The sequence below is a fragment of the Ornithorhynchus anatinus genome, chromosome 1 (assembly GCF_004115215.2).
Source record: "Ornithorhynchus anatinus isolate Pmale09 chromosome 1, mOrnAna1.pri.v4, whole genome shotgun sequence".
Classification (NCBI taxonomy): domain Eukaryota; kingdom Metazoa; phylum Chordata; class Mammalia; order Monotremata; family Ornithorhynchidae; genus Ornithorhynchus; species Ornithorhynchus anatinus.
In genome coordinates, this window is record NC_041728.1 from 26573051 (window position 1) to 26706140 (window position 133090).

General features: G+C 48.4%; 1 protein-coding gene across 1 annotated transcript; it reads left to right on the forward strand.

The window, feature by feature from the left end:
• Positions 1 to 31131: 31131 nt before the first annotated feature.
• Positions 31132 to 120909, forward strand: JMY (junction mediating and regulatory protein, p53 cofactor). The gene is made up of 11 exons (XM_029059223.2): positions 31132 to 32129; positions 67177 to 67350; positions 83268 to 83418; positions 85346 to 85515; positions 95879 to 96044; positions 97376 to 97563; positions 102772 to 102858; positions 104827 to 104922; positions 107876 to 108476; positions 110041 to 110351; positions 116476 to 120909. Exons 1-10 carry the CDS (start codon positions 31521 to 31523, stop codon positions 110346 to 110348), a joined length of 2550 nt encoding a protein of 849 aa, XP_028915056.1. The 5' UTR covers positions 31132 to 31520; the 3' UTR covers positions 110349 to 110351; positions 116476 to 120909.
• Positions 120910 to 133090: the final 12181 nt, after the last annotated feature.

Sequence of the window (133090 nt, forward strand, 5' to 3'; positions counted from 1 at the left end):
CGAAGATGGGGAGAGCGTGGTCTGCTGGATGTAAATGGGCGCTCCACTACCTGTCAGCTGTGTGATCCTGGGCGAGTCACTTGCTTCTCTGTGCCTCAGTTTCGTCTTCCATAAAATGGGGATTAATAATAATAATTATGGCATTTGTTAAGCTCTTTGTGCAAAGCAGACTGTGAGCCCCAGGTGGGCAGGGCCTGTGTGCCACCTGAGTAGCTCGCATCTGCCCCAGCGCGAAGTACAGTGCTTGGCGCATAGAAAGCACTTCACAGATCCCGCAGTTACTACTATTACTATCGTTACCCTCGGCGACTGACTCTCAGTTTCCCGTTGGAAGGCAGCATGGTCTGAGGTCCTCTGGTCGCCCCAAAACCCCGCCCCTTCGTAGCTCCACCCTCGGCTCATTCGATCATTCAGTCGTATTTGTTGAGTGCTGACTCTTTGCAGGGCACTGTACTGAGCACTTGGGAGAGTACAGTACAACAAGAAACAGATCCATTCCCTGTAGATGACGAGATTCTCCCCCAGGCTCAGAAGAAAAGTTGGCATCTCAACCAAATCCCTCCCCGACCAGGAAAGGGAGAATCCTTTCCATGAAGGATTCAAGGAATCCAACGCCCACGGAGAGTCAGCCGTAAGGTCCCGAACCCCCGTTAAGTGATGAGCCAGGTTCCTTGGACTAATGCAGGTCTCCGTAACAACATTCAACATCAGCGCCGCCTATAAAAGCTAGAGAAGCAGCGTGGCTCAGTGGAAAGAGCACAGGCAGAGGTCATGGGTTCGAATCCAGGCTCCGCCCCCTGTCAGCTGTGTGACTTTGGGCAAGTCACTTGACTTCTCGGTGCCTCAGTGACCTCATCTGTTTAATAGGGATGAAGACGGTGAGCCTCAAGTGGGACAACCTGATGACCCTGTATCTACCCCAGCGCTGAGAACAGTGCTCAGCACATAGTAAGCGCTTAACACATAGACGTACATCTCCTTGATTCTATTTATTGCTATCGCTTTAATGAGATGTACATCCCCTTGATTCTATTTATTGCTATTGTTTCTGTCTGTCTGTCTCCCCCGATTAGCCTGTGAGCCCATCAAAGGGCAGGGATTGTCTCTATCTGTTGCCGAATTGTACAGTCCAAGCGCTTATTACAATGCTCTGCACATAGTCAGCGCTCAATAAATACTATTGAATGAATGAATGAAATGCCAACATTATTATTACTGTCATTATAAAATCTTCTGTTCGGAGGAGTTGAGATTAAGGTGACGAGCGTAGATATGAAGAAGCCAAATGGATCGACCAAGCCGCTGTCTTTGACCAAACCCTCGGTTTCCACTTTGAGGTCAGCTGGAGGTCCCTGGGCCCTGAGCAGAGTGGCTGCTAGCATAAACACGCCCGTTCCTTTTCCCAACACGACCAAGGACAATTCCTCTGGTGAGTCAGCTGCGACCTCTGTTGCTTTAGAAGGGTCAACCCAACTGTCACACCCACGCACCACACATTCATCCGTGACCCTAGACGGTTCTTCACTATGCTGCCATTTTAAACACAAATGAGGAATCTGAAGATGAGTGAGACCACTCCAGGGGTGTCCCAAAAATAATAATAATGATAATGGTATTAAGGTTTATTCTGTGTCAAGCACTAAGTGCTGGAGTAGATACAAGCTAATCAGGTTGGACACTGTTCCCGTCCCACAGGCTCACAGTCTCAATCCCCATTTCACAGATGAGGGAACTGAGGCCTAGAGAAGTGAGGTGACTTGCCCAAGGTCACACAGCACATGAGTGGTGGATCCAGGATTAGAACCCATGACCTCCTGACTCCCAGGCCCACTCCAATGGTCCTAAATGAGAATGCAGTGTCTCATGGAGGCCTGCACCAAGCTGGGATGAAAGAGTTCCTCACATTTTATATATTTCTAGGTCATTTTTCCTGGTACCTATTACTATCACGTTCTGGTATGTACCAAATAGAGAATTACAACATAGCAGAAGCTAATCCAGACTACAAAGCCAGAAGAGCATCTCCTTACTCTAGCTGGTAAATGATTCAGGGGTTAAAAAACAAAACAACAGCCCCCCCCCAAAAAATGTAAGAGAAGCAGCATGGCATAGTGGATAGAGGATGGGCTGGGAGTCAGAAAGGTCCTGAGTTCTAATCCCTGCTCCGCCACTTCTCTGTTGTGTGACCCTGGGCAAGTCACTTAACTTCTCTGTGCCTCAGTTACCTCATCTATAAAATGGCGATTGAGACTGTGAGCCCCACGTGGGACAGGGCCTGTGTCCAACCCGATTTGCTCGTATCCCCCCCCAGCACTCAGTACAGTGTCTGACACATAGTAAGCACTTAACAGATACCATAATTATTATTACTATATCGACTAAGCCCTATATTTTTTTAAATGGTATTTGTTAAGCACTCGCTATGTGCCAGTCACTGTTCTAAACGTTGGGGTAGAAACAAGGTAATGGGTTGGACACAGTCCCTGTCCCTCACGGGGCTCACAGTCTTAATCCCCATTTTACAGGCGAGGGAACTGAAACCCAGAGAAGTGAAGTTGCTCGCCCCAGGTCGTACAGCAGACGGGTGGCAGGGCCAGGATTAGAACCCAGGTCCTTCTGACTCCCTCTATCCATTAGGCCACGCTGCTGAGTGACAGGCCTTATCTTGCATTCAGAAGACCACCTACTTCTTGAACTCTGCAAGCACTATGAATGCCAAAGTTTCCAGGGAAAGAAGGCCCACCCTCCTAAAGAATTACGGCTGTTCGCTGCCAGGCCAAATTGTAAATAAAAAGTAACTCTGTCCTGAACCATAACGAGCTTTAGAGACAATCACAACTCTCTAGATAATACCTAAAATTAGAAACCACTACAAAGATTTCAGCCCAGATGTCCGTGAGCTCACCGCTGTCCACAACACAAAGAAGACCGACGCCTATGTTACGCAAGAGTGGAATTTCTGTCTGTCCTGAAACCACACCAGCTCTTGTGCCGTAATAATAATAATAATTATAATGTTGGTATTTGTTAAGCGCTTACTATGTGCCGAGCACTGTTCTAAGCTCTGGGGTAGATACAGATTAATCAGGTTGTCCCACGTGAGGCTCACGGTTAATCCCCATTTGTCAGATGAGGTAACTGAGGCACAGAGAAGTGAAGTAACTTGCCCACAGTCAGACAACTGACAAGTGGCAGAGCTGGATTCGAACTCATGACCTCTGACTCTCAAGCCCGTCGTGCTCTTTCCACTGAGCCACGCTGCTTCTCTATTTTTCAGATGCCATAGAGAGTGCATCTGAAAAATAATGCCAGGATGATAATCGGGGGACGATCCTTCATATCGGCTGTACTCCCTGCTGTGTCAATTTCCTAGCTGGAAAGTGGCGGAGGCAGGATTAGAACCCACGTCCTCTGACTCCCAGGCCCGGGCTCTTTCCATTAGGCCACGCCGTTTCCTTATGAGAGGGCTAGGCTGGTACTGAAAATTCCAGCTGGGCTTCATGGAGCCCAGTGCTGTGGACCACCACAGTGCCCAAGACCCCCTGCAGGAACAGAAGCAGTGTGGCTCAGTGGATAGAGCATGGGGGCTAGGAATCAGAAAGACTGGGATTCTAATCCCAACTCTGCCCCTTGTCTGCTGTGTGACTTTGGGCAAATCACTTCACTTCTCTGGGCCTCAGTTACCTCATCTAAAAAGGAGGATTAAGTCTTTGAGCCCCATGTGGGACATGGGCTGTGTCCAACCTGATTAGCTTGTGCCCAGTAAAGTGCCTAGCACATAGGAAGCATTTAACAAATACCATTAAAAAAACAGAGGCTGGCAGAGGCCTGCAGTCCTCCAAAGCTAAGAATTTTGGAGATTTTCCTTCTCTTGCACTGCGGACGAGAGATCCTCTAGACTGTAAACTCACGGTGGGCAGGGAACGTTGCCTACTAACACTGTACTCTCCCAAGCGATTAGTACGGTATTCATTCAATAGTATTGATTGAGCGCTTACTCTGTGCAGAGCACCGTACTAAGTACTCTGCACACAATGTGCTAAATAAACACCACTGATGATGATGCTAGGGTAGAGAGAGGAAACAACAGTGCTACGTAAAAACAATCTTGCCAGAGTACACACTTCATATTAAGTTATGAAATAGTTGAATATTTCTTTGTTGCCTTTTCTTCCCCCTAGATTGTAAGGTCTCTGTGGGCTTTAATTCCATTTTTCTAGGTGTGTTCCTAAGCACCTAGGTTTATGTTCCACGCCCTGTATTATCATCATTGTTATTAATATTATTATTTATCCGTTAAGCACTTACTTTGTATCAAGCATTGTTTTAAGTGCTGGGGTAGATACGAGTTAATCAGTCCCTGCCCCACTTGAGGCTCACATTCTTAGTAAGAGGGAGAGCAGGTATTTGATCTCTATTTTATAGTTGAGGAAACTGAGGCACAGAGAAATGAAGTGATTTGCCCAAGATCACACAGCAAGCAATCGGCAGAGCCGGGAAAAGAACCCAGGTCCTCTGCCTCGAAGGCCCGGGCTCTTTCCACCAGGCCACACTGCTTCTAAGTAGGCCCTCGGCAAATGCCGGGGATGATCCATGATGATAATAATAATGTTAATGTTGGTATTTGTTAAGTTCTTATTATGTGCAGAGCACTGTTCTAAGCGCTGGGGTAGACACAGGGGAATCAGGTTGTCCCACGTGGGGCTCACGGTCTCAATCCCCATTTTACAGATGAGGTAACTGAGACACAGAGAAGTTAAGTGACTTGCCCACAGTCACACAGCTGACAAGTGGCAGAGCCGGCATTCGAACCCATGACCTCTGACTCCAAAGCCCGTGCTCTTTCCACTGAGCCACGCTGATGATGAGAGTTTTAGGAGCCCCGAGATGAGCTGGGCTTCTCTGGAGCACGTGAGGATGATCCGGTACCCTTCAAGTAGCAGTGGCCAAGATGCCCGGGCCCCTAGGGGGTCATGAGAAACAAGATGGTTACTGGTCTCTATTTGTTGCCGAATTGTACTTTCCAGGCGCTTAGTCCAGTGCTCTGCACACAGTAAGTGCTCAATAAATACGATGGAATGAATATTCTGGGACTCCTGAGGTTATACCCTTCAAGGTTTGCAGCTACCGATGCCAGCCAAGACCCCAGCCAATCAGATAGGATTAGAACAGTGCTCCAGCACTGAGAACAGTGCTTGGCACATAGTAAGCGCTTAACAAATACCATCATTATTATTATAGGATGTATAAGAGCCCCGATGGGCTAGAGGGGTTGCCTGTGATCATGAGTCAACGTGAAAGTCACGTTGCAGTTTGATAGATATCAGTACACAAACGAGGGATAATGGAAAAGCCAGCAGGACTGCGATTATCCACGCCAACATTCGATCGGATGAGCTTTCTTTGTTTCCTCCGAAGTTCTGATGGCCTTAGAAGGACAAGGATCGTGTCTCTTCTTTTAGAGGTCTGCAGCAGCCCAGAGAGAGAAGCAGCATAGCGTAGTGGATAGAGCAGGGGCCCGGGAGTCAGAAGGTCATGGGTTCTAATCCCGGCTCCGCCGCTTGACCGCTGTGTGACCTTGGGCAAGTCGCTTCACTTCTATGGGCCTCAGCTCCCTCATCTGTAAAATGGGGATTGAGACTGTGATGCCCGTGCGGGACAGGGACTGCCCAACCTGATTTGCTTGTATCCACTCCACTCCAGTGCTTAGAACGGTGTCTGGCACAGAGTAAGTGCTTAACATATACCATAATTATTATTATTATTATTATTAATGGAGAGGTCAACTAGTGGTCCCCTGATCAATGAATATGCAGTTTTATATGCTCCAACAAAGTAAAATAAAAAATACTTTTATTTTTCGGGCAGAAAGACAGCAGTTGTCCTTCAGTCGAACGATGCCATCTCCAACGGTGAGAATGAATCCACGAGTGCGTCACTGTGAGAGGTACTCTTGCCCTCCTGCACATTTTGACCGCCAAAATACAGTCGTGGACTTTTTCCGGTCCCCTGCCATTCAGGGGAGGAGTCACGCACTTGAGTTGAGTACTGGTGATTGTTTGCACTAAGCCATCCACAACCTCTGACCCAATTCCTCCGTGTCCACAGGACAGTAGGGTAGATATGACACATCGGGAGCAGGGCAGGGCACGTGTCTGCTAATTCCCAAGCCCTTAGAACAGTGCTCTGCACATAGTAAGCCCTCAATCAGTACCACTGATTGATCGATTGATAGATACACCAACAAGGGGGCAGGAGAAGTACTGGGACGGCTATAGTGTCTCGCAGACAACTTGTTTTGTTATGCAACTTCAAAGCTCATCATGCTAGCAGCAGGAACAAAAACTAAGTCCTGTTCCAAGAACTGTTTTGACACAATTATGTTTATCAACAAACACAGAATACTAAATGAAAAGCAAATAAAGCCATATTTCCGATCCATCGAAAAGGCCACGTTTCCCGGATGAAAACGATGTATTTTCAAGCGTCTAAATAGAATGTGGCAACCAATGGAGAGAGAAGCAAAATTGAAATCTGCCAAATCGTACCCGTCCCTCTGCTATTGTCATAAATGGCAATTTCAGGGTTCAGAAAACATATGACGGATGCTTTAATGACCAATGCTTGCCAAAGAGTCTCTGTAACTGCATGGTGAAGTTATTTAGCAGGAATTTCTCTCTCATTCAACTAATTATTTGTACAGTCAACAGCCAAAGAATGCCCAGGCTCTTCTTTGACAGGCCGTCTTCAGAAACAAAGACTGGTTGAACAAGTTTCCATAGAGGAACCAAAGGTAAAGTAAAAGGTACAAACCTTTCCACGAGCCGGAGCAGGGAGAAAGCAGGCCAATGAAAAGAAAATACAGAACACCAGCAGTGGAATCTAAATGAATTTCTACACTTACGCAGGCCAATGGGAAATAGATGACTTACATTTTCAGTATAACACCATCCAAATCTATTACTTAGCTCTATTGCCATATCACGCTGAATTAATGAACATAATAATGATACTTTATACTTAAAGAGCACCTTTCAAGTACCCTAGAGGCATTATCTTATTAACCTCATTACACTCTTGTGAAGTAAGCAGCAGGGCGCAAATGGATTCTCAAGTTGCTAGTCTAACCATCTAATCAGGGGAAACTGAGCCAGAATTTGGGTGGGAGGACCTTGCTTCTTTATTTTTTTTGGTAATGGTACTTGTGAAGCATTGACTCTGTGCCAAGCACTGTTCTAAGCACTAGGGTGGATACAAGTTAATCAGGTTGGACGCAGTCCCTGTTCCACATGGGGCTCTCAGTCTAAATGTGAGGGAGGAGGATTTAAGCCCACATGGGGTTCTCAGTCTAAATGTGAGGGAGTAGGATTTATTCTCCATTTTACAGATGGGGTCAGTGAGATGCAGAGAAGTTAAGTGACTTGTCCAAGATCACACTCAGCAGATACAAGGCAGAGACAGGATTAAAACCCATGTCCTCAAACTTCCACGCCCGTACTCTTTTCACTAGGCCAGGAAATGGTATTAAAAACTCAATCGGTAGCGGAGTAAAGGGTTAGATTGTCCCTGTGTGTCCTCTGGACAGGAATAATAATAATAACAATAATGACATCCATTATGGTGTTTGTTAAGCGCTTGCTATGTGCCAGACCCTGCTCTAAGTGCTGGGGCAAGGAAATCAGGTTGGACACAATCCCTTAGACATGGGGTTTACCGTCTCAATCCCCATTTTGCAGATGAGGTCACTGAGGCCCAGAAGTGAAGTGACTTGCCCAAGGTCACACAGCAGAGAAGTGGCAGAGCAGGATTAGAACCCATGACCTTCTGACTCCCAGGGCCATGGGACTTTAGAACCTGAGAGCACAACAATGCCATTCTTGGCTCGGACCAATGGTCCATCCTACCCAGCCCAATATTCTATCTTCAACAGGGTCAAAAGGATGCTTGGAGAAACAGCTAGACGGTTGCCTTCCTTAATATTCACGGAGAAGTGAAGTGAATCACCCAAGGTCACACAGCAGACAGGTGTCGGAGCCAGGATTAGAACCCAGATCCTTCCAACTGCCAGGCCCGTGCTCTATCCACTTGGCCACGTCGCTTCTCCCTCCTATTTACACTGTGAGCCCCACGTGGGAGAGGAACTTAATATTCACCCAAATGATTATGGATGTACCATCTAACCCCTCTAATTTTCCCTTCTACGAACGTAACTTTCCCAAATGTAAAGAACCAGGATTTTAGGGCTTGACACATTCACAGGAAGGCTCGAGCAACTTCCCTTGCACGTTGTCCTACAATATTTTGATAGTCAAAGAAATAGAAATCCATATCAAGAAGGCTAATTTGACCTTCATGAGAGCTGCGGAGGGTGGAAACAATGTGACTTCCAGCTGCAGACCAGAGAAGCAGGGAGGCCTGTGGATAGAGCACGGGCCTGGGAGTCAGAAAGACCTGGGTTCTAATCTCAGCTCTACAAACTGTCTGCAGTGTGACCTTGGGCAAGTCGTTTCACTTCTCTGTGCCTCAATTACCTCACCTGTTAAAGGGCTAAGCCTGTGAGCCTCATGTGGGACATGGACTGTGTCCAACCCGATTAGCTTATATCTACCCCAGCGCTTAGTACAGGGGCCGGCACATAGTAAGGACTTAACAAAAGCCATGAAACAAAAACAAAACATACTGTCTAGCTATCAGTATGGTTGAAAGTGCTGGATCTAGCTACTTTATGCAGTTCCATATTCCATTATTGTAGGTCATCGGGGTGAGACAAATATCATAAAATGGCAAGATAAAGATCACCAACAGGGAGGTCCCGGAATCCAGTCAGTCTATCAACACCAAGGTGATGTTTACGACTTGGGCAAGACACGCAGGGAAAATACGCAACAGCAGGAATCCCAAGTGGCTGCTTTACGGAGGGCTGAATTTGCAAGAAACATAAACAACGAGATAGGAAATGTTCTAGAGATATAGTGAAAGACAACCTTAGGCCATGTGGCATAGTCACGGAAGTCACAAACCCACAACAGAATTGTAGCAAAACTAGATTTCAAGAGTTCTAGAGTTGGAATTTTCTCCTCATCCCTTAATATGAATTAACGCAATTTCATTGACTGTAAAAATTGTCACCCAATTCTATCTCTGATCAATATTCTACTAGGTAAAATGAAGGTTCTGATAACTGAACAAGAATTTTTTTTATGGCATTTGTTAAGCACTTACTTTGATAATTATGATATTTGTTAAGCGCTTACTATATGCCAGGCATTGTTCTAAGCGCTGGGGTGGATACAAAGTAAGTGGGTAGGACATGGTCCCTGTCCCACATGGGGATTAAGACTGTGAGCCCTATTTTACAGATGAGAGAACTGAGGCCCAGAGAAGTGAAGTGACTTGCCCGAGATAACACAGCAGGCATATGGCGGAGCCGGGATTAGAACTCATGACCTTCTGACTCCCAAGCCTGTGCTCTAGCCGCTAGGCCATGATGTGTCAAGCTCTGTGCTAAGAGTTGGGGTGGGTTCAAATTAATTAGGTCGGACACAGTACCTGTCCTGCATGGAGATCACCGTCTAAGAAGGAGGGAGAACTTGTATTTAATCCCCATTTTACAGTTGAGGAACTGAGGCACAGAGAAGTTAACAACTTGCCCAAGTTCCCACAGCAAGCCAATTAGAATCCAAGTCTTCTGACTCCCAAGCCTGTGCTCTTTCTACTAGGCCATGCTGCTTCTCTAGCAATTCTAATTAATCAATCAATAGTATTTATTTCCATTTTTCTTTGGTGATTTAGTTTATGTGGGCAAAGACGCATTCCGTGGTTTGTGGTTTTCCTTATTTAGTAACAAATACTCTTTATTGACTGTGGGGGACCACAGATAGGTAGTATACTATCTGAAAATTTCAATAAGTTCCTCTTTTTTTTTTTTTTCAAAAAACCTCAATGGTTCACATTAATAGATTGGTACGGGTATATAATGACTGGCTTTATGGTTGAAAAAAATATTCATGCAATTTTTACAAATTGACACCTTCTTTTGTATTTTTTCTTATTTTCTGGGTTTGGGAGTAAGAGTTTTTTGACCAATTTTTTAAGTAAAACTAGCTAATACCCACTGAAAATATTTTTCCCCGATTAAGAAACTTTTTATGTATTTCTAAAGCATGAGATTTCACTCTGCTTTCTTCATCTATGGGAATGACTGATGCTTATGGGAAGCAGCGTGGCTCAATGGAAAGAGCCCGGGCTTGGGAGTCAGAGGTCATGGGTTCGAATCCCAGCCCTGCCACTTGTCAGCTGTCTGACTGTGGGGTCAAGTCACTTAACTTCTCTGTGCCTCAGTTCCCTCATCTGTAAAATGGGGATGAAGACTGTGAGCCTCATGTGGGACAACCTGATGACCCTGTATCTACCCCAGCGCTTAGAACAGTGCTCTGCACAGAGTAAGCGCTTAACAAATACCAACATTATTATGTTTGCACAACCCAGTAATATCATAGTTCTGTCAGTTGGACTGAAGAGGTGTTTAAAGAGACTGTAGATTGATTTAGTGAAAAATCTACATTGAAGAAGAATTGCTCTATTGCAGTATAATAATAATAATAATTCTGCTATTTATTTAGCGCTTACTATGTGCCAGACACTCTACTAAGCGCTGGGGTGGATACAAGCAAATTGATTTAGACACAGTCCCTGTCCCACGTGGGGCTTACAGTTTCATGTCCATTTTATAGATGAGGTAACTGAGGCACAGAGATGTGAAGTGACTTGTCCAAGGTCACACAGCAGACAAGTGGCAGAGCCGAGATTAGAACCCATGACTTTCTGACTCCCAGGCCTGTGTTCTATGCACTACGCCATGCTGCTTTGCAGATGCATCTCATACCTATCTGCCGTGTGACCTTAGGCAAGTCAATTTAACCTCTCTGGGCCTTAGTTACCTCATCTATAAAATGAGGATTAAGACTGTGAGCCCCACGGGGGACAGGGACCGTGTCCAACCCGATTTGCTCATATCCACCCAGCATTTAGTACGGTGTCTGACACATAGTAAGCATTTAACAAACACTAGAGTTATTATTATTATTATTTGGGTCTATCAGTCTCAATCTGAGCTCAGGCCTTGTTTTCCCGGGGTCTCCGATAATCTATTTAATCTCTGACTGTTTTTAAAAATCTTTCTGTAGGGACAGGGTGGACAGGATGTTTAGACTGTGAGCCCGTTTTTGGGCAGGGACTGTCTCTATCAGTTGCCGAATTGTACATTCCAAGCGCCCTGCACATAGTAAGCTCTCATTAAATACTATTGAATGAATAAATGGACAAGATATATCTGCAGAGCCCCTCCCTCGCTACATCCGAATACCCTTCTGAGGCCAATTAGTGGAACTTCATCAGCCACAATGAGAACATAAACATCTATAAAATGTCATACTCGACCACCCAGCCCATTATTTTGGATGTAACAACCTCCATAACTTTTCCCTCTCAAAACTCAACATCATTTTATCCTTCTTGGATTTCTAACATGTCCCTCCGATACCTTTCCCCAGAATAGTGTGTTATGGGCCTTTGCACCCATTAATTTATCTAAAACCCTTCTTAAACCCTCTAGACTATAAACCTGTTTTGGACGGGGAACGTGTCTATTCACTGTGTTGTAACGTACTCTTCCGAGTTCTTAATACTGTGCTCTGTGACCATTAAGTTCTTAATAAATACCATTGACTGATTGATGGATACAATTCATTCAGTAGTATTTATTGAGAACTTAGTAGGTGCAGAACATGTATCACTACGTACTACATAAACTAAAAACTTCATATTGTGACTTCCCCTGGCAGCTGTAGAGAGGTAAATGAGGTGGAGTGGGGGAAACAGCACGGCGTAGTGGATAGAGCCCGGTCCTGGGAGTCAGAAGGGCATGGGTTCTAATCCTAGTTCCCCCACTTTTCTGCTGTGTGACCTTGGGCAAGTCACTTCACCTCTCAGGGCCCCAGTTACCTCATCTGTAAAATGGGGATTGAGACTGCGAGCCCCACATGGGACAGGGATGTTGATGATGAAGATGGTGATGATGATGGGCAAGAGACCCATTATGGGCCATTTACTGTAGAGATAAAGCCCCAAATTTGGGGATATTGGACGGTTCATATTAACCATTAGGACGGAAGTCAAGGAGGAAACCATTATATTATCTAAGCATCCGGTTACCGTTACTGGAGACAATCTGCTGGGCTGGAAGAACCACTGATATGACCCAGAAAGGGCACTTCATATATTTTTAGATTTTCACCTCCACATGGGGCAAGACGAACATCTATTTGAAAAATGAAAACTTCGGAATCTACACTTTCTTAATGGTGAAAAGATCTGACTCAGCAAAAGGGTGATTTTCAATCAATGGCTATTATTGCAAAACGAGCAAGGACCATCTAAAATTCATTTGGTAAAATCCTTCGACTCTTTTATGAAAACGTTCTTTGACGTTGCATCTTTCTACTTATTGGCCTGGGAGCCTGCCCATTTGACTAATAATTATAAGGACTGTGGCATCTGTTAAGCACTTGCTATGCCCCAAGTACTTTAGTAAGTCCTGCAGATGATACAATATCATCGGGAGCCACACGGCGCTCACGTTCTAAGTACGAGGGAAAACGGGTATTGAATCCCCATTTTGCAGATGAGGGAACTCAAACACAGAAATGTGTTGCTCCTTGTCAGTGTGGAGACTTCATTCCTTTGCTCTTCTCGCCCACCGATTCGTTATTTAGATTTTTGAGTTTCCGCAGCACTCCATTAGAGGATACAGAAGAAACTCTTGGGAAAATCTTGTAACTAAATTGTTCTTGCTGCAATCCAGCTGTTTGGTCCTAGAAACTATAAAGTCAGCTAGAGCAGCGTCGTCCTTTCCCTGATCTTTTCCACCAACCACACCCCCTCGATAGCCTGAATGTGCTCTGGGAACATCGTAAGGACGCTAAGGGTGACAGCGAGCTGAGAGGATGGAGAAGCAGGAAGTAGAAAAGGCTGAAATGCTTTTTCTGGGAATCGGACTTTTGTGTTGACATTAGGGCCTGCAAAAACAATACCATTGTCTTTATGAAGCAATCCCTCCTAGCCCTGCCTTTGAACTTAAGGTTAGGTTTTCCCAAGTGAATTTGGGTCAAGAGCGGATTTTTTTTTCCCCAATGGAAAAAAAAGCCTTTCAAAAAGTAACGCTAACCTATGCAAACTTAGACACTATCCACGCCCAGTGGGCTGTTTTCTAGAATTTTCCCAAATATATTAAGATATGGGTATGGGATGTTATACAGATGGGTATCCACTCACCTAGAAGGAATGATTTGGGCTACAAGCCCCAGCCCCCCCCCCCCCCGAATTTACCCCTGAATTTTTCTTATCTGTTCTTTCCTGTGTCCCTCTGGGTACAGTACACTATACTAAGTATTAGGGAAGTACAAAAGAACAAAGTGAGGTGTTCCCTACCCCCCACAGGGCTTACACTCTTCTCTGGGTCTTGTGGGAATAACTGGATGAGCACAGGATGGCCCTTGGGTTTGGGGTTCATTCAGTGTGGCTTAGTGGAAAGAGTCCGGGCTTGGGAGTCAGAGGTCATGGGTTCTAATCCCGGCTCTGCCACCTGTCAGCTGTGTGACTTTGGGCAAGTTACTTAACTTCTCGGTGCCTCAGTTCCCTCATCTGTAAAATGGGGATTAAGACTGTGAGCCCCACGTGGGACAACCTGATTCCCCTATGTCTACCCCAGCGCTTAGAACAGTGCTCGGCACATAGTAAAGCGCTTAACAAATACCAACATTATTATTATTATTAACTTCTCTGTACCTCAGTTACCCCATCTGTAAAATGGGGGGTTAAGATTGTGAGCCTCATGTGGGACCACCTGATTACACTGTATCCCTCCCAGCGCTTAGAACAGTGCTTTGCACCTAGTAAGTGGTACAAATACCATAATTATTCATTATTGAGTGCCTACTGTGTGCAGAGCACTGTACTAAGCATTTGGAAAGTACAATTCGGCAACAAACAGAGACAATCCCTACCCAACAACGGGCTCAAAGTCCAGAAGGGGGGAGACAGACAACAAAACAAAACAAGTAGACAGGCACGTATTAATTCTGTGGGACAGAGAGCGGGGTGAATAATCAAGCGCTTAAAAGGTACAGATCCAAGTGCGTAGGCGACGCAAAAAGGAGAGGGGGTAGGGGAAATGAGAATTTAGGTGGGAAAGGCCTCTTGGAGGAGGTGTGATTTTTGATAAGGCTTGGAAGGTGGGGAGAGTGGTGCTCTGTCGTAGATGCAGGAGAAGCGGTGTGGCCTAATGGATAGAGCATGGGCCTGGGAGGGAGAGGGACCTGGGTTCTAATCCCGACTCTGCCACTTGTCTGCTGTGTGGGCAAGCCACTTAACCTCTCTGTGTCTCAGTTACCTCATCTGGAAAATGGGGAATAAGACTGTGAGCCCCATGTAGAACGGGGACTGTGTCCATCCTGATTAGTTTGTTCCTACCCCAACACTTAGTACAGTGCCTGGAACATAGTAAGGGCTGTTCTCTAGCGGAGGACTGACCAGCCGAAGGTTGCCTCAGTAGCCTCCAGGGTAGCCGCTGTGGTCGTCGTCCGCATTAGTCAGCTATTTTTTGGAATTCCTCTGGCGCCTGTCTACCCCCTGGGGTACTCTGGGTGTTAATAGTTCAAAAATGGCATTTGTTATGTGCCAGGCCTGTACCAAGATAGTCAGATTTGGACAGATTCTCTATCCCGCATGGGGCTCACGTCTGTTTCAGTCAGAACCCTTCAGTCAAGCGTTTAGTACAGTCCTCTGCATGCAGTAAGCGCTCAGTAAGTATGAAAGAACCCTTCACTGCTGATGGCCTGGCTCCAGAAGTCACTCCCCTATTTCTGGATATTTCACCCTTCTCCCCACATTGAGGTCAATCAGTCAATCAGTGTTATTTACTGAGCGTCTACTATATGCAGAACACTGTACTAAGCACAAAGTCAATCAAGTCAAGCACTCAGTAAATACAACTGACTGACGTGGGAGACGACAATACAGCAGAGTTGGTCAGCACGTTCCCCGCCCATGCCGAATTTACAGTTTAGGGGTTGAACTTTGGGAGGGATTTAAATGTTCTTTATATGTTCTTTATTTCCCTGGTTTATACAAATAAAAGAAGTAATTGAATAAGTAAGCAGCTTTAAAAAGGAATAATAGGAAGTATTCTGCTTCCCATCACAGTCGAAGTTGTTCAAATTGCCAGGTGGCCAAGATTAGTGGAATTGTAACCGACTTTTCTGACTCCTGTTAATTTCAAAATTTCGATTACTCTATATAATGAACCACTGGTTTCCTCTAATCTGTCGCTTTTACGTGAGCAAAACAAAGTTGGCTGAGCGCCACTGCCCAGTTTCCTGCCTCCATTTTTCTTATACCTCCTGGTACTTTTGATAGAAGAACAATTGTAACTAGGAGAATATCAGAGCAGTTCCTAAACTAGGTGGGAGTGGGGTGAAAAGGGAGGGGCGAAAGGATTAGTCACAAGCAACACAAAGCATCCTTTCTTCCTTATGGCTAAGTACTTTACCACTAAACATTCCAAGAGATGCATTTGTATCACTGGGCTTCAGTGACATGGACTCGGTCTGTTGACCCTGATATTTATTTACTGTCAAGCGGATATGAAAATGAAAGCATGTTTTTCGGTCTCTCCACAATTACAAGACTGAATTGAATTTTAAGAGCCGGTACTGACCTTTGTCAGAGAAAAACGCATTTTCACCCAGTCGGCAAATAAGGATTTCTCAGATGAAGCGGTTTCTTTTACCTGTCGAAATCCAAGCACAGGACAAAGTGTAAGCATTCATTCAATAGTATTTTCAATAGTATTTATTGAGCGCTTACTATGTGCAGAGCACTGTACTAAGCGCTTGGAATGAACAAGTCGGCAACAGATAGAGACAGTCCCTGCCGTTTGACGGGCTTACAGTCTAAGCACTGGAAAAGCATCAAGACAATAAATACATGCCAGGTAGCATTTAAGGAATTCATTCTCTAAACCCGAGGATATTTTCTATCTTCTTGGGCTCTCTGACGACCATTTCCACTAAATAGTTCCAAACCCTAATGAGAGAGAGAACTACAGGCCTGCCTGCGGTCTAAACCGACAGGTTGAAGTCGAGGGATGACGGAATGGTTAAGGTCGTGTTATACTCTTCCGAGTTACAGCAAAGGGAGTGACAATTCCTGGCATCGTACCGGAAAACTGACTCAGCGGTGTCTCATTAAACTCCCACATACCTATTATTTCCACCATCTGCAAGTTGGATCAAGATTTCAAAATTCTCTTTGTTATTTTTAAAAATCTCAAATGCCCCATTAAGATATTTCTGTCGCTGGTTTTTTTTCCAGTTCGTGGAATCAATCAATCAATCGTATTTATTGACCTCTTACCGTATGCAGAGGACTATATTGAGCGCTTGGGAGAGTACAGTAAAATAGAGCTGGTAGACACGTTCCCTGCCCACAAAATGGATAGGGTCTAAAGGGGGAGACAGATGTTAGTATAAATAAATGAATTATAGATATTTTGTAACTGCTGTGGGGCTGGATCCAAGTGTGAGGACAGTGTAGGAGGGAGTGGGAGAAGAGGAAATGAGGGCTTAGTTGGGGAAGGCCTCTTGGAGGAGATGTGCTTGCAGAAACCTTGAAAACCCTTGTGGCTTTATGGTTTAAATTTCTCTCCAGAGATTAAGGAACAAGAAAACAATTTAATGAATGTTAGCTACAGTATGGGATTTTGAAAATATTACTTGTTAAGCACTTACTATGTGTCAAAACCATTCAAAGAACTGGGTTGATACAAGTTAATCAGACAGGGCAGAGTTTAAGTAGGAAGGAGAACAGGTATTGACTCCCTGGAAAAGTGAAGAGACTTTTTTTCATTCACCAGTACTTATTGAGCACTTACTATGTGCAGAGCACTGTACTAAACGCTTGGAATGTACAATTAGGTAACAGATAGAGATAATCCCTGCCCACTGACGGGCTCACAGTCTAATTGGGGGAGAGAGATGGACAAAAACAAGACAACTTAATCGCGTTAAATAGAATCAAGGAGATGGACACCTCATTAACAAAATTAATAGGGTAATAACAATAAAGACAATTGAGCACAGTGCTAAGGGGAAGGGAAGGGAGAGGGGGAGGAGCAGAGGGAAAGGGGGGAAAGGGGGCTTAGCTGAGGGGAGGTGAAGGGGGGGCAGAGAGGGAGCAGAGGGGAAGCTCAATCTGGGAAGGCCTCCCGGAGGAGGTGAGCTCTCAGTAGGGCTTTGAAGAGGGGAAGAGAGTGAGTTTGGCGGAGGTGAGGAGGGAGGTCGTTCCAGGACAGCGGGAGGAAGTGGATCAGGGGTCAACGGCGGGATAGGCTTGTCCAAGGTCACACAGCAGACAAGTGGCAGAGATCACAGAATCTCCGACTCCCAGGCCTGTGATCTTTTCACTAGGCCTTCTGCTTCCCTGATTGGTGCTCTGTACCCAAACACTTGGCAGCTGTGTGACTGTGGGTAAGTCACTTCACTTCTCTGGGCCTCAGCTCCCTCATCTGTAAAATGGGGACTAAGACTGTGAGCCTCACGTGGGACAACCCGATTACCCTGAATCTCCCCCAGTGCTTAGAACAGTGCTTTGCACATAGTAAGCGCTTAACGAATACAAATATTATTATTACTATAAATGAAAAGGTACATCCCTGTAAACATACGTTTCAGTTCTCCAATAATACGGGGTTTCCATTAATGACTAACCGCATGTTAACGAAACTCAAGGAATAGTCCACATTTATTTCCCCACTCCTCAAGCACCTCCAGTGGTTGCCCATCCACCTCTTCATCAAAAACAAACTCCTTACCATCAGCTTTAAAAAACCTAATCCCCCTGCCCCGTCTCACCTCACCTCGTTACTCTTCTACTACAACCCGAAACGCACACTTTGCTCCTCTAACGCCAACCTATTCACTGTGCCTCTCTCTCGAATATTTCACCATCGAGCCCTCGTCCACATCCTGCTTTTGGTCTGGAACACCTTGATGATAATAATAATAATAATAATGTTGGTATTTGTTAAGCGCTTACTATGTGCAGAGCACTGTTCTAAGCGCTGGGGTAAACACAGGGGAATCAGGTTGTCCCACCTGGGGCTCACAGTCTTAATCCCCATTTTACAGATGAGGGAACTGAGGCACAGAGAAGTGAAGTGACTTGCCCACAGTCACACAGCTGACAAGTGGCAGAGCTGGGATTCGAACTCATGAGCCCTGACTCCAAAGCCCGTGCTCTTTCCACTGCGCCACGCTGCTTCTCCAATCATAATTATGGCATTCGTTAAGCACTTACAATGTGCCAGGCAGAGTTGGACTTTAGTCACTTAACTTCTCTGTGCCTCAGTTCCCTCATCTGTAAAATGGGGATTAAAACTGTGAGCCCCATGTGGGACACCCTGATCACTTTGTATCCCCCAGTGCTTAGAACAGTGCTTTGCACGTAGTAAGCGCTTAACAAATATCATTTTTTTATTTTGGGACACAGTCCCTGTCCCACGTGGGGCTCACAGTCTCAATCCCCATTTTATAGAGGAGGAAACCGGAGAAGTAAAGCCACTTGTCCGAGGTCACACAGCAGACAAGTGGCAGAGCTGGGAAGAGAACATGACCTTCTGACTCCCAGGCCCGGGCTCCATCCACTAGCCACGTGGCTTTCTCCTCTTATCCGACAGACGATTACTCTCCTCACCTTCAAAGCCTTATTGAAGGCCCACCTCCTCCAAGAGGTTTTCCCTGACTAAGCCCTCTTTCTGCGTTTCTCACTTGCTCCCCTTTATTCCTCTCCTCTCTCAGCCCCACAGCACTTATGTACGTATCCATAATTTATTGATATCAATGTCTGTCTCCCCCTCTAGACTTTAAGTTCGTTGTGGACAAGGAATGTGTCTGTGACATTGTTTTATTGTTCTCTCTCAAGCGTTTAGTAGAGTGCTCAAGGACTCAATAAATATGATTGATTGAATGATATAGTATGAGGGTCTTGACTGAAGTCGTTGCCCTCTCCTACCTCACCTCTCTTCTCTCGTTCTACCGCCCACCCCACACGCTCCGCCCTTCTGCCACCCACCTCCTCACCGTCCCCCGTTCCCGCCTATCCTGCCGTCGACCCCTGGGCCACGTCCTCCCGCCTCACCTCCGCCAAACTAACTCTCTTCCCCTCTTCAAAGCCCTACTGAGAGCTCACCTCCTCCAGGAGGCCTTCCCAGATTGAGCCTTCCCTTTCTTTCTGCTCCCTCTCCCCTCCTTCCCTACCCTATGCTTTTCCCCCTTCCCCTAAGCACTGTGCTCATTTGTATATTTTATTTATTACCCTATTCATTTTGTTAATGAGGTATATAGCTCCTTTATTATAATTATCTTAATAATAATAATAATGTTGGTATTTGTTAAGCGCTTACTATGTGCAGAGCACTGTTCTAAGCACTGGGGGAGATACAGGATAATCAGGTTGTCCCACCTGAGGCTCATAGTTAATCCCCATTTTACAGATGAGGTAACTGAAGCCCAGAGAAGTTAAGTGATTTGCCCACAGTCACACAGCTGACAAGTGGAAGAGGCGGGATGTTGATGATGTTGTCTTGTTTTTGTTTTGTTCCCTTTTGCTCCGCTGTCTGTCTCCCCCGTTTAGACTGTGAGCCCATCACTGGGCAGGGATTGTCTCTATCTGCTGCCGAATTGTAGATTCCAAGCGCTTAATACAGTGCTCTGCACATAGTAAGCGCTCAATAAATACTACCTAATGAATGAATGAATGTACACAACTGTTTCTTCCAACACTGCATTCTATCCAGACAGGTTCGTGCTGTTGAAAGAATGTTCCCTAATTTTCTATCAGCACTCCACCCCAAGTGCAGAGTGAAAACATGCATTATGGAAGACCTGAATGTATACTGGCATATAAGATAAATAAATCTCTAGCATTAGCTTAAAATGTTTAATTTACTAATAATATGGATTAGTTTTGGACTAGAATTGAGCAGAATCTCACAGACTCCCAGATCCAGCCTCGGTTCTCCTATTAATTTAGCTTAAAAAATCAAAAGAAATAAATGTTTAAATGTCATCTCACTTTTAATCTTCTATCATCCACCCCATTCTCTTTCATGCTTCCTTCAACACAAATTAACAATACAGCCTTCTATTCTCTTTTTGCATCTATCTTTGACCGAAATGCTTTCCACTGGTTCTACCCAGTATGTTCTAGGTCTTCGGTATGTCACTTTTTTCTGTTTCTTGGTGTCTGATCTACAAGCAAGGAAACCCATCTGTTGTCCTGCCCAAGAATTACACAGTTGACCCATCTTCGTTTTGCTTCACACATAGCTTGCACCATAATTTTGACACCTATACATTCCTGATTTATGAATATATTGTCCAAGCCAGACTCTGAAAATAGGTTATTATTCTGCTGCTCTTTGGGTGACATTCTTTTTTTTCTTCTTAAGTTTGTTTCTTTTTTATATATAAAATGGTATTTTTAAGCCCTTACTATGTGCCGGGCACTCTACTAAGTGGTAGGGTAGAAACAAGCTGATGAGATTGACAAAGTCCATGTTCCACGTGGAGCTCACAGTCTTATTCTCTATTTTGCAGATGAGAAAACTGAGGCACAGAGAAATTAGGTGATTTGCCCAGGATTGCCCAGGAGACAGGATTAGAACTCAGGTCCTCTGACTCCCAGGCCCATGCTCTTTCCACTAGGACACACTGCTTCTCAGTGTTGCCGATTTACATTCAGAATCACACGTACTGGAGGCAAAATAATAGTCAAAAAGTTGTTTTCTTCTTTCCCTCTTCATGGACAATCCATAGATTAGTAATGACATTCTGAGTTCAGTAAAGCAGATTCATACGGACTTGCTCCTCCTGGCACAGTTGATATTAAATATCCGGACTCGTTATTTTGTGACGAGTCTTTGAGACATTCCACTTTTTCTTCCCCTCATATCCTCTAACTCCCTCTCTCTTCTGAGTCGCCCTTGCATCCTTTATCTGCCCCACTCTCAGCTCCATGGCCCGGAGCCACAGCATGGCAAGGCGGCTAGAGCACGGGCCTGGGAGTCAGTAAGTCATGGGTTCTAATCCCGGCTCCACCACTGTCTGCTCTGTGACCTAGGGCAAGTCACTTCATATCCTCTGTGGCTCAGTTTCCTCACCGATAAAATGGGGACTGAGACTGTGAGCCCCACTTGGGACAGGGATTGTGACCAACCTAATTTGCTTGGATGCACCCCAGTGCCTGGCAAATGGAAAATGCTGATCAAATACCATGATAATTGTTATGTCCACATCCATATTTCATTTTATTTATACAAATGCCTGCCTCCCCCTCTAGATTGTAAGCCCCTTGTGGGCAGAGGAAATGCCTACCCACCCTGCTGTATTTACTCTCCCAAGCACTTAGTACGCTCTGACTCAGAGTTGCCTCATTAAACTCCCACCTACCTATTATTTCCACCATCTGCAAGTTGGATCAAGATTTCAAAATTCTCTTTATTTTTTAGATCTCAAATGCCCCCCTCAGATATCTCTGTCACATTATTTTTTTTTCCGGTTTGTGGAATCAATCGATCAAATTGATTGATTGAGCTCTTCCACTAGGCCACTAGGCAGAGCACTGTACCGAGCGCTTGGAAGAGTACAGTACAACAGAGCGGGTAGACATGGTCCCCACCCACGATAAGTGTATAGTCTAAAGGGGAAGACAGATGCTAGTATAAATAAATAAATTACGGATCTGTTTATAACTGCTGCGGGGCCCCTTGTGAGCAGAGGACAGGCCTATCAACTCTGCTGTATTTACTCTCCCAAGCATTTAGTACAGCCCTCTGCACCCAGTAAATGCTCAATAAATGCCTTTGATCGACTGATTGAGTGTGGCTCAGTGGAAAGAGCCCGGCTTGGGAGTCAGAGGTCATGGGTTCGAATCCCGACTCTGCCGCTTGTCAGCTGTGTGACTGTGGGCAAGTCACTTCACTTCTCTGTGCCTCACTTACCTCATCTGTAAAATGGGGATTAACTGTGAGCCTCACATGGGACAACCTGATGACCCTGTGTCTACCCCAGCGCTTAGAACATGCTCTGCACATAGTAAGCGCTTAACAAATACCAACATTATTATTATTACGTTACCCAGTGTAGGTTACGCAGGCTACTTAACGTCATGCGTCTTCAGGCCCGCGGCACTCACGTACCCTTATGGCATCGGAAGGACGCGGATTCCGGACTGGATCGGGTCCCCTCCCCAGGATCTTGTAGTCACCGGGCAACGCTTCCGAGCCGAGGGCCTGGTAGCAGGAGCCGAGCCGAAGGGGTGTGACTATGCTTTCTAATCTCCCCCAGTGCCAGGCAAGCTTGGCATACCCTCCGCGTACCTTCCGGATCCTTTTTCTTTTCTTGGATGATATCAAGGCCCCACGCTAGAAATTCATCTCAGATCACACACTTTGTTCCCAAGCCACGGGCACGTTCCAAAATGGGGTAGGTGGGCCGGGTCCACGGGTTAGGAGCGCAGGAAGCCTGGCCCCCTGAAACTTGCGGCTAGAGGAGACTTGCTGGGGGAGAGGAGGGAAAGCGGGCACAATATGAAAGCGCTTAGTACAGTGCTCTGCACATAGTCAGCGCTCAATAAATACTATTGAATGAATGAAAGATTTGTCAGAAACACTGACAGGGCACCGGAAGCAGCGTGACCAAGTGGAGAGAGCGGAGGCCTGGGAGTCGGAACCCGGGTTCCAATCCCAGCTCCGCCACTTGCCTGCTGTGTGACCTTGGGCAAGTCGCTTGACTTCTCTGTGCCTCGGCTCCCTCGTATGTAAAAGGGGGATTGAGATTGTGAGTCCCATGTGGGAAAGGGACTGGGTTCCATCCTATTTGCTTGGATCCACGCCAGCGCTCAGTACAGTGCCTGGCACATAGTAAGTGCTTAACAAACGCCATCACTGTTGTTATTATTAATCATAATAAAAACAACAACAATAATAAAATGGGGACTAAGACTGTGAGCCCCATATGGGGCAGGGACTGGGTCCAACCTGATCAGCTTGTATCTACCCCAGCGCTTAGAACAGTGCTTGAAACACAGAAAGTGCTTAACAGATCCCATAAAAATCCCAGCAATAGCCAAGGATGACATGTTGTTGCTAAGGGCATTCTGTTACTTTCCAGACTAGCAAGAGATTCAGGGAAGCTGGGGAAACTCTCGAAGCGGGTTAGGTTTGTTTAATTTTTCTGGTATGTGAGGTGACTAGAAGTGAAATACCTCTGTTCTTACTGGATGACTACTGAAAGGCCATTAAGTGCCACAGATGAAATGATTTGGACTTCTGTCAGGGAGTTCAGCAAGACACACGTAGCCTCCGGTACTATCTAGACGCAAACCAGCAAGCATTCCGGATATAAAGCCAAAAGAACTCCAGAGGAAATATCCAAGCGAGAGCTGGAGGCAGCTGCTCAGATGCTCTTTGGCTGCTCTTTCTCTTCTGGGCCGATCGAAAGGATCTGGTTCTGTCCAAACAGACTAGAACTTGACCGACTCTGGGCTCCCGGAGACTATCCGTGACGAGGCGCTGATGACCTAGTGGAGAGAGTATGAATCCGGGAACCGGAGACCCGGGTCCAAGTCTCAGCTCTGTTCCTGGCCTGCTGTGTGACTTTGGCTTAGTCACTTTACTTTTCTGTGCCTCAGTTTTCTCATCTGTAAAATGAAGGCAAGATACCTAGTTTCCCTCCCTCTTGGACTGTGAGCCCAGGTGGGATAGGGACGGACTCTGACCTATCTTGCATTTACCCCAGTTCTCAGAACAGAGCCTGGCACAGACGGAATACTTAACAAATATTATGATTATTAATAAACAGCAAACCATCAGCTTGCGGGTTCTCCCTAAGATGTAACTGAAATGAAAAATAGTCATTACATGAGTCAGATGGGAGTGTAATGAACTCTAAAATTAAAACTGAGCATGTTAGCTTATGCTTTAATAGGGGAGACAAACATAAAATATTAAAAGACGCAGCTTGGTCTAGTGGAAAGAGCACAGGACCGGGGGTAGTGGGGGCGGGAGGGGGGATCAGGAGACCTCTCCTCTCATTCTATCTCTGTCACCTGCCTGCGGTATGACCTTAATAATAATAATAATAATAATAATAATGTTGGTATGTGTTAAGCACTTACTATGTGCTGAGCACTGTTCTAAGCGCTGGGGTAGATACAAGGTAATCAGGTGGTCCCACGTAGGGCTCACAGACTTCATCCCCATTTTACAGATGAGGGAACTGAGGCACAGAGAAGTTAAGTGACTTGCCCAAGGCCACACAGCTGACAAGGGGCGGAGCCGGGATTGGAACCCATGACCTCTGACTCCCAAGCCCGGGCTCTTTCCACTGAGCCACGCTGCTTCTCTTGTACATCCTTGGACAAGTCACTTAACTTTTCTGGGCCTCAGTTTATCACCTGTAAAATGGAGATCAAAAATCCTTTCTCTCCCTTTTAGACTGCAAGCGGTATGTGGGACAGGGACCGTGTCTATAGGGAGCACTTAACAAATACCATCATTCTTCTTCTTCTTCCCAAGTGGCCCAAAACAGTTAATGGACTTGTAAGGGTACTTAACGATCCCCAGTTGCTTCAACATGGTAGGCTTGGTAACAGGTGTCTCCTGGCTTAGGGAAATTTGGGGTTCTTGTTTTGGGTGGCCTTGCTTACTCACGCGGTCTATTTCTACCCGCATTTCATCTGTGCGTAGCCACTATCCTGCACAGGCCAAATCTGGCACTCGGGGCATTAAGAACTCTAGCAACAGGAGGATTATGCAGGAATGCACCAGTTAATCTCTCTGGTGAGGTTTCTCCAGGAACTCTGACATCGGCCTGACAGAGCATCTCGGGGCTTTTCACTCTCTACTGCAGACGGGGAGGTTTCAGGGCACCCCAGTATTCAGACCGGCCGGGAGGAAGGTGGGGAGCGGGCGACTGCGATCCTGTGTATTCTTGGGACTAATCTGCTGGCCTGTTTGTGGAAGTTTTAACCGGAAACCTGCTGATTTATCTCCTGGAGCCCAACATCAAGGAAGAGAGTGATAAACTGTGAGAACACCAACCCTCCCCACCCCCCCCACACTCCAAAAACAAAACAAAAACAGAAAAGAACAAACAAGCCACCAGTCCTCCCTGCGTTGGATTAAAAATGGGGCTGGGAATATCATTAGGCAACAGGCAGAGTCCGTTCAGGTTCTCTGAATTAAAAACCACCAAACGGCTAGGCAGTTTGCCGATCGCAAACATCGTAATCAACGCACACGCTGGCGTATAGTATTTCCTAAGCACTTCTATGAAGAGACTGTAGTAAGCGCTGGGAAAGACGACCGGGGTGAAAATTGGAATGGAGGAAGACGATAATCACCGGCCAATAATTTTTATAGAGATACTAGGGAGATAAGGTGGATAGTAAACCCAGAATGAAAGCAAATCGCTTCCCCGGTTGGCCGTCGAAGCTAACGTAGAGATTTTTCCAACAAATGTTTCCATTCCCACTTTTCTTGCTCTGTTGTGCTCGGAAGTCAGGAGCTTTGAACATCTGTTGCTACTGCAAGAACTGGACCCAACTGAGATTTTTGAAAAAGTCAAGCCCTGCCTACTTAAGGCGTTAGTGAATACCATCTTTTCGGACATGTAGGAAGTCTTGACCGTAATGTCCCTCCCTGCCCCCCATCCAGATGTCTTGCAGTCGCTCAACGTGCATCTTCCAATTCTGTAAGGGGCTGTCACCGGAGACTTGCATATCCATGGAAAATCCAAGTCTATCTGCATGTTTCTGCAGAGGCGGGCACAAGTAAAAATAACGGCTTTCAAGGTAATGAAGCAGAAGGCCAGAAAACGTGGATTAGAATGTTCAACAGAAACTTTTGGACGTCGCCAAAGTTCTTTTATGCAGGACTTCATTTGCCATTCTTTCCTTAAGAACTCTAAGGGGTCTGGGAAGACACAAGCCTTGGCCAGGAGTTCAGGCTCTTCTTCCAGTGTTGGCGTTCCCACCCTTCTCCTTCAACAAGTTCGATTTAACTAGGATCCCTTTGAAGTTGGGGAGGCCTGTTGATTAAAAGGTTAACCAGGGCTACGGGTCTTTGGCCTGACTGCAAAAGCCAGCTCACATCGAACTATGATGAAATGTGAAGCAAGATCCCCCACCTGAACCGCGAATACCGCTTTAGAAATGGTGGCTACACCCCCTCATCTTTTACCCAGAAAAGTGGCCTTTGTTCGATTTTCTTTTCTGATCGGCCGGCCTTAGCTCTGGGGATTCACGACGGACCTCCCTGAAGGGAAGTTTGTTTTTTTTTATTTTAGATTACAAAATTCTTCTGGCAGCTTACACATACACTGCATTCAAAACACTTACAGTGCCACAATATCTCTTCATTTATTCTGCCTTAGCCTCCCCCGAAGAAGACGTTTTTGGAGTGGGGTTTGCTCCTGACCTCCCCAGTGACGGGTCAAGGTTTTGCTCTGAATAGAAGCTGCGTGGCCTAGTGGGGAGAGAGCACGGGCCTCGGTGCCAGAAGGACCTGGGTTCTAAATCCCAGCTCCCCGCTTGTCTGCTCTGTGACCTTGGGTAAGTTACTTCACTTCTCTGGGCCTCAGTTCCCTCCTCGGGGATTGTCTCTATCTGTTGCTGAATTGTACTTCCCAAGCGCTTAATACAGCGCTCTGCACACAGTAAGCGCTCAATAAATATGATCGAATGAATCTGTTAAATGGTGATAAAGACCCAACAGCCCCATATGGGACGTGGACTGCGCCCGACCTGATTATCTTGAAAGCGCCTGGCACATACACGCGTAAGCGCCTTACGGGCAGGGAACTCAAGAGGAAGAATTGTGGCGTAATGGATGGAGCCTGGGCCTGGGAGTCAGAAGGTCATGGGTTCTAATCCCTGCTCTGCCACCTGTCTGCTGTGTGGCCTTAGGCAAGTCACTTCCCTTCTCCGAGCCTCAGTCACCTCAGCTGGAAAATGGGGATTGAGGGCCGTGAGCCCCATGTGGGACGGAAACGGTGGCCAACGCTTATATTCACCCCAGTGCTCGGTACAGTGCCTGCCACAGAGTAGGCGCTGAAGAAATATGACAATTAGGGTTCTGATCTCGGCTCTTGTCAGCTATGTGACTTTGGGCAAGTCACTTCACTTCTCTGGGCCCAAGTTACCTCATCTGTAAAATGGGGATTAAGACTGTGAGCCCCACATGGGACAACCCTATCACCTTGTATCCCCCCCGAGCGCTTAGAACAGTGCTTTGCACATAGTAAGCGCTTAACAAATACCATTATTATTATTATTACCTACCAACGCTTTTGTATCATACTTTCCCAAGCGTTTAGTACAGTGCTCTCTACACAGTAAGCACTCCATAAATATAATGGATTGATGGTAGCATGATGTAGCGGACAGAGCATGGGCCTGGGAGTCAGAAGGCCACGGGTTCTAATCCAGTCTCCGCCACTTGTCTGCTGCGTGACATTCGGCAAGTCACTTCACTTCTCTGGGCCTCAGTTAGCTCATCTTTAAAATGGGGCTTGAGACTGTGAGCCCCACGTGGGACTCACTCCCTTGGTGAACCCATTCGCTGCCACGGCTTCAACTATCATCTCTCCGCCGATGACACCCAGATCTACATCTCCTCCCCCATCCTCTCCCCCTCCCTCCGGGCTCGTATCTCCTCCTGCCTCCAGGACGTCACCACCTAGATGTCCGCCCGCCACCTAAAACTCAACAAGTCCGAGACGGAGCTCCTTATCTTCTCTCCCAAACCCTGTCCTCTCCCTGACTTCCCCGTCGCCGTGGACGGCACGGCCCTCCTTCCCGCCTCACGGGCCCGCCGCCTCGGTGTCGTCCTCGACTCCGCTCTCTCATTCACCCCACACATCCAATCCGTCACCGAAGCCTGCCGGTCTCACCTTCACAACATCGCCAAGATCCGCCCTTTCCTCTCCATCCAAACGGCGACCTCGCTGGTACAAACTCTCATGATATCCCGACTGGATTACTGCATCAGCCTCCTCTCTCATCTCCCTCCCTCCCGTCTCTCCCCGCTCCAGTCCACTGCCCGGCTCATCTTCCTACAGAAACGCTCTGGGCATGTCACTCCCCTCCTCAAAAACCTCCAGTGGTGGCCTATCCACCTTCACACAAAACAAAAACTCCTCACTCTGGGCTTCAAAGCTCTCCATCCCCTCGCCCCCTCCTACCTCACCTCCCTTCTTTCTACCGCCCGGCCCGCACGCTCCGCTCCTCCGCCGCCCACCTCCTCGCCGTCCCCCGTTCTCGCCTATCCCGCCGTCGACCCCCGGCCCACGTCCTCCCGCTGTCTCGGAACGCCCTCGCTCCTCACCTCCGCCAAACTAACTCTCTCCCCGTCTTCAAAGCTCTACTGGGAACTCACCTCCTCCAGGAGGCCTTCCCAGACTGAACCCTCCCTCTCCCTCTGCCCACCTTCCCCTCCCCATTCCCCCTACTCCCTCCCTCTGCTCTACCCCCTTCCCCTCCCCACAGCACTTGTGCATATTTATACATATTATTACTCTATTTTATTAATGATGTATATACATCTACGTTTCTATTTATCTTTATGGTATTGATGCCTGACTACTTCTTTTGTTTTACTGTCTGTCTCCCCCTTTTAGACTGTGAGCCCAGTGTTGAGAAGAGATTGTCTCTATTTGTTGCCAAATTGTACATCTGCTTAGTCCGGTGTTCTGCACACAGTAAGTGCTCAACAAATACGACTGAATGAAGGAATGACAAGGGACTGCGTCCAGCCCGATTTGCTTTTATCCACCCCAGCGCTCAGTACAGTGCCCGGCACACAGAAAGCGCTTAAGAAATACCACAATTATTATCATCACCTACCAGCTCCGTTGCACTGTACCTTCCCAAGTGTTTAGTACAGCGCTCCGTTCGCGGTAGGCACTCAATCAATACAACGGATGGAGAGTAAATAAATAATAACGATGGCATTTGTTAAGCGCGTACTCTGTGCCAAGCACTGTTCTAAGCGCTGGGGGGATACAAGGAAATCGGGTTGTCCCACATGGGACTCACAGTCTTAATCCCCATTTGACAGATGAGGTAACTGAGGCCCAGAGAAGTGAAGTGACTTGCCCCAAGTCACCCAGCTGACAAGTTACTCACTGCATTTACTCATTTGGAGAAGCAGCGTGGCTCAGTGGAAAGAGCCTGGCTTGGGAGTCAGAGGTCATGGGTTCAAATCCAGGCTCTGCCACTTATCAGCCGGGTGATTGTGGGCAAGTCACTTCACTCCTCTGGGCCTCAGTGACCTCATCTGTAAAATGGGGATGAAGACGGTGAGCCTCACATGGGACAACCTGATGACAAATACCAACTTTATTATTATAATCCCGGCTCTGCCACTTGTCAGCTGGGTGACTGTGGGCAAGTCACTTAACTTGTATTTGTTGGTAACAAATACCAACATTATCATTATTACTTCACTTCTCTGTGCCTCAGTGACCTCATCTGGAAAATGGGGATGAAGACTGGGAGCCTCACGTGGGACCACCTGCTGACCCTGCATCTCCCCCAGCGCTTAGAACAGTGCTCTGCACACAGTAAGCGCTTAAATACCAACATTATCATTATTGTTATTAAAATGGAGAGGAAGATGGTGAGCCTCACGTGGGACCACCTGATGACCCTGCATCTCCCGCGGCGCTTAGAACAGCGCTCTGCACAGAGTAAGCGCTTAACAAAGACCAACATTATTATTACTATTATTTACTTCTCTGGGCCTCAATGACCTCATCTGTAAAATGGGGATGAAGACTGTGAGCCTCACGTGGGACCACCTGCTGACCCTGCATCTCCCCCAGCGCTTAGAACAGTGCTCTGCACACAGTAAGCGCTTAACAAACACCAACATTATCATCATTATTATTATTAAAATGGAGATGAAGACTGGGAGCCTCACGTGGGACCACCTGGTGACCCTGCATCTCCCCCAGCGCTTAGAACAGCGCTCTGCACATAGTAAGCGCTTAACGAATACCAACAGTATTATTAGAGAAGTGGCGTGGCTCAGTGGAAAGAGCCCGAGCTTGGGAGTCAGAGGTCATGGGTTCGAATTCCGGCTCTGCCACTTGTCAGCTGGGTGACTGTGGGCAAGCCACTTCATTTCTCTGTGCCTCAGTTCCCTCATCTGTAAAATGGGGATGAAGACTGTGAGCCTCACGAGGGACCACCTGGTGACCCTGCATCTCCCCCGGCGCTTAGAACAGCGCTCTGCACAGAGTAAGCGCTTAACAAAGACCAACACTATTATGATTATTCACTTCTCTGGGCCTCAATGACCTCATCTGGAAAATGGGGGTGCAGACTGTGAGCCTCACGAGGGACCACCTGATGACCCTGCATCTCCCCCAGCGCTTAGAACAGCGCTCTGCACATAGTGAGCGCTTAACAAATGCCAAAATTATTATTATTATTATTACTACTGCCCTGCGAGGCCGCTTCGCCTCAGAGGGAGGCGCACGGCGCATGCGCGGGGAGGGGGGGGGGGCAGGACCGGAGCCTCGGGCTGCGCGCGCCGCCACCCGCCGCGTCACCAGCGTGCCGCACGTGGCCGTGTTTACGTCCCTCGTGGAGCCCGGCGACGTCAGCGGCGGGGCGGGGGCGTCCCCTCGGCGCAGCCTTCTGCTTCTCGGGGAGGGGCGGGACAAGAAGAAGGAGCAGCAGCAGCAGCAGCAGCGAGTCGCCGCCGCCGCCGCCGCCGCCGCAGCAGCGCGGACGCTTGGAAACAAAACTCTCGCCGCCTCCCCCCCCCCCCCCCACGTGACCGCCTGAAGTACCTGCCGCGCGCCGCCTCTGAGGATGCGCGCGCAGCCCCCGAGGGGAGCCCCCGGCGCGCGCCGCCTCTGAGGGCTCGCGCCGCCTCGGAGCGGATGCGCGCGCAGCCCCTGGGGGGGGACGAGGGGGGGGGGGAAAGCGACCGGCGCCCGCTGCCTCTGAGGGGAGCCCCTGGCGCGCGGCGCCTCTGAGGGCTGCGCGCGCCGCTTGTGAGAGCCGCGGCCGGCGCGCGCTGCCTCTGGGGGCGCGCGTCTCTTCTGAGGAGAGCGACGGGCGCGCGCTGCTTGTGAGGAGAGCGACGGGCGCGCGCCGCCCGTGAGGAGAGCGACGGGCGCGCGCCGCCCGTGAGGAGAGCGACGGGAGCGCGCCGCCCGTGAGGGGACCGACGGGAGCGCGTCCCTTCTGAGGAGAGCGACGGGGCCGCGCCGCGGGGCCGCGCCCAGGCCTCCCCTCCTCCATCGCCCCGCGTGTGGAGCCCGTCGTCTCGCCCTCCCCCCCTAAGATGGCCGAGGGCGGCCGGTGAGGGTTTCGGGCGGCGGGGAGCCATGTCGGCGGCGGCGGGGGCGGCGGAGGAGCCGCTGGAGTCGGACTGGGTGGCCGTGCGGCCCCACGCCTTCGAGGAGCGGGAGAAGCACAAGTTCGTCTTCATCGTCGCCTGGAACGAGGTGGAGGGCAAGTTCGCCATCACCTGCCACAACCGCACGGCGCAGCGGCGGCGGAGCGGATCCCGCGGGCCGGAGAAGAAGAAGAAGCAGCAGCAGGAGGAGGAGGAGGAGGAGGAAGAGGAGGGTGCGGAGGAGTGCAGCTGGGCCGGCCTCTTCTCCTTCCAGGACCTGCGCGCCGTGCACCGCCAGCTGTGCTCCGTGGATTCGCGGCTGGGGCCCTGCCTGCCCGCCCTCCCCGAGGAGCCGTCGGGGCTGTGGAGCGTCCTGCTGGGCGGAGGGCCTCGCCTGCCCCGCCCCGAGGCCGACGGCCTCTGCCGCCGCCTGCAGCTCTACCTGGGACACGGGCTGGACGCCTGCGGCTGGAAGATCCTGTCCCAGGTGCTCTTCTCCGAGCCCGACGACCCCGACGAGTACTACGACAGCCTCAGCCAGCTGAGGCACGACGGCTACCAGCAGGTCCTCGGGAGGGCCAGGGCCCGCATCCAACAGGTGACCCGTCCCCACCCCACCCCGTCCCCACCCCGTCCCCGCCGTCGGCATCGGGTCTTCTGGAGAGGGGGATCCACCGGGTGATTTTCCCCCCGCCCCGCAACTGCAATGGGGACCGGGGCATTGTCCCTTCATCATAATTCATAATTAATAGTGATGAGGGGGTTTCATCAGCCCTTACGGGGTGCTCGGCACTGTGCTAAGCGCCGGAGAGGGGGATCCACCGGGTGATTCCCCCCACACACTCCCCCGGCAACTGCAGTGGGGACCGGGGCATTGCCCCTTCATCATAATTCATAGTTAATAGTGATGAAGGGGTTTGATCAGCCCTTACGGGGTGCTCGGCACTGTGCTAAGCGCCGGAGAGGGGGATCCACCGGGTGATTCCCCCCACACACTCCCCCGGCAACCGCAGTGGGGACCGGGGCATTGCCCCTTCATCATAATTCATAATTAATAGTGATGAAGGGGTTTGATCAGCCCTTACGGGGTGCTCGGCACTGTGCTAAGCGCCGGAGAGGGGGATCCACCGGGTGATTCCCCCCCCCACACTCCCCCGGCAACTGCAGTGGGGACCGGGGCATTGCCCCTTCATCATAATTCATAATTAATAGTGATGAGGGGGTTTGGTAACCCCTTACGGAGTGCCCAGCACTGTGCTAAGCCCTGAAGAGGGGGATCCACCGGGTGATTTTCCCCCCACACACTCTGCCAGCAACTGCATTGAGGAGCGGGACATTGCCCCTTCATCATAATTCATAATTGATAGTGATGAGGAGGGGGTTTGGTAAGCTCTTACGGGGTCCCCAGCACTGTCTTAAGCGCTGGAGAAGGGGGTCCACCGGGTGATTCACCCCCGCACACTCCCCCGGCAACTGCAGTGGGGACCAGGGCATTGCCCCTTCATCATAATTCATAATTAATAGTGATGAGGGGGTTTGTTAAACGCTGCCTGTGTGCCCAGCACTGTCTTAAGCGCCGGAGGGGGGCGTCCACCGGGTGATTCACCCCCGCACACTCCCCGGCAACTGCATTGAGGAGCAGGACATTGCCCCTTCATCATAATTTATAATTAATAGTGATGAGGGGGTTTGGGGAGCCCTTACGGGGTGCCCAGCACTGTGCTAAGCGCTGGAGAAGGGGGTCCACCGGGTGATTCCCCCCCGCACACTCCCCCGGCAACAGCATTGAGGAGCGGGACATTGCCCCTTCATCATCATCATAATTCATAATTCACAATGATGAGGGGGCTTTGTTAAGCGCCTCCTGTGTGCCCAGCACTGTCCCGAGCGCTGGACAATGGGATCCACCGAGTGACCCCCGCACACTCCCCCCCGGCAGTAGCAATGAGGACCGGGACATTGCCCCTTCCTCATCCCCATCATAATTCATAATTAATAGCGATGAGGAGGGGGTTTGTTAAGCGCTTCCTGTGTGCCCAACACTGTCCTGAGCGCTGGACAATGGAATCCACCAGGTGACCCCCGCATACTCCCCTCTTGGCCTCTCCAGGCAACAGCAATGAGGACCCGAGTATTGCTTCTTCATCACAATTAATAATTCATAATGATGAGGAGGGTGTTGGTTAGGCGCTTACTATGTGCCGGGCCCTGTCCCGAGCCCTGGAAAATGGTATCTGTCAAGTGCTTACTATCTGCCAAGCGCCGTTCTGAGTGCTGGAAAATGGTAGCTGTTAGAGAATGGTAGAGAAGCAGCGTGGCTCAGTGGAAAGAGCCTGGGCTTCGGAGTCAGAGGTTTTGGGTTCGACTCCCAGCCCTGCCACTTGTCAGCTGTGTGACTGTGGGCAAGTCACTTCACTTCTCTGGGCCTCAGTGACCTCATCTGTAAAATGGGGATGAAGACTGAGCCCCACGTGGGACCACCTGATTCCCCTGTGTCTACCCCAGCGCTTAGAACAGTGCTCTGCACAGAGTAAGCGCTTAACAAATACCAACATCGGTAGCTGTTAAACACTTATCTGCCAAGTGCTATTCTGGGTGCTGGAAAATGGTATCTGTTGAGCGCTAACTATCCGCCAAGCGCTGTGCTGACTGCTGGAAAATGGTATCTGTTAAGCGCTTACCACGTGCCAGGCACTGTTCTAAGCGCTGGGGTAGATCCAAGGTAATCAGGTGGTCCCACATGGGGCTCATGGCCTTCGTCCCCATTTTCCAGATGAGGTGACACCGTGGCTCAGTGGAAAGAGCCCAGGCTTTGGAGTCAGAGGTCATGAGTTCGAATCCCAGCTCTGCCACTTAGCTGTGTGACTGTGGGCAAGTCACTTCACTTCTCTGGGCCTCAGTTACCTCATCTGTAAAATGGGGATTAAGACTGTGAGCCCCATGTGGGACAACCTGATTCCCCTATGTCTACCCAAGCGCTTAGAACAGTGCTCTGCACATAGTAAGCGCTTAACAAATACCAACATTATTATTAATTGTGGAAGTGGCTTTCCCACGGTCACACTGCAGGCAAACGGTGGAGCCAGGATGGAGACCCGCGTCCTCCGACTCCCAAGCCCGGGCTCTCGCCCCTAAGCCACGTTGCCGAGTGACTTGCCCAAGGTGGCCCGGCGGACCGGGGGGTGGAGCCGGGTTTGGAGCCCCCGACCTTCTGACTCCCGGGCACTGGCCCCGGCGCCGTGCCCCTTCTCTGTCCCCACTTTACAGGTGAGGGAACTGAGGCCCAGAGAAGTCAAGCGACGGGCCCAAAGTCACACAGCTTGATCGGTGGCGGAGTCAGGATTAGAACCCGCGACCTCTGACTCCCAAGCCCGCGCTCTTGCCGCTAGGCCACGCTGCTTGGACAGCCATTGAAAAGCGGCACGGAGGGTCGGGGACTCTGAACCCGGCTCCACCACTGGTCTGCTGGGTGCCCTTGGGCGAGTCACTTCTCTGGGCCTCAGTGACCTCGTCTGTAAAATGGGAATTGAGACTGAGCCCCAGGTGGGACAGGGTTCGCGTCCAACCTGATTTGCTGGTATCCAACCCAGCCCTTAGTACAGTGCCCGGCACATAGTAAGCGCTTAACAAATACCCTAATAATTATTATTATTAGAGGAAAGCGGCGTGGCCCAGTGGCCAGAGCCCAGGCCTGGGCGTCAGGGGTCGTGGGTTCTAATCCCGGCTCCACCGCTTCTCTGCTGTGGGACCTGGAGCAAGTCACTTCACTGTGGGAACCGACGGGGACTGCGTCCGACCTGATTACCTTGTATTTCTCTCCTCACTTAGAACCGTGCTTGGCACACAGCGCCTGACGTACCATTATAATTATCATTATTATTATGATGATGATGACGATGGTGTTTGTGAAGCGCTTACTAGGCACCGGGAACCGTACTAAGCGCTGGGGTGGAGCCAAGCAAATTGGGTTGGACGCAGTCCCTGCCCCGCGTAGGGCTCGCAATCCTCATTTTACAGATGAGGTCACGGAAGCACAGAGAATAAGAAGAATATTAATGATGATATTTGGGAAGCGTTTACTGTCTGCCAAGTAAGCACTGTGCTGAGCGCTGGGGTAGACTCCAGGTAATCAGGTTGTCCCCCATGGGGCTCACAGTCTTAATCCCCATTTTACAGATGAGGTGACCGAGGCCCAGGGACGTGAGGTGGCTTGCCCAAGATCACACAGCAAAGTGGCAGAGCCAGGATTAGAATTTATTATTGTTATCGTCATTATTGTGGTTAAGAGCTTACTATGTGCCAAACACTGTTCTACACCCTGGGGTAGATGCAGGGTAATCAGGTTGTCCCACGTGGGGCTCACATTCTCAATCCCTATTTTACAGATGAGGTCACGGAGGCGCAGAGAATAATAATAACAATAATGATGGTATTTTAAGCGCTTACTCTGTGCCAAGCACTGTCCTAAGCACTGGGGTAGATATCAGGTTCCCGGACACAGTCCCTGTCCTTCAGTCGTATCAATTGAGCACTTTGTGTGCAAAGCACTGGAGAAAATGCAATAAAGAGAGACAATCCCTGCCCGCAGCGAGCTCCCGGTCTGGGCGGGGGGATTCCCCAGTCTCAAGCCCCGTATTTTAGAGACGAGGTAACCGAGGCTCGGAGAAGTAAAGTGACTTGCCCAAGATTACGCAACAGACAAGTGGAGGAGCCGGGATTAGAACCCAGGGCCTTCTGATTCCCCAGCCTGGGCTCTGTCCACTGCACCATGCTGCTTCTCATGGGTGCGAGAGTCCTTGGACCAAGCAGTTGGGAGAGTACGGGAGAAAAGAGTTGGTAGACACCTTCCCCGACCACTCCGCAATCGGTCGTGTGGATTGCGCCCTTACTCTGTGCAAGACCCCTGTACTAAGTGCTTGGGAGAGTACGGTATTACAGGGTTGGTGAGACAGACATTAATACGAATTACAGCTATTTACGTACCTTCTGTGGGGCGGAAGGTAGGGTGATTTGAAAAGGGTACAGATCCAAGAGAGAGAGAGCACCCACTGCCATTTGCCCCATCCTCTCTGACAGGTTTTATTAATAATAATAAGTGGTATTAAGTGCTTACAGTGTGTCAAGCACCGTTCTAATCCCTGGGGTGATACAAGATCACCAGGCCCCTCGTAGGTTTCACGTTCATTATGGGCAGGGAATGCGTCTGTTATATTGTTATACTGCGCTCTTCCGAGCGCTTAGTACAGTGTTCTGCACACAGTAAGCGCTCAATAGATACTAGAAAAACAGGCATGGAATCCCCATAGGTTAGGGAACTGAGGCCCAGAGAAGTGAAGTGCCTTTCCCAAGGTCACAGGGGAGGCAAGTGGCAGAGCCGGGATTAGAACCCAGGTCCTCCGACTCCCAGGCTTGTGCTTTTTCCCTCAGGCCACACGGCTTCTTCAGCTCCTAATTCAGCGTTGTCGGTGGAGCGCCCCAGAAAGGCTTGTAATCCCCACCCGGCCACTCTCCCGGTGGGTGACCCTGGGCCAGTCGCTTCGCTTCTCGGTGCCTCGGTTTCCTCCGCTGTGAAGTGGAGATTCAGTATCGCTCCTTCCTCCCGTTTACACGGTGAGCCCGACGAGGGAAAGGCAGAGTGGCCAACCTCATTTGTCTTGCGTCTACCCCGGCGCTCAGTACGGCGCTCGCGAGGCACGGAGTAAGCGCGTGACAAATACCATTAAGCCCCCGCTGCGATGGGAGGTTCATCCCCGGTGCTTTCTTTCTGCCACTTTGATGAGGTGGCAATAAAGGAAGGCTCTCGGACTCCTTTCCCGGACTGTCGATGTGCCGGTGGCGTTTGCGCGTGGCTCCCGTCCAAGCTTCCCGGGTGGTCCCGGACACTCAGTCAAGGGAATTTACTGAACACTTACTCTCTGCAGAGCACTCCACTAAATTCTTGGGAGAGTAAAGTCGAGTTGGCTGACGGGATCCTGGCCGGACAGCCACTTGCCTATTTATAAAAAAGGAAATGTAATACCTACTCTCTTTCTTCTTTCCGGGGCTGGGTAAGTTAATTAGCCGACATCAGGTGCTTTTTTTAAGTCACCGGAGAAAGGGGATGTGTAAATTGATTTTATTTTTTTTTAAAAAAGGGTGTTGCTAACCCCAGCCATTGAGACCCTTCAAAACTTTCAGGGCCGTTTAAGTCATTGGAGAAAGGGGATGTGTAAATTGATTTATTTTTTTTTTAAAGCGTGTTGCTAACCCCAGCCTTTGAGACCCTATAAACTTTCAGTGCTTTTTTAAGTCACTGGAGAAAGGGGATGTGTAAATAGATTTATTTTTTCTTAAAGGGTGTTGCTAACCCCAGCCTTTGAAACCGTTCAGAACTTTCAGGAATGATTTTTCCCAGCCGTCAAACTTCCATCCCTTCTCGTGGTGTGCGTCGTACCACCCCAAGTAGGTGTGAGGGTAGTGGTGGGCCTGACCGATGCTCTCGGCTCCGTTCGCCCCTCTCGTGAAGTAACTGGGGCCCAGTTTAAAAGAGCCCTGCCTGCCCCTCTGCATGCAGTCCGGCCGACTGCCCGGCAGAATGAAAGTGGAGCAACAGAGGCTATTTAATATTAAAGGTTTTCTACACCTCGGGAGAGTTCTCAGAAACTTGGTGGGAGAAGCTGGAGGGTGGGGTAGGGGAGCTAAGGTTTCATCTGATTCCCTTTAAGTCCTTCTGACCATCTGTTTCCTTGAGATACCTGTTACTGGAGAAGAATGTATACTCCGGCACTTAGTAAAAGGAGATCCCGACAGCTGAACCTCTTCGCGTGAAATAACGTAGAGAAAGAAACTTTAGTTTTAACGTATCTGGAGAGCAGTGAACACAAATATATTACAGACTCCTGGTCGTTGGGAGCTCGACGCTTAAATATATATCGCCCCAACGTGAATCAGTCGGGCAGTGGTAGTTATCGAGCCCTTACTGTACGGAGAGAACATTGTACTAAGTGCTTGGGAGAAAATAATAGAATAGAGTTGGTAGATCAATAACCTGCCCACAAGGAGCTCCCAGTCTAGAGGGATTCGAGTTTCATTAAGAGTTATGAAGTCCTGGCTTTTCCTAATGGGAGTTTCAGGCAGATTTCCTTAGAATAGCCGATGCAGTGTTTTTACAAGCACCATCCCCATAAATTGAAAACCATATATTTGTTCTAATGAATGTTCTTATCCAGAGATAATTACATGGCTATTACAACACTTCTTTTGTTTTTATCCCCTCCCTCCCCCCACTGCAAGGAGTCTCTGCTGTAGTCTCTACTAGTTATGTTTCCAGGCGTGTGAGATGTCTGTCTTTTATCCCCCTGTGTTTTTTCAGGGGAAAAAGCGTTGCTTCCCTCTGATGCTTGCTTCCCTTCCTTTGGTTTCGCGTTATTTTTATCTCTACCTATTCTTCCTTCTCTTTCCCCACCTCCTCCCCCACCCCCTTTTTTTTTTCTACCTGGTCTAAATACAGACTAGGTCTTCCTGTCGTTCTCCCTTATTTGCATTACTTTTATTTCTTCTTCTCGCCCCCGTGCCGTCTTGACTGTTTGTCTTCTGATATTAACCATCTTATTTAACTCGATTCCACATCTTTCTCTCCCTTTTCAACTACCTGTCTGATTAAGAAAACGCAAATTATCCCAAAGTTTTAGGCAACACAGGTGAAGAAGAACCAAGGGAATAAATAAGGAAAATTCAGGCTAGCAATGTCAAGCAAATTAATCCTAGCAAATCCAGGGAAATACATAACTTGGACTTTGCTGATGTTTCCTAGGGAATAATGAAACGTTCAGGTTTTTATTGCCAAGTGAACTTGTGCGTGTTGAGAGAGAGAATTCATTTTGGACCCAGCCCCAGGATGTCAGGATCCTAGGAGAAACCTGGTTGGTGGAACCACATTTATAGACTATGGTGTCAAGCATAGATGCACACAAACATAATTGTAGCAGAGTTCTTTAACTGTATGTGTGTGTACACATATGCATAATTACGTGTTTAACTCTAGCAAGGTTCCAGACAGCCTAGATTCCTGTGCTCGTGGCCGGTTTTACAGAGCATAGGTAATGAAATTACCTACTTGAGCGCAGAGGAGTCGTGCATCCATTTTCTAGTTATTTCCAAATAAGTATGGCACCAGGGGAGGGAGAAGAGAAGGACCAGTGGATTTAGGGGTGCCGGGGAGATGTGCGGTCTGGAGCTGCTGAGGGACTAAGACAAGAGGGGAGAAAGCAAAGGGAAGAGGAGCGGAGCACCTGAGGAGCAGTGTTGCCCAGTGGATAGAGCACGGGTCTGGGAGTCGGAAGGAGCTGGGATCTAATCCCGGCTCCACCACCTGTCTGCCGTGTGACCTTGGGCAAGTCACCTCGGTTCTCTGGGCCTCAGTTTCCTCATCTGTAAAATGGGGATTAAGACTGTGAGCCCCATGTGGGACGAGGACTATGTCCAGATTAACTTCCATCTACCCCAACGGTTAGTATAGTGCCTGCGGTGTAATAAGCATTTTTTAAAATGCCCCTGGGGTGTAATAAGCATTTTTTAAAATGCCCCTTTTTAAAAAAAAAAAATAAGGAAATAGGGGAGGAAAGGTGAACGAAAGATGACAGGCTGCTCGGACCTCGGAAGGGACCCAGAGAGGAACGAGATCAGGATTACAAAATCAGGGAAAGACAAGAATGTTGAGTGGAGGCAGCAAATCAGTCAGGAGTATTTATTGAGCACCTACTGTGAGCAGAGGGTTGTATAGAACGCTTGAGAGAGTGTAACGGAGGTAAGAGACGCAGTTCCTGCCCTCTGGGAACTTCACACAGGGGAGGCAGAACCCAAAATATTTACAGGTAAAAGGAAAGTGGGACTGGAAAGATGGTTAGGTGAAAAAGTGTATGTAGAGGAGAGTCTGTAACTGGATATGTACAAAAAGTACTACTGGTTAGCGTAAGTGATGAGGCAGTAGCAGGGGAGATGTGATCTGGGAAGAAGAAAGATAATGAGAGGAATGTAGTTAGAGAAGATGAGATGAGGTACCAGAGTGGGACAAAGGGGAGGAGAGTAATGAGAGGAGAGAGTGACAGGTAGTGAGGAAAGTAATGGAAAAAGGCAGGAAGAAGAGTCTTGTCTGGATCAGGTTGGGTTAGGGATCTCTCCCGTCCCCCACCCCAGCAATCCAGTCGGTGGGCTGCGCCGCCCCGGTTCTTCTCCCTTGCAGACTGGAGAATGCAGTTCACCTGCGAACTTGCCGTCTTTATGTGGCAGCATTCCCAGACTTGGAAACTGGGAATATTGGGGTGTTGGAGTTTGGGGTGGGCTAAAACTGGGTGTGGCCCGGGCCAGGTATGAGGAGGAGAGCCAAGCAGGAAACGGGGGAAGGAACTAAGGGAAAGACAAGAGAAAGTACAGCGGCTGTGAAACCTGAGCAGAGAGTGGCTACTCACTTCCGCCAGTTTTAGGTATTCTGTGAAACTGCACATACTGTCGTTACTGTGTTCTTGGAAAATGCTGTTGAGTGAAATGGTTGCTTCTGGATTGAGTCCATGAAAAAAGAAAGGCGTTGGATCTCAAGGTCTCCCTTTGGATTAGTCAGGTATTTACTTGTTCTATGAGAGAGAAGTTTGGAGCATCCTGCTTCCTTCTCTTCCCCCACCCCAAACTTTGACTCCCTATTTCCTACAGTCCATCATCTCGTGACCCGAGTCCTCTTCCCCAATGTCCTTATTCCTGTTTTATCTTCTAGGAATGCCCCTGCTGGGGTCCTTAGAATGTTGTGCTGCCTGAGTCTTGCCTTCCCAGCGCCCCTAAATTCCCGATTCCCCCTCTCGTAAGTCAGATCATTAAAATGCTTGTTGATATGTGCACATACTGAAGCGCTCAGTAAATGTGATTGAGGACGATGTGAGTCTTCTAATATTCCAAGCATAGTCAAATGACCATGTATTCTCCTTATCCATATGCCTTCTCCCTGATGCTTGGACCGCTTTTTTGAAAGGTCATTCTGGCCACAACTCCCCACCCCTCAAAACCTCCTTGTCAAGCAGAAATTCCTGACAGCTTTGAGGCGCTCACCCTATCCTCTCCTTCGTGCATATCCCGTTCACCTCAGCTCATAAGTTCCTCTTAAGTGTGCCTCTTTCTCATCTTCCGATGCCAACCACCTTCTCACCCCCACCCCCCCTTGCCTAAAACTCTTGTCTGTCTTCGTGTCTTCAAAGCCATTTTAAAATCACAACTCAGCCAGGAGACCCTTCCTGATGTATTTCTAATATCCCCACTCATATTCCCCTCTCCGACCATTATTTCACAGGAGGGCCAGGTAAGCACTCCCAGTCTCCCGTAATACTTACGAACGTATTTTGCGTACTCTATCACTTCCTCTTAACTGTAATTTATTTTAGAGTACGTTCCCCTAGACTGTGAGCTCTTTGAGGACGGAGACCACGTCTACCGATTCAATTATATTCTCTCAATTGCTTACCACATGGCCCGCAGAGGGCTCAATAAATCCTATTGTTGGATTATGAGGTTCTCAATATCAAATCTTTGTTCTATCAAGGTTTTGCAGGTAGATGATTGTCTTTTGTGTTGAAACAATGAGGCCACTCTGAGGGAACTTTATCAGCTGTGGCCGAAAAAATCAGTACATCAGTCGATCAGTGGTACTTTTGAGCGCTTACTGTATGCCAAGAACTGTGCTCAGCATTGGGGAGACCACCATCGAGTTAGTAAACCTGTTCTCTTCAGGATTTTTGCAATCTAGCAGTGGAAGCAGACACCCAAATAAATTACCGGTAGGGGAGACAACCAAATATAAGGGTCCTGTAAGTAAGGGCTGGGGCAGTGGACCTTGGCGGGGTGAACACCTAACGTGTCCAGTAAACCTCTGGGCTCTCGCTTCTACACTGTGCCCATAAGTATTGCCTTTGGCAGGCTGCCCGCCTTTGGTCTTTGAGGTATCTGGGTCTGTTTTCGATTCTTCCTCTTAGTCTCCCACTATTCCTGAAGTCTGTGGCCAAAAAGCCCACCCCATTTCCATTTGGATGATGTGATGGAGAAGGATATGGAAGAATTCACTCAAATTCAACTCTCCATAGCAACCCTGGCCGAGTGGAAAGAGCATGGGCCTGGGAATCAGAGGGCATGGGTTCTAATCCCGTCTCCGTCCATCTGCCGTCAGACATAGGGCAAGTCACTTAACTTCTCTGTGCCTCAGTTACCTCATCTGTTAATCGGGATTAAGACTGAGGCCCTTGTGGGACGGGGACTGCCCAACCTGATTATCCTGTATCTGCTTCAGCATTTAGAACAGTGATTGGCAAATAGCAAGTGCTTAACAAATACCATAATTCTTGTATAATTATTCTTACCCTTAGAGTATTTAGTTCTCTCACATCACGAAGGTTGTCTCTTTGGGACCAGGTAAGAGTGTGCATTTAAACACAAGAACGTTCAATTAATCAGTCAGGAGTATTTAATAATAATAATGTTGGTATTTGTTAATAATAATCTTGGTATTTGTTAAGCACTTACTATGTGCAGAGCACTGTTCTAAGTGCTGGGGTAGATACAGGGTAATCAGGTTGTCCTACGTGAGGCTCACGGTTAATCCCCATTTTACAGATGAGGTAACTGAGGCACAGAGAAATTAAGTGACTTGCCCACAGGCACACAGCTGACAAGTGGCAGGGCTGGGATTCGAACCCATGACCTCTGACTCCCAAGCCCGGGCTCTTTCCACTGAGCCACGCTGCTTCTCTGTTATTTCTTGAGCCCTTACTGTGTGCAGAGCACCAAACTAAGAATTTGGAAGAGTACAACAGAGTAAATGGATGTGCTCTCTGTCGCGAAGGACTAGGTGTGGAGACAGACAGTGAAATAAATTGCAGGTGAGGAAAGCAACCGAGGACAATAATAGTAATAATTATAATATTTCTTAAACATTTATTTGCCAGACATGTACTAAGTGCTGTAGTGAATATGATAAATCATCTGGGGCACAGTCCCTCTCCCACCTGGGACTCAATCCCCATTTGACAGATGAGGTAACTGAGGCACAGTGAAGTGACTTGCCCAAGGTCACACAGCGGATAGGTACCCAAATGCTGTGGAACGACTATAGGTGAGTGTTTTAAGGGGTAGGACTAAGTGCATAGGTGAAGCAGTAGGGAGGGAAAACAGGGTGGGGAGATGAGGGATTTGTTCTAAGTGCTGGTGTAGGTACCAGACAATCAGGTTGGACACAGTCCCTATTCCATGTGGGGCTCACATGCCTATCCCCATTTTAGAGATGAGGGAACTGAGGCCGAGAAAATGAAGTGACTTGCCCAAGGTCACACAGCAGACACGTGGCGCAGCCGGGATTAGAACCCAGCTCCTTCCGACCCCCAAGCCCATGCTTTGTCCACTGAGCCTCGCTTCTTCTCTATTACATTATACTAGGGAAGCTTCGTTTTAGAAACCAGAAAACCTTTAGATCCTCTGCAGATATTCATGTATTGGATCCCTAAAATCGAGCGAAAAGGAATCCCAAGCTATACTATCGTGTGGTGTAGACTCCGGAAAGGATTGCAGCATTTTTCCATGAAATTGCTTCTTTCTGTTGCCCTTTGGCAGACTTGCAGCACGGTGCGACTTGGTGGCAATCACAGGCGGGCAGAACCATATTTAAATGGGTTTGGATCGCTTGTGGGTGCAAAATCCTTCAAAAAGTGGCATTTCGCTGTGCAGTCGGCTGCCGAGAGGCCATTTTTCATCCTGCCGGTTGTGCTGTTTAATGCAGAGATTGCCCTAATGCCTTGAACCTCATCTTATAAATGACTTTCACTGTGGGCTCGTCCTGCACTTTAGTGGGAAGGTTGCCCTTGAATGGCTGTTAACGATTAAAAGTGTTTTTGAAGTGCCTTCTTGTACATCCGGGTTAAAGTGGACCTTATCCCTCTTCAGAGTTAGTTTTTTGTGGGCCCGTTTTGGGTTGTGGACAGGGCTTGACATACTGTACACTTAATAAGTAATCGTGCTGATGAGGGCTTGCAAAAATATACTGAAGAAGCCCTGGCTCGGTTTTTCTTCCTCTCTCTGCCATGGTTTGGGAGACTGGGGGTGTCACTGACACCTCAGAATATTATCTTCCCTTTCTCCCCCGAGCCCAGGATTCATTGACAGCCGAAGTTACCGCAAGGGTATCGGGGTTGACCCAGGCAGAGGTGGGAGAATGGGTGTATCGGATCTGAACTTACCACCTCAGTTTTTTTTCCATATTAAAAATTGGGTTCACCTTCTATTCAATCATTTTATTCCTTAAAAACTCCTCCCCAGCTGGAAGCAAAAGGGAGCCTGTGGATTAGACTGTCAGCTCACTGTGGGCAGGGAACACGCCTCCCGACTCTGTTGTTGTCTCCCAAACGCTAAATTCTGCACAAAATAAGCACTCAGTAAATGAGGATTCTTCTAGTTCAGTTCCAGACCTTAAAACTGCCCCAAAGTATGATAGCTTCTACCATTGAGACATCACTAAATTACTGTTTCCTGCGTTTTTAAATGTGGTGTTCATTAAGCGCTTCATGGGTGACGAAGCACCATGCTCAGTGCTGGGGTAGATCCAGGTAATCAGGCTGGACACAGTTTCCCTCTCACACGGGGCTCACAGCCTAAGAAGAGGGAAGAGCAGATCTCCTGATCTCCATTTTAGGGATGAGGATACGGAGGCACAGGGTAATTAAATGATTTGCCAAAAGTCACAAAGCAGATTAGAGGCCGAGCTGGGATTAGAGCAGTGGTTTTCTGCCGAGTGGCTAATTGGAGAAGTATTGTGGAGGCTTTAGAAAGAGTCTTGTGAATTACGGATAATTTAAATAAGTATAATTAGAGCTCATCTCCTGAGTGGGAAACCCTGGGGTTAAGGTTGCAAATCGGTAATACTCAAGGTGGAGTACGGAGAAGACTTTGGAGTCTTTAACTTTTGAACAAGTTTAGGCAAAGATGTAGAGACGGTTGAGGTTTGGAAGTGTTTACAGGTACAAGATGACGTAATAGGAATTCTCTCTCCTACCTTCTGAGACCTTGATGTGACAAAGACAAAGCGTACTTCTAATATACCGGTCAGGAAGGTTAAAACGTTAAAAATACCATTTTTATTTGCCAGCACAAATGGTTTTGAACAAGAAAGGTGGTAGATCACTGAAGTGAAGTTTGTTTTAAACTTATCACAGTTTTCATGAACTTTCATTATCAGGATTTGGTATTCACATTGCAAGATCCGCCCTTTCCTCTCCACCCAAACGGCTACCTTACTATTACGGGCTCTCGTTATATCCCGGCTAGACTACTGTGTCAGCCTTCTCTCTGACCTCCCTTCCTCCTCTCTCGCCCCGCTCCGGTCTATTCTTCACTCCGCTGCCCGGCTCATCTTCCCGCAGAAACGATCTGGACATGTCACTCCCCTTCTTAAACAACTCCAGTGGTTGCCTATCGACCTCCGCTCCAAACAAAAACTCCTCACTCTAGGCTTCGAGGCTCTCCGTCACCTCGCCCCTTCCTACCTCTCCTCCCTTCTCTCTTTCTACCGCCCACCCCGCACGCTCCGCTCCTCCGCCGCCCACCTCCTCGCCGTCCCTCGGTCTCGCCTATCCCGCCGTCGACCCCCGGGTCACGTCCTCCCGCGGTCCCGGAACGCCCTCCCTCCTCACCTCCGCCAAACTGATTCTCTTTCCCTCTTCAAAACCTTACTTAAAAATCACCTCCTCCAAGAGGCGTTCCCAGACTGAGCTCCTCTTCCCCCTCTACTCCCTCTGCCATCTCCCCTTCACCTCTCCGCAGCTTAAGCCTCATTTTCCCCTTTTCCCTCTGCTCCTCCACCTCTCCCTTCCCATCCCCACAGCACTGTACTCGTCCGCTCAACTGTATATATTTTCGTTACCCTATTTATTTTGTTAATGAATTGTACATCGCCTCGATTCTATTTAGTTGCCATCGGTTTTTACGAGATGTTCTTCCCCTCGACGCTGTTTAGTGCCATTGTTCTCGTCTGTCCGTCTCCCCCGATTAGACCGTAAGCCCGTCAAACGGCAGGGACTGTCTCTATCTGTTGCCGACTTGTTCATCCCAAGCGCTTAGTACAGTGCTCTGCACATAGTAAGCGCTCAATAAATACTATTGAATGAATGAAAGTATAATTCAGAGGGCTGAACCTTTTTTTTTCAGTTCTCTCTGCTCTAGAGCAGCAGAATTAGAGTCTGGGTTAAATAGAATCAAGACATGATCCAGTACAGGTTAAACAAGTTCTAATAATGCAAGGGCTTCATATCCAGAAATAATCACATGGCTTCTGCTATAATAGTGAGATGGAGGTGATGTAATAATAATGATAGTGGCATTTGTTAAGCACTTACTGTGTGCTCTGCACTGAGGGAAGGGCTGGGGTAGATTCAAGCTAATGGGGCTTACATTCTGATAGGAGAGAGAACAGGTATCGAATTCCCATTTTGCAGATGAGGGAACTGAGGCTCGGAGAAGTGAAGTGACTCCACCCAAGTTAAGAATTAGGTGATGTTTGATTGGCCCTTGCACAGAGAAGCAGCGTGGCTCAGTGGAAAGAGCCTGGGCTTGGGAGTCAGAGGTCGTGGGTTCTAATCCCAGCTCTGCCACTTGCCAGCTGTGTGACTTAGGGCAAGTCAGTTAACTTCTCTGTGCCTCAGTTCCCTCATCTGTAAAATGGGGATTAAGATGGTGAGCCCCACGCGGGACAACCTGATCACTTTGTATCCCCCCCGCACTTATAACGCTGCTTTGCACATAGTCATCACTTAACAAATACCATTATTATTATTTATTCATAATCTACCTTAGACCTGATTGAGGAGAGAAAGAGTGTTACGGGGTGATTAATATAGTGCCTTGTAACATAAAAATTCGCTCAGGAATGCGCTTGCCCTATGTAGACCTAATGTATCTGTTCAGTCCCAGGACAACTAATTTCAGCCTGTATTATTTCTTTCTACTCGGGGCCAATCAGATATAGTCCAGATTTGAATCATCAGTGAGGTTCCCAGTCTTAGTTTGGTCCAAGTGTGTGGGGCAAATGGAGCAAAAATATTCTATTTCCGAGACAGCCCTTCTTGTCTCATAACAAACATCCTTTGAAGTGGAGTTGAATTCCAAATCCCAGTACTATCAGCTAGAATAATCATTTCCTACCAAAGATTGTGGCAAATCCGAAAGAACGTCCTTCAGTTTGTGTTTTAAATTGGACCGTTGGATCCTAAACAAAAGCTACTTTTGAATTTGTGAAAGCACTCCTCGAAGAGTGCGCTTTGGTTCCTATAAGTGTATATGAGTAAGGATCGTGAACAGTTTCTGAAGATGCTTTCTAGCTACCCTTAGTCCTAAAAGCAGAAGTAGAAGTCAAAGTAAAGTTTCATTTATCATTTGGGAGATCAGAGTCAGTAGTTCAAGGATTTTTCACCCCTATTCAAGCTTAAGAGGATTTGAAATGCTTATTGGTTTCATCAAAGAAAGAAGCCTTTAAAACCGACTTAAAATACTGGTAGAACTTGTCACTTGAATCAATACATTTTCTCCCCTCTTCTGGAAACTTGATTATAGAGGGGATGAGCTCTGGTATCCTGACATAAAGGGCCTGTTCCTACTGTTTGTATACAGTTTTGTCTGTCCACCCCATTAGGTCATAAGCTCCTGAATCAGTCAATCAGTGGTATTTATTGAGCACCTACTATGTACAGAGCACTGTACTAAGTGCTTGGGAGAGTACATTACAACAGAATTAGTGGATACGCTCCCTGTCTGTAACAAGCCTACAGTCTAGAAGGGAAACAGATGTTAATCTAATTTATAATATATAATTTAAAGATATATATATATATATGTGTTGTGGCGTTGGGGTGAATATCAAACGTCCGCCGGTCACAGGTCCAGGTGCTGAGATGACACAGGGAGAGCTAGGCAAGGGAAACAGGAAAAAAAAATCACTTAAGGGCAGTGAATACGCGTCCTGCTTCTGTGAAACTCTCCCAAGCGCTGGGCTCAGTACAGGGCTTTCTCAGGAGGTTTTGAAGACTGGGAGAGCTGGTGGAGATGAATGGGGAGGGAGTTCCAGGTAGCAGGGAGGGTGTGGGTGAGATCAAGACAGTGATAGATGAGCTGGAGAAGAATGAGGAATGCAAGCTGGATGTAGTAATAATAATGCTACTCATTAAGCGCTGACTATGTGCCACGCACTCTTCTAAGCAGAAGGGGAGATTCAAGTTAGGTTTGGCGCAGTCCCTGTCCCGCATGGGGCTCACAGTCCAGGTAAGAGTTCCCCATCTTACAGATGAGGTAACCGAGTCACAGCACTGAAGTGATCTGCCCAAGGTCACACAGCTGACACAGAGCAGAGCCGGGATGGATGGTCCAGGTCCTCCGACTCCCAGGCCTACGCTTATTCCACGGGGCCTCTGGGGGGGATAAAGAGTGGCTAAATAGTGGGGAGAGAGCGGATTCCGTGCTTTAAAGCCAACAGTCTGCAGTTTCTACCAGGAGGATCAATGTCTGTAGAGGAAGAGGAAGTGGGATGGAAGGGAAGCTATTGTTCTGGGCTGTTGGTGACCGCAGCAGAAGCCTCCTAAACTCTAACAGATGGGGAAAGAAAGGTATGATCGTCAAGACAGATCAGCCATGCTAGGCCCCCCGGGCTCTCAACGACTTGTGACGCAGGTGAAGCCAAGCCCAGGTGCTGTGTGAATACCTGGGAAGTATTTCAGACGCCAGCCCAGGGAGTCGACCCTGGTCGAAAATCCGCAGCAGTGGTTGTAAGTGGTAAGGATAGTATTTTTTAAGTGCTTCCTGTGTGCAAAGCACTCCGCCGAGCTTTGGGAAAGAAACCCACGAATGAGGTATAGACATGGTCCTTGGCTCCTAAAGGGCTCCCAGTCTAAGGATGGTCTAATCCTGGCCCCGCTTATTGTCTGCTGGGTGACCTTGGGCAAGCCACTTCACTTCTCTCTGCCTCAGTTACCTCATCTGGAAAGTGGGGATTAAGACTGTGAGCCCCGTGTGGGTTAGGGTCTGTGTGCAAACTGATTAGGTTGTATCTACCCCAGCACTTAGTACAGTGCCTAGCATATATAGTTTGTGGTAAAGAAATACCTTTAAAAAATTTTTAAAAAAAAGGGAAGGAGGAGGTTGGCAACAGATATGTAAGGACAGGCAAAGAAAGATATAAAAGACATGATGGCAAGCATGAAAGGAACATCAGGATTTCAGGCTCCTCACAGCTCATTTAAAAATTTTTTTTATTTTGATGGTATTTGTTAAGCGCTTTCTATATGCCAGGCAGTGTACTGAGCACCGGAGTAGATACAAGCTAATCAGGTGAGACACAGTCCACGTCCCACACAGACCTCACAGTCTTAATCCCCATTTTCCAGACGAGGTAACCGAGGCCCAGAGAAAGGAAGTGGCTTGCCTAAGGTCCCAGAGCAGACAAGTGGAGGATCTGGGATTAGAAACCAGGTCCTCTGACTCCCAGACCTGTGCTCTGTCCACCATGCCACGTGGCGTCTGACCAACAGTGTCAGAAGTCAGCCGCAGTTCAGGCGGGGACCTTTGTGACATTGTAAAAGTTGAGAAGCCTTCTTGCTGTCGCCGCTGGAGCCCTTCTGGGGCTGCAGCAGGGGCTTATGGACGCGCCACTGTCTCTGGGGGAGGTGGGAGAGTCGGTCGATCGATCGTATTCATTGAGCGCTTACCGTGTGCAGAGCACTGTACTAAGCACTGGGGAGAGTACAGTATAACAGACCCATTCCCTGCTCACACAGCAAGCTTACAGTTTAGACGGTGTGAGCGTCCCTCCTGTGTGGCTGGGCCCCAGAGCCTGGGAAAAGGGGAGCCTGGGCGGCTCATCTGTTGCCGATCGAGTCCCGCTTGGTGGCCGTCCACCTGTGACAGGGCTGAGCCGTGGAAATGGTGCTGGGATGGAGAGAGAACCGGCGTGGCCTAGTGGAAAGAGCACGGCCCTGGTAGTCAGAGGACCTGGGTTCTAATCCCAAATCTGCCAGCTGCTTGCTGCGGGACCTCAGCCAAGTCACTTCACTTCTCGGGGCCTCAGTTTCCGCTACTGGAAAATGAGGATTAAATCGTACTCCCTCCTACTTAGGCTGTGAGCCCCAAGTGAGACAGGGACCGTGTCCAAGCTGATAAACTTGTATCTGCCCCAGCTCTTAGAACGGTGCTTAACATGTAGCGCATAAGGAATACCATTAAAAAAAAAAGTAAGAGTGATGCTGCCCAACCTTCTTCTGTTAGAATTCTTCCCCACTGCCCAATCAAGATATTCGCAACCTTGTGGACTCGTAAATATTGCCACAAGAGTTGACTGCTTATCTGGTTTTTCGGTGGGAATAGCCATCATCCCAGGTTTTGCCTCCTGCAAAAATCTATGAATCAGCACCTATAAAATGAACTCGAAGCATTCACTCCTCTTCGTCATAGTGTGTTAAATACCCAAGAATAGCGTAGTCACATCTCTGATTGGCTTGGTGGCCCCTAATTCCTCTGGCTGTTTTTTCTTGTTTGTTTGTTTTCGTCCATGGTATTTGTGAAGCGCTTTCTACGTGTCCAGCCCAGGATAGGTACAAGTTAATTAGTTCCTGTCCCGCATGGGGCTCACAGTCTGAGTAGGAGGGAGGACAGGGATTTAATCTTCACTTCACTTCTCTGGGCCTCAGTACCTCCATCTGTAAAATGGGGATTAAGACAGTGAGCCTCATGTGTTTAGTACATGTTCATTCAATCATATTTATTGAGCACTTACTGAGAGTTTGGAAGAGTACAATACTACGATAAACATACACGTTCCCTGCCCACAGTGAGCTTGCACTTCCAATCTGATGAGCTTGTATCTACCCCAGCACTTAGTAAGTTCCTGGCACATATTAAGTTCTTAAATGCCATTTAAAATCAAAACAAAAAGCTGCTTTCCCCCATGGTCTCAGAAGCATCAGAAAAGGCAATGTGGAAGGGTGACTTGGAGGAGTGTAACTCTTCTTATGTAAAGTAAGAACTGTAGATCTGCAGGCATAGATGTGCACGCAGCCATAAAATGCCTCCTTGACAGTTTTGTGTCCTCTCAAATATTCTTTGGGCAAAAAACTTGGAGAGGTTGGAGGTGAGCTGGTTGCCGACCCTCGCTCCCAGACACTTCGGTCGTTCATTTTCTCCTCCAGCCCTCTTCTCAAGGCCCCCGCTAAACCATTACCACAAACCCAAACGGTAAAACTGGGCTGGAGGCATCTGTTCTTAAGACCAGATAAATGTGGAGCTGCCTGGACTGATACTTCATTCATTTAGAGCAGTGAGGTAATTCTTGGGTGGGGTTTTGTTTAAACTATCACACTGGCGTCACAGTTGACTTGGCCAAGGAAAGGATTATTTCTGGAGTAAAATTAAGCCATCTGTTACTATTTTGAACAGTTTCTCTATTTGTCATCTCATTGACCACGCTTAAAATTGTAGGTGGGGAACAGGGCTTAATAAAGAAAGAGTTGTCAATTGACTGCGGTTGCATTTTTCCCCAAGAGAATAGGAAGGAGCATGGGTGTACAGCTTCATATCGTCGTTGCCAATCCTGAGGACTGACAGTGTGACTCAGAAGGGAGCTCTGCCCTCAAGAGCTTACAATCTGATGGGTTTTATAAGCATCAGAAAAGAGCGACAGACCATAAAAGATTCATAAGAGTGCAAGACCATGGGAGATGCCGTACTGGGTCAGACCAGTGTCCTCTCCGGATCAGAATCCCGTCTCCCCACTTGCGATGGCAAATTGTTTTTTAATGACCCGTTTTACGATCTTCCCAGATATCGATTTTTAAACTGACCAATCAGTAATTACCAGGGTCATCCCCTTTTCCATTTTGCAAGACGGGAACAACATTTGCCCATCTCCCGTCCTGAGGGATTTCTTCTGCCTTCCACATATTCGCAAAAAATAACGGCTAATGGCTTTGCCATAACATCTGCCAGTACTCTCATTATATGAGGTTTTGTGTCATTAGGCAGAACGGATTTAAACCGTCCAGTTTTTTAGATTTCTTTTCATATTTCTTTCCTCTTCTGGTTTGCCTTTCCATTTGCACTTGGGTGAAATGTTTACATTTGATTTTTTTCCTTTCATTTGTTAAGGACTTTATAGTTTTAGCAATTTCCCCATACATACTGTACTGTTTCTATTTGAGTGAGGCCAATTTTTTATTTTTTATTTTTTTTTTACAGTATATTCCTATTTGCATTTCAGGCCTCTTGTGTATTTTGGGTTTGGCTAGCGTGGCATTGTGTGAACCCTGATCAGAAAGAAAGAATGGTATTGACTCAAGTCTGCAGATGGCTGCAAAAGGTTAACACTTTTTTGGAAGAAGTAAAGTTCAGTGACCGAGACGAATTGAAGAATAATGATACTAGTGGTATTTGTTAAGCGCTTACTTTGGGCCAGGCACCGTAATAAGCACTGGAGTAGATTCAGACTAATCAGGTCCCACATGCGGCTCACAGTCTAAGTAGGAGTGAGAACAGGTATTGAATCCCTATTTTGCAGATGAGGGAACTGAGGTACAGAGAAGTGAAGGGATTTGCCCAAGATCACACTGCAGGAAAGCAGTGGAGGCAGGATTTGAACCCAGGTCCTCTGAATCCCAGGCCGGGGCTCTTCACAAACGAAGGGAAAGGGTCTTCCAGAATCAGGATGCAAACCACCAGAGCCGAGGGCAAAATCCTACGGTACGCCAGACAGACACATGCAGACATAAGACGGCTAAAACTGGGAAAGACTAGCCGGGCCCAGTAGGAAAACAACATCGTCAGCAACAAACTGGATATAAATCAGGAATAGAGTGTAATCAGGAAGAGGCTTGACATTATACTTGCCTGGCCAGAGTCCTTGCCGGAGCCCGGAAAACTTGCTTCTGCTCTCCTTTGTGTGGACTAGGTCCTTAATGGATCCATTTTAGTTTCTGCCGTTTTGAAAAGTTGCATCTAAATTGGCGCACGACAGCCAAAGATGATTAAAGAATAGAAAACATCAGCGTGGCCAAGTAGAAAGGGCACACGCCTGGGAGGCAGACCCAGCTTCGAATCCCTGCTCCACCGTTTGCTGTGTGACCTTGGGCAAGTCACCTCATTTTTTCCTCTGTGCCTCAGTTCCCTTAAAGACTGTGAGCCCCATGTGGGACAGGGACTGTGCCCAGCCCGATTAGCTTGTCTCTCTCCCAGTGCATGGTACAGTCCCTGGCCCGTAGTAAGCACTTAACAAATACCATTTAAAAAAAAATAAGATTGTGTGGAAATTAGTTACTTGGGTTATTGCGTGTGGAAGGAGTGATAACAGCTATCACCAAGCTTTCAAGGATTTGCTGTACGTGTAGAGGAAGTATTTTAAACTTGATCGTCTCTATCTAGCTCAGTGATGCGTGGTGTGTCTGTATGTGTGGGTGTGTGTCCGGGGGGGGCGTCTTGTTTTCTTTTTTGTAGCAAATTTTTCAATTTTCTGTAAAATTAGACAGTATCCCTTAAAGTGTCCTGAGAATTGTTTTCCAGGGTTTATGACTGCTGTTTCATTTTAGTTGATGATTTTCAAAAATCATACATTATTAGGCAGCTTTACTAAAAGAGTAAGCTTTTATGCTCTGGATTGACACTGTTTCCTCTCTCATTTTAGTCAGCTACATCTAATTTACCATTCCCGGGTGATTTGGGTGGAAAATGTTAATCCCTCAACCCTGAAAACCTCCTCAAATGTTGGTATCTTAAACATAGAACATCAGACAGTAAAGGGCACATAACCACCTGCATTGTTCTATAGAAAAACGTGTAAGCTTTTATTTGACAAATCTTAGTTTAAAACCAGAATTTTAATCCAAAATCTTCATTGTATATATGTGAGGCATTTGAAATTTTAGTGAAAGTTCCTGGGGTTTTAGCTTTCTCCCCAATCATTCTACAAAGAAGCGGTCCAAAGAATATTCTAGTGTTGAGATGTTAAAAGGACCTCTAGGTTTTAGATTTGATAGAACCTTTGAGCTTGTGCGATGCGAGTCTTTCTCATCTCGTTCTTTAAATTTAAAATATTTCCTAACTCCATTCTTATATCTGTGTAAGTAGAACATTTTTCTGTTTATCATTTTTGTCAGTGCTTTCGCTTCACTGCCCATTAGGTACCTTACGTATTCACATAATTACTCCACCTTGATTTTTGAGGAGGAAATGAAAGGATTATTTTGTGGATCGCATTAATTATAGGCGGTGTGTTGGGGGCAGTTAGCGTGCTGCCCTTCTTTCTCTAACGCCCGCTTACTCGCTGGACCTCTATCTCATTTATCTCATTGCTGACCCCTTGACCGTATCCTTCCTCTGGCCTAGAACTCCCTCCCCTTCATGGTGACAGACCATCCCTCTCCCCACCTTCAAAGCCTGATTAAAAATTACGTCTCCAAGAGGCTTTCCTCGACTTTGCCCTCATTTCCTCTACTCCTTCTCCCTTCAGCCACCCCCCTGCGTTTGGATCTATGCCTGTTATTCACCCCAGCCCCTCAGCACTTACGTACGGAGCCGTAATGGATCTGAAAGTCTGTCTGCCCCTCTAGATTATAAGCTCTTTGTGGGCAGGGAACCGAATCAGTTATAGAGAAGCAGTGTGGTTCAGTGGAAAGAGCACGGGCTTGGGAGTCAGAGGTCATGGGTTCTAATCCTGACTCCGCCGCTTGTCTGCTGTGTGACCTTGGGCAAGTCACTTAACTTCTCGGTGCCTCAGTTACCTCATCTGTAAAAATGGGGATAAAAAACTGTGAGCCCCACGTGGGACAATCTGATTACCCTGTATCTACCCCAGCGCTCAGAACAGTGCTCTGCACATAGTAAGCGCTCACCAAATACCATTATTATTATTGTTTTGTATGCTCCCGAGTGCAACAGAATCATGAGATGCAATCTCAAGGGCCCTCCTACCTTCCTCGTCCTCCTCCCTTTATAGCTAGACTTAATATGACCTGCATAATAGCCCCACCCCTGTTTTAATGTTACAAAAATTATGCGAAACTGGTGCAACTCTGTAAAGATGATATTTGGGCATGTATATCCATTTATCTCTCGCCCTATTAGGTTGTAAACTCCTTGTGGTCCGGAACTGGGCCTTCTACTTCTGTTATTGTTCCCAAGTGCTTTGTTCTCAGCTCTGCACATAGTAAGTGCTCAGTAAATGCTGTGGAGAGTGGTGATCATTGGGTTGCTAAGGGATTAAACAACGTCCTCTTGAGTGCAAACTTTCCCGGATAGGAATGATTTATTGTTGTATCGGTGCGTTGCTCAAACATTTCCAGGGATAGTCTCTGCTTGTGAATTGTGATCTTGTCCCGAAGAGTGCCAGGCTTAGGAAAATGCACTCAGAGATGTCATAGATTTGGAACATTTAGGATTAAGTGGAACTGCAACTTCTGAGGTTCTAATCCTGGCTCCGCCACTTGTCTGCCGGGTGACCTTGGACAAGTCAATTAACTTCTCTGTTCTTCCATTCCCTCATCTGCAGAATGGAGGTTCAATACCTATTCTCCCTCCTGCCTACAATGGAACCTGATTATCCTGTGTCGATCAGTGGAGCCCCATATGGAACCTGATTATCTTGTATCGATCACTGGTATTTATCGAGTGATTACTGTGTGTGGATCACTGTACTAAATGCTTGGGAGAGTACAGTACACCAGAGTTGGCGGGCACTTTCCCTCTCCACAGTGAACTTACAGTATAGAGGTTCTGCCCCAGTGTTCAGCACAGAACTTGGCACATAATAAGCACTTAATAATAATAATAATAATGATGGTATTTTTTAAGCGCTTGCTATGTGCCAAACATTCTTCTAAGCACTGGGGGAGGGGGATACAAGGTAATCAGGGTGTCCCACAAGGGGCTCACGACTTAATCCCCGTTTTACAGATGAGAGAATCGACGCACCGAGAAGTTAAGTGACTTGCCTAACACAGCTGCCAAGTGGCAGAGTCGGGATTAGAATCCATGACCTCTGACTCCCAAGACCATACTCTTTCCATTGAGCCATGCTGCTTCTCTATCAATCAGTGATATTTACCGAGTACTTTTTGTCCTTGTGTTCAGAGCACTGTACTAAGCAGTTGGGAGAGTACGGTACAACAAAGTTAGCCATAAGTTCCCTGCCCTCATACCACAATTATTCTTCTTGTTAGCAAGTACTTGAAAAAGGGATCCAAAGGAGATTTGTGACTAGCCTAAACAGAAAGGAGGAACTATTACCCTCTGTTCCCTCTCCCCTCCCAGCCCCTCCAACCCAAGCAATCATCTACTCTGCTTCTCTTTTTATGGTATTTAAGCGCTTTCTATGAGGCAGGCACTGTACTAAATGCCGGGGTAGCTACAAACTAATCAGGTTGGACACAGTCCCTGCCCCACATGGGGCTGGCAGCCTGGATCCCCATTTTACAGGAGAGGTAACTGAGACCCAGAGGAGTATAGGTCACGCAGCAGACAAGTGGCGGAGCCGGGATGAGCACCCAGGCCCTTCTCTCCCACCCCGCCTGTGCTCTAGCCACTAGGCCATGCTGCTTTTCCTTCCTGCCTGTTCTTCCTTGGGGCTCTCCGACTCCCTTAGCACCCTCTTAGGGATCCCAAGCAGTGCAGTTGCAACCGGTTTGAGCCGTCAGGGAAACATCTCCTAGAGCTAGATGGGCCACATCAAAGCGCGGTCTGTGGAGGGGCTTCAGGCCAGCTGCCCAAATGAGGCAATTAGCAGGCGGGTGACTATTGGATCTCTGGTTATAAACATACACTGATTTTTGCCACAACCCATTTTTCAGACACAACACAGTAGAAGGATTAGTGAATGTTCTTCCCACCCCGTGAGGTTGTGCAGACAGGATACGATCCACAAGCAGGCACATGACTGCACGTGCTTTTTTAAAAAACGATATCTAAGTGCTTACTCTGTGCCAGGCGCTGCACTAAGTAGATACATGGTTGGACACAGCCTATATCCCACGTGGGGCTCATAGTCTTAATCCACGTTTTACCAACGAGGGAACCGAGACCCAGAGACGTTAAGGGACTCGCTCCAAGGTCACACAGCAGACAAGGGGTAGAGCTGGGATTAGAACCCAGGTCCTTCTGACTCCCAGGCCCCGGGCTCTATCCTCCAGGCCATGCCGCTTCTCTTGCAAACTGTGATGCTGCTGCACTTGGCAGTCTCTGCCTCAGTTTCACTTTACTGTTCCACAAGGTAATGTGTCTGTACTTATATTTTTGCAAGTTTTTAGTTTTTAGTACAGTAAAATAGCAGTAGGTGGCAAAGGTGTAGAAACGTCAATGAAAGCTAGGAATTTTTATGGAAAAATGTCAGCCCCTAGCTTTGAAACATCTAGCCCCTAAACCCATTAATTCCTCCTGAATCAGTGGGTACTCTAACACAGTTTTCCCAAAGCATGAGGTTTTCCAAGAACACAACTTTGGTATTATTAGGAGAACTCCCTGTACTCTAAATTTTTATCTGAATCAGAGAGCATTGTTTTTCCCAGGTTAATTTAGGTCTCTGACTGCTTATGTTGGATACAGGGCTGGAGCCGTGAGTCAGTATCCACATTCCTAACACGTACTCATTTATGAAAATCAAACATGTTGTAATTGTAGCTCAATAGGAAAAACAACTTTATACTGACTTCCAAATCTCTTAAAGTATTGTGATTCACTTTTATGTGGGTGATTAATCCTGTCATTGCTTGGGGCATTTTGCTTGTCGGGAGCATCTGCTTACACATTCCCCCGGTTGCCGGCTGGTTTGGGAATTTTGGTCATCCTGGAAAGGCTGTTGCCGGTTCCGTGTACCAACTGATGATGTGGAAGAATCTTGAAGTAACTAGATCCCAAGGAAACATGACCCATAGCTAAAGCTTCATTTTAAGTGTTAGAACATTGGATTCACCTGGAATTCTAGAATCTGTGGCCCAAGTTTGTTTTCTCATCCTCTGACCATCTTTCCAAACACTTGGTACGATGCTGTACACCCAGTGAGAGCTCAAAAAATGTCACTGATTGATGTGGAGGAATTGAGGTCGAGAAGCAGTGTGGCTTTGAGGATAGAGCACGGGCTTAGGAGTCCATGCTGTATCCACAAGGCCACTCTTTCCATCCCAGCGCTTAGTACAATGCCTGGCACATAGGAAGCGCTTAACAGATACCATAAAAAGAAGGAAGATGTATTTTTTTTTCTTAGCGTTGCTGCAGCCAGCATCACCAAGCCTCCCTTTCTGCAGCAGGAGTTGGGGCCCTCGGAGCCAGACCAGGATGGGTTGGGAGTCGGGAGCAGGGATCTGCGGCTTAGCGGGGAGGATCGCCCTGAGTAATGGCAAGTGTTGGCTGTTGAAAAAACTGAATGGGATCACAGATATGGGATGGGGGGGGAATCTTTGAGAAGTCTCTGAAAAGCAGCATGGCCTAGTGGATAGAGCATGGGCCTGGGAGTCAGAAGGACCTGGGTTCTAATCCCCGCACTGCCACTTGGCTGCTGTGCGGCCTAGGACAAGTCACTTCTCTGGGTCTCGGTTCCCTCATCTGTAAAATGGAGAATAAGACTGTGAGCCCCATGTGGGACAGGGACGGTGTCCAATGTAAGCCGTAGTTACACCGGGGCTTAGTACAGCGCCCGGCATATAGTAAGCATTTAACAAATACCATAAAAAGTCTGGGAACAGCAGGATGAGCTTCCGTTTACATCCGTCGATGGCAAAGCAGTCACGTGGAGCTTACGCGTCGTCCATCGGTGCTTTGCTCTCGGCTCACCTCTAAGGCAACAGCGTGGCCTAGTGGATAGAGCACAGGCCTGGGAGTCAGAAGGACCTGGGTTCTAATCCCGGCTCTGCCACTTGTCAGCTTTGCGACCTTGGACAAGTCACTTAACTTCCCTGGGCCTCAGGTTCCTCATCTGTAAAATGGGGATTCAGAATGTCGGCCCCATGTGGGACTGGGGCTGTGTCCAATCTAATTAGCTTCTTTCTACCCCAGCGCTTAGAATGGTGCTTGACACATAGTAAGCGCTTAAGTACCATCGTCATTAAAGGGGATCGGTGAGATCGATGGTGGAAGTGGAGTAGGGAAGTGCCAGTCTCGTTGACGCAGTTAAGACTAGGCTCAGTCTTCCAGGTGAACTTTCCCTCAGGAGGATTCGAATGGAGGCCACCCTCCCTCGGGGAGTCCGTGAGAATGTCTCTGTGTGTCTGTGTGCATGTCTGTGCGTGCAATTGGATGCTTCCTTTTTTAATGAAGGAATCAACTGAGAAGACTGGGTGGCATTTTAAATTAACTCTTGGAATTGTGTATTTGCCTTGAGATATTAGAGGGTGAGAATTCACCAAAAATCAATGAATTACGTTTTTGACTTTATCACGGGGAGATAAAGACGGCTTGGAAAACGATCCCGGCAGCTGTCGTGTGTTGGGTTTTATGAAGTAAAAGCAAACTCCGCATTTCGACTTTCAGAGTTCTTTAAAAGGAGTCCCGAATGAGTTCAGATGCAAAATGCCACTTATTTAGAAATCTCAAAATGGGATTGGGGAAGGATATGAATCCGAGTCTCCAAAGGTAGATAAGGCCCATTTCAGGCAATCCAGGTCTTTCTGTTCTTTAATGCTTATTTGGTTTCGAGCCTGCCCTAACGGGAGGGGGAGAGGGAGAGAGAGGAGAAAGAGATGAATTCCCCTTCCCTGCCTAGGTTTGGTTCCACTGGTGTATTGTACCTTATATCCTGGAGGGATTTCTTAGCCTAAAAAGTTGACAAAAGGTACAATTGCTGTTTAAAAAAAAAAAATCTTCTTGGCCCAAGGTTTCGGGATTTGGATAATGTAGAGAATGCTCAGTGTTAGTCATAGTGTCCGGTCGGGAAGGAGGTAGTTGAAATGAGTCAGGGTGGGTAGCCAATGAAAAGGTGGGGGGTTTGTATGAGGCGTTTATCCAACAGTTGTTGCCTGTGTGTTTTTAACCACATCAGTGTATAAAGAGCCAGAGCCGCCTTTTATAAACAGACCCATTTAGACCCCGAGTTTATGAGCCCTCCCTGCTGCTGCTTCAAATCTTGCCTAATCAAGTAGTCGGACTCCAAGGCAAGGGCCTCTGGGGCAGAGTGCTACTCGAGACCACAACTCTTTTGCATCTTCCCGAGTGGGAAGCATTCAGAAATGTCTGAACAGCCTCAGTCAGCCCTGGCGGCAGCGTGAGGTCAGCTCTGGGGTCATCGGGCCGAGTGACACTTCTTCCCCCAAGCCAGGTCACTCTGGGGTTTTTGTGACGCCACTCCTCTAGGCTCTGGGTTTTTGTTTTGTTTTTTGGTCTCCAGGGCTGCCATTTGAGGAAAGCCCGCCTGTGGATGGCTCTAGAAGCTATCCTCTAGATTGGAAACTTTTTGTTTTTGTTGTTGTTATGGTCTTTGAGGACTTACTATGTGGCAGGCACTGTACTGAGCGTTGGGGAAGATCCAAGCTAATCAGGTTGGCACAGTCCGTGTCCACCATGGGGCTCACAGTCTTCACCCCCATTTGACAGGTGGGGGAACTGAGGCATAGAAAAGTGAAGTGACTTGCCGAAGGTCACAAAGTTTACAAGTGGCAGAGCCAGGATTAGAACCCAGGCCTTTCTGACTCCCAGGCTTGTGCTTCGTCCACTAGGCCACTCTTTTGGGTGGCGTGAATGCCTTGGGACCCAGGAATGGCTAGTGTATACCGCCCAGGCGTTGCGGCTTTGCAGACTCATTCTCTCAAGCTTCGAAATGAATAATTTAGGGAATCATTCACTGAAAGATTTTCCAAGTTTTCATTTGAAAATCTTGTGGTCTGAAATGACTGAGAAGACAATAACCTTCCCATCACCCACCCAAGCCGTAAAATCCTGTGTTTAAAAGGCTCCCGTACCTTCCCAGGACAAAATGTCAGGGAGAGGTTAGTTTGTCTCTTTGGAGAAAGGAGATATACTTCTGCATATCATCCCAGATTAATTAGGATTGATGATTTGCTGACGTTTTCTGGCACTGGAACTGATTATTTGTTGAAACCTGATTCAGTGTATCCACTTAAATTTATCAATGAAGGTTTTACTTCTCATCTCTGATGCTCTCCAAGGGCAGCGACCTTGTCTTTCCCCTGTGATATCTTTTCCCAGGCACCTGCCTGGCGTAGTATGCTGCCCTCAGGAGGAGCCCAGTCGATGATGTCGGTGATGATGTCCTGTTCTCCCCTTATAATTCTGGGATTTTGGAAAAAGCTGATAGGAAGAGGCCTGTTGGAGGATGAAAACCTTTGGGACCGTGGCTGTGGGCTTGGAGAGAAGCCAGCGGGCCCCTGGGGAATGAAGAGAAATAAAAGAAATCTCCATCTGCAACGTTCACAAGTCTTGCCTGAGCTTATTGATTTGTGTGGGGTAGTGAATCTAAAAGGAAGGAGCGGGTTAGAAGTCTGTATTGCCCCTCCTCCTTTTCTGGTCCTGTGCTAATCTATAGGTTGACCCGTCCGGCCCAGAAAATCATTTTTTCTCTGATTTATCTGTGCCTTTCTCTGTAAACTGACCCTTACCTTGTCAGTGGAAAATAAGCAGCAGCATTAAGGACGTGACGAGACAGGAGGGAGAGCCAAATAGGTCCCTGACAACTTCCTCTCTGTACTGACGACTTCCTACGGAGTGGGAAATAAAGGTCAAAACCGGAGGTGAGACAGAGGAGCCACGGTCTTGGCTGCGGGTGAATCTCAGATCGATTCTGCAGCTTCTCCCTGGAAGATGTTGGCAGTGCCCCAGGGCAAGGCTGAGTTAGGAAGGCCGCTAATCCTGGTGCAACTGTCTGGAGACGGCCCGGCCAGAGGAGGAGGGGTGGAAGCAGGAGCCCACAAGGCCTTCCTTTGGCGACTTGGTCTTCGAACCCGAGGGCGATCCTACCTGTAACAGTAATAATAATACTACTGATAATAATAATTATGGTATTTAAGCGCTTACTATGCGTCAGACACCGTACAAAGCACTGGGATGGATACAGGCAGCTCAGGATGGACCCAGGCCCTGTCCTCCACGGGGCTCACAGCTGTAATCCCCGTTTTACAGATGAGATAACTGAGGCCCAGAGGAATGAAGTGACTTGCTCAAGGTCACACAGCAGACAAGTGGCAGAGCTGTTCTGGTCACGTGTTCACTCTGGGCAAGCCCGACAGTCCATCTGCTTTTAAGTTCGCGGTGCAGATTTGTAGCCCGGGATTGGGTTTCGAATGCTCCGTTGCCCGGTAGCGAGGAAAGGAAGCGAGGAGGGTGAGGTTGGGGCGAGGTAGGGGCAGTGACATCCTGCAGTGGCAGCCATCCTAGACTCCGTGGTCTTGAACTGGCTTCATTTACAGGAATAAAGGGTGCTTTTCATTTCTGCCGAGCCTGAGATGCCCACTCAGAGACCTCGCCGGGCTGGAGCGCGGCGAAGGCATCGAGCCCGGCAGGGGCCCAAACTGCAGTCCCCGGGTCAAGCTACGCCCGCCAGGGGATCCCGGCTTGACGCCTCAGAACGGCGTTGTGTGGGGAGGGCGGGATGCCGGCCTGCAGGATTCATCCTTTCTTGCAGCTGGGATTCGTAGTCCCAGCGGGGACCCACAACCTTTCCGTCGTCCCGGGTACGTGGCACTCCCACAACTGAGATGAGAAGGGCTCCATTCGGAGAACGAGCCGGGAGGGAGGAGCGGGTGGCCCAAGCCGGCTCTCCCCCATGCCTGGTCCAGTTATCCTCTCCATCTCCCTCGTTTCCTGGAAACGAGCCGAGCCGTGACCGTGGAGGTTTCTCCTGCCCAAACGGGCCCTCCACTCCCGCCACTACGTAGGGGCAGACCCCGGAAAGGCCGAACTTCTTGAAGGGAGTGAATTTTAACGGTAGGGGCCTGCCATTTCCTACAGTGAAAACTGGCAGGTTTCTGTCCGGTTGAGAAGCCCCCGTGGCGACAGCTCACTTCATGCCTTAAACTCTGTTAATTTTTCAATGGGCTCTGACGAGAGAATTGGGAAACTGAGTTACGTGACTGCAGACATGAAGTGAGAACATTATCGTCGCATTAGCCACACATTCCTCTTGGATTATGGGCCCCAGAAGAGAATAGCTTCTGGTAAATAGCATTTATCGAATTAAAAGACGTGCAAACAGTGATATCATCTTAATATACAAAGGATGATCTGTAGATGATATAGTCTTACACTCTAGAAGTATTTGGGGATAATCAGCTAAAATATTCCACCTGCTGAATCTGGAATTGGTCATAGGTAACGTGATGTTGGAAAAACATGAAACTGTATAGCAAAAACAGATGAATAAATTATTAGTGTCAACTGAGATGATACAGCCCTCACTGAACAAAGGTATTAAATTTAGTTTCCTGATAGTACCTTTCTGAAACGGCATCCTATGTGTGGCGAGGAAAAAGGCATTGTGTGATATCTGTGTGATTGCGCTTTACATATTTAACAAAATTAGCTAGTTCTGGCTGAGGTCAAGGCTGGTGTTATTTCCAGAGTGTTTTTGTACATGAATAATATTCACTGTACTTTCAGTTGTAGGCTGTTGTGTGCTTGCTTCCCCAGAAGGAATCACGAATGTGAAATCCAGTCATTTCAGTCCATTGTCTATGGGATTTTTATTCTTACTTTAGGCTTTTATGAGTGTCTGCTGATTGGACCAATAGCCGATGAGCATTGCTGACTGGGAGTGAATGCTGAAGGCCACCTACCCAACCAGACTCTTGAATTTGCCGGGAAGGTTCCCGGCAGCTGGACCAGGGGTCCGGGCTTGGGGATGGAAGCCCAGTGTGCAGCCGCTGAACGGGTGGGCCTGCTGACGTGGGGACGCTACTGATCCGAGCCTCCCCCCCCCCCCCCAATTATTGGCAACCTTTTGAAAACGCTATTTATTGAGAGCTTGCAGCGTGCAGAGCACTACACTAACCTGACTGAGCGGTGCTTTCCCCACACACGTTTAGCACCGAGGGTTATATTTCAATCGATTTTATTTCCTGAGTACTTCGTGCAGAGCACTGTGGGAGAGCACAATACAACAGAGTTGGCAGACACGTTCCCCGCCCACAACGAGCTTACAGTCTAGTGGTGAGCCCTGGGCAGAACTCTGATAAGAAACAGATTTCCACAGAGATGTATGTTTTAAAAATAGAGTACATCTATCATACACTCGTCTTTACCTTCCCTATCCTCTCTTTAGTCGGGATCCAGCATCACCCCTTTTTATTCAAGTTGCTTGCAACAGCCACAGTAGAAGGGTTGCTGGCAGCTCAGTTTGAGGAAGCGGCAGGTGGGCACACTGAAAGAGTAAACCCCATCCCGCTTTTCCACCTGTACTGGAATTTTAGCGCTGGGATTATCACCTCTGGTGCTCTCTGCTCCAGAGAGGGACGTGGTAGGACGTTTTCGGTCAAGCATTTGATCTCCTGACACCGGGTTCTGCCTCCTGCCTGGAAGGGAAAAGTGAGCGTGGACTGTGAAATGCTTTAGTTTGTCAGTCAGTGGTATTTATCCGTTCATTCAATTGTATTTATGGAGCGCTTACTGTGTGCAGAGCACTCTACGAAGCACTTGGGAAAGAACGGTATAACAGTTGATAGATGTCTTCCCAGTTCTCAAGTATTACTGGTGTGCAATTGCTTAAACTTTGTTTCTAAGGCCAAAAATAGCCCCCGAGTGCCAAATACAGAGAGATTGGTTTGAGTTTTTCCCCCCTCTTGGACTTTTCTCAGAAAGAGGGCTGAGGTATAAGATATGAGAGGGCTTAGGGCTGGTAATGGGGTGTCCCATCTTCACCACCTGTCTGCTGTGTGACCTTTACTTTTCTGTGTCTGAGTTACCTCATCTGTAAAATGGGAATTGAGACTTTGAGCCAATACGGGACAGGGACTGTGTCCAACTCGAATTACTTGTATCCACCCCAGCACTTAGTACAGTGCCTGACGCATAGCAAGCGCTTAACAGATATTATTTTTATTAGGAAGTTCATCAACCTCAACAATTAAAGATATATGACTAGTGACTCTTTTTTTCAGCCCTAGAAGAAGGAATGACATTTTACAAGTGAAGCTGGTGTAGTTTAAATGACAAAAGCACCTATCACCTCCAGAGATGGGCACGGTTTTGGAGGGAATACTGAGCGAACACATTTGCTTTATTCAGTGAGATTTTAGAAATCCTTGTGGGGTTTTTTTTACAAAATATAAAGAAATCTGTAATTTTTTCAACTTCCTGCAATTAAATGTTTTGGTTTCAATCATTGCAAAGTATGTTTCAGAAAATATTACATCATCCTGGAAAAAGAGTAGTCTTGGAACCTTTTTCAAACAATTTTTGAGTATAGGGTTTTTGAAAATTATGTAAAATGGGTATAGTTGGTTTTTTGTTTCAGCAAATGAATGTTCTATGGCAAATCAACTGCTGGAATGTGACAATTACATTTCAGTTTTTCTATCAGTTTTGTCCCTGAAGGTTTGAGTGTCATTGTCCCTAGATTATATTAGCTAGAAACTATAAAAAGTTGAGAAGATTGCTTGATATATGAAATAATTCACTTTTTCATTATGCTTTACTGACAGTTGGATTATTAATAACAGTTATATATTAACATATATTTATGCATAAATCATTTTACTAAGTGCTGGGGTAGATATAAAATAGATTGGTCTCAGGACCTGCCCCACATGGGACTCTCAGTCTCAAGAGGAAGGCAAAACAGGTATTTCATCCCCATTTTACAGGTGAGGAAACTGAGGCATAGAGAAGTTCAGTGTCCAAGGACTCCCAGCTGGCAAGTGGCAAAGCCAGGATTAGAACTTGGGTCTCCTGACTCCCGAGTCCCTTGCTCTTTCCACTAGGCCACTTTGCTGTCGTCCAACAAACGTAAAATGTCTTTATCTCTTGAAAACCCTTCACTTAAAACAAATGTCTCCTTACCTGGTAAACAGTGAATGATCCCTCACAGCCCCTCTAGTCTGTCAGCTCACCGTGGGCAGGGAAAGTCGCTGTTTATTGTTGTAGTTTCCCAAGTGCTCAGTACAGTTCTCTGCACACGGTAAGCGCTTCATAAGTACGATTGAATGAGTGAATGATCAGTTTCGAGACGGAGGAGATTTCTTCATTGCGGGTGCAATTACTATGTACTATTAAAAACCTCAACTGCCCTTTCAGAGGGGCATCCCCTCTAGACTGTAAGCTTGTCCTCTAGACTGTGAACTCATTGTGGGCAGGGAATGTGCGTGTTAAATCAGTGTACTCTCCCAAGGGCTTCGTACAGTGTTCTGCCCACAGTACGCACTCAATAAATATGATTGACTGCTTCTCTGCCGAGGAAGATCTAGTCATTTGGAAAGAGGACATGGGGTGACTTGCGTGGGGCGGGGGAAATCAGAAATACTGAAAGAACAGTCGTGAACACCTTTCTGTTCCTCACCCCTGCCTCTGCCGGGTCCAGAGAAAGGAGAATCCCGGGAGGATGCGGGAGTGGGTTTTGAAACCGGCACCAGACAGACGGTAGTGAGATGGAATGTGTCATTTACCGTATGTTTTCCTCCCCTCTCCCTGTCCAGCTGTTGGAACAACACAAGAACACCGAGAGCATGGTGGAGCTTCTTGACTTGTACCAGCTGGAAGACGAGGCCTACGGCAGCCTGGCCGAAGCCACGACCGAGCTCTACCAGTACTTGCTGCAGCCCTTCCGAGACATGCGGGAACTCGCTATGCTCAGAAGACAGCAGATTAAGGTGCCTTTGCATTACCCGGCTCCAATTCGGGGCTTGGGCGGTTGGTGGGAACGCCGGCGACGTTCACCGTACTTATTCGTGACCCAGTGAAAGAGAACGTGGACTTGGGAGTCAGGAGGACCTGGGTTCTAATCCCAGCCCTGCCACTTGTCTGCTGTGTGACCTTGGGCAAGTCACTTCACCTCTCTGGGCGTCAGTTCCCTCACCTGCAACGTGGGGATGAAGACTGTGAGCCCTATGTGAGACTCACCCAATTACCTTGAATCTGTCCTAGTGTTTAGTAGAGTGCCTGGCACATAGGAGGCACTTAACAAATGCCACAATTATTATTGTTGATGTTGTTATTACTCAGGGGGTCCCAGCCTTACCCAAGAGGCCCCAGTATGGGGCTCCAAGATCCACCCTAATAGGGGGTGCTCTGAGAACTCTTACAGCCCCCTGCCCCGCTACCGTGGAGGGACGTTCACATTGCCAGGCAGTCTCCTGGGGTCAGTGAATCAGTCAGGGGCATTTATTGAGTGCTTACTGTGTACAGGACACTGTACTAAACACTTGGGAAAGTTCAGTACAGCAGAGTTCGTAGAAGTTCCTTGCCCTCAAGGAACTTAATCCAGAGGATTTGGGATTCTGGGCCCGGTCAGGGCTTTGGGTAGTTTCTCCAATCTCCTTTGTCCTTGCCCCAACCCCGCCTTTAAATAGAGGTTTGGGGACTGGGGCCAGATGTAGTCTCTTTGCCAGTCTCTGCCCTGGCAAGGCTACCTTGATGCCAGGGCGCTTGGGTCATGTGCCAAAAAGGCCAAGCGCTGAGGCATTTAGTTTTTATAGGTGAACACAGATCAGATTTCTTGAAGTACATTGCTCTGTGGGTGTTGATTTCATTTCTGTGTGTCTTCGTGTATGTGGAAAAATATGTTGAGAGCTATGGGGCAGCATTTCCCAATTGTAATCACCTTACTAAGACTTCAAAATTTAGGTGGGAAATATTAAAAAAAAAGAGGCGAGGTGGTTTTATACAAAGATTCTATAGTCATTTCTCTCCACCCCCCGCAATGCTCTGGTTGAACTTACTTCAGCCCTGACAAGGTTGAGCTGAGCTGATCCTGGTAGAAATGCTAAGCACGGTATCAAATCTCCCTGTAAAGTCCTGACCCCTTTCTTCTCTCAAAGTATGATGTAATGCATACGTGCTGTTCTCCTCTTGCACACATCCAGATTTCATAACATTATGTGCAGTTCCATTAAATGCTTCCAGATTTTCTAGGGTCCCAACTGTGCGAGTTGCGTAGAGTTCCCATTTCTTTTTAAAAGTTCAAAACCTGGTTCACTTTAAGCAATCTATTAAACCCATAAATTGAAGTTTTCCGCCAGCGGCACTCTCTCACAATTCAGTAATCTTTAAAATCAGCAACTGTTTGTACAGCTCGCCCATCCCAATAGGACCGGTTGAGTTTATCAAGAAGCATCGATAAATTTGCAAGGAATCCATCTCCCCGACCATTTTAAACCTCAGAATGCCCAAAACCTCACAACACCCATTCTTTCCCTCCACCCTTTCCCATCACCTCACAAACCCCAGGTGGGGAAAGAGGATATTCAAATCCCACTTGAAATCCTGGCCTCACCCCTCAGTCCACGGGAAGTTCTGGGAGAATAGGTTGCTCCTGCCTCAATGGCAGGAAATAGCAATCTCGCATTACGCTTTAGTCAAAACGGATCCGGGGCAGTACCCGACTGCCAAAGGGGCCGACCCTCCGCAGAGCAGGGAGGAAAGCTCACCATAAAGAAGAATAATAGCCAATGGTTTTGTTTTCCCTTCTTGTTCACTCACTTGGAGGTTAGGAAACTCCCTCTGAAAATGCCTCTGCTCCTTCACACCACCACCCGCAAGCCCCCGTCTTATTTGTTGCGGGCAGTCAGTCGATCGTATTTCGCGAGGGCTTACTGTACACAGAGCACTGTGTGCTTGGGAGCGTACATTATAACAATAAATGGACACACGCCCACAACGACCTTACAGTCTAGAGGGGGAGATGGACATTAATAGAAATAAATGACGGATATGGACCTAAGTGATCTGGGGTTGGGAGGAGGGATGAATAGAGAGGGAGCAAGTCAGGGCGACCCAGAAGGGAGTGGGAGCTGTGCGGGGCCTCCTCTCTCACCTCGGAGGGGTTCTTGGCGGCGCACCCTCACCCAGCCTCACTGGGAATGTGTCTGCCAACTCTTTTGTATTCTACTCTCCAAAGCACTAGTACAGTGCTTTGCACAGAGTGCTCCATCAATATCACCGATCGATTCTTCTGGAGCGACAACTAAACCGTGAATACCCTGGCGTCTTTCCTAAATTCCCCACAAATCTTTGCTTAGGGCAGTACCTCTGCCAGCATTGAAGGGCGGAGATTGTTTTCCTCCTCTGCCTTGCCTAGAGGCTGCTCTCTTTCCTCAGCCCAGGACTGTAGCCACACTGGCCTGGGCCCAGGCCCTTGGACCCTGCTTCAGGCCTCGCCATGGGGAGAGTTAGATTGTTATATCGGACGCTTCCCAGCGCATAGTGCAGTGCTCTGCACGCGGTAAATGCTCTGTAAATACGATTGACTGGCTGACTGGATAAACCAGGCCAGGCTCCTCCCAGAAAACCTCCAAGCTGAGGGTTCCCTTTCGCTGTATCCCGGGGCCAGACTGTCATCCCACTGGGGCGGACAGTGGGGATGAATCTCTGTGGTATGAGAAACATGAGGGGGTGTCACTGCCCGCAGGTCAAACTTCAAGTGCTTTTTAGTCATTTTCGACCCATAGCGACTCCGTGGACACACCCTCTTCAGAACGCCCCGTCTTCTGTCGTGAGGTCGTTTTGGTATGTGCATAGAGAAGCAGCGTGGCTCAGTGGAAAGAGCACGGGCTTTGGAGTCAGAGGTCATGAGTTCGAATCCCAGCTCTGCCACTTGTCAGCTGTGTGACTGTGGGCAAGTCACTTCTCTGTGCCTCAGTTACCTCATCTGTGAAATGGGGATTAAGACTGTGAGCCCCACGTGGGACATCCTGATTCCCCTGTGTCAACCCCAGCGCTTAGAACAGTGCTCGGCACATAGTAAGCGCTTAACAAATACCAACATTATTATTATTATATCCATTGGTCCTCCGACAGTCACCCGTATTTCCAAGAGTGGGTTGCGTTCTTCCCCCGTGTTTCCTCCCCACCCTTCTGGCTGGTCTGGCCTCCCTTGAATCAGAAATGATGTGGAACTAGCATTTGCTGTCATAAAATGGCACTCTCCAGTCAATCAGTCACTGCTGTTTACTGAGCGCTGTAGAGAAGCTGCGTGACCTAATGGAAAGATTATAGTCCTGGGAGCTCAGCTCTGGATTCTGATCCCAGATCTGCCACCTGCCTGCTATGACCTTGGGGAAGTCACTTAACGTCTCTGTGCCTCAGTTCCCCGAACCGTAAAATGGGGGTTTCGTACCTGTACTCCCTCCTTAGACCGAGCCCCAGGAGGTCCAGGGAATCTGTCCGCATTACTTATCTACCCCAGTGGTTAATACACATAACACACAGGGAAGCAGTGTGGTTCAGTGGAAAGAACACGGGGAGTCAGGGATCATGGGTTCAAATCCCGGCTCTGCCACTTATCAGCTGTGTGACTTTGGGCAAGTCTCTTAACCTCTCTGTGCCTCAGCGACCTCATCTGTAAAATGGGGATGAAGACTGGGAGCCCCATGTGGGAGAACCTGATCACCTTGTATCCTCCCCAGCGCTTAGAACAGTGCTTTGCACAGAGTAAGCGCTTAACAAATGCCATCATTATCATTATTATAACACATCACAGTTATTATTATTACTGAGTGCTAAGGAGAGTACAATAAAAGCAAGACACCTGTTTCCTGCCCTCAAGTTGCTCACAATGTAACGGGCAAGATGGACAGATAAAACTTACAAATAGAGCAGAAGGAAGAGTAAGGATATGACGATATCAGGGTGAAATGAGTAATCATCTCTACAAATAATATATGTGCAAAAGAGCTGAGTATAGGAATAAATTTGATGAGTGCCATCCGTCTCCCCCGATTAGACTGCGAGCCCATCATTGGGCAGGGATTGTCTCTATCTGTTGCCGAATTGTCCATTCCAAGCGCTTAGTACAGTGCTCTGCACATAGTAAGCACTCAATAAATACTATTGAATGAATGAATGAAAGGGTGACCTTTGTGTTGACACGACTGAGTGGGGAGTAGAGCGTTTTCTGAAGGATTTTAGGAGATTTAAGGTGCGGAGAGCGTGGTTTGCTCGGTTTTGAGAGAAGACTCGTTTTCCAAGAGCCCCCCCCCAGCAGCCAGGTCCCTGCGGCCAGCTACTTAGACCGTGAGCTCCCTGCGACCTGATTACCTCGTATCTGTCCCAGTATTGAGAAAAGTGCTTGGCACGTGGTAAGTGCTCAACAAATATTAATAATATGCTACAGCACCCCGGAGAGGACATTGCTTTTGCACGAAGCCAGCTGGTCACTCCCTTTGCCCCCCATGAAAATGCCTTTTTTCCCAGGAAAAGGGAAGGATTGAGCTGAGGTTTTTTGGCTTCAGGAAAGGGTATTAGTATTTGATCGTGAACAGAGTTGTTTAAAAAATATTCTGTGACCCTACGTTGAGTGAAATCGGGAGGTGACTTTTTTGATAAATATAGATCTATTTTAGCACTAGGGAAAATCCTGTACAGCCAACTGTCTTAGAACAGTGCTCAACAGAGCTCACTTGCACCCTTTGCAAAATGTGTTTATCCATTCTGGAATGTACTGATGCTCTCAGGGCAGACCCAGCTCCAGCCATCAAAAATTTCTCCGGCCTAGACTGGCAGTCTGGTCTTTCTGAGTCCGGTACGGTTGCAATTTGAATAATTTTTGGAGCACCAGGTTGATCCTGAATGGACAGCAGTACAGATTTGTGTGTTGCGTGGTTGCAGTTCTGTTGGATTTCTCATCTCTGTAAGGACTCTTCAGTTATAAAAGAAATCGGAGGGAGTGAAAAGGCCCTAACGGAAACTGCTTCTGTGCAGTTATATCGGGAGTCACTGTGGCCTAGTGAAAAGAGTATGGGCCTGGGAGTCAGAGGACCCGGGTTCCCGACTCCATCTCTGTCACTTGCCAGCTGTGAGAAGTGGGGCAAGTCACTTCATCCTCGGTACCCCGGTTACCTCCTCTGTAAAACGAGGAGTCAATCTTCCACTCTCCAACTTAGATTGTGAGCCCCACGTGGGGCAGAGACTGGATCCACCTGGCTTATCTTGTATCTACCCCAGTGCTTAGTACAGTGCTTTGCCCACTGTAACCTCTTAAATACTCCTTAAAAGAGAATTGTTCAAAATCTGGTCATTTGTGTGAACTTCAGTCGTACTGCCGAAAGATGTTGGTTGCAGACAGGGAGCAGATCAAGTACTGGAGCTCCGGCAAGGACTAATCCATAAATAGCACTGCAGAAGACTCCTGTTTTGGGATGAAAATAATCACACAGGCACCCGCTGAGTTTATGCTGAGTTAAGAAATCAATAGGTGAAGCCTAAGCACCTTTTAAAGAGTCAAATGGGGGATCGAGTGTGATAGGATCCATCGTTGATAGTTACTGTTCGACAGGGGACTTACTTTATTTCACCCTGAAACATCACTGCTTTCCTTTGATCAGCTGGGAAGGCTTTGTGAGTTTTTTTAATTTGCCTGGTTCTGTGCTTTTTGCTGTGACAAAGGTTTTTAGGGAGCCGTTTACAGTACCAAAACGATTTGCTTCACTATAGTCATTTATTGGGATTATCTCAAAATCTGGCAGTAAGCCATGTGTATAAAAGGGATGTGGGTTTTTTTTTTTTCCCAAAGATGTCTCCCAGGGTTGCAGTTTCGTTGAGGACTCTGGGCTTGATTTGGTTGTTCAAAGTTCAGAATTCTTACTCAGGGGACATGTAAAGCAGGTGAGCAAAAGTCTTTTTAATTTGGAAATCCATCATCCAGCATTTTATTAAAGAAAAGGAGGGGCTCTTGTCGCACGAGGGAAAATTAACATGCCATCCTTGGAGGAAAAGTGTTAAAATTAGGTCTGAAGTTTTGTGGGAAGACTTTTAGTGCTCCCAGTTCTTTGGAATGTGGGGGTTACTTTTTAGCAAAATTTGATGCTAAAAATACAAAACAAGAGCCCTCAAGTTGCAGCACTCCTTCTACCATACCCTACACGTGAATGCACTTAGCCATTTTTGCAGACACCTTTGGCATACTATGGCCGAACAGCATTGCGTTGTCAGATCCTTGTTTCCCCGTTTTCCAAAATCACCCAAACGCGTAGTGAAAACTTGTCACAGTGAAACTGTACTTAGATTATTCAGCCCCGTTCAAGAGCATGTCTGTAGTTCCTGTACTAAAGATTTCCCAGTATGCTACCGAGTTCCTTTCCTAACTTGGCAACTTGGAGCTGTGAATTTTGGTCAGCTAGAACGTTATTAAAATCGACGACATCTGTGTTTTTCGTGGCAGCTCTAGAAAGAAAACAGCGCCTGTTTCAAGCCTGTAAAAGTATGTGTTAGTGTAAGGGAACTTGGATGAGGAGCCTGGTTTTGAAAAGATAGCCCGCTGGGCTCAGAGTTATTTACTCTTAACTGAACCTCTTGCTTAGTTACCGAGATGTGTCAGGAAAGAAATTTGGGAAATAGTTCCCATCTTCCGTGGGAGCCAGAGCTGAGGGCTCTCTGATGCTATAATGAAATAAATAGACAAACGGAACCTGTGGATGGTGGTGTGATAGAAATAAATTCTTGTTACCTCAGAACGAGTGCTGACCTTTATACCTTGGAGCCCACAGGGCATAGAGTGTCTTTAATCATCCAGAGGACAGATGAATTGATTGACAATCTATTGAGTCTCCATGCTTTTTTCATAAAGCGGAAATGATTGATGCTTCATCTACCACTACTCAGAGCCAAAAAGAGGGCCTCAACCACTAATATAATTCAGCTACACAGGTCGGATAGTAAACCAGGATTTTAGTGCAGGCTCTGGCTAGTAGGCAGAGGATAAAGCCTGGGAGGTGTTGGAGCGGTACAGCAGATCGGGAAGACCAGTAAGGCGGGGAGTGGGGGAAAAGGCAGGGAAAGCTGCGTGAATCAAAAAGCTAACAGGACAGAAAAAAAAAAGATAGGGCCAAAAAAAATATACCGGGGGGAAAAGAACAAAGGAATCAATCTCAGGAAGCAAAGGAAATAAAGTCCCCCAAATAAGAGAAGAATTTTTTTTTAAAAAGTACATTCATCCCACTGACTAGCAAGAGAGAAGGTCATGCAAACGAGGTAGATTGTCATAGTGAATTAATTGCCGCCTGAAACTATATCTAGAAAAAGAATTCTTTTTCTTAAAAAAGAAAATAAAAACGCTCATAATTTACAAACAAAACCCCTGAAAATCAAGGAATGATGAAAAAATCTGTAAAAGTGTAATGAAGGACTACATTATTTAAAGTAACAAAAATAGAAAAATGAGGCAAAAGCATATTATGGAGTAGTCATTTGTTTTCTATTTTTTTAAACCACCGAGCTTTCTGGTACAATCCTTTAATTTCACATGCAACAATCATCTGGTAGATACATGAATCATGAATACTACAAAAATCAATCAGTTGTTAGTTGAACAATTAGAGCTGCCAACAGGATATGTTGGTTGTTATTTTAAGTCATTAACTAGGGTTAATAGATGTTCTCTAGGGCCATGACAGGGTTCTTTATTCTCCAAGACCTGATACTCCATTCTTTCAAGACTTTAATGGAAAGTCACAATATATGACTTAATTTTTAAAAGGAAATGATCCTCTTCTAGGTTGATTCCCTCCCCCCCCCCCCATTTAGAAAGGAGCCGCCTTTTAGCCACATCAAAAAAATTCCAGTGGGTATATTTCTTTCCTCGTAGGCTGGAAAGGATTTGAATAGAAAACCCATCACTTGGGTTTGGTCCTGTTTCTCTTTGGTAATACAGTTGCTTAAAGCTGCAGTTCGTGGGTTGGTGCTCATTCCTGCCCGGACTCACGGTAAGCTGTTCAAACCCATTGGCAGTTAGGAGGACAAACATGTAGATCAAAATAAAACACAGTCATACCTCATGCTACGTCTTTCAGTCGTTCAGCACTTTTATTTATTTTCCAAAACACTTTTCCATCATTTAGCCATCTCACCCTCACAGCAACATATGAGGAAGGGAGAGGTGTTATCCCCATTTAACGGGTTAGGCAACGGAGGTCCAGAGAGGGTGAGTGACTCTCCCAAGGTCCTACAACAGGCCTGAGGCAAACCTCGAACTAAAGAACCCCCAGGTACCTGGCTGCCAGATCCATGCTCTGGCTCCATAAAAGGAAGTTAATTCTTTAAATTCATCTTTGTTCTTTATTTTCTTTTTTGAAAATAGTATTTAAGCCCTTACTACATGCCAGACATTGTACAAAATAACCAAGTGGGACTCAGTCTGTGCCCCACATGGGGCTCAGAGTCTTAACCTCCATTTTAAAGATAAAGTAACTGAGGCACAGAGGATCATAGCGACTTGCCCAAGGTCAAACAACAGATAAATGGCAGATCTGGGATGAGAATCCAGGTCCTCCCAGACACATGCCCTTTCCGCTAAGCCGTGCTGTTTCTCAAATTGGTCTCTTTCTGAGGTTAGTTTAAATTTGATGCTTCAAACAGGGCCTTATCAAATGGGTCCCGGGGTTTGGTAAATACACGAAATTGGGTCTCAGAGACTTTGTGTCTTCTGAAGTCATGTTATGTGAGATTTGACCATCTCACCCTCTTCCTGGTGCTGGGATAGTGAGAACTGTAATGAACTTAAAACCCTGCTGAGACTGGCCGTAGAAACATACCCCAATTTAGACTTTTTCCGCAAAGATAGATGCCTTTGGAAGATAAGGTTTTTCAGAGGATAAAATCTTGTAACTATATTTCATTGCTTACATAAGTCTTGAGAAGGTTTTACAATAACACCCTTGTCTCAGAATTTCACTCAAGTTTTAATAACTCTTCCAAATCCAGGGTATCAGAGTTTAGGATTAAGCTTGATAAATATCTGCTAATACCTTTCCCACTATGCAATTTGCAAGATAGCTTACTGGATAGAATAATCCCTTTCAGAAGGATCATTTATACCTACTTAGGTGGGTTAGAGGGTTAGTTTTGAGCTTTAATGATTTTGTGTACTTAAAATGAATATTATGGTTCTGATTTTTTTATATCTGCTGATGATTAGCATTCGGTTAAAAATTTCAAAAGACTCATACTACAATTCATACAAAGCTTTAAGTAGTTCTGAACTCAAGTGGAATATAAGAAATTTGAAAAACCGGATTTGAAGAACCAAATTTCAAACCCCTAAAATGGGAACTGAGGTCACTGATGGAAGTACAAGCTCATCATGGGCAGGGAACATGTCTACCCGCAGTGTTATATTGTACTCTCCCAAGAGCTTAGTAAGTGTGTTCTACCCAAAGTAAGCACTCTATAAATACCATTAACTGACTGAAAGGAGAGATTGGAGGGAAAATAAGGCAAGCATAAGGCTGAGAAGGGTTGTGAGACTGATTTTTCCTTCAGAGTAATGATTGAAATTTCCTTACTGGGAAAACGATGCTGGAAATGGTAAAAGAGCTCTGTGGGCAGCAGATCTGTCTATTTCTTGATGGTAGTGCCGCACTTCTGCATCTGATGTGCGGCAAAGATCAAGTTTCCTGGTCCTGACGACGATCTGGGAGAGCTGAAAAACAGTTAGTTGTTCCGGGAAGACGTGGGCTGGGGTCTACGCCGGCCACGAAGAGAGATCCCGGGATCCTCTCTCTTGCTCTTCTTCTGGAAGGTGATGATAACGGGAGCCCTTTGGAAACTGGCATGTCCTCGCTATTCCAAAGCATGTTCGGGCTTTAAGTGAAATATCTCCTCCCAGCTTGCAGAGACATTGGCAGATGTCTAGGAGTGAGAGGATAGGAATGGGCACAGGGATATGGAGTGATAGCTGGAAGGAGCCTTGGGGCCGAGGGCTTTTTTAAAATGAGGGACCCTTGCCAATTTTCAAAGGCAGAGGAGAACGGGCTGTTAAAAGATTCAGAGTTTGAAGATGGCAGTTGGGGAAGGGAGGAGAATGAGGGAGTGATTTTAGGAGTTGAGGAGGGCAGTTTAAAGAGCAGGTGGGTGATCTTTCAGGAGGCAGATGGGAAGCAAGAGTCGACGATCGTGGGGTGATTGGGGGGGTCTGGGGACAACCAATGGGTTAAGGAGGATGTGATGTTCTTACCATCACTTGAGGGGTGCACAGAGTCCATGGTGTTGTGTGGATCTGCATGGTCCTGTCAGATCAGCAGCTGTGGCCTGCCCATACTTCTCATCCAGGTCCTTGAGCAGCTTTTGTTGACCACAACCTCAGTCAAAATCTTTATCCTCAAACATTTCTGAGTGGCATCACCCCCGTGATGCTTCTTTGATGTATCATTCCACTTTCCTTTTTACTCTCCATCTTCCCTATTTTTGAGGAAGGGGGTGGTCATTTTTACTTTTGAATATAAAATTTTGGAGAACCAAAGATGTCACGTGACATCTTATTTTGGGAATCAGTTCTATCCTTCCATCTTGAAGATGATCTTTGAGTTGAAGGTAACCGCGGCATGACACGTGGAAAAAAGGCCTGGCGCCTTAGAGGAGTGAAAGAATGGGACGCAGATGGAAAAGGGTTGCATGGTATGGGGCGATGCTCTGTCTGCGGTTGTGACCCTCTCTTCTCTCCTCCGACAATCGGCTAGAATGTGTTGGCCCACCCTCCTTCCCCAGGAGTGGGCAGAAATCCCAAATAACCCAGCCCAGGACTTGCCCTCCACTGTGACCCTGGGCCTCAAGTCAGTAGCCAAGGCCAGGACCATCCCCGTCCTCCTGTCTAACTCTGCGGCCTCCCACCTCTGCCCACCCCATACTCAGCCTCCTGGAAAAGTTGTGATCGTGTGTAAATATCCCGATACTCTCCCTTTCCCTTTATCTGTGATTGATTTTAATGGCTGCTCCCCTCTGTAGACCGTAAGCTCCTTGAGGGCAGGGATCAAGTTTAGCAGCTCTCAATCTACCAATGGTATTTATTGAGCACTTACTGCGGGCAGAGCACTGTACCGAGCCCTCGGGAGAGCACATTATCTCAGAGTTGGTAGACAAGTTCCCTGCCCACGATGAGCTTTATAACAGAGTTGGTAGATGCATTCTCTGCCCCCAGTGAAATTCCAGTCGAGGGGGGAAAGAGACATTAATATAAAGCAGTAATTTGCAGATATGTCCATAAGTGCTGTGGGTCTGACCAAATGCCCAGATGTCATGGATCTGAGTGCGTAGATGATGCAGAAGCCAGGGAGAAGAGGGCTTAATTGGGGAAGACTTCTTGGAGATGTGACTTTAATGAGGCTTTAAGGGTGGGGAGAATGGTATTCTGGCATCGATGGAGAGGGAGGAAGTTCCAGGCCAGAGGGCGGACGTGGGAAAGGGGTCGGCGGTGAGATGAGATCGGGGCACCTGGAGCAAGCTGGCGCTAGAGGAGTGGAGTGTGTGGGCTGGGCTGAAAGTAGGAGATTAGTGAGGAGAGGTGGGAGGCGGGGTGCTGATCGAGTGCTTCGTAGCTGATGTAAGGAGTTTCTGTTGGGTGCAGAGGTGGATGGGCAACCCCTGGAGGTTTTTGAAGAATGGGGAGATGTGTACTTAACGACTGTTGAGTAAAATGATCCGGGCAGCCGAGTGAAGTATGGTCTGGAGCGGGGAGAGAGAGGAGGCAGGAAGGTCAGCAAGGAGGCAGATGCATTAGTCAAACAGGGAGCGGATAAATGCATAGATTATCCAGTACAAGTTTGGATGGAGAGGGAAGGGAGGATTTTAGCAATGTTGTGAAGGCTAGAACTGACAGGATTTGGTGACAGATTGAATATGTGGGTTATATGAGAGAGGTGAGGTGAGGACAACTCCCAAGATTACAGGCTTGTGATTTGGGAGGATAATGGTGGTTTTTTACAGGAATGGGAAAAACAGTGGCTGGACAGGTTTTGGGTGAGAAGATAAAGAGTTTTGCTTTGGACGTGCTTAGTTGGAGGTGTTGGCAGCAATCCAAGTAATAATAATAATAATAATTGTAGTATTTGTTAAGCCCTTACTATGCATTAGGCACTGTTCTAAGCGCTGGGGTGGAAACAAGCATATCGGTTTGTCCCACGTGGGGCTCACAGTCTCACTCCCCATTTTATAAGTGAGGTAACTGAGGCATAGAGAAGTGAAGTGACTTGCCCCAGGCCCCCTGACCGACAAGGGATGAAGCCAGGATTAGAACCCAAGACCTTATGACTCCCAGGCCCGTGCTCTGTCCACTAGGCCATGCTAGTACAACTCTCTTTTAATGTCCTCTTCCAAGTGCTTAGTACACTGCTCTGCATATAGTAAGTGCACACTAAATGCCATTGAATGTCTGATTGATTTGATCTGAGTGGTAGTGAGATGAGGAATGAAATTTTCCCTCTCACTGTTGTTCCTGTCCTGCATTTTTACCTCTTATTTTTTTTCCCCCGTCCATCTTGTTCTTCCTTCTTTTACCCTGCAGGCTCCATATAGGTCAGAGCTGGGTCTGAATTAATCACTTATATTTTTCCCAGCACTTAGAACAGTGCTTAACATAGGGTAAACACCTAATCGATATTATTACTGACTGACGGGTTAAGTCGCTTTGGCATCTGTGGTGGATTCTGGAGCGTCGAAGAGAGAAGTAGATCTCCAAATCGTGTTTGTCTGCCGACCAGGAAACATCCCAGGACAGTGCTGTAGGTTGGTCAGTTGTGAACAGACACATTCTCTTGACGTGGCTTTTATTTCAAGGAACTAACTCCAGCCCCGTTGGTTAAAAAAACATTGGCGATGTGGTAATCCCATTCTTCTGCACTCTATTGTCTGAAATTGCCAGTACATAAAACTGCTCTGATAATAAAGCCTTATGTTCTCCTGCTCCCTTTTAGTGTTCAGTGCACCAGGAACCATTTCCTCTGGGCCTGACTTGTAATAGGATTCCTTAAATTTTTCAAACCTCCAGTGAGATGTTTGATCTGCAGACCTTTAAACGTAACCTGCCAACCTTGACCTCGATGTGTACAAAATGTCCATCCAGCCAGCCACGTTTCACCCTCGTCAGTGCATGGCAAAATCATGAGGAAAATCTGTGCTCAGAAGGTGGAGAGAGGGTGCTAAGAGAGATTATACTATTCCAGGCTATGAAGAAAGAAAATAAACCTTGGTTTAGTCTGTTATTAAAAGACATGGAAAAGATGATCTCGAATTTTTTTTTTTTCTTAGAATGGAAAGGGGACTTGGTGTGCTTAATTCCTTTCAGAATATTTGAGTTCAGCAGTGATGACAAGAGGCATTAATTTTATTATTATCAAAAGTGCTGGAGGCAGTCCCACTTAAGTCCTTGTTCTGTTGCACTATTTATCAGTGCAGCTCTGGAGCCTTGGGAGAGAGGCCAGACTACGGTGTTCTGCGGGTGTCGGACAGTAAATCGATCAGTGGAATTTATTGAGCACTTGCTGTGTGTAGAACACCGTACTGAGCACTGATATAGATAAATTATGGATATATAAGTGCTGTGGGGCTGAGGGTCGGAGGAATAAAGGACGCAAATCCACGTGCAAGGGTGACAAGGAAGGGGAGGGGGAAAAGAATAAATGAGAAGGCCTCTTGGAGAGGATGAGGAAATTCAGTCCGTCAAGCACTGGCAGCGCTTGGGCTCAGGAAAGCTGAAGAAAATTCCCACCGAGCCTCATGGGTGTTTCTCAGAAGCTAGCATTTTGATGCAAAAATGATTCGATTTGTTTAGGTATAGGTATCGCTCAGAAGGTATTAAAGTGTATCTCTTGTTTTTAAGACTAGGTCTGCTTTTAGAGAGGAAAAGACTCGAGAGAGTTTTGTTTCCTGATCTACAGGTCCCGCTAGGGTCCAACTGCAGGTCACTGCCCGCGTACTCTCTCAATGAAGCTAGCCGTGCCCTGGGCTCCAACTCCCCAAAGCCCCCTCAGCCCATGAGGATATAGGCGGGAATTCTTGTTCTGACACTTCTTCCCAGACCATTTGCTCTAGCCTCTCTCTGACCCGCCTCGTTCTTCCTACTGCTATAAAGAAACAGCGTGGCACAGTGGAAACCACAGGCTCGGAAGCCAGGAGGTCACGGGTTCTAATCCCGGCTTTGGCACTTGTCTGCTGCGTGACCTCAGGCAAGTCACTTCACTTCCTTGGGCCTCAGGTACCTCATCTGGAAAATGGGGACACTGACTGTGAAGCCCCATGTGGGACAGGGACTGTGTCCAACCCGATTTGCTGGTACCTCCCCAAGCGCTTAGTACCGTGCCCGGCACATAGTAAGCACTTAGCGAATACCATAATAATAATAATTATTATTATTGCTCCTATTTGTAAAAAAAAAAATAATGTAGGCCTGTCAGTCCTCAGGGTTGTCTAATGCTCTTTTTGGGCAGTGACTCTTGCTGCTGCGATGCTTAGCGATAATAATAATGGTATTTGTTAAGCGCTTAGCTATGTGCAGAGCACTGTTCTAAGAGCTGGGGTGGATGCAGGGTCATCAGGTTGTCCCACATGAGGCTCACTATCTTCATCCCCATTTTACAGATGAGGTAACTGAGGCCCAGAGAAGTGACTTGCCCACAGTCACACAGCTGACAAGTGGCAGAGCCGGGATTCGAACCCATGACCGCTGACTCCCAAGCCCGGGCTCTTTCCACTGAGCCACGTATGGTGTTTGTTGAGCACCTACTGACTGAACTAAGTGCTTGAGAAAGTACTACAGAAGCAAAAAACACACCTTCTTGTCCACAAGAGACCTACGTTCTCACGAAGGAGAAGTCGGGCAGCAGGCCCCAGCCTGCCATTCACCCAGTCCAACCTCACCTTGGCTGTTTTTTTCCCCCAGTCAGTCAACAGTATTTATTATGCATTATACTCAATGGACGCTCAGCGAGTCCCATGACTACCGCTCTTCTAAGTCAGTCTTTTCGTTGGCCTCCGTCGGTAGTCTGGGATAGAGTAGCCAAATAACGGCTGAGGCTGGGGATGTTGGCACCTCCCCGCTGCTCGATCGGCTTGCTGCAACCAGCGGCAAAGTTGAGATTTTTCAGCTGTAGCCTCGGGGCTGTGAAATTGCTGGGGCGGTGGGTCCTGGGGCAGGCATCAGTGGCGTCTGCTTCCCTGTGAGGCTGACCCTCTCCACTTCTGCTTCTTGGTGTGTGTCCGTGACAGGGCTGAGATAGGGCTCTCTTGTCTCCCACTCTCCTCACCCCCAGATAGGCAGCACCAGACAGCATTCCCTTAGAGCCAGGTGGGATGGGGGAGGCGGTCCCAGTGGACCACTGGACTGTTTAAATGAGATAATAATAATAATAATGATGGTATTTGTTAAGCGCTTACCATGTGCCAAGCACTGTTGGTAAACACAAGTTAATCAGGTTGCCCTACATGGGGCTCACAGTTTTAATCCCCATTTGACAGATGAGGGAACTGAGGCCCAAAGAAGTTGACTTGCCCCAGGTCACCCAGCAGACAAATGGCGGAGCCGGGATTCAGATTCATTCATTCAGTCGTATTCATTGAGCGCTTACTGTGTGCAGAACACTGTACTAAGTGCTTGAAAAGTACAATTCAGCAACAAATAGAGACAGTCCCTACCCAACAATGGGCTCACAGTCTCTGGATCAAGCTAATTCTAGCTGTTCACACTAGGCCGGGGTCTATCAAAAATTTTTTTTCTCCCCATTATTTTCCATTTTCTAAATGATTGCTGACATAGAAAACGTGGTTGAAAGATTCTGATCTGTTTTTACCCATGTGCCCTTTCCCCAAGATTTCCATGGAGAATGACTACTTGGGTCCCCGAAGGATTGAAAGCCTCCAAAAGGAAGACGCCGACTGGCAGCGCAAGGCCCACCTGGCTGTGTTGTCTATTCAAGATCTCACAGTCAAGTATTTTGAAATAACTGCCAAGGCTCAAAAAGGTAAGCATTCCAGTGGAATGAGAGAGAGTGTGTGTGTGTGGTGGGGGGTGAGTGAGCGTGCATGTGTATCCCACTAAAGAAGGCTCGCTATATTGTGCTGTAGAACCTGTACAACTCTCAAGTTTGTTGGCCTGAAGCATATGGGAGTGATGAGTCAAGTTCATTGACCTTTTAAATTAGACCTCAAAGAGAGTGTGAACCTCTAGGCCTTCCAAGCTTAGAGTCTGCTGCGGAGTATAATTCCCAAGCAGAGTGTCTCCCACGTTTTCCCGAAATTGGTCACGTCTCTGGAAATGAGCTGAACTTAATGTAGCATCTTCTATTTCTGTGGAAACAAGCTACCAGGAAACATTAGTTCTACTCTTTGAAATGCTCCCAGAAATGAATGAAGGCTCTATTGACTGCCATCAAGAAGAAACGATGAGTAGCTTGAAATGAAAGCAATATTTGGCCTTGATCGTCCCCAGCCTCTGGAGGTGATTCGTAACACAAAGCCTTCTCTTTTTCCTCCAAGCGTCCAGTGGAACTAGTTTGTTCAGTCAAGGTTTGCAATAATTCCAAACTGGAAAGCTATGATGCGTAATTTACCACGGATTTTAACTTGTTAACCCCCTTGTCCCATCATGGACCTTGGCACCTAATAAAAGGGGTGGAATGTGAGGCCTTCAGAACTGAGCCTGAAACTTAACAGGGCTGGCTCCGGGCCAGAAACAGAGCCAAGCCAACCAGAGTCTGGCTCAAGGAGAGGAGTTCTGGCCCTCTCAGGACTTTTTACAGTACGCCACAAGGATTTTATTCAGGAATACTGATGCTCCCTTGCAGTATTATTTACCCACGTAGTTCCCTCCTTTGGGTTTCACGTTATTGCCAGCTGAAGAGAGAAGAATATTGTCTAGCAGTTCGTGGTTACACATCATTTTTAACAGGCATAATGAGGGAGTCACCACAATATGTGCGCAGAAATTTCTTCCAGGGGAGGGAGAAGAGGCTGGGAAGTAGGTTGGGCTGGGGGCAGGTGAGAGGGATGTATTCTTCCTTCAACGAGGAGTCACCATCTCTAGCCGGGAGCAGAGGAAATGACACCTCCCCTGCAACTCATCCCGTGCTGGATTGGTGGGGACTTGGCAGGTTTGAAGAGCATTATGTGGGGTGGGGAGATTCACCCTTATTAAGTTCACTGAATATCAATCTCGGCTTCAAGACCGCTTTGCAGCGTGTCCTGCTGGCCCCTAAAGTTCCCCTCCAAACTGAAGGCCTCTGCCCTCGAACCCAACCCCAAAAGTATCTCCCCCATTTAACGGGCACCCGCACTGTCGGGGGAAGGGAGGCCATTGCTTTCATAGAACTGATATCGGGGTCAGAGGGTGGTGAAGCCGTTAGCTTCTCCCTGACGGCTTTGTGGGCAAAGCGGGCAGTCCCTTGGAGCCTGAAAGGTCCGGGAATGAAGCCATGATCTCCGTCAGTCTCACCACCTGCTGTCTACCAGCAGATCCTGGTCCTCACCCTGGCAACCGTGGGGCTGGGGGACGTCCCTTGCCTCTCTCGGGTTCTAGAGCTGGATCCGAGGGGGGTCTCTCACCCCCAGCCCCGTGACCCAGGGGCTTGTTTCCCTTCTGGCTTCTCCCCTGTTAGCTTGGGTTCTGGAGGGGGCATCAGGGATGATGTGGGCGTCACGAGTCGGGGACCACCGCGGCAGCCAGGTGAACCCCCAGGGATCATTGCATCCAGCCATCCAGCATCTGCCGCAGCTCGGTGACCCATCTGGGCCAGCTCTGTGGTCGTCGATCCCTGGCTGACAGCGCAGATTGGGCAGCAGTGGAAGGCAAGGGTCCCTTTCCCTTCCGATCCTTCCCTACCCCCCTCCCTTTCTCTTCCTCCTCTTCCCATCCCTCACCTCCTCTCCCTTCTTTTTTCCTCCCCCCAACAGCTGTTTACGATCGGATGAGAGCAGATCAGAAAAAGTTCGGCAAGGCAGCGTGGGCGGCCGCGGCAGAACGTATGGAAAAGCTCCAGTATGCGGTTTCTAAGGAGACTCTGCAGATGATGAGAGCTAAAGAAATCTGCTTAGAACAGAAGAAACATGCACTCAAAGAAGAGGTAATTTATACCCTAAAATGCTAAAACGTCTTCACTCAGAGGAAGATGATTCTTTAATGCGTTCATCAGGTGCACACAGTAAGCACTCAGTAAATACCATTGATTGGCTGACATTAAAATAAGTTTCCTACGTGCTGGACCTCAGCTATATTCATAGGTCGAGAATTTGGGTTGGTTGTTTTTTTCTTTCTGTTAACAAGCAACCGATTCATGGACGGCTAATAAGTCCCATTCATTCAGAATGGTTTTATGACCGAGTTCTTTCTGGAGTAAAGGCAGTTTTTTCCCCCGAAGAAATGAATCTGGCTCACCCCGCACCTGGAAGGCCCTCCTCTCTGAGAACCAGTCACATGTCCTTGGCAGATCGCCCTAAAAAAGGGGGATCTTTTTAAGAAGTATGGGCACAGCTCTTGATTTGAGCACCGGAACGTAATAATGATAATTACGGAATTTGTCAAGCGCTTACCAGGTGCCAAGCACTGTTCTAAGCACTGAGATCGATACAAGGTAATCAGGTCGTACCCCGGGGGGCTCACAGTCTTCATCCCCATTTTATAGATGAGGTCAGTGAGCCACAGAGAAGTGGCTTGCCCAAGGTCGCACAGCAGGCAAGTGGCAGAGCCGGGATTAGAACCCACATCCTCGGACTCCCAAGCCCGTGCTCTTTCCGCTAAGCCACGCTGCTTCTCATCATTTCAGCAGTGGGGGAGATCAAAGAATCTGTGACAGCAAAGAGGGAGTCTGTCATCTGGGATGTCATAATGGATTTCTGTCGGTGCACTTCTCATTCGCTCATCTTGAAGCGGCTGCCTAAGCATCCCCTTGCAATCTGTCCCTCCAACCATCTCAGACGGGGAGACCGGCAGCCCCGTTTTCTGTGGATTTCATGCCTGAAAACTGTCAGGGCTCCCGATCTGAGATTCCTTGAGAGCCTCACTGATTTCACACCTGGCCTGAAATAGATAATGGGACTTCGGGGGCCAGTGGATAGAACATGGGCCTGGAAGTCAGAAGGGCATGATTTCTAATTCCAGCTCCGCCACTTGTCGGCTGTGTGACCTTGGGCAAGTCGCTTCACTCCCTGTGCCTCAGTTCCCTCATCTGTAAAATGGGGATTAGGACTGTGAGCCCCATGTGGGACAGGACTATGTCCAACCTGGTTATCTTGTATCTACCCCAGGGCTTAGAACAGTGTCTGGCTCATAGTAAGCACTTAACAAATACCGTAATTATTGTTATAATTATTATCCACTGGTAGGTTAGGCTGGGGTTGTGCCTTCAGGATCTCTAGAACTCGGAGTGGTGTGTGTCACATTGACAGCTAATCTCCAGTTCCTTTTCAGTCACGTATCGTTTCCCTGTGTATCCCTGCAGTGGTGGAATTAATCAACTAGTCAATGGGGTTTTTGTTTGGATCCACATCCTTTTCTTTTGTCAATATTTACTTTTCCAGTCACCTCAAGCTTGCTGATTTTTTGATGCAGCGAGCAATTTGGCGGCTCTAAGAATCTGATCGTTTCTTGAGCCCCAGGAACTGGCTAAGTGCTGTAAAGAATATAGTTACAGGCTTTTCTGCCACAACATTGAGGCTAAAGGAGAAGATGACTCAAAAACAGTGCTCGGAGGGAGGTTACAAGGCTGAGCTTCTGCTTCTGAAGCTTGTTTAAGTAGTTTGTATTGGGTTGGGATATTAGAATCACTCTATCGGTTCATTAGTATTTTAAAAGAAACTAATTTTCAATGACTCTGGTTCACTATTCTCAGAAAGACATGGTGACAGAAACACAACGTGATTCTGTTTGACGGTATTCCTGCCCAGAAACGTCTTCATTACGTCCCAATTTATGGATGCGTTCTTCCATGCGCTAAAAATTCATGTTCGGAAAGAATTCCCATAGAATCCCACGTAAACTTTGGGTTGACTTACCCATTTGTTCCAATATGACCCATTATGATCAATGTATGAATAGACTAGAAACCTTAACAAACCTTGGTTTAGTTCACCGACTCTCTGCCGTGAAATTGAAATTCATTCAGTTCATTCAATAGTATTTATTGAGCGCTTACTATTTGCAGAGCACTGTACTAAGCGCTTGGAATGTACAAATCGGCAACAGATATGACACCTGAGGTGTATAAATGTTTCTAATGGGAACAGTATGTGTCCCGTTTTCCGGATTTGTGATTCTGTCCCTCGGATGATGGTAATTATAGGGGCCAGCTGCCGGGGAGTAGGAGGGACACTGCCCCACAGCCTTTTGAACTGTTCTCTCACCCTCACTCACCCTAAGACTCCAAGAAGTCCAGAGTGTTTCCAGTCAGACTGAAATCATAGCTTTGTGGTTGTTTCTTTGAGGTTTGTCCCTTCCCAGTCACCATCCTTTCTGGAATGCCTTGCCGTTTCCGGGTCCTGCCTCGGAATCTAGGTGATATCCCCATACCTTCTGGGGGATGTAGTTTATGAAGGCGGAGTAGGCGGGGGAGGTTCTCTTTCCAATTTCTGTTCAGGAATAGGAAGCAGCCCTCTGCCTCCTGAAAAATGAGGTCCGACTCCCTTTTCCATCCGATCCCTAGGCCCTCCAACAAAAGAAGCTGGAATGGCTGTTTCCAAGACAGCACAACCCACCATAACATCTTTATCCCTTTTCCTCTGCGCCCCCCTGGAACTTGTTCCCATGCCAAGCTTTCCATAAAACTTCATCCTGGGCATCCTTATCATTATAAGGCTTTTATTAGCCCAGGATTTATTTGGAATGGGCCCCGTCACACAGTCTAAACCTGGGTGGAGAAATGAAGTCATCCCCCAATTTTCACTAATAAACCCTCTGCAATACCACAGCCTCGTAAGCTCTGTAAACAGGATTCATGGGAACACACATTCACACACTCATACACACAGAATGACTAACTTTTGGGGAGGCATTTTTAATAAATATTTTAAATACTCTGGACATTACCTAGAACATTCAGTGCTCAAGTATAAAAAAAAGATCTTGCAGAAGACTCCATGATTTATAATAATAATAATTGTGGTATTTTTTAAGCACTTGCTATGTGCCAGTGCTGGGGCAGATACAAGGAAATTGGGTTGGATGCAGTCCCTGTCCCACATGGGGCTCCCTTCCCTCTCCCTTCTCCCCCAGCCCCCACCTGCTGAGAAGAAAAAGCTATGAAAAAGAAAAAGCTATGCCATTTGATCAAGGGGGTGTCAAATTATAGTTGCCCGGTAGCATCAGTGGTCTTCGGTGGGCGGTCACCAGGTGCTCGTGTGTCCTGGTCCCACAGCTGTGTGGACTCAGTGAACGGGAAGCAATCCATACTTGTCTTTCATTGGTTATGGCTAATGATGAGGCCAACATCTCAAACCTGTAGACATTAAATTTGCTTTTCCACGATCCAAGGTACCACCCCCGGGCGGGGCGAAGTGAAGGAGGATACACTGTGTCTGAATTCTACAAGATTTTTTTGAAAATCAACCTTGGGGTGTACACAGAGCGTTGTAAAAGTTTAATGCACTGTTGTTGAAGTAAAGGAAACTCTTTTTGTGCTGATTGAGTAATTCAGGTTAGGATGTGGGATAGTTAATATTCAGAGAATGCTTGTTCTCTCGTCTGTTGCTTTTGTGTACGTGGAGAATCCTAAATCGGTGTCCGGTATACTCAAAGAAGACACCTTCAACGGTGTGTAGGCGTGTGTGCCTCCGAAGGCCAGTTTGGGAACACATTCCTGACTTCGCTGTGTTATGTGTACACACAACAAACATGCAGAGACACAATCTTTTTTTTCGTGTCCTGTTGTATATAGCATTTGGGCTATTTTCAGTTTCCTCTCCTTGAGAAGTAACCGTGGTTTGGGATACACTCCTTGCCCTTCTCTTCAGAAGGCAACTTGTATTTAGAGTATGGATCTCCCCAACATAATTTGTGGGGGTGAGTAGTGGGTTTTCTCTTCTTTATTTGGGGTATAATTGGGATTTCAGTTTCAGATTCTCTCTTTTGCGATCTTCCTGGCACGTTGGCAAATGACTCAAATGCAGGGCTGGTCCGGCCTGCCGGGAACCCGGGAAAATCCGAGGGGGCGGGCAACCGTACGGACACATCGGGCCTCACGTTGCTGCCCCAGATTCAGTCATGTTTATTGAGTGCTTATTGTGTGCACAGCACTGTACTAGGCACATGGGAGAGTAAACTATAATAATAAACAGATATATTCCTTGCCCGCAACGAGCTTACTCGTTGCTCGGCGGCAGGGAGCGTGGAGTGATTCACTCTTCCCTTCCATGCCTGCGCTCACTGGCATTTCCCGGTCGAGATGGTTTAACCAGTTCTCCAGCACCCAGCAGCCTGCTCCTCTCGGTCCAGCTCAAAGAGATGCCTCTTAATCTTGTACCATTTTCAAAACAAAGCAGTCGACCAACTCAAACCTGTGTCTCAAGTCAGAATGGTTGGATGTCTGTAACTCACCTGTTAAAATGCGGGCGTAATATGAGGAATTGGAAAAAAAAAAAAGTGGGTGCTGTTTATTCGAGTTTTGCAGTTAATCATTTGATTTGTATCGTGTGCATTTTTAACTTGACTGTATTCTGTCATAGATGTAGCATTCAGGACATGTATGAAATAAGCAAGTACAAAAGTGAAAACTTGGTTCTAAAATAAGAAAAGATTAAAAAATGCATGGTTCAGGTAGGATTAAAATCAATCGCAAAAATATATGAGAAAGGGGTATAGGAGTGTCTGTTTGATTTAAGTGAAAATCACCTAACTTGCAAGTTTTTAAAAGATTTCACTAGAGTGAGCAGCAATTTTGAAACAAAAGAAGTCCCTTAAATGGTGTAGGGAAGCTTGAGAAGCAGCATGGCTCAGTGGAAAGAGCACGGACTTTGGAGTCAGAGGTCATGAGTTCGAATCCCGGCTCTGCCACTTGTCAGCTGTGTGACTGTGGGCAAGTCACTTAACTTCTCTGTGCCTCAGTTACCTCATCTGTAAAATGGGGATTAACACTGTGAGCCCCATGTGGGTCAACCGGATTTCCCTGTGTCTACCCTAGCGCTTAGAACAGTGCTCTGCACATAGTAAGCGCTTAACAAATACCAACATTATTAATACCTAATAAGGACTATTCTAAATTTGTGCACTGTTTTGAATCAGGGTGACCAAAAGTAGTCCCAATTACCTGTTTTATGTGATTTTGTTAGCGGACTTTTGCTTGGAGCCTTTTTCTTCTATTTTGTTTTTCTCTTTATTCCTTCTCAGCAATGCAGTAGCATGTGTAATTTATCCCCCTTCTGAGAAGGAGTTTGAAAATTTGCTGTGAAGCCAAGGGTTCTTTTGTGATAGAGTTGTTAGGTGACTCACAAATCAAAGCCTATTAACGGACATTCAGGACTTCCTTTCTAACTGAACTTGCAGTGCGTCTCGCAGAGTGTTCCAGATGTAATCGATGAATGCAGTCAAGTACTGCAAGCTTGAAGGTGATAGGGAGATTTTATTCTGCTCTCTGCCTTTCTCTGATTATATTCTACACAAGTGTTGGAGTGTGGGCTTATTGACTAAAAGCTCATGCAGCTTGTAGGACCGCTTTTTGTGATTGTGGTCAGATAAAAGATTTCCAGCGGCTGTCAGTAAATTGCAGAGAGAGTGATTTTTCTCAGCTGAGGAAGCGTTGTAGGCTCGGTAATTTTTTTTTTTTTTTAGAACGCCAGGTTTATAAAGTAAACAAACTAAGGAGGTTTTAGTATTCAGACTGTAAAATATATTTAACCATTTATCATGATGGAGGCAAAATGGATATCAGTTGGGAGACAGCAGTGATTCCAGGGAATTTTGAAGTCCCACGTTCCTCTAATGCTTGTTTCGTGACCCGCACAAACGTAACGTGTGCTGCCAGGAATTAGGTTTTATTAGCACACTGCGATGATTTTCAGAGGGTTCTTGTGACTTCCCTGCAATTCGTGAGTAATGTAATCAGGCCAGGCAGGCACCTATGAGATTCCTTATGTGAACTTTTAAGGAAAGAAAAAATATTCCGTAGGGGATTTATAGTGAATGAATTTTAATTACTTGACCAGTGAACAGTCTGTTTTTGCTAAAGGGGAAGAGGTAAAAAATAAAAGGTTGTGTGCATGTATATGGGCAATGTCAAGCTTCCTTTTCAACCCTGGGTGAATGGATCTGATCCCCCTCTATAGTGATTAATGCGTTGCTGTCATTCCTCATCAACTGTCCCTCTCTATTAGCTTCAGTCTGCCTCCACATTTCCTGTAAGAGATAGCGGGAGACAGTGTGGCTTCTTGTTTTTTTATGGTACCTGTGAGGCGCTCACTGTGTGCAAGGCGCTGTCCTAAGTGCAAGTAATCATGTCCCTGTCCCCTATGGGCTCACAGTCTTAATCCTCATTTGACAGATGAAGTAACCGAGGCACAGAGAAGGGAAGTGACTCGCCCACGGTCACGCAGCAGGAAAGTGGCAGAGCTGGGTCCTTCTGACTCTCAGGCCCGGGCTCTTTCCACTAGGCTACAGCCTGTCCCCCAGTCCCGTCCCATCTCCCCCGCAGCCTGCCCACCCACCCTCTCCCCCGCCGCCCCACAACCACCAACAGTTCAGCCTTCTTTTTAGAACAATCTCAAATGTTTATCATTCTTAGTGTGACTCTGTCACTCTATATTTGGCTGGCTGAAAAGGTGAAGATTTTTAAGGGTCAGGTACTCCTTTTCAGTCTCTTTTTTGTGGTCTTCCTTAAGCATGGACTTTGTGCTAGGCACTGTACTAAGCCCAGGAGTAGATGCAAGTTAATCAGGTTGAATACAGTCCATGTCCCACGTGGGGCTCAGAGTCTTGATCCCCATTTAACAGGTGAGGTAACAGGCCTGGAGAATTCAAGTGACTTACCCAAGATCACGCAGGAGACAAGTGGCAGAGCCGGGATTAATAATAATAATAATTATGGTATTATTATTCCATAACGGGCACTCAATAAATACTACTACTAAAGAAATAGTAAAAGAGTGCTATCACTCTAAAGAAGCAGTGTAGTAGCTAGTGGTTAGAGCACGGCCATGGGTGTCAGAGGGACCTGGGTTCTAATCCCAGCTCCGCGACTTGTCTGCTGTGTGACCTTGGGCAAATCACCACTTAACTTCTCTCTGCCTCAGTTCCCTCCTGTAAAAATGGGGATTGAAAATGTGAGCCCCACGTGGGACAACCTGATTACCCTGTATCTCCCCCAGCGCTTAGAACAGTGCTCTGCATATAGTAAGCACTTAACAAATACTAACATTATAATTATTATTAGGTAAACTCATCTCTTAAAGTACACAGGCAGGCTAAGATATCATCACCAAGCATTAACTTGCTCCAAAGAAATTCAAAAATGTAGATATCCACATACCTCCCCTCACCTGAGCAACTTTGTTTTCATCAAAATGAAGGGAATTAATCTGTTGCTTTACTCACTAAACAAGGTTTAGTGCCAGAGATGAATCTGTGTTTAGCGTCAGTCTGTTGGTCAAAGTAAGATTTATAATAGAACAGTAATGCTTGATTAGAAGAACGCTCATTAACAGTCATAACCCAGGATCTTTTGTCAAGCTGGCAAAAAGCCAGGCAACTTCGTTTGAAGTTGTAGTAATTAGATTGAAATGTTGGCTTAAAACAACATTAAACCTTGTTTTCCTGGCAGATGACTAGAACTTTGAAAGCTTCTTTGAGATGCAATTATCCATTGAGCATTTGAGCAAAAAATTTAAAGTTCATGAGATTGGAATTCAAAAGAACTGTCTCAGAGCCAGCCACCTGTTCACTTGAAGAGTAAAAAGTCAGGATTTGTAGATCACTCATGCTCCAAAATGATAGTGAAAGATTCAGTGGTTAATATTATTTAGAAAAAAAATTGGAAACATTGAAATACTGACCATTGTGCCGACAGAAAGGATGAAAAGCAGTAGTGGGATAGTCACGTTTATTTCATTTGTTTTCCATGTCACCCGGAAGACCCCGGTCTAAATGGGCAACACCCGGGAATTGCTAGCCACCTCCAAAGGGAAGCAGTCCCTTGGGTGACTTTTAGTCTAGCTTCGTCTAAAGCCACCGTCTTTGGGAAAGAGAGGGTCACGCCACCTGAACTCAGGGTTTGTTTTTATCCCTTTGAAGCTTTTGTAACTATAGACGCAAGATCCCAATCCTTGGGCATCGCCAAATAACTTGTTTAAAAAAACAGCCCATCAAGCAGGCTGACTCCTAATTCTTCCTCAGAGGGATGAATTGGTTTTGCCTCATTTAAAAGCCCATCACCGTGGGAAGGATGGAGAAAGAAGTAAACTAGTCTTCGGGAGCCTCATTATAGGTGCCTGTAGCGTTCAGTTTCTTCAGCGAATTCAGGTAGGTAGGCACATCGTGAAGGTGCGCAGCAGTCAATTGGCAAAGTTCTTGGACAGTTGAGTTCTCCCAGATTGACTGTGTTGCTAAAGATAATTTTGCTGGCAAACAGTTAAAATATCCACCAGGCTGATGGGATGTATAACATATGCATGCTAATTACCCGTATGCTCTCCTCGGAGATTTTGTGTCTTTTCAGTCTTGTAAGAAGCCTACAAAATATTTTTAGAGGTATAGAAAAGGCTGACTGAATCTGCCACGTGCAGCCCTATTTCTGGGCAAAGACTAGAAAACGGCCTTTTCAGGTGTGCAGTGTGGAGAACTGACCTCGAAAGACTGTCCCACGCCTTGAAATCTCACCACGACACAGTCTCTCCCTTCGTACCCATTCAGATCCCTACAGAGAGCGAGGAACTATAAACGCAGCCTTATGACCCCCACCGATAATAATAATTATGGTATTTATTTTTAAATGTTGATGGTCAAGTGCTTACCGGCTGCCAGGTCCCGTGCTAAACACTGGGGTAGATACAAGGGATCAGATCAGACATGGGCTGTGTCCCACCCGAAGCTCCCCTGTGGTTAGAGGTTAGGACAGGCTTCTAACCGCCGCCAACTCCTAGCCCACGTCCTATCTTTGGCTTTGAACACCCTCCCTCCTCATATCGGACAGACAGTTGCTCCTCCAACACCCGTCAAAGCCTGATTGAAGGCCCATCTCCTCCAAGAAGCCTTCCCAGACTAAATCCCTCTCTCTCCTTCCCCCACTCCCTTCTGCCTTGCCCTGACTTGCTCCCTTTTTTCCTCCCCCTCCCAGCCCCACACCACTTATGTACATATGTGTAATTTATTGATCTGTACTGTCTGTCTTCCCCCCGCTGTAAACTGTAAGCTCGTGTTGTTCAGGGAACGTGTGTGTTTATTGTTGTATTGAACTCTCCCAAGCGCTTAGAACAGTGCTGTACACACAGTAAATGCTCAATAAATACGACGGACTGAATGAATGAAAGTTTACAGAGGAGGAAACAGAAGCACAGAGAAAGCAAATGACTTGTACTATGTTGCCCAGCAGTGCCAGAGCGGAGCTGGGACAAGAACCTGGCATCCCCCGACTTTCAGTCTTGGTCTCTGCCTGTCCACTTAATAATAATGCTAGTATTTGTTAAGCGCTTACTATGTGCCGAGCACTGTTCTAAGCGCTGGGGGAGATACAAGGGAATGAGGTTGTCCCACATCGGGCTCACAGTCTTCATCCCCATTTTACAGATGAGGAAACTGAGGCCCAGAGAAGTTAAGTGACTTGCCCATGGTCACACAGCTGACAAGTGGCAGAGCAGGGATTAGAACCCACGACCTCTGACTCCCAAGCCCGGGCTCTCTCCACTGAGCCACGCTGCTTCTCAGCGATGCTGCCCTCCCCGAAGACTTCACCTGGCATATCTGACCCTCCTTCCCTTTTCTTTTCAGTTGCAGGAAATACCATGTTTCTGCCTTTGCTTTGAATCGCCTTAATAATAATAATTATGGTATTTGTTAAGCGCTTACTATGTGCAGAGCACTCTTCTAAGCGCTGGGGTAGATACAGGGTAATCAGATTGTCCCACGTGAGGCTCACATTTTTTAATCCCCATTTTTACAGATGAGGTAACTGAGGCACAGAGAAGTTAAGTGACTTGCCCAAAGCCACACAGCAGACAAGTGGCAGAGCCGGGATTAGAACCCACGACCTCTGCCAAGGCCGGGCTCTTTCCACTAAGCCACCCTGCTTGATCATTAGCCGTTCGCCTTCTACCTTGGACATCTGTTCCGATTAATTTAACATAATGCACCTTCCTAAGCATTTTATTCCTTTCTTTCTTTCTGCGTAATTTCTTAATGGACACTGCCATGTGAGGAGGATTACTTTCTCCCGATAAACCTGCCGAGAGACTTTTTTCGTCTTTGCCTCGCTGCATCAGTGTTTCATAATCCGTTTCTTCTACTCCATACAGATGCAGAGTCTGCAAGGCGGCTCAGAAGCCCTGGCCGTGCTGGATCAGTTGGAAGCTGACTATTATGACCTCCAGCTTCAGTTGTACGAAGTCCAGTTTGAGATCCTGAAGTGCGAGGAGCTCTTGCTGACGGCACAACTCGAGAGCATCAAAAGACTCGTGTCAGGTGCGGTGAGCGTCTCCCATGCGAATTTCCACTCAGGACCGACAGTACTCTGGGAAAACTTGGAAATAAACAGCTGCGTTTCTGCCATGTCAAGGAAAATCTAACACGGGATAGCAGATGCAGAAATAATAATTATAACTATGGAGAAAGGATAATGATAGTAATTATGATATTTAAGTGCTTGATGTGTGCCAAACACTTTTCTAAACGCCGGGGTAGATACAGGGCTATCAGTTTGGACAGAGTCCCAGTCCCATTTGGGGCTCACAGTCTTAAGTAGGAGAAGGTGGGATTTAGTCCCCATTTTACAGATGAGGAAACTGAGGCACTGGGAAGTGAAATGACTTGCCCAAGATCACACAGCAGGCAAGTGGCAGAGCCAGGATGATAATCCATGTCCTCTGACTCCCAAACCCATGATCTTTCCACTGGGCCAAGCTGAAAGCTTTGATACTAATTGTGACTATTAGTTTTTCACTAGGACAATTCAGGTGATAAGCAAACGTAGTTGCATAATTGCCCCCCCACCCCACCCCCCTTTGGCATAATGTTTGTAACATTAAAATGAGGGAAATCTAGTAATAAGAAGGAAAGGGAGGGCAAAGAAAGAGGAATGTAAGAGGGCACTTGAGCAGTCATTTCTTCTATCACGCTCCCCCAAGTGCTCCATTTAGTATTTATTCAGTGAACTGACTCCCCACCCACCAATGTGTGTTACCATATTCTCCCATTCTCTCCCTTGGGCTCCTTCCCTAGCCCCTGGCACTCTTAAATGAATAACTACCCCTCCAGGTAGGCCAGCTGTAGTGCCTCTTTCTCACCCTCCTCCTACCTCTCTTCTCCCTGGCCCGGGGCTGTCACCGCTTCCAATTACAGGGTAAAAAAGTAATAATTTCTGTCCCCCTCAAAATTTGAGGTGGCCTAATTAGGTGAGTAAGCGAGGTATTTGTATCATTTTCAAGATTGAAGAATTCATTTTCGGCCAGCCAGAATGGGGAAGAGTAGGTGTTTTTGAATACGTGGAACCTTGTAGGTGTGACTTCTTGCCAGGATTATGTGGCTTCTGACTACCAGGCCCGTGCTCTATCCGCTGCGCCGTGCCGCTTCTCGGTAAACACCGCCGTCTCTGATCCTGGAGTGGGTTTTTTGTGTGGGCCAGCTTTTTCCGGAGGCCTCAGATAGAGGGAAGGCCGTCTTCTGTCTGGGGTGGAGTTGAGAGCCGAGCGGGAATGATACCCCAACCCCGTGACCTCTCCGAGCTCTTGGCGGCCCCATATTCGGTTCCGGGAGAACAGTAACCTGACCTCTTGCTTTTGTGGTTGCTTTGACAGAGAAGAGAGATGAAGTGGTGTACTACGATACCTACGAAAGCATGGAAGCAATGCTCGAGAAGGAGGAGATGGCAGCATCCATACTTCTCCAAAGAGAAGAACTGCAGAAACTCCAGCAGAAAGCCCGCCAGCTGGAAGCGAGACGCGGACGAGTTTCAGCCAAGAAAGCCTACCTCAGAAACAAAAAGGTGACGCCTCGTCGGAGTAGATTCCCACCCCCAAGCCGACAGGCTGGGCTTGAATCTCACAGAGTTTTCCAGTTCTGACCGTAAGGTCGTCGCGGGCAGGGAACGTAGCTACCGACCCCGTTGTCCCGAACTCTTCCCAAGCGCTTAGTATAGTGTTCTACACAGTAAACGTTCAGTAAATACCACTGGTTGATTTTTCCCAAAGCCGAGCTGGAGAGTTTCTTCAGGAGTGGTTAGCCTGTTATACCCAGAGCTGCAGCTGTAGTAGAATGAAGGGATTTTAGCTGTTCCAGTTTTAACAGATTGAAGACTCAAGGGGAAGCACGGGCGAGCCTGTCTGCCCTGAAGTGGAGCCCGCAAACTAAGAGGGACCGGGGGACTTGAAATGGAGCCAGAGTTAGAGGGATTTATTTTCTCTTCCAGCACATTGTCATTCATTCATTCAGTAGTATTTATTGAGCGCTTACTATGTGCAGAGCACTGTACTAAGCGCTTGGAATGTACAATTCGGCAACAGATAGAGACAATGTCATAGGAAGTTATGGAGCAGCATGGCCTAGTGGGAAGATCCCAGGCCTGGAAGTCAGAGGACTTGGGGCTTCTGCTGTGTGATCTTGGGCGAGTCACTTCAGTTCTCTGTGCTTCAGTTCCCTAACCTGCAAAAATGGGGTTTAAATGCTGATCCCTCCTGTTTAGACTGGGTCTCATGATCTAGACTGTGAGCCTGTTGTTGTTATCTCTGTCTGTCGCCAAATTGTACTTTCCAGGTGCTTAGTAGAGTGCTCTGCACACAGTAAGCGCTCAATAAATACGATTGAATGAGTGAATGTGAGAAAGGAACTGTATTTTACCAGATTGTCACTCGATCAGTGGTATTTATTTGCAGAGCACTGTACTTAACACTTGTATCTATCCCAACATTTAGTACAGAGCCTAGCAAATAGCGTAGCTCGTAACAATTACCTTAATTATTACAAGAAGAGTGGGTTTAATTGATCAGTACATCTAATAATACCGATGGGTAAAGTTTCAGTTTCTGCCTTCTCAATCAAGAGCAACTTTCCCCTACAGAAGACTAGTGTTCCAGGATTCACTCTTGGAACCACACCCTCCATATATTTTCATAGGAACTTTGACTAATGTTTTCCTGTGCTAGTTTTTGACAGATCATTAAAAGCCTCGTTGGATTTCTAATTGGGAACAATTGAAAGGAAATCAAAATTTTTCTCTCAAAAAAACAAATGCATTCAGACCTCATGCAAATGATAATTGCAAACCAATTAACATGGTTTCCTGTCCTATTTCTAACTCTGAGAATGCTGGTGGACTCAGTTCCCCAGCCCGGCGCTCCACAGCTGGTTCTTGCCTCTGCCCATTGGTGGCTGGATGCAATAGTAGATGTCCCACAGCATTTAGTGTGCATATCCAAATGTAAAATATTTTTATTAATGTCTGTCTCCCCCACTAGACTGTGATGTCCTTGTAGGCAGGAAATGTGTCTGCCAACTCTGTCATATTGTAATTTCCCAAGCGCTTAGGACAGTACTTTGCACACAGCCCTCAATAAATACCGTTGATGGATTAATCGACTACCACTGCATCCGGTCACAAATGGGTAAAAGCAGCGCTGTGCCAGGCTGGACTGAACACCACGATTTGCTGGAGATTGGTTGAGGCTGATGCAGTTCAGGATGTTCCATTGTGGTGGCCAGCGTGTAGTGTGCTGGTGAAGCCCCTCGGTGAGCACCCCAAACTGGCTCTAGTCACATTACATATAAGAGGGTGGAACAAAACTCAGTTTCCCCCAGGAAATCACATGAGCACCTTGGTGTGTTCCCAAGACCTCCCTTCCTCCATAGGGATCACAGCATTATATAACTTTTTTAAGAAGTGATCAAATACAGAATATAGTTACACGATCAAATAGTGCAAATAAAAGGCTAATTAGATTTTTTGTCCACATAAAAGTATTTAATTTTCAAAGCAGCATCTTTCACATCCTATTCAGCAAAAAGACTTGACGTGCTAACATATTAGAAATCCCATTGCTTGTTGCAAAATACAGAACAAGGAGCTAGTGAAAAGGGCTTTTAATCTCTCAATCAGTCAGGGGTTGATTGTCTCCTCTTCTAGTCTGTAAACTCGCTGTGGGCAGGGAACTTGTCTGCCAGCTTTGTATTGTACTCTCATTCAGTCGTATTTATTGAGTACTTACGGTGTGCAGAGCACTGTACTAAGCACTTGGGAGAGTACAGTATAACAGTAAAGGGGCACGTAGGAGGGGGCAAGGTGGTAGGGTCCTTTAAAGCCAATGGTGAAGAGTTTTTATTGATGCAGAGGTGGGTGGGCAACCACTGGAGTTTTTTGAGGAGCGGGGTGACATGTCCTGAACTTTTTTATGGAAAAACAATCCAGGCAGCAGAGTGAAGTACGGACTAGAGTAGGGAGACACAGGAGGCTGGGAGGTCCACAAGGAGCAATCATCCTGGCAGGAGAGGACAGGTGATTTTATTAACATGGTGACAGTTTAGATGGAGAGGTAAAGGCTCAGAGGATTATGCAGAGCACTGTACCAAGCACCTGGGGGAGTACAGCTCAACAGAGTTGGAAGACATGTTCCCCACCCTCACAGAGTTAACAGACTAGAGGAGAAGACAGACACTAATATAAATAAATGTGTTACAGCTATGTACATAAGTCCTGTGGATCTAAGGGTGGGGTGAATAGCAAGTGCTTCAAGGTTACAGATCCAAGTACATAGTGATGCAGAGGGGAGAGGGAATTGGGAAAAATTAGGGGAAGCCTCTAGTAGAGTTAGATTTCTTTAAAAATCGAGGGGAAGAGACCGAGAGTGAGCTGTGGGAGTCGAGGTAAACTTTGCAAGACCAGAATGCTATCTGAAAGTGAGAGAGCACTAGTATTGCTATAAGAGATAACGATATTAAAATTCAACAGCACTATTGCAGAAAGTGCTAAAAGAGCATTCTAGTAGGTCATCCCTGTAGTAGCCAAAATAAATTTAGGTTTTCACGGCGTACCACTGAGTAAGCGGCAGGACCTTCAGAGGTTCTGAAAACAGGGATGTTCAGTCTTGCACCTTCAATTGCTAGTCCCAAATTATTACTGTTAATGCATCTGTTAAGCGCTTACCGTGTGTCAAGCAGGGTTCTAAGCGCTGGGTAGATAAAAGTTAATCAGGTTGGGCTCAGTTCCTTTCCTCCGGGGGCATGGGTTCCTGCTCTGTGCTAGCATTACTTGGATCTCCTTCCCTCAGATGGGTTTTATGAGCGATCATTGGGTGCCCAGAGCCCTGGTTGGAGGTGAGTGGGAAGTGTCCGCTGGCCGGGCTATTAAGCCATTAAGCACTTCATTTACTCTGAAAGACTGCTGAAGGAGAGCAAAGAGCTCAGCGATAAATGTTAACACACACTGGCCAGCTGGTTTTATGGCCCTTTGTCAAGGCCTTTCCTACGGGGCTAGTGCAGATGAGCAAATGAAGAGCATTTAGCACCTCCCAGGCCCACTGATTCCATAGCAAGCGCTCCCTTGCCCTTCATCTCTAGAAATGTGATCGCTCACTATGACAGACTGGTGGGTGAGAAGGTGCTATGGGATAGGAGTGTGAATTCAACATTTGCAGGATTGTCATTAACAGCGGCAGTAATAATAATAGCTATTGTGGTATTTTTAAACGCTTAGTCTGTGCCAAGCACTGGGGGAGATATAGGATAACGGGGGATGATGGTGTTAAGCGCTTATGTGCCAAGAACTGTTCCAAGTGCTAAGGTAGATACAAGCTAATCAGGTCGGACAGAGTCCCTGCCCACATAGGGCTCACGGTCTTAATCCCCATGTTACAGATGAGATAACTGAGGCACAGCATAATTAAATGATTTGCCCAAGGTCACACAACAGACAACAGGCAAGTGGCGGAGCTGGGATCAGAATCCAGGTCCTTCTGATGCCCGGGTCCTTCCAACGCCCCGGCCCGTGCTCTATCCACTAGGCCACGCCGCTGATCCACACATGGCTCATAGTCTAAGGGGAGAAGAATATGTATTTAATCTTCATTTTACAGATGCGGCACAGAGAATCATGGATTTTTTGAGTGCTTGCTGTGGGCAGAGCATCCTACTAAGCGCTTGGTTAAACACAATATAATAAATATAACAGAGTGGTAGACAAAATGAGAAGTGATTTGCTCCAGGTCACAGCAGACAAGTGGCAGAACTGGGATCAGAACCCAGGTCCTTTGACTCCCAGGCCCAAGTTCTTTCCTGCTAGGAATGATCGTGGTGGTGTAAAGCTCCCTTTGAAGTAGTGGCCAATCGATGCTTGTAGGCGAGGTGTACACGAGGTGGGGATTTGTGGGATCTCATGGGCTTGTTCCACTATATTTCCATTTTCTGAAGGGCTGGAGGTATTGGAGAGCAAGGGTTCACCGGGGACCTGTTTTTCCTTTGGCAAAGTGTGAGCCTTCATTCCAGTAGAGCTTGGATGCCGGCTGGTAGAACTTCTCCTTGGCTCTTTACCCCCGTCTGACTGAGATGAAGTGTAGGTTTCAATCAAGCAACGGGGGAGGCATTTCCACTGATCGCTTCTTTGTCCCACCGTCATTTGTCCCAAAGAAGAAGGCAAAGCCGACCTGATCCGTGCCTGTCCGGCATATTGATCGAGGGTGATGGCAGTTAAGCAGCGCGGTGTCGGGGCTAGAGCACGGGCCTGGGAGTCAGAAGGCCATGGTTTCTAATCGCGGCTCTGCCACTTGTCTGCTGTGTAACCTTGGGCAAGTCGCTTCACTTCTCTGCCTCAGTTACCTCATCTGTGAAATGGGGATTGAGACTGTGAGCCCCACATTCATTCATTCAGTCGTATTTATTGAGCGCTTATTGTGTGCAGAGCACTGTACTACGCGCTCAGACAGCGCAATTCGGCAACAGATAGAAACAATCCCTACCCAACAACGGGCTCACAGTCTAGAAGGGGGAGACAGTGTCCAATCTGATTTGTTTGTATCCACCGCAGCGCTTAGGACAGTGCGTGGCACATAGTAAGCACTCAACAAATACCACAATTATTATTATTGTTATCATCATCTATTCCATCCCCTTAGGGAGGACACGTCTTTTTTCCAACTGGTTCGACCTTTTGGCTTAGAAGTACGTTCCACTTTTCCTCCTCCTCAGTTCCTATCTCTCGCCCCTGCAGGAGATCTGTATCGCAAAGCACAGTGAGAAAATCCAGCAGCGCCTTCAAGGAGAGAGTGAACACAGGACACATCACGCCGTGCAATTAGTGAGTTGGGGCTTTCCCAAAAAGAGAACAACTGTGGGTTCTGTCGCCCGGCTTGTGGGGTTTAAGCAGAGCGTTCATAATAAGCATCAGTTGTAAAACTATCCGTCACCCCTTTCCCATGTCTCCTCATGCCCAGCACAGTAGGCTTCTGAGCCTGGCGCAGAAAGCGTCCCTTTCAGTGATGAATGAAATAGCCAGTGTGACAGGGAGGCTGACGGAGAACCGTTAAGCTGAAAGAAAGCACAATCGCCTCCAATGAGTCCAACCGAGTTAAGTTTTTGTTTGGTAAAAACAAGCCAATATTGAAGCCCTGCAAGGAACCCCTCTGCCTAAGGAGCTGCGGCCCTCCATGCTAGCCCCAAGGCAGTCGCAGCATGCCGTTTTCTGGGCCCCCGCCTTGCCTGCGAGGGCCAAGCCCCTTCTCTGGATCTCCCGGTATCTCGGATCAGTACGGGAGCCGATTCCTCTGAAAAAGCTTCTGGGAGCCATTGTAAGGCACCCAACTTTGTGAGAATCCCCTCGGGGCAATGCAGTTGACTCCTGGCTAACAGTGCCACTTGGGCAAATGTTGAACTGGCCAAATAACTGGTTCTTTGTGGCATTCTGACAAAGGTCATTGGTCTGTTTCCTGGCAAGACCATGCCGAAACTGTCCCTGAGGGCAACCGCCTCTTCTGCGACTCTAGCTTGGCTCTGAGTTTTAGATGAAGTCCCCAAGCCAGGCGAGAGGAAGCAGCAAGGGAGACGTGGCAGCCTGGTTTGGTCCTCGGGACCAGGCCATAGGGACCGTGAAAGAGAAGTGGGGACTTTTCCTACATTGACTCCGCTTGCCCGCTCTTGAGAACATTTGCCCTAAGGCTATCTCAGGAGCTGAGAGTTTGCGTGGAGACCCAAGTCCCAAACTTGGTTCTAATCCTTTTGCAGTTTTATGTGGTATGTAGGAGGAAATTGGTTTTTTGAAAGCTCTTCAGTTTTCAAAATTCACATTCCTTGTCTGTCTGAAAAATGCTGAGAGGGAAGAAGACAGCCCCTGAGCCAGGCAGGGGAGAGAGCTGGGGTGGAGAGGGGGAGTGGAGAAAGAAGGGAGAAGAAATTGGGTGGGCTCAAGAGGATAGAAGACGGGAATGAGCAACAGAGTAGGGAAGACAGGAGCGAGAGAGGGAGGGAAGTTAAAGTGGGGCAGGTGAGATGGTGGAGAATGAAGAGTGATGGAAGAGTGTGGATTTCTCCCACCCCCTCTCGGCTTGGCTTGGGTGAAGCCCGACCCTGAGGGGCTGAGCCCAGAAACTTGGCCAGACTCGGGCACGTCCCAGGCTTCTACCCAAGGACGGTGATCCCCAAGAGCTCCGGGGACTCCGAGTCGTGATAGTCCACCAACGGCCTCTCCGGGTCGGACTGGACCCAGACTGAATGAGGCGGGTGGACCAGTTTATTAAATCCTGGAAGTTGCTTTCCGGAAATTGCAACTGTCTATCTGTGAGGCAGCATCTGGAGCCGGCTCCTATCGCCCAACTGGTGCTGCGACGCTTGTCGGCCCGTCTGACCAGGCGCTCAATAAGGCTGCGTGTTCTTTTTCAGGAAGGCGTGTATCTCTCTGATCAGTTTTGGTTTGGCAGCATTTGCTGTATGTTTACTTGAAGCTGGGAATGTGAGGACCTTTCTTTAGCAGAGCTGGGCAGCTTTAAGTCTCCCCCGGCCCCAGTTTGCTTTTAGTGGCTCGGCGCCTGCCCGCTCCTGATCGAAAAATCAACTAGTTGACATTCTTGGACAGACACGTTCTACTGGCTGAAAACTGGTATCGAAGCCTCAACACGGTTTTTAATACTATCTTTAAAAATACATATACACTTTCCAGGTTCTGATCAGGAGAAAACTACCCTTCTGATTAGAATTTTTCTGGTAAACATGATCGGAGCTTGTCGTAACTGATGTGTGTATATGTGTGTGTGTTTGGTTTTGGTCCTTCCAGAAGCGAGACCTACTCCAAGATGAAGAAGAAAGAAAGAGCACGTGGGTTAGCCAGGAAAGGCAGAAGACACTGGACAGGCTGCGCACGTTTAAACAGGTGACACGTCATGCCCGTTTTAGCTTCAGCTCATCTGGTGGACAGAGTTGGGAGCTGAGCACTGTGGGCAGGGAATGTATCTGTTGATTGTTCTCTTGGACTCTCCCAAGCACTTAGTCCAGTGCTCTGCACACAGTAAGTGCTCAATAAATCTGATTGACTGACTGACTATTAACTCAGGAGCGTTCCCTGGCCACCCACAGGGCTCAGAGTCAGGCTCACGGAAAGTTCCACAAGAACTGCAAGGCAGCAGGTTAAACTGAACAATTCAGAAGTGAGGAGGAGGGAAAGAAAAGTTAGAATTCATGACTTGTTTGGTTTTTCACTGCCTCAGGCAGAGCCCTCTCTATATAAACATTCTTTGGATATGGTTGGAAAGCCAGAGACGTTAGACCGTGGCCACCGTCACGATTTTATGGACGTGCCAATTCCAGAAACGTGCTGCCTTCCCTTACTTTTGCCATTAATATCTCAATAGCTGGTTTCAACAGCCTGTTAACTCTTCCTTGGTCCTGTTCTCCCTGCTGCCCTCCCTCTGGGGAAGTTATGATTTGAACCCATCAAATAAATCACAGAATGAGCCCAACAGTCCTGGGCTATCCTTGCTGCTTAGAGAAACAGCAGGGCTTAGAGGATATAACACAGACCTGGGAGTCAGAAGGACTTGGGTCCTAATCCTGGCTCCACCACTTGCTTGCTGGGTGACCTTGGGCAAGTCACTTTACTTTATTGTGCCTCAGTCTCCTCATCTGCAAAATGGGGCTTAAAATTGTGTGCCCTTGTGGGACAGGGACTGTGTCCAACCTGATTAATTTGCATCTACCCCAGCACTTACTGCCTGGCACAGAGTAGCACTTAACAAGTATCAGTATTATTATTATCATTGTTGCAGTAGGACTAAGTGGAGAATCCTGAAGGGGACAAGGAGCCGGGGGTTGGGGACGGAGTCCTCCGCTCCAGAGTTCATCCGCTTTCTTCCATCCAGAAAAAGGCCCGTTGGTTTTCTCTGTATCATTATCGATGCTGTGAAATGGGCTGGGTAGTGGGTCCAGATTGTCTGGCCTGAGATATAACCACTTACTAATTTTGAAAACAGGAAGAAACCTGCTACTGGTCTCTATAGATATGTTTACGCCTGCCTCGCCCAATAGAGGGTGAGCCTCTGGTGGGCAGGGAACATACCACTCCTCCCAAGCGCTCAGTACAGAGCACCGCACTGGCGGCCGCTCAGCAAATGCTACCCCCGCTGGTAGAGAAACCAGAGGGCGAGGGGCAAGTACAAGTGGAAATAGGACTTGCGACTGATGTTTCGTAACAAAATCACCCACCAGCACAGCACGCGGTTTCTGGAGGTGACCAGATCCTGGAACGGAACACCCCCTGCCCTCGTTATCAGAGTACGTCGTCCAGTGGCAACCCCATAAAACGAGAGAGGGCATTTTTAAAAATTTGCTCATCTGCCGGCCTTTTCTGGGTGCAGACCAAGTGCATGGAGCTGAGCTGAGTGCCTGAGCGGAGGTACTCTCATAGGGCAGATGTGCTGCCCTTGGGGAGTTTATAATTTCTTGGTGGCCATAGGAAAGCTCATTGAAGCAGATGCCCCCAGATTTCAACCTGGGCATCGAGCAATGTGGCATTATTGCTCGGGGCAGAAGGTTACAACTTCTTCCCTTCTAAACTGCCAGCTCGCTGTGGGCATGGGATGTGTCTGTTATACCGTACTCTCCCAAGTACTTAGTACAGTGCTGTGCACACAGTAAGCACTCATTAATTCCCTTGATTGATTGACACGCACGTATGTTGCACCAGGGCTGTCGGTTGACTTGTCTCACGCGACCCCCGTGGCCTTGACGTCACCAGCCTCTCAACCAGGGTGAGCTTGTGACGTGACGTGCCGCTCAGTAATAGTTCTGTGGGGACCAGTAAAGACAGTGAAGGGGCAAAGAGTTGTCTTTGGTGAGTTACATGCAGATCTTCTCCTAAAGTAGAGGGAGCATTGTGTCGGAAGAGGGGATGAAGTAGAGCTCAGAAGGAAGGAAGTTTGATGGGGAGTCACAGTGCATTCTTTTTTAAAGGTATTGGTTAAGCACTTACTATGTGCCAGGCACTGTACTAAGCCCTGGGGTAGATACGACCTGATCAGTTTGGACACAGTCCCTGTCCCAACTGGAGCTCACAACCCTGTTTTACGAATGGGTTAACCGAGGCCCAGAGAAGTGAAGTGACCTGCGCTAAGGTCATACGTCAGACAGATGGCGGAGTTGGGATTAGAACCCAGGTCCTTTGACGCCCAGCCCCGTGCTCTATCCTCTAGGCCAAGCTGCCGCTCTAATTCCGGGCCCTGGGGCGGGCTTGAACCGAGGGGGTGGGATGCGAACGAGAAGTGACGGTGAGGAGAAAGCCGGACCGTCCTTCCAACTGGGAGTCAGAGCAGAGCAGAGGAACGAGCAGCGGCGGGAGGGCAGGGCAGAGTTGGATAGGGGTTTGAAGGAGAGAGGTCTTGAAGCTTCACCAGACGGATGACTTACTGGTTCCTGGGGACGGAGGCTGGCAGGCCTCTAGACTGCAAGCTCATTGTGGGGGGGGAATGTGTCTATTTAATGTTGTTTTGTACTCTCTCACGTGCACAGTAAGTGCTCATTGAGTACGATTGAATGAACAAAGGGCTGAGCCGGGGCCAGAGAGGACTGGAGTCTTGAATTACGACTCCCGAGGAAGGATTCGGTGGTCGGGAAAGAGAGGAGAGCCTGAGGCCAGACAACCTTCTAGGATGAGTTTCGGTGCTTGGGCACTTGAGGCGAAGGGGAGGGTCACCTTGGTTGCTGTCACCTCCGGTTTAAAGAGTAAACTTGAACCCAGGTGCTAAATCTGCACCCCCTTCTTTTCAAGGGCAGGCCTGCTTTCACCACTTCTGAGACACGATTTAACTAACGCAAGTCATCTTTACTTTCAGCGGTACCCTGGGCAGGTAATACTGAAGTCCACCAGACTGCGACTTGCTCACGCAAGACGAAAAAGCGGCGCCAGCCCCATGCCCTGTGAAGACCGGCCCCTGCCTTCACCAGCCACCCCCCAGAGCCAAGAAGACGTCCAAGAGGTGGACCAGGGGAGGAACGTGGTCCCGGCGCTCCAGACCCAGGAGTCCCAGAGACTGGCAGAGCTCGAAGAGCCCGGAGTAGCCCAACCCGAAGACTGTCCGTTACCTCTCGTGGACATTACCTCCGAACTGGCGCACGCCACGTCCCTCCCTCTCCTTCCTAGCAGCGAGGGCGAACCGGGCCCCGAGGCCGCGGTTTCGCTCCCGGCCCCTCTGCCCCCATCGCCCCCTCCGCCGCCCCCGCCGCCCCCTCCTCCGCCCCCGCCTCTGCCCACGAAGGAGGACGGCGCGGAGCCGCTGGACGGGGAGGCCATCGGGCTGACCAAAACGGAGGGGGAGGAGAAGAGGATCCCCAAGTCTGTCAGCGCCCCTTCAGCGCATCTGTTCGACAGCAGTCAGCTGGTCAGTGCCAGGAAGAAGCTCAAGAAGACGGCAGAAGATCTGCAGAGGAGGAGAGGTAACTCCCCGCCCCGGGAGAGGTAACGGGCTATGGGGAGGAGCTTCAGAAGAGTCCCTGGCGATTTGCCCTCCAGGAGGGTCTTGTTTTCTCCCAAGTGGGTGCAAGCCAGATGAACTATCGAAACGAGCCTCCTCGGGGTCCGCCGAGGCCTTCCCGCCCCCACTGTGGGAAATGCAGTGTAGAGAAGCAGCGTGGCCTAGGGGATGGAGCACAGGGCTGGGCATCAGAGGGACCTGGGTTCTCATCCCGGCTCCCACACTTGTCTGCTGGGTGACCTTGGGCAAGTCACTTCCCTGGGCTTCAGTTCCACCATCTGTAAAATGGGGATTAAGCCTGTGAGCCCCATATGGGACACAGACTGTGTCCAAACCGATGAGCTTGTATCTATCCCAGTACTTAGTAAACTACCCAGCGCCTAGTAAGTGCTTATCAAATGCCGTTAAAAAAAAAAAGACTCCCTCCCCCAGGACTGGCACCTCTGTAACGTTTTGAACCAGCGCACTCATCCGTGGGCCTAAGGAGCTTGAAATAGCGCACAGAAACCAAGTTGGCTGCTCGTCTGGGAGCTACCCTCCCTTTCATGCATTCATTCAGTCAAATTTATTAAGTGCTAACTTGGTGCAGAGCACTGTAATAAGCACTTGGGAGAGTACAGTCCAACTCTAAACTCTGAGACGAGCCTGGGGTGGCTGTGCGCTCCGTGTACCCGAAGAGCGATTAGCCCTGATATCCCCCCCTCCGACCTCCCCGCCCCACCCAGGGAGCACAGGAGCACTGGAGGAGGGCTAAGTTGGCACCACGGTGTCAAGGGAGGGGCACGGTCTCCATCCCGTAAGGTGCCAGAGAAGTCACAATGGGCCGGGCGGGCTCGGGGAAGCTTCTGACAGTTCCAGCCAGGCTCCCTTTCATGAACTGGCACCCCACAAAATAATTCAGGGGGAAACTGCAATATTCCTCCATGCAGAAACCCAGAAACAGGTCTTCACTTACACCCCAAGCAATTTGCCCTACTGGAAAGAGAAGTCAGAGGACCTGAGTTCTAATCCCAGCTCCGCCACTTGTCTGTTGTGTGCCTTTGGGCAAGTCACTTAACTTCTCGGGGCTTCACTTTCCTCAACTGTAAAATGGGGATTAAATCCCTGGGCTCCCTCTTACTTAGACTGTGAACCCCATGTGGCACAGGGACTGTGTCCAACCTGATTAACTGTGTCTACCCCAACGCTTAGAACAGTGCTCGACATAAGCGTTTAACAAATGCAGTAATAATAGTAATAAGTACTTAGTAAATATTATAATTATCGCTATTATTATTATTGTATCTGGTCCCATTTTGTGGCCAAGCCACATGTGATACTTGCATATCTTTGATCCTTAAAATTCATTCACTCATTCATTCAATCAATCATATTTATTGAGCACTCACTGCGTGCAGAGCACTGTACTAAGCACTTGGAAAGTACAGTTCGGCAACAAATAGAGACAGTCCCTAAACCAACCATTATAAAAAGCCTCAAAAATATCATCCGAACTGTTTTGTCTGGTTTCTCTGGTTTGACCACAGTGAGTTCCCCCATGGATGAAGTGTTGGCTTCCCTGAAGCGAGGCAGCTTTCACTTGAGAAAGGTGGAACAGAGGACACTGGCTCCTTTTCCCGACGAAGACGACAGCAACAATATCCTGGCCCAGATCAGGAAAGGGGTGAAGCTGAAGAAGGTGCAGAAGGAGGCCCTGAGAGAATCCTTCACCCTCCTGCCCGACACGGACCCCCTCACCCGCAGCATCCACGAAGCACTTCGAAGGATCAAGGAAGCGTCACCGGAGTCGGAAGACGAAGACGAAAGTTTGCCTTGCGCTGACTGGGAAAACTAATGGGTAATTTCTTGGTTCCTCAACTTGTCCGTAAACTGGGCCGGTCGGTAGTATTGATTGAGCACCTGCTGTGCGAAGAGCACTGCGCCGAGCGCTTGCAGACTATAATAGGGTTAGTACATTATGGTATTCATTAAGAGCTTTCTGTGTCTTAAGCTCTGTTCTAAGCCCCGGGGTGGATCACGATTAATCGGGTCAGTCACGGTCCCTCGTCCCACTTGGGGCTCACGGTCTGAGGAGAGGAGAGAACAGGAATTGAATCCACATTATACCGACAGGGAAGCTCACATACAGAGAAGGTCACACAGCAGGCAACAGGCAGATCTGGATTAGAACCCAGGTCCTCTGACCCCCCCTGCCCCCTTCCCCCCCACCAGGCCCGTTACTGCTCCACATAACACCATCCCTGAAGACATGATCCCTGCCCTCAAAAGAGTTTAGCTGGGGAGAGACATTAAGTCAAATTTCAGATCGGAAGAAGGAGAGGGTTCAGATATGGACTCATAAGTGCTACAGGGGGTTTTATGTACTTAAATACATACTCTAGGTCCTTAAGTGACACAAAAGTGGCAGTAAAGGGAATAATATCAGGTAGGGAAATTATAAATGAATCATGGAAGGCCACCTAAATTTTTGAAGATAGGGAGAGCAGTGATCTGCCAAATGTGAAGGGAGTTCCAGGCTGGGGGTGGGCCAACCCTTCTAGCACTTACAAATTTCATTATTATAACTTCATTACACACTTGTACGTGTAGATATATATACATGTATGTTCAGGTTTTATTTTGATCAATCAATGGTATTGAGGGCTTCCTGTGGGCAGAGCACTGGACTAAATATTAAGTTATTCAGAATAAAGAAATGACACATTCCCTGCCCACAGTGAGTTTACAGTTTAGAAGAGGAGACAGGCATTATTAGAAATAAATACTTTCCAGTTTATACGTGTGTACAGACTCTAGTTCTGTTCTCCTTCCGTGGTAGACTCTGAGCCCCGCATAGGACAAGGACTGTATTCACCCCAGTGTTTAGCTCAGTGCCTGGCACATGATACATGCTTGAAAAATACCAAGCTCTTTGTGGGCAGGGAATGTCATTTCTATATTCTGTGTTTCCCAAGTGCCTAGTACAGTGCACTAAAGTGGTTGCCTAGCGGAAAGAGCAAGATCCTGGGAGTCAGAGGACCTGGGTCCTAATCCCGGCTCCGCCACACGTCTGCTGTGTGACCTTGGGCAAGTCACTTAACTTCCCCGTAACACCTCCTCTGTAAAATGGGGATTAAGACCGTGAGCCCCATGTGGGACATGGACTGTGTCCGACCTGATGATCTCGTATCTCCCCCAGCCCTCACTGCAGTGTGTGGCAAATAGAAAGCGCTTAACAACTGCCTTTAAAAAAAAAAACAATATCCTGCCCACGTATCGAAGCCATCACTTCAGCGTTTGCTTATTGTATTTTCAATGCCCTGTACATCTTAAAGAGCAGAATCATTTTAACAGAAAGCATAAGAGCATTGGCAGGGTTTTGGAAGAAAGCAGAGGATCCAACCTGATTACCTTGTATCTACCCCAGCACTTTAGAACAGTGCTCGGCACGTAGTAAGCCCTTAACAAATGCCACCATCATCATCATCATTAATCTCATCACCATAATCAGCATCGTTACTACTACTATTAGGGGTGGGCAGCGGGAGAGATGAGAATGAGGCACAGTGAGGAGGTCGACGTAAGCAGGATAAAATATGGGAGCTGGCTTAACAAGTACCATGATTATTATAATTATTAGGAAAAGGAGTAGGTAAAAGCTTCCTCCAGCCAACTGCTTAGACTGGGGGAAAAGGGACTGTTTCTGACCTAATTACCGTGTATCTATCCTTGTGCTTAGAACAGTGCTTGGCAGATAGTACTCATTTAGCAAATACAAGAAGATTTGATTAAGTGCCTTAAAGCCAATGAGCTGGAGTTTCTGCTTGCTGTGGAGAGGAATGGAGAATCACTGGAGGTTTTGGGGGAGCGGGGAGATGCGTGCAGATTGACGATCAAGAAAAATGAGCCGGGCAACAGAGTGCAATAGGAACCGTTCAGGGGAGACGCCAGAGGCGAGGAAGTCAGCAGGGAAACGGTTGCAGTAGTTGAGCCGGGAGGTGAGGGGTGCCCAGGTTATTGGTGTCACTCTGGGGAGGAAGGGTGGATCCTGGATAAATCGCAGAGGAAGAGCCAATGGGAATTGACAGCAGATTGAATATAGTGGTTGAAAGAGAGGGCCAAGTCAAGGGCGACGCCAAGGGCACAGGCTTGAGAAACGGGGAAGACGGTGGTGGTGGTTGGGATAGGTAGGTGGAGGAGGGGATTTGTGAGGGAAGATGGAGAAGTTCCGTTCCGGACTTGCTGAAGCCTAGGAGCCAGGGGGACCATCTGAGTAGCGCTGCCCTGGAGGCAGGAGAGGAGGCAAGATCGGAGAAAGAGATGACTGGTGAGGTAGGTTTGGGAATTATCTGCATAGAAGTGGAAGTCGAAGTCATAGGAGCAGATGAACTCCCCAGAGGAGTGTCGATTAAGAAGAGAGAGGAACCCTGAATAGAGCCTTGAGGTGGGAGGTAGAGCTGATGAAAGAGACAGAGAAAGGATCAGCCAGAGACGTGAAGGAGAACCAGGGAAAACTCAAAAAAACCAAGGTTAGGTAAGGTTTCCAAGAGGCAGGAGTGGATCAGGGTTGAAGGCAGTTGAGACGTTGAGGAGAATTTGGAAAGCGGAGAAGGAGCCGTCAGAGCAATTGAAAATTGACCGGGTAGCTGCAAGTGGCATGGGTCGAATGTTGAAAGGCAGAAGATCTTCATTCATTCGATGGTATTTAATGAGCGCTTACTGGGTACTAAGCTCTTGGGAGAGTGCAGAATAACAAGAAACACACATTCCCTGCCCACAATGATCTTATGAGGGACAGCTAAGAATGACGAGAGAGGCGGAGGTGGGAATGAGCTGAGGGGTGATTTTGAGGAGTTCGCATCTGGTCTCGATTTTTTTCATGTTAGGGAGTGGTGGGGACACCGGGGGTTCCCGGAGGAATTTAGGATTTCTGGGTCTGTGCGTTCCGCTCTGCAAATCAGACGTTTCGTTTCTTCGAGTCGTAAACGGAAGAGCGTCGGAGGGCGTTAGGTAATTGTGAAGTGAAATGGTTTTCAGGGGTGGTCGCTGTGTCCATTCAGATGGCTCGTAAGCTTTCGGGTTCTTTGGTAAACCGGTGATCGTCTAAAGGGCCTCACAATTACCAAGAGTTTGGTAAAGGCTGAGGTGCCTCAAATGCTGTGAACACACCTCTTTCTTAAGGACAGTGCTCCTCAGCATCGTCTCCGACGTGCCTTGCAGTATGATGTTCAAGGCCACGTGATTCCAAATCCTGTGGCGTTAGCTGGAACACTCGGCGTCCTGGAGACCCGAGGCTGAAGTGACTCTTTCAATCTCTGTCGGGAGAAACCGAGCAGCCGGCACCAGGCAGCATCAGTCCCCGACCCCGTCGGAAGCTGCGTCGGAGTAGCTCTTCCGTCGGCTTTGCGTGGAGTGATCAGGTCCCCTTCTCTTGCCCAAAGAGTCGGAACGTAGCGCGCGCGCCAGGTGACTGCCAGGCACAGAACCCCACGGGAGGCTTCAGGGGATGTGGCACGACTAAGTCGGGAAAGGTCGCTGGGCCCTCGGAATCAAGGGCTCTGCTGGGCTCCGTCGGGAGCTCTTGCACCGTCTTGAGAACACGACCTGGCTACCGCTAAGCCAACAGAGGCCACGGGTGTTGATCGTGTGTGCCCCCGGCAGCTGGTGGCAGCCAGCAAACCGGGAATGCCCGCCGTCCCGGCGCAGACCGGCTGCCGGCTGGGCCAGGGTAACCAAGAGCAGCGCCCATTTCGGGAAGCTGCTGGGCACCTGGGAGGGGCCGCCGCTTCTCCCCTCAGCTCCCGGAAGGCCCGAGAGCATGTTGCAATCTGGGCTTTGGGAGTGATGGATCCATCAATCAATCATGATATTTTTTGAGCACTTCCCCAGAGTCCACTCCCTTACTCTTGCAAGCGGCACCAGACCGGAAGGAGCCATGTCTGGGTTATGGAGGGCTTGCAAAGCGTTACCGGTCAAATGCTAAGCTGGGAGGAGGGTTGAATAGAGGGAGCCAGTCAGGTCGACACAGAAGGGAGTGGGAGAAGAGGAAAGGAGGGCTTAGTCAAGGAAGGCCTCTTGGAGGAGATGGGCCTTCCATAAGGCTTTGAAGGGGGCGAGAGTGATTTTTTGTGGGATTTGAGGAAGGACGGATTTCCAGGCCAGAGGCAGGACGTGGGCGGAGGGTCAGCAGCGAGATAGAGGAGATGGAGGTAGAGTGAGAAGGTTAGCATGAGAGGAGTGAAGTGAGCGGGCTGGGTTGGAGGAGGAGAGCTGTGACTTGCCCTCGATGTGGTTCAGACCTCCCTGTCTGATCAGCCAGATTTCTTATCCAGGGTCTTCCTGTCCATGAGGCTGGTCCTCCTATGGCCGCTGGTCCCAGCCTTCTGCAGCCGCCTCCCCGGGCGGGGCTCGTCACCCAGCAGCGGGTCGGGGGTCCTGCACGGGCCCGGGAGTCAGAAGGATCTGGGTTCTAATCCCGGCTCTGCCACGTGTCTGCTGTGTGACCTTGGGCAAGTCACTTCACTTCTCTGGGCCTCAGTTGCCTCATTTATAAAATGGGGATTAAGACTGAATCCCAGGTGGGACGGGGACTGTGTCCAACCTGATTAGCTTGTGTCTACCCTAGTGCTTAGAATAGTCCTCGACCCAAAGTGAGCGCTTAACAAATACTATTCTTACTATGATTATTATTATCAATATTATTATAGCCTCAGATTGCCGGGTGGGGCCGGATTCCAGCAGGCCAGTGTTGTTGCCGAGCCGCCCGGCCTCTCTGCGTTCACTGTGGCTGATAGGCCGTCTGGACTGGCTTTTTTTGCCCACTATCAATGTCTCACTAGCAAAATTCAATCAAATGGCCACCCTTTCCACTAGATCCGCAAAAACACGTGCTAAATTGAAGCACGGAAGGAATCTGATTTAGCCGTTTTGCTCTCTCCTGTAGCTTTGGGCATTTTGTAACCGGCAACCTGGCACAGAGCCCAGGACCAAAGCTTCCACCGTCCATTTGACAGTTTGAAGGTTTGGCATTTGGGGTTTTGAAGGTCGGCCGGTGTATGAAACACTCAGCCGCCCCTTCGGCCCTGCCAGGCCGCTGGGATCAGCGGGGCCGAGGGAGTTTCCTGGCCGGTGTTAGGCCCGGGAGTCACGGCCACGAGGTGACACCCCGAAGGAGCGTTGAAGTCAGCTTTTCCCTTCAATCTGATTTCTCTAATTGGACTGTGGAATTTATTCTGTAGAAACCATGAAAAATATTGCGACGTGATTCTCTTTCTCTGCTTTTAAAAAGCCAGTGTAGAAACTACTTCTACTCTAGCTATATAACTGGATTTATAAGATACAAGTTACAAGCCTCTTCATCTGAAAGGTGCCCATACCCAATTTTCTTCCGAGAATGTCGTGTTTATCGACGGAGCGTAGAAGGTGCTCGTTTCAGTAATGTATTTTTTTGCCTATGTCTGTGCCCGCCAGAGTGTAGTGAAATTATATGTCCTGACAGAAATAGGCCAAAATGCCACTTATTGTATTGTAAATGAATTCTTGTACAATAGTTAGGAAAGTCGATCCATTCGTTCAGGATGGTGCCTTTTTAAAGGGCAAAAATTACAGGCTTCAGAAAACTCCCAACTGTCACTGTACATTCCACCGCTTAATACATTCCAAGCGCTTAATACAGTGCTCTGCACATAGTAAGTGCTCAATAAATACGATTGAATGAATGAACGAATGGACACCGAAAACACATGACGTGTGTGACTTCCAGATGGATTTGGAGTTGTTTCTGTTTCCCTCAGTTTCTCCCCCGAGCCTGCCCCGTTTCTCCCCCGAGCCTGCCCCCTTCCTTCTGGAGATAGGCAAAAGTAGGTCAACAGAATCGATATTCCGTACCTCTCGACGAGGAATCGACGGTCTTCCCTTGCTCCGGGCGATTCCGACCTGCGGCCCCCTCTCTAATCAGTGCGCACTGTGTCTTTTCGAACCAGGTGATTGCACAGCCACTGAAAGGAGGGAAACCCAGCCCACATACCTTGAAGACCAACCTCCGTGGTCCCTCTGGGAGAAGCCGCGAGCAGCTCGAGCGTGGAATCGGGCGGCCCGGCCGGCCGGCCCAGCGGATTTCGGGGGTGAGAAAAGCAAGCGTCACTTGCCCGTCAACCTTCATTGTTTGGTCCATTCCACCCGATCGAGGCTGAACCAGTTTACACGTGCAATGTCCCCATAACCCGTCTGGGCCGGGCGAGGCCCTCTGGCCCCTCGCCCCAGATTTTTAAAGCACTTCTCCCACCTCCGTCCGCCCAGAGGGGCCGGGTCAGCTGGAAGTCGGCGGCCCGTGGGACTGACCCACCGACCCTTCCTGGGAGTTCCGAACAACAGGCCCCGCCCCTACGTGCACTGAAAACCAAAATAGCTTCTTCCACGCGGGCTCCCTTTTGACGGCGGGCCAGCCCAGAAAGACACGGGCTTTATTTCCCCGGGCCTCGGGGATCGAGACATCCCGACGGACAGGCACCGAGGGAATTTGCGTCCACCGGGGACCGGAAACACCGGCGAACGATCACAGAGATGCAGAGTTCGAAGTTTTCACGTGCGGCGACGGCACCTTCGCCGAAGGCCGGACGTCACATCGTCTGACATTTTTGTATGCTTTTGAAGTACACCTCTCCATTCCCTTCCAATAGTCGTTCAGCATTCTGAGTTTCTGGTCCTTTGAAACTTAGGTGCAACTCTCTTATAAGAAGCAATACTTTGTAATTTGATAATACCTAAAATTATTTTTTTGTCCTTTAGTTTGACCTGCTCCTCCTTACTCGGATCACGGCAACTTCTGACTTTCCTGTTCGGAATGGAGGAGGAGAATTTCTGTAAGGGAATCGTATTCACGCAGTAGTCAGTGGGTTTCTTTTCTTTCCGGGCCCACCAGCGCCCCTCTAAAGTAGACCCACGTAGCCTGCCTCGATCTCCAGAATTCGGGGATGAGGAAATCCTTTCCGTCTGTACGGTGTTCCGTGGCCCCGTCAAAATCATTTTCATTGACTGACTGTTGGCTGCAGGCAGCTAGTCTTGCCTTACCTGAGTGCAGCTGAGCTAGCCCACGGAAGGATGTGCCCTCCCTCCACCCCCCAACTCCCACCCCCAGCTCCTTCCCTTCCAAAAAGAATTGGAACGCACATCCTCTTCTTTTCATTGGCAGGTTTTATTCGCGGTTATGCCACGTAGGTTTCCCCTTCCCTTCTTCTGGCAGGAAAACCCGTTTATTGTTGTAAAAGAGTCGGTTTACAGAGACTAAGGCGAGATGTGCGTATCTGCCTAGCAGGCACCGGAATTGTTGCCGGCTCCGTAACGGAGCGCGGAGGAGATTTTAATCCCCTTGCTTTCCAAAGGCAGGTCTGCTGCCGACGACGGCGGCAGTTGTCAGGTTGCGCCTCCCTTGCAGAAGTGGTGGTGATGAGCGCGCCCCCGTCCCGCTCCCTTCCCCATTTCTCCCCGCCGGTCCAGAGGAGCCCATCGCGGGTGGCGTCTTTCCAGAGCGGCACTAGTTGATTTCAGAGAGTTTTAGTTTCTCCACTAGAGTAATATTCACCTTGAGAATATAAATTCTGACCCTGTTAACTTCCATCTCCTTCTAGGGTCTGAAAAGCCCAGTTTGGGACACTGGACACTTAGAGAGCGTTTCATTAAGCATGATTTTTATTCTCATTTTGATTTGATGAATATGCTTTTTACCTCCCCCACTCCTCGCCCCTGCCCAACAAATCCCCAATTTAGCTGATTTGTGACCCTTCCGGATAAATCACAAGGGGAATTTTAGGGTTCTAAAATGACATCAATAGCACAAAGTGACCAGGAGTTAATTTTATAGGACTGAGTGAGAATGCCGATTTTGTGGTGATCAGGTGTAATGCATAACTTGATTTTGAGCCTGCAAAATAATTTATACTAATTCTGTGCACCCCCAACCCTCACTCCTCCCTCCCAAGCTCTCTCAGCGGGCTGTACTGAATTGGTACGTACAATTGGAGCTGGACCGGCAAGAGGCTAGAGTACCTACGTGTTACTAAACTACAAAGGTTGCCATGTTTATGTCTGACAATGATACTTCTGCTGACCTCTCTGCATGATTAAACAGGTTCTGCTGCTGCTAATTTCGCATTTTTCCATAGCAAGATCTCTGCTTCCCGAGGTCCAAACTGCAGAGTTAAATAGGAAACCAAATGTGTGAGGCTTTGGGCGGGGGCCTCGTTTTCCTCCTGGGGGCAGGGCCTGGCTGGTGGAAGGAGTCGGGGTGGGGGGAAGCTGAAACCCTTTAAGGGGTGGTCCCGTCCGTCCCCGTCCCCCCCGGCTGGGGTGTAGGAGTGGGGAGATGTCTCCACCCCTGCCCCCACTCTGGCAGGAAGCATGTTTATCCGGAGTGAGGGGATCCCGTCTAGGGACTTTGCGTTTCGGCTCATCCTTGCCTAGCCGGAGCCCGGCACTCAGACGCGCCGCTCAGATCTGCGGGGCTGAGCTACGAGACGACCACGGCCGCCGGCAAGGAGGCAACAGCCGAGTAGGAGACGGTAACGAACGCCACCTTTTAAAATCAGAAACGGGACCGGCTCTAGGGTAGGTACCCTTAAAGACGCATTTTTGGATCGTTCTTATTTTGCGTCTTCCGTGGTGGACCGTTTTAAGTCGGCAAAAGGGATTTTTAAAAGAAGAAAAGATATTGTTGGGAAGTCTTACCTTTTCGCTCAGTGCACTTGACAGAGAATGACCTTCTCTTTAAAGTTCTTACCGTGCTCTTAGAACAGCACCATCGGGGATTTGGGGTTTAATCTGTTTCAGCTGATTCTTGAAAAGAATCATTCTGCCTCTGAGTGCTGTCTGACTGGGGCAGGAGCACTTGGCTAAATGTAAACAGTTGATGAGAAGCAGATACAAAGTAGTTGTTGCTGCTCTCCTGTATGCTATTGGTTGCACTGAGTTTTCAGAGAAGTGGAAGTTAGGGCCTCCTGTATTCTAAGCACACAGTTTTCTTTTGGCATTTAGATGATTTACCTGTGCTATTTAAAAAAAAAACCTAAAAAAACAAAAAAAAAAAACCCCAAACCCCCCCCCCCCCCCCAGTCCCGTCTTTATGGAATGGATGTGTCCCAAGCAAGCAAGAGAGGGGCAGCAGCTGCCTTGCTGAGCCTTTTTCATCCACCGTTTAGAAGGGGCTCAAAGCCCACTTACCGAGCACTTGCCGAATTAAAACCCCCGCCGTATCGGGTAACCCCCCGTCTAATCAAAAAGCTACAGAATGAGTTTCAAAGTGCCGTGCCTAAAATCCACTTAAGTAAATGGTGGATTTTTAAGGGGTAGGGGGAGATAGATACCATTTCTTGTCTGTGGGTTGTGTTTGTAAGGTATTTATTCCTTTGCTTTGGCCCTTGAGTGATTTTTTTTTGGCCCCGCTTCCTGACCGTCTGTCTTTCGATCAAGAATATCTCTTATCGCAAGTCCCGAAGAAGAGGAAAAAGTTAGGGAGCATCGGCTTCTGTCAGAGGGGTGGACCCCAGCAGGGAGCATTTTTTTCCCCACCAGGTGGATCCCGTCTCTTGAGCGGGGAGGGGTGGCCGAGGCTGGACCGCTCTCGTCTAAGATGCCCCAGGTTGGCTTTCTTTTACTTCACACCAAGGAGGATCCCCCTCCCCACCCCTCTCGTACTACGCACAACAACTCACCCCTCCTCTGAGCTGCGGCATGTCAGCCTCCCGGCCCAATTTCTCACTGGACTGAGGTGTGAAACCACAATTTGCAGTTTGGGAAGAAGAGCTGGAGGGCTCCAGCTCCTTTTGCATGACTTAAGTCCATTCGGGTAATGAAACTGACCTGTTTTCAGCCTACCTGGATCCAAGGATAAATTACTGGCAAACTGATTCACCATTCACTAGCTTTGTGCAATATTATAAGAGTAGAGACAAGAACACTAGCACATCGGGCTTGGCTTTAATACGAAAGTTCTTTAACACAGTTATATCGAAGAGGACGTTTTAAATGCACACACCGTATTGTAAATGTCAAGTCTTGCAAATTTACGATACCTAATAACTGCTCAATTAACATTCTAAAGTATTAAAGCAACCAAGTATAAAAAAAACTAAGCAAGCATTTAAAGCAATACTATGAACTCTACAATAATTGTTTTGACTGTTTCGCCTTTCTGCTCCTTTCCTTTAGTGCGACTTTTCCGCGATGTGATTTATCGGACTGCTTTAGTTTTTCCATGTTTTTTACTCTCATGACTTCAGAGTGGAAACTTACACACCACCAAGAACCGCAACCACCTTTCTTCTGTATATGCAGTGTAACAACATACTCACAGTTTTGGTGCTTAACAATTATTCCTTTGGTTTTGTTTTTTTTTTTCTTTAATAAAAGATATTTATTTGAACTAACGGAGTTTGCTTCCTCATGCGATTGGGGAGAATGAGGTCTCGCCTTTTCAAACAGGCGGGACTCCTCAGCTCAGATTTCCAGCTCTTTCCCGCTCGATTCCGTCACGACCACGGATCCGGGGGGACGGTGAGCGTTTGGGACTTCTCTCCACAGACTGCTGCTGCTGCTGCTGCTGGATGTTCTTGTGGAAGAAAGACTCGATTAGAACGCGGAGGATCCTGAAAGATCCACAGCCAGGTTTTCTCCCACTGCAAAAACTTCATCGGTGGTCTCTGTTCCAAGGTTAAAATGTCCGCTTTGACTACTCAGAGCACACTAAGATGGGAAGGGGGCGGTTCTCAGTTGTGGGACCGATCAGTCGATCGTATTTACGGAGCACTCTCTGTGCAGAGCACTGTACTAAGAGCTTGGGCGAGTACAATTTAATTGAGGTGGTGGACACATCCCCTACCCACGATGAGCTCACAGTCTAGAGGGATAGACGTTAACAGAAATAAATTACGGATGCGTACGTAGCGCTGTGGGGCCGGGGAGGGGGGAGTGTGAATAAAGGAAGTAAAAAAGTGATGCCAAAGGGAGAGGGAATAAGGGAAAATGAGAGCTTAGTCAGGGGAGGCCTCCTGGCAGAAGAAGTGGGGTTAACACTTGTAGAACAGAGCAAGCCAAACCATGAAAGTTGCCCCACCCCCCCAAAAAAAAACTTGGCTCTTTTTTGGAGAGCTGAAAACACCTCTCTTTTTTCCCAAGTCAACAACAACCACACTAAGATGGGAAGTGGGGCAATCACTTGCAGGGCAGGGCAAGGCAAACCACTGAAGGTGCCCCGCTATAGAAATCTTGGCATTTAAAAAAAAAAAAAAAAAGCCCAAAATCACTTCTCTTTCCCCCGTGGCAGCCAGCAACAGAAAAGTCCACTTAGAGCAATGGAGTCTCTTCCCCCCGTTCCTGACGCACCAACCTTTGGAAGGAAAACGGCACCAAACGGGGAGTGTTACGTAGGGCTGAGGGCCGCCCTACCCAGCGGATATTGGGTGTGTTCTTCCCTCGTGCCCCGGCCCGGGGCCTCACGTGTTGGAAGCGTGACTTGGAAGCTGCGGGTGGAGATCCCAATCCTGTGGATCTCACTGAACTCGTGGTGGGTGGCGGGTCAGGTGTCTCGGAGGGGTGGAGGAGCCCCCTTCGACCCTTCACCGTCGTCCCCGGCGGGGTTGCGTGCCACCTCCGCCACCCCGGAGGAAGAACGAGGTGCCAGAAGACGCTTCGGCTCCATCGGGAAAGTCTTCGAACCCCTCTGGCTAGAAGCCCAAATCCCCTCCTCGCACCAGTCAGCCCCAGCCATCCGTGGAGCGGAAGGGGGGTCCTGTGAAACTCTGGAACAGCGTGAGCTTTTCAGAAAGGTTTGCACGGCGCCTGCCTCAGGGCAGAGGAAAGGAATGTGTCCGTTTATTTTTCTATAATCTCCCAAGCGCTGAGCACAGCGCTCCGCACGCAGGTAAGCACTCGGTAGATACGACTGAATGAACGGGTGGGTAGGCCTGAGGCCCCGAGGAGCCAACCGGCCGCGGTAAGCTGTTTCCCCTCCTCAGGAAATCCGGCCCCTCCGGCACAGCGAGGGGGACGAGCTGCGGGAAGACAGGAATGCGGCCAACGCTAACGCAGCTAAGGGACGAAAATCCAAACCGATCAGCCACCGCCCCGGAAATCGATCGATCACAGGTATTTATCGAGTGCCTACCTTGCGCAGAGTCCTGTATTAAGCGCTTGGGAGAGTACAACAGCAGGCAGGCCTGTTGTCTGCCCACGAGGAGATTACAGTTTACAGGGGGAGACAGACATTAAAGAAGTGACACGTACATAAGTGCTGTGGGGCGGATGGGGTGAATATCAACTACTTTAAAGAGGTACTGATCCAAGTGCGTAGTTGACCGAGGGAGAAGGAAAAAGGTCTCGATCGGGGAAGGCCTCTTGGAAGAGATGTGATTTTAATAAGGCTTTGAAGGTGGGGAGATTGGCGGTCCGTCCTAGCGAAGGGGAAAGGGAGGGGGGTGAGATGGGTCAGCGGTGAGAGGGATGAGATGGAGGTACAGTGAGTAGGTTGGCGTTGGCAGAGCAAAGTGTGTGGAATGGACTGGTAGGAAATCAGCCAGGAAAGACAGGAGGGGGCGAGTTGACTGAGTGTTTTAAAACCGAGGGTGAGGAGCTTCAGTTCGATGCCGCGGTGGATGGGCAACCACTGGTGATGGTTGAGGAGTGGGTGGTTGTGGACAGAATTTTTTTAGAAAAATCATCTGGGCAGCAGAGTGAAGTATGGACTAGGAGCGGGGAAAGTCAGGAGGCAGCGAGGTCAGCACGGAGCTCGACGGAGTCACGGAGGGACAGGAGAAGTGCTCGGATCAACACGGCGACAGTTTAGATGGAGAGAAGGGGGTGGATTTGGGGTAGAATCGAGAGGTCCCGGTGACATTGAATTGGTGGGTTGAAAGAGATGAGTTGAAGATAATGGCAAGGTTACAGACTTGTGAGATAGGGTGGGTAGTGGAGTTGTCAACAGCGACGGGAAAGTCGGGCAGGAGGGGGATAGGGTTTGGGATGGGAAGAGGAGGAGTTCCGTTTTGGACATGTTAAGTGTGAGGTGTCGGCAGGACATCCAAGTAGTGATGTCTTGGCGGGCAGAAGGAAGCGTGACTGCAGAGGAGAGAGGTCAGGGCTGGAGAGGTAGATTGGGGAAACGGGTGTAGATGGAGAATGGAAAGGGACCTGGAATTGATGAGCCTTGAGGGACCCCCCAAGTTAGGGGGTGGGAGATGGAGGAGGAGGCCACAAAAGAGACTAAGGAAAACCTGGGAAACGTTGTGGGGCGACGAGGAGACGGAAATCAAATGTGTGAAGGGAGCTGGGTACAATTACAAAAAATGCTGAACTCTGTTAGGAAGGGGATGACGGCCCTTTCGAGACTGAGTTTTGTCACGAGGACACCCAGCCCCGCCTGTGTGGCGCTCCGGTCCCACAGCTGCAGAAATCATGAAATAATCGAGATAATAAGATAATCCAATCGGACACAGTCCCTGTTGCTCGTGGGGCTCAAGGTCTAAGGAAGGAGAACAAGGGTGGCATCCCCATTTTACAGATGAGAAAACCAAGGCCCAGAGAAGTTAAGTGACTTACCCAAGGTGGGCCAGGAGGCAAGTGGCGGCATCAAGATTAGAACCCAGGTCTCCCGACTCCCGGTCCCGTTCTCGTTCCACCAGGGTTTATTAAGGATGCTGCTTCCCTAATAATAGCGTGATAAAGGGGAAAGAAGAGCAACCAAGATGAGCCGGGGGAGAAATCTCCATACCGAAATTTTTAAAAGGGCACTTTTGGAGATGAGTTGGCTGGCGGGCAGAGAGGCAGAAAGCCGGCCAGGGCCGTGACGGGGCGAGTGCTATCCCAGTGGTGGAACACCACGGTTTGTTGGATTTTTTCGGATTTGTTAAGGGTCAAGCACTGTTTTAAGCACTGGGGTAGATAAAAGTCAATCAGGTTAGACGGTCCCAATCCCACATGGGGCTAACCGTCCAAGCAGAAGGGACAACAGGCATTAAAATCCCATTTTGCAGACATAGCAACTGAGGCACTGCAAAGTTAAGTGACGTACCCAAGGTCACACAGCAGACAGGTGGCAGAGCCGGGATTAGAACCCAGGTCCACGCTCCTTTCACTGGGCCATGCGGCTTCCCTGCGGTGTCCTGGGATCGCTTCCGTAGCTGCCTCTGTGACAGCGTATTTATTGAGCGCTTACTATGTGCAAAGCCCCGTACCGAGCGCTTGGGAGAGTACAGTGCAACAATATAACAGACCCATTCCCCGCCCACAACGAGTTTAGTCTAGACATGGAGACGGACATTACTAGAAATAAATCAATGACAGATGGGGACATAGGGGCTGGGGGGTTGGGAATGAATACAGGGAGAAATAGGGGATGAATAGAGGGAGAAAGGGCGACGCAGAAGGGAGAAACGAGGTGGAGGGAAAAGGGGAATGAGGGGGAAGGGGGAAGCGGGGAGAAGATCCATGGGAAAGGGGGGAAGGAGAGCAGAGCACGGGGAGGGTCTTTGGAAAAAGGGAGGGGGGGGAGGTCAGGGCCCCGACCCTGGCATTCCCGCTACCGCTCAGTCTCCATGCCCTCCTTGACTCTTCGTGCTCTTGCTAAGCAGCAAAGATGGGACAGAGTTAGGACGCAGAAGGCGTCCGACCTAACACCTTTTTTTAATGGCATTTGTTAAGCGCTTACTATGTGCGAAGCACTGTACTAAGCACTGGGGAGGATACAAGGTCACCGGGTTATCCCACGTGGGGCTCACAGTCTTCATCCCCGTTATCCAGATGAGGTCACTGAGGCCCAGAGACGTGAAGTGACTCGCCCAGAGTCACCCAGCTGGCAAGCGGCGGAGCCGGGATCAGAACCCATGACCTCTGTCTCCCAAGCCCGGGCTCTTTCCACTGAGCCACACTGCTTTCAGAGCAGGATGGCCCGACGGGGCCCCCTCTGACGCCACCGCCGGGGTCCTCGCCCGGGGGCTCCTCCGGCAGAGCGGCGGGTCGGTCACCTCGGGCCGCGGCCAACGGGGCCGCTGACAACGCAGGGCACCGCCCGCCCCCTCCGCCCCGCCCCGAGGGACCGGTTCTAGCCGCACAGTTGGGGAATCTGAAAGCGGCCCCCAGGCTGGCCGGTCCCCTCCCTGACTTGGCCGGGTTCTTTCCCTGGCTCTGAAGGTTGCACGGTGGACGGGAAGGAGAAGCAGCGTGGCCTAGTGGAAAGAGCACCGGCCTGGGACTCAGAAGGTCTTGGGTTCTAATCCCGGCTCCGCCACTCGTCTGCTGCGTGACCTTGGGCAAGTCGCTCTACTTCTCTGGGCCTCGGTTCCCTCATCTGTAAAATGGGGGTGGAGACTGTGAGCCCCACGGGGGACGGGGACTGTGTCCAATCCGATTTGCTCATCTTCACCCCAGCGCTTAGTACAGTACCTGGCACATAGTAAGAGCTTAACAAATACCATTGTTATTATTATCATTATTATCATCATTAAGGTGTTGAGGCTGCAAGGAGGTTTGGGAACCCCCTCAAAGGTCTTCAAAATCAGGTGGCCTCTCAGAGAGCTGTTCCGCAGCTGCACGGACTTTTTTTCTCATGGTATTTGTTAAGCGCTCACTATGACACTGGGCAACGGCATTTATTCCCATTTTACAGATGAGGGAATGGAGGTCCAGAGCGGTTAAGATACCAGCTCTTTCTCCTCCTCAGCCTGGAACAGTATTGATCCCAACGCTTGGACAGAGTAAGCGCTCAGCCAAACCCCTAACTTATCCATCGGCTGAGGAAAACCGACTCACCGTGATGAGAATGTCCATCTCGAAGCAGCGGAGGCGGCCGTCTCCATGCCGGGATCTTCCTTCGTAGAACCGAAGCCTCAGGTGACGTGTGGGCTCGCCGGCCGGGGTCCCCGGGGGTCCACAGAGCAGAGACCAGGCTCCCCTCTGGCGCTCCCGTGTGAAGCAGCACGGCCTAGTGGCTAGAGCCCGGGGTTGGGAGTCAGAGGACGTGGGTTCTAATCGTGCCTCCGCCACTTGTCTGCTGTGCGATCTTGGGCAAGTCACCTCTCTTCTCTGTGCCTGTTACCTCATCTGTAAAACGGGGATTAAGACTGTGAGCCCCACGTGGGATAACCTGATTATTTGTACCTACCCCGGTGCTTCGAACAGTGCTTGGCACATAGTAAGCGCTTAGCAAATACCGTAATTATCATTATTATCCAAGTTCCACCCCCTCACCCTAGCAGTCCCCCCCCATCCCACAGGCCCATACTTCCTTTTGCTACCTCACACCCCCCTTCCCCCTCCCCGGATGCCTTTCTTGGGGCCCGGCCGGACTGCTCAACTGTGCCGCTGCGGCTGCTGAGGGGGCAGCGGGTTCAGGCCCGCTGTGGGGTTGGCTCAGGTGGCAGGCGGCTTGGTCTGAGCCCCCTGGGCCCAGCCCTCATCTCCCCTGGCACATCCCTGGGGCCTGGGCTCCGAGGCCAGCCGGACTTCCTGGGCTCTCCACGGTGGAAACAGACCGCTCGGGCAGCTCTGACCGCTTGCTAATCTCCTGTTTCCACCTCGGGTCCAGGGACAGACACGATGCTTCGTGCTCGTTCCCTCTCCCCCCAGCCCCGCACAGCGGAGGGGGTGTCGTCTCCCTGTCCAGCCAATTTTGTTCCACGCTCTTCCGACGGCTGCCGCTCACGGCATCCCGCCCCAGTCTGGTCTGCAGTGGGCCAGGCTGGTCGGGCAGCCCTCGGGGCCTCCCCACACCTGGCAAGAAGCCGCACGCCCCGCCGCCTACTCTCCGAGTCACTCCTTGGCCTCCCAACTGCGCCCGGCAGCAGAGGGGCAGAACCCCCTCCGAAGCGGACGCATCTGATTCTGGCCCACTGGGGACTCCACACAGCAAGGAGGTGGGGCTGGAGCACCGGCAGCCTCGACCGGGGCCGACTCGGCCCCGGCCGGGTTTCTCTCCCCACCCCCGGCACGCTGTAGGAGGCCAATCCGCCTCGACCCTTACGGGAGGCGGGGAGGGACAAGGGAGAAACCTACCTTGGCCGGAAAACTACCGGAACCCGGGTCTCGTCCCAGCCGGCCGCAGGAAAGGTGGAGATGCCGGGGAAGGTGGAATTCTGGCTGAAGGTGGGGCTCCATCTCTCCCCAGACGTGGGAACTCCAGCAGAAGAGCCAACAGAGAAGGCTCTGTCTCCTCTCCGGCCCCTGCTCGGACGGTTTCTGCCGCGCGCCATCTGAGGGGTCAAAAGAGCAGTAAGTGACCAAGTGAGAAGGCTGGCATCTTCAGCCATCGGCCCAGGGGACGGGGGCCATCTGGGCTCTGTCCCCGAGAAAAGGGGCCGGGGCCCCCGTGGAGGGGAAGCTGCCATCAAGGCACTGGGCTCTTTCTCGACCGCCACGGTCCTTTCTCCCCAGACGCCGTCTTACCTCGGCCGGGATGGAGCCCCACGGACCCGACTGCCGGACCCCGGCGCGGCTTCCTGGGCCGGCTGCAAGAGAGAGAAAAAGGCGTGTTACTGCCACGCGAGATCCCGAGAAGCTCGAGCTCCGCTTGGAAACGGACCGGACTCCCGAGCACGTGCGTGGGCCCGAGGACACCATTTCCCGGCTCAGCCTGGCGCTTTGGAAGCTTCCGATGCTGACCCGAGACAGGGAAGGCTGTCATCGAACCCCCATCTTGGAGACGCCCGGACGACCCAGTACACTTCTCCCACCTGTCACCGCAGTGTGGAACACAGGGTCTCGGCCGCCTTTCCCTCGGCACCGAGAGAGCAGAAGTAACCCTGTGACCCCAGGAGATGAAGGAGAGTACTTCATCGTGATTCTCTTGCAGTCTATAACAGAACCCGGCTGTGGAAGCAGCGTGGCCTAGTGGGTACAGCACAGGCCAGGGAGTCAAAAAGACCTGGATTCTGATTCTGGCTCCGCCACTTGACTGCTGTGTGAACTTGAGCAAGTCACTTCGCTGCTCTGTGCCTCAGTTACCTCATCTGTAAAACGGGGATTAAGACTGTGAGCCCCACGTGCAACAGGGACTGTGTCCAGCCTGATTAGCTTGTATCTACTACAGTACCTGGCACATACACCCTTAACAAATATATATTTTTTAAAGTGCATGCTCTGTTACACAAAGGCCTAGTAGATCCAGCCTTAGTTTCGGTTTTGAGTTTCTCATTCACCAGTCCCCAGATCAAGCCACCAGACCCTCCTCACCCATCTGTGTTGTGACTATCCGGGGCTATAGAGAGACGGGATACATGCCGGGCTGAACTAAATTTAATCGATCAAAATCCATTCTTCTACGTGCATCCACTAGGGTGGCCACCTACCTTCTCCCCTTCTAATTTTAGCATTTTACAAAATGATTTCTTGATAACAGAAAGACCATTTCTGCGTTAAGTCCCTGTGTCCAATCTGATTAGCTTGTAGCTGCCCCAGCGCTTAGTACCGAGCTTGGCACGTAATGCTTAACACATAACACGATTATCACCTTTACTACCATCACTGTTAAGTCCAACAAAAATCCAATCACCTAATCAGATCCAAAGCACCTACCAGTCGCCGCTCCCCCGTACCAACTGTCACCATGTCGATGCCCTTCTCTCCTTCCTCCGGAGTCACCTTGATGTTGGCAAGTTTGGAAAGAGTTCATCCGAAAATGAACTGGACCGTGGGAGAAACTTCCTTTGGTCACTCTTCCATCCTTTCACGCGGAAACCTCAACGGATCTGTACGTAAGACGTGCCTTTCCCTTTTGGAAGACTATCGAGGAGGGGAGTGTCGTGATTTTCGGATGGGTCCCCGTCGGTCCCAGGCGGACCGAGGCCGAAGAAAGCTGCCATCCTTTTCCGATTCATCTTCGGAATAACAAGCGAGGAAGGTCAGCAGCCTGATCTCGGACTAAATGGGAGATGAGACTGATGCTGCCTCATCTAAGCACTTGAGTACTGCAATTACACATACATATATCTACCCTCTATCGCTTCCTTTTCGCCGGTGTTTATTTCGTCTCCCCTCCCAGAACGCTAGCTCCCTGAGGACGGGGATCGTGTCCGCTAACTCTACCGTACTTCCCCCCGTGCTGAGTACAGTGCCTGGCACACGGTAAGCACTCAAATACTATTGACTGACTGATCTCTCAGTCGTGGAAAACACAGACACTTGTTTCTGAAACCCGAAGATGCCTAATCCACATTTTTCTGCCCTACCTGGGTGTCCCGGACTGGTTTACAATCGGGGGGCTGGGGAAGAGAGCAGAGAGGCGGCGCCAGGGTTCGAGTGAACGTTCCGGGATAAGGTCAGAGCTTTTAGTGGCGCGGCGTGCGGACTGAGCGCCGACAGTGGCGGGCTGCGCGCCCTTCCCCTCGAGCCGCACCGTGGGGACGACCGGGGGGTCCCTCGGGGTGGTGGCAGCAGCAGGAGGCGGCGACAGGGTCGAGGAGCAGAGAGGCCGACGGCGGGACCTCCGGCCCACGCGGAGGCTTGGGTTCGAGGGCCTGGGGAGGTAGAGTCGGACTTCCTCCCGGAAAATTCCTTTCCAAACCCTTTCCGTTACCCTAACTGGGCCCGAGCCCTCTGAACTACCTCTTACCTCAGAAGGCCCGATGACGCCATCTAAGTGGGTCCTGCGTTCTTTCCCGAGCCACCTGAATCCACGTGCAGAAACTCTAATATCTTCAATGCACCGTTTTCGTTCAGTGAAGAGAGAATTCAGGACACTTTAGTAAGGATTCTTACAGGGTTCTAACTGGGGCCGTACGATGTATTTTAAAACTCTCCCTTCACCATGCCTCACCCGAGAGAGGGGCTACTACATCAGAAGTAGCGTGGCCTGGTGGACAGAGCTCGGGCCCGGGAATCGGAAGGACCCGGGTTCTAATCCCGGCTCCGCCACTCGTCTGCTGGGTGACCCTGGGCAAGTCGCTTCACTTCTCTGGGCCTCAGTGACCTCATCTGTCAAATGGGGATTAAGACCGTGAGTCCTATGCAGAACAGGGACCTTTTCCAACTTGATTTACTTGAACCTACCCCAGCGGCTTAGTACGGGGCTGGGCACATAGTAAGCGCTAAACAAATCCCATTTTTTTAAAAATAAAAAATCAGAACCTCACATCCATGGCCACGCCGTTAGCCACCCCATGCCGGCCGACCAGCACATAGAGAGGGGGAAGAGTTTTATAAGGGCCGGGGCCCCCCTTCCATCTGACGGTTACAAAAGAATCGCTTGTGTCTCTTCCGGCTTCCTCGGACGTCCGACGTAACCGGGGGCTTCTCCACCGTCCTCCGGGGAGGGCCAACTTCTTGGACACTCTGAGTTCAGCACTGGAAGAAAGAGAGAGACTGCAAGAACAAATTTTCCACGCAGGGCAATCCTTATAAAACTTTTATGTCAAAGTGAGGATTTCACAACATAACACACGAATGCAAAATCCAAGAGCACCCGTTTAGATTTTAAGTAACCGTTGCCGTCACGTGCACGCTTTTCAATAACCTGAAAAATTTAAGAAAAAAAAGAGAGGAAAAAGTACATTCTCCAGAGAACAGCAAATGTATTTCAAAATAAAAATTGTATTTTTTTTCTCTTTTTTTTTGTTTTTGTACAAGACCCCACTGGCAGGCTACAGCACCTAATACTGTTCTCGGGCCACTATGTCCCGCAGGTCGATCTAAATATAGATGCATTGTATAGAACACTCGTCTCTGGGAAAAATTAATTTTTCAAATATGCAAACTATTATCTCAGTACAGAAGTGGAGAGGTTACAGTAGGCATGCCACCTAATAAGGACCATTAGAGTACAACTGCTAAACACTCACCTACTGTAAATGAACATTTAAAAGACTCTTAACAATAGGATCTTATTTATATGTGTACGCTATGTCCACCTTATCCCAGATACTGTACATGCCTGGTGACAATCAGGGGATTTAAAGGTACAGCCCTCAATAGATTGAAATGTCTACAAAAAACAAACACCAGTGTCCGCAAGGGAAGAGGAAAAGAATCGCAAAAAAATTCTTTCCGGTTTCAAATTTCATTTCAGTAGGAAAATATGAAAAATAATTTCTGCGTACATGCATATGTGTATGTATATAGCGAGTTACACATATGTCACACACTAACAGAATTCAAGTGGCAACATTGGGGAAAACGTCTTCCCACATTTAAATGATACTTCTGTCAAATTTTAAAAATACTTTAATTACTACATCATTAAAATAAGCATCCACTTGCCGGGTCATCGACTGACATTTCTATTATAACCTCATACCTAAGTGTTCCTCTCCCAAGAGTTAATTTCTACAGGTCGATTTAAAGCTCATCCTCCACAGGCTTCCCGGTGACCGACGGATATTGCTGCGTCTCCCGTTTCTTACTCCCGTCAAGTGAAATACGGACCTCGCCTACAGATAGCTCTCAGCCGGGAAAGGGTCGGACAGAATTCCCCCTCTCGCTAGCAGGTGAGAAACTATCCCGGACTCTACAGAGGAGACGTACGCGATGTCGTACACGGCGGACGGTACAGGACGGTTTAAGCGTTTCATATAAACCATGATCCTGGCCTGGTAAGGAAACCTGGAATTGTAGAAATAAGTCGTTTACTTTCACACTTCCGAATAGAAATCGTAGGTGTGCGCGTCGCCTATCAACGCACCTGGAGATAAACGGACCCGTCCCTCCCCCCGACACACATTTTCTAGTAACGCGGATCTGTCCGTCGGTGCGGGGGGAGAAACGGTCTGTCCTACAAATCTGTGACCTGGCATCGTTTCCTATTTAACACTTAAAATAATGGGAGAGGGGGAGGGGCAAACAGAGTCAGTGCATCTTTAGGCTCCAAAGGGGCGGGCCCTTGCTCGACTCATCCTTTTTTAAGAAAAAAATGTACCGTCTCCACCCTTCTAGACACGGCCCGGCGAGGCCGGGTTTTGACGCCTTTTCCGCTGGGCCCGCCGGCCCGGTGCGTCGGGCTGGCTGTTCGCCTATTTCTCTTACAATAAAGAGAACGTTTAGAAAGAAAGGCCCGTGCGCCCAAAGTCTGCCGAGACGCCACCCGGACCGTTTCCAAAACCCGTCCGCCGAGGCTGACCTAGTGGAGGAGATTTCCGTTGGCTAACTCCCGCTGGGCCGCTCGGAGGAGCCGGGACGGCGGAGCGGATGCTGCTCCACTCGGGGTGGCTAGCCGCCCGCGGAGGCCGCGAGCCTTCTCCTGGTCGGGCCAGCTCCGTGTAAACGTGTGTGATTCCCACCCCCCTCCCCCCCCGCCCTCCCCCTTCCTTTGAAAATGGCTCGAAGCCCAAACAGCCCACGGCCATTAGCGCGCAACTAGCGAAGCGGATCGGTCGTTCGGAAAAAAGATTCCTAGCCAAAAAGAGAGACGAACTATCTCACCGTCACTCCGCATTCTGTAAATACTCAGAGCACCATCAGAGCTAGACTCTCGACGGCTGGCTACTTGATTGTGTTTCTGTAGTGCGTGTCAGAAATCTCGGAAATTTAAAAATCATTTTTTTTTCCTCTACGGGACTCAGCTGCCTTCGTCGGTTGGCTTCAGAATGCGTAATACAATGGGAGGTGGCGTACGTCCGCAGAAATGCG

Bases quoted from the DNA above. Each gene is read 5' to 3' on its own strand.
- JMY (XM_029059223.2), top strand. From the start codon at position 31,521: ATGTCGGCGGCGGCGGGGGCGGCGGAGGAGCCGCTGGAGTCGGACTGG. The intron at 97,564-102,771 runs GTGACGCCTCGT...TCGCCCCTGCAG, and splicing joins CCTACCTCAGAAACAAAAAG to GAGATCTGTATCGCAAAGCA. The intron at 108,477-110,040 runs GTAACTCCCCGC...GTTTGACCACAG, and splicing joins AGATCTGCAGAGGAGGAGAG to TGAGTTCCCCCATGGATGAA.